Below are 134,175 nucleotides of genomic sequence, written 5' to 3'. Positions count from 1 at the left end.
AATCGTCTGATGATCAAATCTAAATACAAAATACTCTAATTACATTATCACTTGATGCAGCAACATGTTTTTATCAGAACAAGTTAATCCAGAAGCCACCATGACCTCAGACTTGGACAGGCTGACTCTTACCAAGGATACTACAGCTCACTGAAAACAGCCTGTGCTTTAGGTCACATGGAGTCAACAGAACACTGAGACACAAGAGGTCACCAAAATCAAAGGTCTCATCATCTTTCTTTCACTAGCTTTGCATCTAGTGAGGGTTTGTGTCACTGGTGTGTGCACTGGTAGCATGAGGTGATACCTGGCAGTCCAACTTCTCCAGAATGGCACATCAATACATGCCATTGCCAAAAGGTTTGATGTGTCTCCCAGCACAGTCTCAAGAGCATGAAGCATGATTCCAGGAGACAGGCGGTTATTCTACAAGAGCTGGAAGGTTCTTAACCCATCAGCAGGACAAGTATCTGCTCCTTTTTCCAAAAAGGAATAAGATGAGCACTGCCAGAACTCTACAAAATGACCTCTAGCAGGCCACTGATGTGACCAAACCATCAGTAACAGACTTGTTAGGGTGGCCTGAGGGCCTGACATCCTTTAGTGGGCCCTGTGCTCACTCAGGAGCTCGATTGACATTTGCCATAGAACACTGGAACTGTCAATCAGCCACTGGGTTCACCCTGAGCACATTTGGCAGAGGGTCTGGAGAGGACATGGATAACATCATGCTGCCTGTGACATCGCTCAGCATGACAGCTTTGGTGGTGGGATAGTGATGGTCAGTAATAATCTGGGGAGGTATATGGAGGGGCACCTAGACCTCTACAGGCCATGACACCCTGAGTGCCATCAGTTGAGAGGAAATATTTCGACCCATTGTCAGGCCCTAGGCTGGTGCAGCGGTTCCTGGGTTCCTCCTAGTGCACAACTATGTCTGACCTCATGTAGATGAGAGTATGCAGGGAAGAGGTCCAGGTCCATCCAACACCACCAGGTTGCATCTCAGACTGTCCAAAAGCTTAGTGATGCTCTGGTCCAGATCTGGGACGAGTCACCTCAGGACACTTTCTGTTGTCTCATTACAAGTATGCCCTTATGTTGTCAGGCATGCATACAAGCTCACGGGAGCCATAAAACTACAGAGTAGCATCCTGAGGTACTGCTATGAAATTTTCTCATAATGCACTTTCATCCTGCATAATTTTTTCACTTTGTTTATCAGGGTGTTCTGAATCCACCAAAATTATGTCCAAGGAAAGAGGAGGTTCAGTGTTAATGTTAACAGAAATCTGGACAGAATTCATGTCTATGAAGAAGATGAATGGCAGAAGAGCAACAGAAAATGCATCTCAATCAAATCTGTACTTTTTACCAGAACAGGACTAGATTTTATATTTTATGACATCAGAGCTTCACCTGTTCACAGACGTCTGGTCTTTCATGAGGATCAGATGTTCGCTTGGAGGTCTTTGTTTTTCTAAACAGAAGAATTATGAAACATGATGTGTCTTTTTAAGTGTTTGACGAAAAACTTTATTACAACAGATCTTCTCACCTTATCAGTAGGAAGACAAAAAGGACTATAGCCAGGAAGAAAACAAGACTCATTCCAATGACTGCTGATTTCAGTGATCCAGAGAAAACTGTGACTGAAAGAAAAAGAAAATCTGTTAAGATGTTTTAACCCAAAGATCAAACCAAAGATCACCTGCATTGAAGGCAGTTTATAGAGACATCTTCACTTAGTTTAAAGACAACCCAGGTCATAGTCATAATGTACGTGTTTCAGAGATGGGTTGATTTAACTGCATGATTATTTTTGGAAAAATAATTTGAATGATACAATACAGTTCACAGCACCAAATGTTTATTAGCCTGACTTCACTGATACATATGAAGCGAACAAAATATCACCAACACCTGTCAGGATGATGCAGTACAAGTGCCAACACATTTCATGCATGCAGAACCTACAGCTTTGTGATGTTCGTATTAATTAATCAGCATTTTAAGTCTAAGTAGCAGAGATGTGGAAATGCTGGATATTCACTAAAACATAGCTCATACAGGACTGTGTTCCTGGACGTCTCTCAGTGGAATCACCATAAAAAAACTCAAAAATAAAAGCCAGCTCTGCCTGAAGTGGTCTCTGGAGGTGTTGGAAGATGAGGAAGGGAGAAGGATGATGGTTACAAGAGTATTGTATTATACACTTTAATTAATTTTAATTTTAAGTAATTTATCGGCATTAGAACAAATGGTGGTATTTGATATTAGAATTGCACATCTGTAAGTCAATTAAAGATTTTACCTGTGAGATGTAAAGTGTTGTTATGACGTCCTCTTATGTTCTGAGCCTCACAGTAATCCCACTGTGTTCAGCTCTGATGTCAGTGATGGTGAAGATCTGTCCTGAAGCTTTTGGTGACTCTTCATTCTCCTTGTACCAGGTATAATTAGCTGCTGGGTTAGCATCACTGCTACAGGTCAGATCACTGAACTACCCTCCACTATCTCAGAGGGACTCACTGACACAGAGGGAAGATTTGGACGATCTGGAGGACAGTATGTACAGAGAAACAATTCAATAATAATAGCAATAAATAATATTAGCAAACAAATCAATGTGCCTGTATCTTCATGAGAAAATCATCCCGAATAAAACAAAATAATGATCAGTTCTGTCCTGCAGTTGCTAGAAAGAAAACAAACCCCAATGGAACAATCAAACCACCAATCTAGAACTGTAAATGTGTTGTTATTCGAAAAGACTCTTTTAGATTTTTCCCAAAAATGCTGCTCAGTAGCAACTGGATCTGCTTTAAAGATGCCATCACAGAGGAAGTTCTTCAAGAAGAAGGGTTTTAATGGACCCAATTAAAATGACAGACACTATGAGATTAAGAATTATTGTAAAAGAATAATGTAGAAGTCAAAAGAATGAATCAAGGATCAGGCAGAGAAAGTAAAGAACTAAACCTTTGTGGCTAAGGCACTAGGAAACAAAGTGACCACAAAACATGGTAAAACATGTGTCTAAGTACGAAACACAAAGTAACTGCATCACCGATTACATCAACTGTGTGCAGAACACTGTGCCGACCTGGAGGGTGCCGTCTTTCTCCCATAACCTAGGTGACCCCTGAATTTAAAGCTCTGCTGAACAAGACGAAAAGGAGTGCTTTTATTAGGAGACAGAGAGGAGCAGAGGAGAGTTCAGAGTGAACTCTAGTACAACCAAGGACAGCTTCAAGAAGAAGCTAAAGGAGCGGCTGGTAGAGAACAACGTCAGCTATTGTAGACTTTGTAAACTGGTGTGAGCGCAACCAGCTGTGCTTAAATACCAGTAAATTATAAGAGATGATGATAGATCTCTGGAGAAAGAGCTGGTGGACAGCTTTAAGTACCTGGGTGTTCACCTAAATAATAAACTGGACAGATCCCACAACACTGATGAACTGTACAAGAAGGAGACTGATGTCCTTTGGAGTATACAGGACTCTGCTAAGGACATTTTATGACTCTGTGGTAGCCTCAGTTGTCTGCTGGGTGCAGGCATCACAAACCGGGACAGTAATAGACTGAACAAGCTGGGGCCAGGAGGGCCAGCTCTGTCCTGGGCTGCCTGTTGGACTCTGTGGAAGATGTGGGTGGGTGGAGGTTGCTTGCCAAGCTTCATGAGACAGTAGACGCTCTGTGCAGCTCCTTCAGCAGCAGACTGAGACATCCTCAGTGTAGAAAGGAGGGTTACTGCAGATCTTTTATTCCCACCACTGTAAGACTGTACAAGTCAACAGTTTAACTCTATTCTTCTGGTCATTCTAATAATCGCCACAGTGGTCATGCTGTTTCAGATTGAAATAGAGTTATTAATATATCTGGTAGATTTCACTTCACAATTCTGTAAATATGTTAAAGTATTGTATTATTTTTATAACTACTCCTCTTTCTTGCACCTTAAATGTCTTTGTGAGCTATTAAACTGTGAATATTAAAGGGAATTTCACTGTTGTGGGATCAATAAAGTTTGATCTTGATCTCTAACAAAACTTGGCAAGGACTATGTCCAAAAGGAAAAACGAAAATGATGAACAAACAAAACATAAAATCAAAAAGCTAGAACAAAAGGGATAACAAAAAGCATTCAAAGAAGTGTCAACAGAAAACCACTGCCAAAAAAGAAGGCAAAAACTTAGAGAGCAAAGGTACAAAATCTGAAGTCCAGGTCCAGATCAGAGAGAGAGAGCAGAGGTCCAAAACACAGGGCAAAACACAAGGCTAGAAACAAGGTAAGATGAATGGCTGGAGAGTAGCATCGAAACTACCTGTGGAAGAAGATGATGAACAGAGTGGTGCTTAAAAAGAGAGCGACTATACACAGGTTAAAATAATAAGGGTGCTAAATGAAGAAGATAAAAAACACTGTGGAGAACAGGAAAGAGACCAAAATAAAAGTACAAGACAGGAAATGGGGCCAGGATCATGGCAGTCCAGTGACCTACTTGTCATAACCATGACCTAGATGACAAACATCACATATGTGTGTTTTAAAAGTTTTGTACTCACAATGGACGTCTACAGATATAGATGAGGACTTGTTCCCATATTGATTCTCAGACTTGCAGTTGTAGGTTCCTTTGTCTTTAGAGCTGATGGAGGTGAAACGATAAATTCCTTCTGGTCCATGATGTATTGTTTGGTTCCCCTTGTACCAGGTGTATTTAGCTGCTGGGTTAGCATCACTGCTACAGGTCAGAGTCACTGAACTACCCTCCACTATCTCAGAGGGACTCACTGAGATGTTGGAGTTTTTTTGGACCATCTAGAAAAGATGCAGATCACGACCTGATGATTAATATTCAGGATTAAAACAGCATAGTTAATATAAACGTCAGTAGTGAACTGTTTCCTCGACATCTACTGAAAACGTGAACCATGAAAAAAGAATAATCTGCTAAACTTTTTCTTTGTTCACCAGGTTCAACAAATCCGTCAGATTTAAATCGTTTTCCTTCAACCTTCACATTAGTTAAAGAACAATCAGATAACAATTATTTCATTTGATTCAATACAATGGAAGTCACCAACATTTCACATTTATGGAGATATATTCAGATGTGCTTCTCCCCAGATCATTCTCAGCTACACAGTAATACTCTCCGGAGTCAGAGGACTGGATGGAGCTGAAGACGAGCTGTGGTTCCTTGTTGATCAGTATTTCGTTCTTGTACCAGCTGTATTCACTGGCTGGGTTTGCATCACTGCTACAATTCAGAGACACTGGGCTGTCCTTCATAATGTCACCTTGGTAATTCTTCAACACATAGGGAACCATCGGAACATCTGCAGGATATAAACAGACATTAACTTTTCAATGTGTCACTAAAGGACAGACTTGACAGAATGTTTGCTGAGTCGATCAAAGTCCAAAAAGATTCAAAGCAAATGACATTTTGTTTGTGACACACTTGACAAGTAAACTCACTCACACACTGGAGGAGAGCGGGAGGCCTCGTGTCCTTCGACAGCACAGGAATAACTGTGTGAAGTGTCAACGTATCCACTGTACGAAGGTGAAGTTTCTCCATGGATTTTATTTTCATTCCTGAACCAGACAAAAGAACGACCAGGAGGAAGACAGCTGCTGTGACAAACCAGCTTTGGACCAACAGAAGTCCAGATCACCTGGACCTGGAAATCTGGATCTGTCAACAAGGAACAGGAACGTCTCATAAAATGAACCTTCCAGTTCAACTCCTCCCTCTGCTGGCCAGAGGACATGAAGGAAACTTAAACACTGGACCATTCCAGACTATGTGCAGGTTGTGTTTATCCTTTTGTGTGTCTGTTTCACTTTTGTTTTTACAAATATCAAAATGTAAATTGCAAAAATGAACTTAATCTCACAATAAACACATAATTTCTACAGTATTCAACATTATATTATATTAGGTGACATTAACTACATTTACATTTAGTCATTCTGCTTTTGTCCACAGTTACTTACAAGTGAGGCACAAGGCAAGATATCTAAGTCAAGGAGAAAAACATTAAAGCAAAGTGTTATAGGAAGAACAGTTTGTCAACTGCATGATGAGTTTCATGTTCATGCATACCTGTGACAGTCAGAGTTGTTCCAGGTAAACTACTGCCCCATTCAAAGGATCGTGTTGTGAATGTGAACTGATACTGGGCTGAATCAGTCTCTCTCAGGTCAGTGATTCTCAGAGTGGAGCGTCCTCTCTCTGTTTCAAGGACCTGAACACGACCTGTATACTGGGAGTCTGTAAGAAGGTCCTCAGACTGTGAAGGATTCTTCCACTGAGGACCACGTTCAGGACTGAACCAGAATTTAGATGTAACCTCATAATAACCGTTATAAGTACAGGAAATATTCACTGATGATCCTTTGAAGACACAGATGCTTCTCTCAGTATAAATCACTCTGTTGCAGTTTTCACCACGAACACCTGAGAAATTAAATATTTTCAATGATCAATGTCAAGATAATACTGCAGTAATTTAGTTTATTGTATTTCCTGTGATGAGGCTGCTACTGTAAAAGATACGTGAGGTCAGTATCTAGAACAGTGCAGTGGAAAACTGTAGAGTAAACTCACACACTGGAGGAGAAGGGAAATCCTCGAGTCCTTTTATAGCACAGGAAAAACTGTCTTGGGAATAACTGTAGTCAGTCAGTTTTCTTATTGTTTTTGTACCAGATGATGGAGGTTTGACCAGGTAAACGGCAGCTGCTGTTACAACTTAGTTTTGTCCATGTAGAGTAAGATGTTTGGATCACTTTCACTTTAAGATCTAGAAAAAACAGGAATATCATTATAAACAAAATATCAACATTCACACAGTTAAAGATACATCATTACTTTCTCGCTGGTCAATATATGGAAATACTGAAATGATTTTACCTGTAACAGTCAAGTTGACTCCAGGTGAACCAGTAAATCTTCCTCCTGGATGGTTTGTTATGAACCTGAACCTGTACACAGCTGAGTCTCTCTGTCTGAGGTCTGTGATTCTCAGAAAGCAGCTGTTCTTATCACAAAGATGCTTCACACGACCCGAGTACTTTGAGTCAGTTCTCAGATCCACAGGTTCATTATCCAGCATATTACTAAACCACAATGTTTTCTCAACTTTAATGTCAAGGTCATCTTGTCTGGATGGGTATGTGTAGGAGCAGTGTATGTCCACTGTTGATCCTTCTACAGCACAGATCTTAGTAGAAGTGTAAGTTACTCCCCAGTCATTCTGACCCTGAACCACTGTAACACAGAGCACAGCAGAAACCACAGATTTAATTTAGTGCTGAGATACAGATGTTTGGAAAGAAAATAAAATGAATTCCAAAATGTATAAACTTGGGAAAAATTATTATTTATATTAATTTATTTGTAATTCTTACATCACCTCACTGTGAGACACAAAATCACAGTACTGATAAATGCAAATACCAAATGTATGTGATGTGTTTCAAATGTAAATCAACTAGAAAGAGAAACTGAGAATAAACTAGCAAAACTCATCTTCACTTTAAAGGCAGTGGTAGGTAAGAAGCCGACAGGTGATCCACACAAACACATGGATCCACACAAACACACACACAGTGTGCAGGTACACACTGTGTGTATTTTAGCCGACACGGTGTGTACTAGTTAAGTTAAGTGACATTTAAAAGGTACTTTATCAAGTAACTCACAAGGTGAAACGAACTGGGAAAAAAAAAAAAAAACATATATATATTGATATAATGAATATGGGCTAACACACAAAATACACCCATGAATACAGAGATAACTTTATCTCTGTCTAAACTAAGGTCTTAAGTCATGTGGGAAGATGTTTTTATCTACAATGATAAAGTGGTAAAAATAAAAAAACAACCATATGTTGAGTTAAAAGAATGAACGTGCTAACTAACAAATTCCACAACTCCAGACAGACAAAAGAGGACGAAGTGTTTGCTGAGACAAACAGGTGAGGAGCAGGCAGTGGTAGGTAAGAGGCCGACAGGTGATCCACACAAACACATGGAAAAGGAGGCAAAGGCAGAGTCCAACAGAACAAGAAGAAGACCCAGAACAGACAGACTCAAACATCACACAGGTGGTTTGTAGGTAAGATCCAGGTTCACAGAGAACATGAGGGACTGATGACAACACTGGGAACAGGTGAGTGAGGAGGTGAGCAGGAAGTAGAAAGAAAGTCTGGAGACATCTGGTGAATGAAATGTGAAATGTCACTTCATCAACATTGAACAGCAGACTGAGGAAGTGAGTTACTTTTCTTTAATCTGGTTTCTTAGTGTAGTACTTGTGCTTTTGTTCATTTCAGAGCATGTACTTCTGTACTGTAGTAGTTTAACCAAGGTGATCAGGTCAGTTAGAAGTGGTACTTGTACTTGTATCTGACTCAGGTTGGTTAGTTAACTTCTACTTTAGTACTGAGTTCGTCCACATCCTACGGAAGTGAGGATACGAACAGTAAGTAGTAAATTAATAACCCAGATCTAATTGCTCTAACAAAGTTGATCCTTTATATTTAGCAGAATCAAATGAACCTTTTATTGATATTTTGTATTGTAGTATTGATACTTTCACTAAAGGACCTGCGTACATCTTTCAGTAGTAGCTCCAGTAGGAGAGCACTCAGCTACGATTAGTATCAGTGGTTCAGTTCCCTGTTTCTACTACCTACTTGTTTAGACGTCCTTGGACAAGACACCAAGACCCAACAGTAATAGTGTCTGACATCTATAAAAAGTTTTAGCGCTGGATATTTGTACGATAATATAAAATTACACGACAGCTCAACAGAATAAATCAAAGCTTCATGTTTATTCTGGACATTTCAATATTTCACCACAGCCTTGTCTCTGGACGTCAGGGTCCTCATCTCACCACACTTCACCAAAAATCAATAAATACATACAGATGTGACCACAACTAAAGTAGTTCCACTATAAGTGAGCAGCACATCGTACAGTAGAAATAAGAAAACACTTTACCTGGTGTAGAGAGAAGGAAAACAATAACTCCAATTACTGATGTTGTTAAACTCATATCTGCTGCTCTCAGCTCTTGTCTTGAACTGTCCTCTGTGGCCAGGGGGTGAAGGCAGTAGACAAAAACACACCTAAATTTCTTCACACTTCCTTCCTCTTCATTAATAGGAAACATGAACCAGATGCTAATAAAACCTCAAGAAAATAAAGTTTTGTGATGCACATGTTGAACATGTTATATATAGAGAGAAAAGGAAGAACTAGACATTAGTTTTATGCAACAACTGCACTTTATCAGTTCACTAACTGATTCCTGAGGATTGTTTTTTTTTAACCTGTCCTCTTTTTAAATTCAGGAAGAATTGAATCCTCTCAGCCATGCACCACAGAGCAGACGACAGGAAGTTGGGTTCTCTTGGGTCTGTATATAATAATACTGAAACTACCACATGACGACTTTAGATATGTTGCATTGATAGTGACCACAAAAGAAGCAATATTTAGACACTGTTGGAGCATATCATCACAAGTTTTGTCTTTAAATATTTTAGGCTGTTTTTAAAACTCACGTCTAACTCGGAGTCACAGTTTGCAGCACAAACACACCTTCACTGTTAAGTTTCTTCTCACACATCTGTTTGCGGTCTGTCTTACGACCGTGTCATATTTTAAATGCAACATCTTCATCACTGCAGCTTCTTTACTTTGTTTCCACTGTTAGTCTGTGTTGATCTCAGTTTAACTCATGAGGTTTTCTTACATTGATGTTATCTGTGCAGTGGAGTAATTCTCCACACACATTTTAGATTATACCGTACTACTCTTTAAACTTTGCTGAAATCCAGTCGATTATTTATTTCATCTCATTCTAACCTGTTTCACTAATCACACATTTAAATGACCTTTATGAGAGTGGTGAGCATTTTATTCAAAGAGGAATATTTCCCATCTCACACTTAGATTAGTTTTGAATTGTGTCTAAAACAAAGAGACACTAGGAAATAAAGATTATATTTATTTCTACTTCGCTGATATAAATAGGCCCAGAGAACTGAACATAATGATGTGAAAAATAAAGAACAGATACAGAACAAAATAAAGATATCAGCTAAATATGCAGTATTAACAAGCTGTGTTGGTGATGTAGAAGAATTATCTGACAGGATCTTGGAAATAGTTTCCTTCAGTAAAACCTGAGTCTTTACTGACATTTAGTGGCAGCAGCATGAAACTACAAATACATTACATTAAGCACATTCTTCTCCATTATTGCTGTTGTACACACTATGTTATAATTATAGGAAATGTATTATATAGTACCAATTTCAAGCTGTTTGGACCTCCTTAGTGACACTTTAACATATTTCTGGTGGCTGAAATGTGAAATGTCACTTCATCAACATTGAACAGCAGACTGAGGAAGTGAGCAGAGGTAATAAGTAACTAAGTACATTTACTTTTTCTTACTTTGTTTAGTGGAGTACTTGTATCTTTGCACCTAAGTGATTTTTAAGCATTTATATACTTTAAACTTCAAATTGAGTTAAGAACTTAGTGGAGGTCAGTGAATAGTAAATGATCCTTCTTGCAAGAAGTTTGAATTCTCAAGTTGACTTTGAATTTCAAACTTTTAGTGTTCTCAGGTGGAGCTTGTTGCACATAAAAGTCGATGTTATTCAATTTAATCTCAAAGCACCTTTTTTATACCAACAAAACATTTGACATATTTTAAATTAAAGGATACAGAGGAGTTTCTCAGATGTGAGGACTTCAGTTGAAGCTACTTCCTCTAAATATGATACAGAAAACAGACACAGATACAGATCTGGTCTTTTTTATTTACTCCACTTTTCTCATCCAAATTACTTCAGGCTGCTCTGAATAAGTGTTCAACATGTCCTACAGTGGAAATGTGAATATATTTACCTGGTGTAGAGAGAAGGAAAACAATAAATCCAAACGCTGATGTTGTTAAACTCATATCTGCTGCTCTCAAGTCTTCTGTAGAATGAAAGAGTGTGAGCATTAGATAAAATCATACTACATGTGTTATAAATTTCCTTCCTCTTTTTTTTAATGCATCATGAACCAGATGCAACAAAAATAACTTGTATAGTGTTTTGAAATCTATACATAAAATATAACGTGTTATATATGAAAAGTAGAATTGGAGACTGGATTTGTGGATCAACCACATCATACCTCACCAACACTGTTTAAAGCATCTTTTCTTTTGTACCTTCTTTTTTAGATTCAGGAACAACTCTCTCAATCCTCTCAGTGGAGCACAACAAGATCCAGGGAAGATACCAACTTTGATCTGTTGTAGAACACGTGATTGTACTGAAACCACTGTGAAACCATGATGTTAGAGATGTGCTGAGATGTGCTCCACACATTTCATACACCCAAAACCTACAGCTTTACACTGGGCGTATTTAAGAGTCTGAATTTATTTCTACTACTGACCACATGAGATGAGCTGTTTTCTATGAACTGAGGAACCACATGTGAGGAAGAGGACAGTGAAGTGAGAGAACAGGTTTTAATGAGGACAGACAGAATCAGCAACAAAACTAATCTAAAAAGGACAAAACTAAAGATCAGAATATCACCTAATGACAGTGGAGGATAAAAACAATAAATATAAATAGAAGAAAACAGGGAGGATTGGGGGGCGAGTGGCAGAGCAGGTCTCCATTAACCCCAGGGTCAAAGTGTCACTGGACAAAAAACTAATGAGACAGAAGCAGGGTCAGAGACAGGTGAACAGACTGTCGCAAAAGTCAAGGCATGAGGAAATAAATGCATGTAGGATCACATCTGTATCATAAGATGATAGAGTTGAACGTATTTTGGAGATATTTCTGAGGTGATGAAAGTTTAGTTTAGTATCAAACCAAACACCAACACTTCTAGCAGCGGTTATTATTAAGTTATCTTAAAGAGAATCTGTGCAGGGCAAAATGTGTTTGGCTTTATGTTGTGGACTGATTACAACTATTTTACGTTTTGTTAGAATTCAGCAGCAAGAAATTTTGAGCCATCCAATTTTTTATCCCATACTCATGTAAGGAACTCAGTCCTCTGTGGTCAGAGATCTTAAAGGGACAATACAGCTGAGCGTCATCAGCATAGCAATGGAAAGAAACACTGTGTTTACGAATAATATGTCCCAAAGGGAGGGGCAGCTTGGAGTTTGGTCTGTAGTTTTCAGGGAAAGAGGGATCTAGTCTAGGTTTTTCAAAAGAGGTTGAACACATGCAATTTTAACATAATCTGGCACATTTCCAGTGGACAGAGAAGGATTGAAAATATTCTGAAGAGAGGGAGCAAGCTGTTAAATAGACGGCGATTAACTGTGAATTTTCAAGATAGAGTGGTTGAATGTAGACAAATATTAAATAAAACACATTTATGATCAGAGATGGAATCCTCTAACTGAATGGAGTTTAGACTCAATCCTAAAGTGAATATCAAATCAAGGGTGGTTATGAGTGGGACCTTTGATGTGTTGAACCAGGTTGAAAGAATCAGTTAGACTGATAAAATCATTGGTATTATTTTCCCCAAGGGGATCAATAAAGTATGTATTATTATTATTTTTTATTATTATTATTACTATTACCTAACAACACTGTCAGCAACATACTCTGAGAATTCAGATAAAAAGTTACTGTTTGATTTTAGGGGACGGTAGATGACAGTGGATAAGAAATGACAGAGCTTCAGAGCTGTGAACCTGTTTAAGTTAAAGCAGTGAGCATTTGAATTGATTATTAAAGACAACAGCAACACCACCACCCCGACCACTTAATCTAGGGTAGTTAAAATAAATAAAATCAGGGGGGGCAGAGCTCATGCAACTGGATATATTCATCTATGCTCAGCCAGGTTTCATTTAAGAAAAAGAAATCTAAATTCTGAGAGACGATAAAGTCATTTAAGAGAGAAGCTTTGATAGAGAGGGATCTGACATTTAGAAGTCTTGTAGTAGGGGAACTAATATTAGTACTGGGGTTGGTCAGAGGTTTAACAAGTTAGAATAGTTTCTTTTACTGCTCTGTGGCCTGTTTGCTTGAATTTAGGTTAGTGGGGGTCACAGAACAGAGAGGGGAGCAGATCCCTGAGATGAAGGTAGGAGGGAAGGATCTCTAGGTGTTAAGAGGAGGGACCGTCAGTCATGAGGAGTACACTGAATGACTTTCTGCATATCAGCAGCAAGCATGTGGCTGCCACGACGGTTGGGGTGCAAACCCTCATTCCTTAAGAGTGAGGGTGGATCCCAGAAGAGATTAAAGTTGTCAATAAATCCTAAATGCTGAGACCTGCATGAAGACTGAGGACTCTGCTGAAACGTCCTATTCCTCTGCCCAAGATGGGAATAGGGCCAGAGATAAAGACAGACTTAACACAGGACTGTAGGAAGCTAAAAAGTCCTTCTTAGTCAGTTCACAGTGCTGGTGAGTGGTGTCACAGGATCCACCGTCAACAATCACCTGGACAATGAAGAAGGAAGTGAGTCTAAGAGACTGGGGAGTTTATCCAGAATGACCGGGACTGTAGCTCCAGGTGAAGCAGTGAGGAGCTGCTTTGAAGAACCGGATGTGTCTGGTTATGGAGTCTCCAACAATCAAAGTGGTCAGAGAGAAGAGGGGTGAGGAGAGGGTTCCGAGCTGAGACCACTGAAGTCTTGTTCATGTTCACCTGAGATGAGCGCCGAGCTGGAGCCGCACCTACAGACACAGGAGAGGGGGGGTGATGAGGAGCAGCCGGCTCCACCTCTCAGAGCTCCGGAGTCCTGCAGGGCGTCTGAACACGGCCTCCTTCAGGATCCTCCGGCGTCTAGAACTAGAAGTCCGGGAGCTTTGCACCAGCCGAGCGCTGGTGGTGTCCGGGGGCGGACAGTCGTCACAGTCGGCGGGAGTCGATGCTGGTTGGAGATCGAGGTCCGATCGAGCCGGAGCCGAAACTCCGTCAGCTGGGTGGTTCGGGGCGTCAGAGGTGGAAAGGTTTAACCGGAGATGTGAAGGCTCCTGGTCCTGGCTCCTCTTCTTCACAAGCGTCACAACTTCGGCCCAGGACGTCTGATGGTTTGGAGCTGGAGGGATCCACGGAGCCGAGTCCTGGAGGGCTGTGGTGGGTGAGGTAATCCGCTTGGACTGCTCCGAGGACCGAGGAGGGAACAGCCAGAGTAATGAAGACTGAATGTGTAACACTGAGTATTTTCCACTAGAGGACAGTGAAACTTCAGAGAAACTGAATCAGAACCAGGAAACAACATTTTGCTGTTCATCACTTAAAGCCACACGATGGACTGGAGAACAACGTGAGGATTGAAGAAACTATCCACAACCATAGAGTTCAAATCAAACAGATTTAATCCTAAATGTAAAATCTGTTTCCTAAATGAGTATTCAATTTTATTTCATCCCAAACATCTGACTCATCCCACATGAGGTCACAAGACCACAGTTTTACAACATCTATATGTTAAAGTCACAATAAAATGACAAAGAAAAGTTCAAACTAATGAATGAATGTAATTCAAATGAATAGATACAATGAATGAAGCACAAATGAGATGAATTCAGCCACAAATTTAATAACATGTAATGAGATGAGGCTATGGAGGGTAGAGATGTCTCAGACATCCTACACAGACATGCTGGTGTTTTCTGAATCTGTCCTACAAATGGAGATGTTCCCCCCAGTAGTTAGGGAGCGACTGGGTAGTTAGGGTTAGGCTCAGGTATAGAGGATGTTCAGATATCCTGATGTGGTTTCACACATTGTTAGAACAGCTCCACTCCTATCTTCCTCTTCATGTAGCTGCAGACCTCTTAAACCCAGTACGCTGCTAGTCTCTTTGAAACTGATGATAAACTGTAGAAATGATCTGATCATGAAGTCAAACTAAACCTAAACTAGTTTAAACAGCAACTGACAGAATAAAAGCAGATTAAAACATGTAATATAATAATTAAAACACTTCACACACTGCTCAGTTTAAGATCAACTGATATAATAATCTAAACACAAGTTAATTTAAAATACATGCAGAAAGACTTTACTTCTACATTTTCCATCTAGCAAACTGTGATGCTACTGTCCTGGTTTTGATGTGTTACAGAAAATCTTCCACTGTACATGTGATTTAAACTGATGCTTCCATACATCTGTATTTTAACTGTCTCTACAGATAAATACAAGTTAGTATTAGTTCAGGATAAAGAATATTTCCATGTTGTACTTTCTCCAATAAATCATTCCTGCCTCTGGTTTAACAGCAACTGAAGAGAATCACAACTCATTTAAATGACACTTTCTGACCTGAGATTTACAACAAATTGATTTGTAATTTCACTCTGTAATAATCATATTACAGGGTTCATGTTGTCAATAGTCTCTCTCATCTCTATCATCTCTACAGGTTCATTCAATTCAGTTTTTAAGCTCCTAGTTTTCTTCATCCTGGATTAAATAAAACAACAACAACAAAAACAAAGTGAATTAATGTAACAAATCAATAATGTAAGAAAATAAAAGAACAGAGATGGAACTGATGGATTTTTATTGTTTTACCTCAAACACAGACTGATGACAAACAGAGGAATCAGCATCAGGACCACAAGAGTCAACCTGATGATGTTCATTATAAGAAGTGATTTACCTGGAAATTGAAATAGAAACATTTAGGACATGTGACTTTACATAATTAGATATTAGACATTGTTTGTTTTTAGACATAGATTTGACATAAACAACCACAGGAAGTTTTATTGCAACACTTAAATTTTGGTCTTTTTAAATATTTTGATGAGCTGTAAAAGAAGCCAACATGTGTGTCTGTGAAGAGCAAAGTGAAAAACTTACCTCCCACAACAATCAAATGTAAGGTGCTGTTATAATGACCCGTAGTGTCCTGAACCACACAGTAATAATTCCCACTGTGTTCAGCTCTGATGTCAGTGATGGTGAAGATCTGTCCTGAAGCTTTTGGTGACCATTCATTCTCCTTGTACCAGGTATAATTAGCTGCTGGGTTAGCATCACTGCTACAGGTCAGAGTCACTGAACTACCCTCCACTATCTCAGAGGGACTCACTGACACAGAGGGAAGATTTGGACGATCTGAAGGACAGTATGTACAGAGAAACAATTTAGTAAAAATAGCAATAAACAATATTACATACAAATAAATGTCTCCATATCTCCATCAGAAAAACATCCTGAATAAAATGAAATAAAGATGATCAGTTCTGTCCTGCAGTTGCTAGAAAGAAAACGAACCCCAATGGCACAAATCAAACCACCAATCTAGAACTGTAAATGTGTTGTTATTCTAAAAGACTCTTTTAGATTTTCCCAAAAATGCTGCTCAGTAGCAACTGGATCTGCTTTAAAGATGCCATCACAGAGGAAGTTCTTCAAGAAGAAGGGTTTTAATGGACCTAATTAAAATGTCAGACACTATGAGATAAATAATGAAGTTTATTGTAAAATAATAATAATAATAATAATAATAATAATAATAATAATAATAATAATAATAATAATAATAATAATAATAATAATAATAACAATAATAACAACAATAATAACAACAATAATAACAACAATAATAACAATAACAATAACAATAACAATAACAATAATAATAGAATGAATCAAGGATCAGGCAGAAAAAGTAAAGAACTAAACATTTGTGGCTAAGCACTAGAAAACAAAGTAACTGCATCACGGATTATATCAACTTCTGGTCTGCAGAATACTGTGCAGACCTGGAGGGTGCCGTCTTTCTCCATTAACATGCCCTGTGTGTACCACCACCTTCTTCCATTACACCTTCCCCCCCCTCACTGAACCTTGGCCTTTACATGAGACCAGGTGAGAAACGAACTGAGACATGTGAAGACCAGGAAAGCTTTAGGACCAGATGGCATCAGCCCCAGACTGCTAAAGGACTGTGCCTATCAGCTCTGTGAGGTGGTCACCAACATTTTCAACCCATGAAAGACCTCCTGTGTGGTTCTGGTCCCTAAGACTGCACATGCCAAGGAGCCAAACCACTACAGAACTGTAGCCTTGACGTCAGGATCATGAAGACCATCCTCAACCACCTCCACTTCATGGTGATAGTTTGCCTACAGGCCAAAAATCAGGGTGGATGATACCACCATTTCGTGCTGCAACCGGGAGCTGACTTAACTGGAAAATGACAGAACTGCTGTGAGGGTCATGTTTTTTGACTTCTCAAGCGCTTTCAACACCATTCAGCTGGCAATACCGCCAGGGAAGCTGGATGGGGCAAGAGTTGGAGGACAACAAACTTTCTAACCAATAGGGCACAGCATGTGAGGCTACACAACTGTATGTCTGAGATGTTAGTTTGCAGCACTGGGGCCCTCACAGGGTACGGTGCTCTCACCATTTCTCTTCACCCGATACACTTTAGATTTTACTAACAACAACAACAGCAGCTGCCATCTCTAGAAGTTCTCTGATGACTTAGCCATTGTTGGGGAGTGTCTGATAAGAACAAGCTGCAGTACAGGTCAACCATCATGAACTTTGTGTCAGTAAAACAAAAGAGATGATGATAGACTTCCAGAGAAAGACACAACCTTTGAAGTATGCAGGACTCTGCTGAGGATATTTTATGACTCTGTGGTAGCCTCAGTTCTCTGCTGCGGTGCTGGCATCACAAACAGGGACAGTAATAGACTGAACAAGCTGGTATGGAAGGCCAGTTCTCTCCTGGGATGCTAGCCAAGCTGACATCCATTATGGACAATACCTCATGGAAACTCTGTGCAGCTCCTTCAGCAGCAGACTGAGACATCCTCAATGTAGAAAGGAGCGTTACCACAGATCCTTTATTTCCAACACTGTAAAACTGTACAAGTCAACAGTTTAACTGTATTCCTTTGGTCATACTAATTATAGCCTCACTGATCATAATGTTTCAAATTTAAATAGTTTTATTAATATATCTGGTAGATATGATTTTACAATTCTGATAATATTTTTGTAAACATGTTTAAAATACCTGTATTATTATTAAATTTACTTCTCTTTCTTGTACCTTAAATTTCTCTGCGAGCTTCTAAACAAGTGAATTTCCCTGTTTGTGGGATCAGTAAAGTTAAATCTTTAGGTCGGTGGGAACAGAAAAGAAAACCAAAATAAAAGCACAAGACAGGAAATGGGACCAGGATCATGACAGTCCAGTGACATACTTGTCATAACCATGACCTAGATGACAACATCACATATATGTGTTTTAAAAGTTTTGTACTCACAATGGACGTCTACAGATATAGATGAGGACTTGTCCCCATATTGATTCTCAGACTTGCATTAGTAGGTCCTTTGTCCTTAGAGCGGATGGAGGTGTTGAAACGATAAATTCCTTCTGGTCCATGATGTATTGTTTGGTTCCCCTTGTACCAGGTATAATTAGCTGCTGGGTTAGCATCACTGCTACAGGTCAGAGTCACTGAACTACCCTCCACTATCTCAGAGGGACTCACTGACACAGAGGGAAGATTTGGAGGATCTGGAGGAATTCAAAATGTCTCTTAAATATAAAATCAGCCACACAAAACAGAAAAATTCTACTTTCAACTACGTAACATTTGTTTTAAGTGTCGTACATTTCACTCACGTTTCACATTAATATTAATATACGGAGATGTTTTCTTCCCCAGCTCATTCTCAGCTGAACAGTAAAACTCTCCAGAGTCAGAGGACTGGATGGAGCTGAAGACAAGCTGTGGTTCTTTGTTCAGCAGTGTTTGGTTCTTCTTGTACCAGGTATAATTTACTGCTGACTGAGCATCACTGTTACAGGTCAGAGTCACTGAACTTCCCTCCATGATTTCACTTTGTGGACTCACTGACACAGACGGCACCTTCAGAGCATCTGGAGGAGAAAACAAGGTTTAGAAAGTGAAATGAGAAACGTGAGTAGTGGAAGTTGAGTCCTTCACACAATAATATGAAGATGGATAGACATTTGATTAGTTCCAAAGTGGAACAGACTCACACACTGAGGGAGAGCAGTGATTCTCGTGTCCTTTTAAAACACAACAGATGACGTCTCCAGGATAAAGCTTGTCTTTGTACAAATCTAACTGGTATATAAAATGCTTTTCTATGGTAAATATTATGTGGCTCATTTGAAATCAATAGAATTGAATGTTTTACAAAAATATCTCATTGAGCATAAAAATAATAAAAACTAGAAGTAAAGATAGAAACTGAAAAAAACATTTGCAGATTAAACATCTAAAATCTGCTAAATTATTTTAATCACCAATAGACATTAGTACACCATTATAAGACTTCCTTATTAGAAAGTGGAGAAACAAAGGTTTTAAAATGTGAAGCTGTGTTTGTCACTTTGTGTTGATCAGTACCTGTGACAGTCAGAGTTGTTCCAGGTAAACTACTGCCCCATTCAAAGGATCGTGTTGTGAATGTGAACTGATACTGGGCTGAATCAGTCTCTCTCAGGTCAGTGATTCTCAGAGTGGAGCGTCCTCTCTCTGTTTCAAGGACCTGAACACGACCTGTATACTGGGAGTCTGTAAGAAGGTCCTCAGACTGTGAAGGATTCTTCCACTGAGGACCACGTTCAGGACGGAACCAGAATTTAGATGTAACCTCATAATAACTGTTGTAAGTGCAGGAAATATTCACTGATGATCCTTTAGAGACACAGATGCTTCTCTCAGTATAAATCACTCTGTTGCAGTTTTCACCACGAACACCTGAGAATGAATCAATGTCAAGATAATACTGCAGTAATTTAGTTTATTGTATTTCCTGTGATGAGGCTGCTACTGTAAAAGATACGTGAGGTCAGTATCTAGAACAGTGCAGTGGAAAACTGTAAACTCACACACTGGAGGAGAAGGGAAATCCTCGAGTCCTTTTATAGCACAGGAAAAACTGTCTTGGGAATAAATGTAGTCTGAATAATGTAATTCTGTATTTTCCTTAATTTTCTTATTGTTTTTGTACCAGATGATGGAGGTTTGACCAGGTAAATGGCAGCTGCTTTTACATCTTAGTGTCATCCAGTAAGAAGAGTAAGATGTTTGGATCACTTTCACTTTTAGATCTAGAAAAACAGGAATTACATTATAAACAAAATATCAACATTCACACAGTTAAAGATACATCATTACTTTCTCACTGGTCAATATATGGAAATACTGAAAGGATTTTACCTGTAACAGTCAAGTTGACTCCAGGTGAACCAGTAAATCTTCCTCCTGGATGGTTTGTCATGAACCTGAACCTGTACACAGCTGAGTCTCTCTGTCTGAGGTCTGTGATTCTCAGAAAGCAGCTGTTCTTATCACAAAGATGCTTCACACGACCCGAGTACTTTGAGTCTGTTCTCAGATCCACAGGTTCATTATCCAGCATATTACTAAACCACAATGTTTTCTCAACTATAATGTCAAGGTCATCTTGTCTGGATGGGTATGTGTAGGAGCAGTGTATGTCCACTGTTGATCCTTCTACAGCACAGATCTTAGTAGAAGTGTAAGTTACTCCCCAGTCATTCTGACCCTGAACCACTGTAACACAGAGCACAGCAGAAACCACAGATTTAATTTAGTGCTGAGATACAGATGTTTGGAAAGAAAATGAAATGAATTCCAAAATGTATAAACTTGGGAAAAAGAATAACTAGTCATAATATTTTTTTTGTTCTAATTCTTTCATCACCTCACTGCGAGACACCAAACCACAGAACTGATAAATGCAAATGCCAGATGCATGTGATGTGTTTCAAATGTAAATCAACTAGAAAGAGAAACTGAGAATAAACTAGCAAAACTCATCTTCACTTTAAAGGCAGTGGTAGGTAAGAGGCCGACAGGTGATCCACACAAACACATGGAAAAGGTGGCAAAGGCAGAGTCCAACAGAACAAGAAGAAGACCCAGAACAGACAGACTCAAACATCACACAGGTGGTTTGTAGGTAAGATCCAGGTTCACAGAGAACATGAGCGACTGATGACAACACTGGGAACAGGTGAGTGAGGAGGTGAGCAGGAAGTAGAAAGAAAGTCTGGAGACATCTGGTGGATGAAATGTGAAATGTCACTTCATCAACATTGAACAGCAGACTGAGGAAGTGAGCAGAGCTGATAAATAACTAAGTACATTTACTTTGTTTAGTGGAGTACTTGTATCTTTGTACCTTTAAGTACATTTTAAAGGATCTATATACTACTTCAAATTGAGTTAAGAATTCAGTGGAGGTCAGTGAATAGTAAATGATCCTTCTTGTAAAAAGTTTGATTCTCAAGTTGACTTTGAATTTCAAACTTTTAGTGTTCTCAGGCGGAGCTTGTTGCACATAAAAGTCGATGTTATGCAATTTAATCTAAAAGCACCTTTTTTTTATACCAACAAAACATTTGACAGATTTTAAGTTAGAGGATACAGAGGAGTTTCTCAGATGTGAGGACTTCAGTTGAAGCTACTTCCTCTAAATATGATACAGAAAACAGACACAGATACAGACCTGGTCTTATTTATTTACTCCACTTTTCTCATCCAAATTACTTCAGGCTGCTCTGAATAAGTGTTCAACATGTCCTACAGTGGAAATGTGAATATATTTACCTGGTGTAGAGAGAAGGAAAACAATAAATCCAAACGCTGATGTTGTTAAACTCATATCTGCTGCTCTCAAGTCTTCTGTAGAATGAAAGAGTGTGAGCATTAGATAAAATCATACTACATGTGTTATAAACGCCCTTCCTCTTTATATAAATACATCATGAACCAGATGCAACAAAAACATTTGAAATCTATACATAAGATATATTGAAATATAGAATTGGAGACTGGATTTGTGGATCAACCACATCATACCTCACCAACACTGTTTAAAGCATCTTTTGTTTTGTACCTTCTTTTTTAGATTCAGGAACAACTCTCTCAGTCCTCTCAGTGAGAACAACAAGATTCAGGGCAGATAATTAAAATTAATTAAATTCCATTTTATTTGCATAGCGCCAAAGCACAACAGAAGTTATCTCAAGGCACTTTACAGTGTTTAAGGTTTAAGACCTTAAAGAGAATAATTGTATAGAGAATTACTTAGAAAACCCAACAATCCCATTTGAGCAGCACTAGGAAAAGGAAAAACTCCCTTTAGAGGAAGAAACCTCCAGCAGAACCAAGCTCATAGTGGGCTTATCTGCCTCGACTGGTTGGGGTGAGTGGAAAGAAAAGAGAGAAAAGAACAGCAGGCAATAAAAACAACAACAAGCAGCAAGAACATTGGGCAGGTGAACTGGTTATTAAATGTTTTATAAGTGAGGAGAAGAATTGATGATCTCTCTTGCTAATTCCAGTCAGAACTCTGGCTGCAGCATTTTTAATTAACTGGAGGCTTTTTAAAGAGTTATTGGGACAAACTATTAATAACGAATAACTATTGTGAACCTTAATGGACACAGTTCACAGTTCTATCTGTCTTGAAATTAAAGTTATGTGTCAGATCTTGATAACTTTCTCTCTTGATGCTACCAAGTATGTTTCTGTCTTTTTTACCAACTTACTATCTGTGTTATTAATAATGTGAGGGGAAACCAGCAGTAAGGCCTGGATCAAATAAGGCAGCCAGGCGTAGTCAGGTGAATACGTTTAATTCAAATAACAAACAGGCTTACTGACAGTACAAGAAGACAAATTCCCGAACACCAGAGAGCCAAAACAGAAGCAGTCAGTGGTAGCGAACTGATTCTCAAGTTCTGTGTTACTCCAACTGAAACTTGTTGCAAATAAGAAGGCTTTAACTTGTTGTTACCAGCAGCCAATGCATTAATAATTTAATCTAAAAGCCTTTTTATACCTACAATCTGCCGTCTTTATCCAGAGAACAAAATATTTCACTCAACTTAAAGGATACAGAGGAGTTTCTGAGATCTGAGGACTCCAGTAAGGCAACTTCTGCTAAATATGCAATGATACAGTACATTTTCCTAAAGCCATTTACTGCAGGCTGCTCTGAATAAGTGTGCAACACAGTAGAAACATTTCTGTCGAACCATAAATGACCTCTGTGGTCAGAGTGTGAGCAGCAGACAAAAACACATTTAATGCACTCACTCCGTACTTCCTTATTATTAAGCATCAAAAACCAGTTGCCTTTAAATGTCTAGCAAAATAACCTTCATGTTGTCTTGCAGCCTATATATAAAATACATCATGCTGTACATGAAAAATTAAGAATTATTATTTTTCATGCCTTCCCTCTTTTAAATTCAGGAATACTTTCTTTCTCTCTCTGTCTCACTCTCTGTCCTCTTATTCATTACAGTAATAATCTGCTTTAGGAGCATTATTTATTTTTGTTAGTTTCACCTTTAACAATTTTAGGCTGTTTAAAATCAATTTTAAAAAGTGACGTCACAGTTTGCAGCACAAAGAGCAGCTTCACAGTTAAATATTTTTCACAGGGTCAAACAGAACTGGAGCTGGGATTACACATCTGTCTGTGGTCTCTCTTTACACTGACAACACTGTAATATTTCAAAAACAACATTTTCATCTCTGGAGCTTCTTTAATTAGTTTCGAGTCTTTGATTATCAGAAGTTAAAACGACGAGTCATAATTGCTGAACACAAAGGGCTGAAAAGAAGAGATGTACTCGACAGTAAAGGAAAACTGGACTTTGACTGACATCTAGTGGCACCAATATAAAACTACAACTACCTTACATTATGCATCTTATCCAGTGTTGTCATTTACAGTATACAGAGTATTAGAATCCTAGTAGATGTGGTATATAGCACCAATTGCATTTACTTGTTACCTAACTCATATATACTACAGAGATGCCTCTGCAGCATGTAATTAAAAAATCCAATAAAATAAACATAGGTATTAAATTCCTGCTGTGTTCAGCAGAGTTTGTTGATCGTACTGTACAATGCAATTGAATCCTCCACAGCTTCTTGACCTGTGGTTCTGAGAGAAAAATAAGGAGGACACCATGAGATATACACCATAGTATTACAGTGATAGTAAACATGTAAGCATGGATGATATGTTGTGGTTTTAATGTAGCTCACCTTGAGGCGGTGCTATTAAACTGGACAGCAGCGTACTCAACACTCTCATCCTCGTCCTCGTCCTTGTGTCTTTGGGCTCTAGCTGCACTGATGTTGGAGTAGATAGGATCTGTCTGGTTCTTTATGAACCGAACACTGGCATACTGAACATCATCCTCCTCCTCTGATTGAGTGGGGATATGCTGCAAAAACAAATATTCTTTTTAAATCTATGTAGCAATGCTGAATTTAGCAGAACATTAATGATTTATTCAGCATCTATTTTGCTTCTTGTCCCAGTCGTAGCAGAAACAAGTTATAACGTTATCACTTAAAGCAGCAGGTCATTTTTACCCTTATTCAAACTACACTTTAATAACTACACAGCTCCAGTCTCTGCTTTAGGTCACAGCTTGACCAAAAGTAGAAACACAAGAGGTCGCCAAAATCAAAAGTCTTGTTTTTCAGGCTGTACCATGATTTGTAGACTTTTGTCATTTCCAGTTTGTGACATTAAACTAATGTGACAACAGTGATGCTACAGCAATATTCCTCAGCATCTGTGGGTGAATCTAATTTGACTTACAGCAGAATTACAACTATGCATATTCCTGTATCGAAACAGAGCATCTTACTCTGCAGCCTGTTCCCATGAAGATCAAGGCCATCAAACCCCGGATTTGACTAAAAATCACGTTTCAGTCACTTAGGTCACAAAGGAAGTAAGGTGCTTAGTTTAAATGCAAAAGAACCATAATAAAAAAAGGTCGAAGTAATGATCGACTGACATTTAATAAATATTATATATAAGTATATATAAGTCTGAAGGTTCTGGATGCACCAAATAAAGGACATGAGGTACAATGTTAATCTTTACAGAAATCTGGACAGAATTCATGTTTGTGAAGAAGACTAGCAGATGAGCAACACAAAGAGCATCTCAGTCAGATCTGTTTTCACTAAGCAGTTTGAGCTGAACTGAAGAACCACAACAGCATTTCACTGGATTTTCTCGGCTAAAGCTTTTGTGCTTCACCTGCTCGCTGGGTTCAGGTGGTTCAGCAGGTTTGGAAGTTTTCTTTTTCCTGGACAAAAGAATTCAATAAAAACATATTATTTAGCTCCCGAACTCACTGGTAACATAAACATTATTTTGAAATAATATTTTGTTGAGGCAGGTTTCCTCACCTTATCAGCAGAAAGATTAAGAAGGCTAAAATAGCAAAGAAGACAACAGAGCTGGTTCCAATGACTGCTGATTTGAGTGCTTGAGGAAAAACTGTGATTGAATAAAAAAAGAAAAGTTCAGGTATTTCAGGTGTGTTAAGATGTTTTGAGAGAGATAAAAACATTTTGTGTTTTCAATTTGTTATGTAAACAGGCTAATTCCTGATATAAACTCCCCCTCATGAAGGTAATCAGCTTTTGTTAAAACTGTTTTATAGAGGTGTTGATTTAACTGCATAATATTTCAACAATGACATTTGGACGTAACAGAAAACTGTTCAACAGCACCACAAAACGAGTTTGGTGTATTCTAGGTAACAGTCAGCTTTACACTGCTTTATACAGAAAAGCACTCGGGAATCAAATTAGACTCAGATCCATTAAAGGTTGCAAAACTGTTTTAAGACACTCTGTCAAAGTGTTCTCTGGACTTGTTGGACGATGGGGGAGAGAGAAGGATGGATGGTGGATGACATTTGACCCATGACCCATTGACACCCACAATAATGATGTCATAGCCGTCAGGCAAGGCACAGGATGGCCAGGATTTGGGAGATGTAGCACCTACAGTGAACGAGTGCTCCATCCACCACTCCACAACCTACATCACCGCTGCATCACCATCACCCCCGGTTGCTTCTAGTGAGCCGGCGCCTTCCCTGATAGTTACATGATCATTATTATGTGTGTGAATAGGAAAATGACAAGCAACACCTCGGGGGATAGATGAGCTGGAAAAGAGCTAAGACTACAAATAGAATTGACAAGACGCGTTTGAGTTTGATGTCGTTAACATATAATTCACTTGTTGAACATGTATATGTGTAATTTAACTGAAAAATGTACCTGCAACAACAGTCAGATGTAAAGTGTTGTTATGACGTCCTACACTGTTCTGAACTTCACAGTAATAATTCCCACTGTGTTCAGCTCTGATGTCAGTGATGGTGAAGATCTGTCCTGAAGCTTTTGGTGACTCTTCATTCTCCTTGTACCAGGTATAATTAGCTGCTGGGTTAGCATCACTGCTACAGGTCAGAGTCACTGAACTACCCTCCACTATCTCAGAGGGACTCACTGACACAGAGGGAAGATTTGGACGATCTGGAAGAAATAATTCAGATGAATTGAGTTACAGTTTATCATATCAGCATGTATAATTTGGAAGAACCTTTATGTCAAAGTAAATAAAACATATAAAAACTAACTTACACTGGACATCAATAACTATGGATGTAGAGTTGATCACTCCATAATAATTCCCAGCCTCACAGTAGTAGGTCCCTGTGTCATTAGAGCTGATGGAGGTGAAGGTAAAATTCCCTTCTTGTCCATCAACAAGTTGTCTGTTTCTCTTGTACCAGGTGTATTTAGCTGCTGGGTTAGCATCACTGCTACAGGTCAGAGTCACTGAACTACCCTCCACTATCTCAGAGGGACTCACTGACACAGAGGGAAGATTTGGACGATCTGGTAACAATAACATAATGTGTAGAGACAAACATACTGAATGACAGATGAACATATATGTTATTGGAAAAGCTTTTGTCCTAGTTTAAATAATAAAACATCAGGTTAACATGTGACTTACATTGAACATTTATAAATAGAGATGTAGAGTTTATCACTCCATATTGATTCTTGGCCTCACAGTAGTATTTTCCTTTGTCCTTAGAGCTGATTGAGGTGAAAATATAAATTCCTTCTGGTCCATGATGTTTTGTTTGGTTCCCCTTGTACCAGGTGTATTTAGCTGCTGGGTTAGCATCACTGCTACAGGTCAGAGTCACTGAACTACCCTCCACTATCTCAGAGGGACTCAATGACACAGACGGAGGATGTGGAGGATCTGTGTATGTAAATATAGATTATTTTTTCTAAGACTCTCAGTCAACCAGGTGAAGTTATCTGGAAGTTGAACCATGGCAATTGGACTTCTTTCTTGTTAGATTGAAATATTTCACTACTCATCAAAGTAGCTTCTTCAACCTAAGGAGAGTTGATTGGAGACCAAACATTATTCCTCCAGGTAGGTTTCACTTCAGACCTGCCCAAATCACCACATCCACATTTTGTACAGAGAAGACACCAAAGGAAGCTTTTAACTCTTCCTTTAAGAGAGGTGGAGGCCCTAAACACAACCTGTCTCCAATTTAACATGCTGCTGTTTCTTCTTTCTACTAAAAAATCACAACTGTTTCACGACTGGTGCTTTGATTTTGCATGTCGTCAGTAATCAGTGTTACAGGTAAGTTACAGTTCCACGTGTAACCGGTGAGGTAGTATGAGATGAACTGAGTAACAACTACCTGTATCTACATACCTGACAGTTCTGTCATCACTGCTGTGTTCAACATTAATGTTTGTTCTGTTTAAATTGTGGAAAAGTGGAAGTTCACAAAGAAGAAAATCTACTGGTCACTGAAATGGGGCTTTTAAATTCTCTAGACATAAACAACCTAAGCAGGGAAGTATGGGATCAATAATCTTAATAAAGCTGCTGTTACCTGATGGATACGTTTTGTCAAAGAGTGAGTATATCTCTAGTCTAACGAGAAAGAAGCCATGACTCAACTTCCACATAGTAAAGGTTATTATAAGATTAAATTACTACTGGGCTCAGTATTACACACAACAAATGACAAGTTATAAAATGGCTGTGAAACTGGTAGATACAGTCTTATTAAGTTAAAAGGACACATTCTCAATTTAATGTTGCACTTGACAATAAAATAATTTAAAGAACGATTGAACCTGATGCAGCAGAGGCCGACAGATCCTGACTCTCAAACTCTAATGTAGATGAAACTTCAACAACATTTTCTATAATACAACTAAATATACATCTTTATCTAGTCACCACTACCTCAAAAATACTCACCAGTCTCTAAATCTACAGACCACTTTCTAATGCAGGCGTCCGAACACAGTACAGTAGGTAGTAGTAGTAATCTTCTGAATTTGATTCTCCCATGAGGTAAAACATGTACAGACTCTGTGGTACTCATGAGTAAATTAAACTTCATGTGTAGAATTAGTACAACACAACAGATTGAATGTGCCACTGTAGTTTATAACCTGTATGTTACTCACATTTTAAATCAATAGAGATGATTTCAGATCGCGTTCTCCCCAGTTCATTCTCAGCTGTACAGTAATAGTCTCCAGAGTCAGAGGACTGGATGGAGCTGAAGGACAGACGCTCTTGATCGACAAGCCGTGGTTCATCAGTTCCATTTTTCTTGTACCAGGTGTATTTAGCTGCTGGGTTAGCATCACTGCTACAGGTCAGATTCACTGAACTACCCTCCACTATCTCAGAGGGACTCAGTGACACAGAGGGAAGATTTGGACGATCTGGAGGAGAAAGAAACATAAAATAAATAATGTATGATAAAATATAAACTGATTTTTAATTCCTAATTGTTTAACTGTTTATCTCTTTTACAAAAGTAAAGCAGAACATGTTTGTGTCCAGAATTCTGATCCTGCATCTGTCCCATTGTTTTTCATGGAGGCAGATTAAGAGGCCAACATCTAACCTTTCTATACTTAGTTATTCTAATGTATTTAGGTGTTACGTTTCTTTTTTTAATAATAATTGCTGTGACAACTCCATGTTGCTATTAACCAGTCTAATTTATTCTAAACTATTTGGTTCAAACTTGGTGCCAGATTATTTTATTCTAGTGAAACAAAGAGGAGCAAACTCACACACTGGAGGAGAACGGAAAGGCTCATGTCCTAAAACTTCAATGGTGCAGTAATATTTGTTTGAAGGATCAAATCCATCTAGGATATAATATTCTTTTCCTTTGTTTTCAACTTTCCGTCCATTCTTGTACCAGATGTAAGAATGAGGATCGGACAGTTGACAATTGCTGCGACATGTCAGTTCTGTCCAGGTAGAAAACTGATTCACTGTTGATTTCCTCACATCTACCTGGAGCTGTGGATCTGAGGACGATGATTGGAAATTTTATTTTAGAATCAACTGCTGACATTTGTACAAATAAATAAAAGAACAAACACAAATTTTGAGTCACAGTGTTACCTGAGACAGATAACATGACTCCAGGTGAACCAGTGTATTTCCCAGTAATATGGTTTGTTATGAACCTGAACTTGTACTCAGCTGAATCCGTCTCTCTCAGGTCTCTGATGGTCAGAGTGCAGCTGTTTCCATTACACTGATCCTCCACACGACCTGAATAATCTAAGTCATCTTTCAGATCCAAAGGTTCATTATTAACAAACCAGAATCTGTCTGTCACTCTTGTGTCAACGTTATTCACTCTGGATGGGTATCTGTAGGAGCAGTGTATGACCACTGTTGATCCTTTGGAGCCACAGATCTTAGTAGAAGTGTAAGTTACTCCCCAGTGAACAGCTGTAACACATCAGAAATCAAACATCAGGACTTACATTAACATATAAATACATATTTATATCAAGCCTGCTGTGGTTTCTGTGTCTCCTGCTGAAAATATTTTGTTATATGATATGATACTTTTTTAACACTACATGGTATTTTTTACCATGTGATGGATCTAAATACTTTTTTCAAGACACCTGCAGCACATTAGTTATGAGTAGTTGGTGTTAATGTTGTTAGTGGAGTAAACTCACACACTGAAGGAGAAGGGAACAACTCCTGTCCTCTTACAGCACAGGAAACTCTGTCTGTATCAACAAAGTATCCTGAATAAGTATTAGATGTTTGTCCCTGAATCTTTTGTCCATTCTTGTACCAGATGTAGGTAAAACGATCAGGTAGAGAACATCTGTTCAAACACATGAGCTCTGAACGACTGTAGGTTGATGTGATCACCTGCACCTGGAGGTCTGTGGATGTGAATAAAGAACAGACGTCTTCATTTTAGACTGAACTGTCAGTATCAGTACACACAAACACACTCTGAATACTTCTTCAAATTTAAATGTTACCTGTAACAGACAAAGTGACTCCAGGTTCTCCAGTGTATCTCCCAGTGATATGATTCGTTATGAACCTGAACTTGTACTCAGCTGAATCAGTCTCTCTCAGGTCTCTGATGGTCAGAGTGCAGGCTTTGTTTTCACGCTGATACTCCACACGATCTGAATAATCTGGGTCACTTCTCAGGTCCACATGAACGTTATTACTCTCTTTTGTAAACCACAGCGTTTTATCTACTCTTTCTACAGTGTATGGGTATTCATAGGTGCAGCTTATGGTCACTGTTGATCCTTTTAAAGCACAGATCTCAGTAGGTTGTCTGTAAGTCACCCCCCAACCATTCTGGCTCTGCACAACTGTAACAACAAACAATATCAGATCATCAGAACATCATGGTTCACTATCTAGCCAAAGGGGTTGCTAGCCAGTGACTTCTGTGCTGGTCCCAAGCCCGGATAAATAGAGAGGGTTGCGTCAGGAAGCGCATCCGGCATAAAACTTGCCAAAAACAATCATGCGAATCGTCCATAGGACTTTCATACCGTGTGACTGTTGGTCAAAGAAAGAGGGGAGGCAGAAGGGTTCGTGGTCAGAGAGAGAAGGGAAAAGGCAGGGACATAGATCTGAGAATAGGGACTCTAAACGTTGGCACGATGACAGGGGAAGGCAGAGACGTGGCAGACATGATGGAGAGAAGGAAGGTAGATGTTCTGTGTGTGCAGGAGACAAGGTGGAAGGGCAGCAAGGCACGTAGCATTGGAGGAGGATACAAACTGTTCTACCATGGTGTTGATAGGAAGAGAAACGGGGTAGGAGTGATCCTGAAGGGGGAGTTTGTGAACAATGTTCTAGAGGTGAAAAGAGTCTCAGACAGGGTGATGAGCCTAAAGCTAGAAATTGAAGGGGTGATGGTGAATGTAGTCAGTGGGTATGCGCCACAGGTTGGCTGTGAGTTAGAAGAGAAGGAGAGATTCTGGAGTGAGTTTGATGAGGTCATAGAGAGTATCCTCAGAGGAGAGAGAGTTGTTGTTGGAGCAGACTTCAATGGGCATGTTGGTGAGGGCAACAGAGGTGATGAGGAGGTGATGGGCAGGTTTGGTGTAAAGGAAAGGAATCTGGAAGGACAGATGGTGGTGGACTTTGCTAAGAGGATGGAAATGGCTGTAGTCAACACTTACTTCCAGAAGAGAGAGGAACATAGAGTGACATACAAGAGTGGAGGTAGGAGCACGCAGGTGGACTACATCCTATGTAGACGAGGTCATTTTATAGAGGTTAGTGACTGCAAAGTGGTGGTAGGAGAGAGTGTAGCCAGACAGCACCGCATGGTGGTGTGCAAGATGACTCTGGAGGTCAGGAAGAAGAAGAGAGGGAAGACAGAGAAGAAGACCAAGTGGTGGAAGTTAAAGAATGAAGAAACTTGTGAGGAATTCAGGCAGAAGTTGACACATGTTCTTGGTGGTCAGGATGAACTTCCAGATGACTGGGAAACTACAGCAGAGGTTATCAGGGAAACGGGTAGGAAGGTGCTAGGTGTGTCATCTGGAAAGAGGAAAGAAGGTAAAGACACTTGGTGGTGGAATGAAGAAGTACAGGAATGTGTCAAGAGGAAGAGGTTGGCTAGAAGGAAGTGGGATGTAGAAAGGACTGAGGAAAGTAGACAGGAGTACAAGGAAACACAGCGTAGAGTGAAGAGGGAGGTGGCAAAGGCCAAACAGAAAGCTTATGACTCCTCCAACAAATGTCAGACTACTTAGAAACGTCAGAGCCCAGAAGACCTCTGTGGAGCACAGACACTCTCTAATCTATGAGGATAAATCGCTCGCCTCCTATACTAAAACACTTAAAGACACACAGAGTGTTAAAACAGAGAGTTTTAAGGAAATGCAAGATATAAGCACAGATCTCAGTAGGTTGTCTGTAAGTCACCCACCAATCATCCCAGCTCTGCACAACTGTAACGACAAACAATATCAGATTCATAATTATTAGAAAACAGCCTTATTTTTTAATTCTTTGTTCTTGTGTTGCTGAACTAATGTCTCCAACTATTTCTAGGAGTGTCAGACCATTTGCACAAAGAACCAACTCTCCAGGTTTTAACTTCATCTAAAGACTCCACACATAGATGATCAGTTCTTACAGTTGTATAGATGGGAGGAACTACTTGCTACTGAGGTCACTGGATGGAATAAAAACCTGCAGACTGGCTCTTACTGTATATAAGCTATATACAGCAAATATAAGCTGGACGTGTCCTGGAAAACCTTCAGAAATCTCAAAATCTGATTCAGTGCTGACACAAAACGTTACTCATGTCTTAAATTAAGAGTTGATGAGATTAAATTTATTTATTTTTATAGTTCTTGTTATCACAGTGATCATTTATCACAGTTTCAGCTTTAGTGCATGTATTAAAACAACTTTCTAAATACCTCTGATATTGTGGTGGAGCAGTAGATCAGTGTTACATGAGGTTTGTATTCACACAACACAGAACAAAAAACAACCTCATTTGCATCAATACACACCAACCACATTTACATGAATTTTAAAGAAGCTCCAGACCATGAAAACCAATTTCTGCCAGGAAAGACAGAAAATGACTAGTCCGAAATAGCACTATTGAATTCATAATTGTTATTTTACTTATGTTTTTTCTATTTTATGTTTTTTCTATGTTTTTTTGTGCTGTTCTACAGAACAGATCTAATAATTACAACAGAATCAATACAGTTAAAGTAATACTTGAACATGAAGCAGCAGTGTGATCTACTGTGTTAACTCTACCACTGTAAGTGGTAACTACAGTGTTTAACAGATATTTATTTTTATTGATACTTGTTCTATAACTGTATCCATTAAGTTCATTCACAGTGCAGAATGATATTTCTGTTAGCAGAGAGGATGAGATCTGTTTTATCAGAGCACCGTGTGCACTAATAACTTTCTCCACTGGTGGAGTCAGTTCTCAGACCCAGACTCAGCAGTCTGGGGTCACACTGAACATCATGGTTCACATAAAACAGAAACAGAAACACTTCTATCAGACAACGTACAGTAATCTATTCCTAAATTTGAGGATCAAATCGAACCCGGACTCCTCCAACAAATGTCAGACTACGTAGAAACGCCAGAGCCCAGGAGACCTCCGTGGAGCACAGACATTCTCTAATCTATGAGGATTTATCGCTTTCTATTCACCTCCCGTAACTAAAACAACACTAAGAGACACACAGACTGTTAAAACAGACAAATGTGCAAGAGTTTTAAGGAAACGCAAGACATAAGATCTAATCTACAAACATGGTGTGAGAATTAATATTTTCTTTCTTCAAAGTTCAGATTTTCTAACTTAGAGTTTCAGTGTAGATAAACTGTTCAGTACCTGTCACAGTGAGAAGAACAACTAATCCACCTGCTGCTGCTGTTAAACTCATCTCTGCTCCTCTCTGTGACTTCAGAGTCGTGAGTAAAACATGTACACACAAAACCCAGAACTGTTATCTGTGATCTGGACTCTAAAGACACAAGTGAAGCTGTTAAAAATACACCCAGCTTCCTTCCTCTTTACATGATTTACATGCATAATGAGTAAGAACGCAGAAGAGAACAGTGAAAACCACTAAGTAACTTTCTGGCCCTGTAAAACATGAATTTCTTTATTTGAAAGACTGTGAGAAAGTAGTTTTGTGGCTTGTTATTAGGAAAACTGTTACACACAAGAGAAGCAGACAAAGGAGAAACAGTGGCAAAGACAAGGCAAATTTATTTTATAAACATTTCTTTATAAAATAAATATATGAAACACAAATTGTTCTTCAAATAGATTTAAAGAAGAGAACAATAGCTGTAAGTAGAAATGATTCACAAAAAGAAGCTACGATGAACTCTGAGATCAGAAAAGGAACATGAAGGTAAAACAGGTGATTAAAATATTCCTCTTTACTAACATCTAGTGGAGGCTACTGGAAACTAAAACTAGATCAGACAACAAGTCAAAACACAGAAACAATAAATAATAAGTAAAGCTACTAGTTACAGAGAAAATATGAAGGATTCAATGTGATTTGTTACCATTCTTAAATATTCCAGCTCTTCCAGGTCCCATTGGTTAAACTCTAACTTCTAAACTTCCTGTGATCCTGTTAAACAGCCACTGTCACCATCCTCACCTGGTCCTGCACCAGTTTTAGTTCTGTTTCATGTCACTCAGTCTCCTTCATGCTCACCTAGCATCACCCCTGCTGCTGCCCGGCTCGACTTCGAACTGACTCTCTTTGCCAGAAACCACTCTGAGCCACTGTTCCCAGTCAACCTGATCAGATCTGACTTGGTTTTCCCTGGCTGCGAGTGTGTTTCTGGGTATGACTGGTTTTGCGGACCTGCTTACTATGACTATGTTTTGGATTTTGCCTCCCCAGTGTCCTCTCCAGTGTTCTCTCAAGACTCAGGAACCTGAACCCCCCAGTCTCTCTGCTGCTCCTGGTTCTCTTCCCCCCTGCTCCTCTGTATGATACTCCTCTTCAGAACAACGACTCACAGTCTCCTAACCTCTCCGGCTTTGGAGTCCCCTGATCGTCTCTAACCCCCAGAATCCTCAGCTCCGCAGCTCTGCACTCACCTGTCCTACTACGATTCCCAGAATCCTCTGCTCTCCGTTTGTGATTTGTGATGATTGTGATCATCAGGTTTTGTTGATGGTGCTGTACGGTGCAGATGTTTGATCTTCAGATTCCTGACGTCTGCTTCTGACACAGAGATATAAATAAAGCAAAATGTCAACATGTGAGAAGTGAGTGTGAAACTATTGAACTATATAATTAGCATCATTTTCTGTGAGGATAATATTACTGTGGTACGACTCCTCACCTCGGAGCAGCACTGTTAAACGTGAGTACTCAGTAAGTTCTTGTTCCTCCATGTGTCTGAGCTGTTCTGTTGTTGGAGTAGACAGGATCTGTGTGTTTGTTGGAGAAGTGGACAGTGGAGTACTGAAGTTTAAAACTTCTGACCTGTTCTGTTGTCCGGTCTCTCTTCAGGCTCAGATGATTCTGTGGAAGTTTAATGAATTAAATTAAAATCAATGATCTGGATGGTTCATTGTTACTTTAAATTAATAAATCAAAAACACTGCAGACAAACAAAAGTAATTCAAAGTAATTTAAAACTTTTTTTGCAAAAGCTGCTGCAACCAACACACATATGATTCTAACGTGGTTTTTTAAGATAAGACAATTTAAAGAGACGCAGAAACTGAGATGTCTATCAACTGTTCTACATTTGGACACAGCACAGTTTCTGTATGTGTGAATGATGCTCACATTAGCAGATCAGATATGACGGATGTAACAAACAGTTTGACACTTCACTGTCTTTACACCACTACATGATGCACGTTTATTTTTATCATTAATATGAAAATAAACATAAAAAAGTGCTTTGGCAGCTTATTAACTACAGTACATGACACATAACCCCAGAGTTCCTGCATGTCCAACAGTCATCTGGCATTTTTGTGACTACTGGCGTTGGTGTTTCAGGGCACAGCCAAGCATGGCTACAGGCCCAACCAGGTGTAATGTGGAGGTCAGGTGGAAGACATTACTGGGAGGAGTGGTTTGAGCAGGTGGAGCTGGGGCGGGAGTCATGACCATAGAGATCCTGAATGTCGTTATCAATAGAATTAACAGGCAGCTGATTAACTGCAATAACCAGATGAGTGTTACTGCATAATATCAGTTTACATTTAGCTATACATCAAATATTTAGTGGAATATGGTTCTAATCAGCTGGGTTGGTTGTAAAGTGAGAGGAAATAAAAACCACTGAGCCTGATCTACTGACATCATGGATTTGTTTCTGCTTCTGGAAACTAAGCTGAAGCTAACAGCTACTGGTAGCTTTGCGTCAATGCAGAGGAATAGTTGCACAAACAGATGAAGGTACATAGACTGATTGGGGTTCAGTGTGTAAGAAATGAACTATTTGAATACAAAGATACAGGCAGTGATCAGTTATTGTGTGTATACACAGTACAAAGGAAGATTTAAAATAAATCTCTCATTAATCAAACAGTGTAAAGATGATGTTGCCAGTGCTTCGTGCATTCGTGTGAACTAATTAACTGAAATGTTAATTTAAATGCAGTTAAATTGGTCAAAACAAGAGGAGAAAACGTGTGTGCGGGCAGTTCTGTGTTATTCTTGATTGTTTTCCTCTCTGTTTACTCTGTTGTCAGGTTGTTGCTGAGTTAAGTGTGAAAAACAGAAAGACACGATGAAATGGTTCAAGCAGCTGTGATAAAGACAGATAAGAAAAGTGTTGACGATTTTTAAAATGACATGGAAACATCACACTGAGGTCAGACAGTATCACCAACAGCCAACAACACTGTTTACGATAAAATGGTGGAGGTAAGCAGGGAAATTCAAAATGGCTTCAAAACAAACTGATTCTTAACCAACAGGGAAACAGGGAACCCACAATCAAACAGAGTGAAGGTAAGAAAAAACTAGATAAAACTAAAAAAGATAAAACTAAAAATGTCTCATGACAAAGGAACTGAGAACAAATTCCAGTGAAACTGGCTGAGACAGACACAGTGGAACAGAGAACATAACCTAAAGTTCATTAGATTTACAGACACCATTAACAAAAGGCAGACAAATAAAAACTCTAACAACAAAATTAACAAAATACATCGTCTTATATTAGACAAACCAAAACCCAAAACCTGGGGTGGACGTCAAAAGGTCCAAGACCATAACAAAAAACAGATTCAAGTTCTCTTATACAGTACAAAGTAAAAAGGGATCAGGCCTTACAGGGGCAGAGCAGAAGCAGATGAAACCACAAGAAGAGGTCAAGCTCTGGATCATTCAGAGGTCAGATTCAGAGAACTGGTCCTGACGTTGACTGACTGAGCAGCTTCAGTCATCTGGCAACAAGTTCCTCTTCTTTCTTCCTCTCTGGGGTTTGAAAACAGCCGGCATCCAAAACATGTTGCATTGCTGCCATCTGTTGGAGCCATTTGTTATCTGACTCAAATTGTCTTCATTAGTCCGGCTCTTCTCAAAGAGTTACACATACGGTTCATAACATGTCTCAACTGACTCAGAGCAGCTTCTATACAGAGTAAATGAGAAGTGGGAGCAGCTGGGAGTGGAAGTGGCTCACATTAGCAGGGGGTAGACCAGTCACAGGAGAGTAAAGGAGAGGCAGGAACCATGTGTGGGTCTGTAGGTATCAGGTCAGAGCTGCAGGGATGTGACCAGGTGACCAGAAACAGGAGGAGAGAGACAGGCAGGTATGTGTGTCAGGATGAAATGAGGGGGAAGAAACAAACAGGGATCATGATGGTGAGTTTGAATTCAGATACAGGGAATGAACTAAGACAACTTCACTGTGGGACACCTGTACCTTCTCTCTCTCTTTAAAATCACCTCTTCTACCTGATTTTGACCAGAATTCAGATTCTTCATGTTCACTGTGAACATGTGTCTCACATCCTGGTTCCAACCTTTTACTACTACTATTAAGAATCAGCCGTCAGTGTGAAACACAGAGTAGAGAAAACTACAAACAGTTCAACTGGTTTCCAGTAATTTTCAACCATGAACCATGAGGTTGTTTCTCTAAGTAGGAAATTAAATCAAAGTGTTATTATTAATCATTTAATAATGACGGAGGACGTAATGTTGAAGCTTCACCACTAGAGGGTAGAGAAACATCAGAGACACTGAAACAGAACCAGGAAACTACAGTTTTATTATTACAGCAACAAAACATGAGAAATGAATCATTTTAATTAGAGTTTCTTTATAAATGAAATCTCATTATGCAAAACTGCAATTTAAAGCTGAAGTCCAAACCTTTCTACACACTGTCGCCCCCTGCAGCAGCGAGAAGGAACTGAAATAATCTTCTTACCAGAGATACTTGGAGCAGATACTGCAGTATTTAAACAATCTAGTAACACTGTGATAAAACAGGGCAGTGATTGAAACACTACTTGTTTTAAATGTTTTAAACAGACCTAATCAGTTGTTTCTGTCTAAACTTGTGTGATGTCACTCATTTAAAAATTATCTGGAAGTTCACGGCAACTGGACTTCCTCCTTGTTAGGTTGAAACGTTTCTTGAGGCTTCTTCAGTCCGAAGGTGGTTGGAGCCCACAAATTTGTACTCCAGACCTGAATGGGCTTGTTAGGTGAAACAATGGAAGTGGAGGATGTGAAGGATGTAATATTCACGCCTCTGCCATTCCTCTTATCACCTATAATGGGTCATTAGGTGTGTCCAACCAGGTGCAGGTGTGAATTGGACCTGATCTTTCTGGAGATAGATGAAAGGGCAGCATGATAAATAGAAGACAGGCTGTGCCCAAGGCCTCCACCTCTTTTGAGTGAGGGGGTGTTGATTTGCACATGCATGGCTTCCCTCACCCCTCTCTCAAACCACTTGTCCTCTTTGTCCAGTATGGGAACTTCACTGTCCTTGAATGAGTGTCCTTTGTCCTTAAGATGAAGGTCAACAGGTGATTCAGGTCCTGAGGTGTTTGGTTCCTGTTTGGTCCAATGTACAGTTCAGATCATTCTTCACTGACTGGAACACATACACTATATTGCTTAATTTGTGTTTTGGAGTCCGGTATTAGGGATGAACGAGTTCCTGTCTAAGTAGGTAGGTGGGTTTGAAATAGACAGGTATGCTGTGTTTCCTAAAAATCCTTTTCAGCTTCTGTGAAACCTCAGTCATGTTAGGGATGACCAGGTTTTTCATTGGACCTGTTTTATTTAAAATTGTAAATTAATTTTCAAAACCAGAATATTCCCATTTATCTGTAACTAGCTCTAACTACCTCCATTAGTTCAGACACTAAATATGTATAAAAACATCCCACTATAAATTCAGGTTGTGATCATCAGGTTTAGTTGATGGTGCTGTACGTTGCAGACGTTTGAGCTTTAGATTCCTGACGTCTGCTTCTGACAGAGAGATATAAACAAACAAAATGTCCAAATGTGAAAAGTGAGTGTGAAAATATACAAATTATACAATTAGCATGATATTCTTTGAGGATAAAATTACTGTGGTACAACTCCTCACTTCAGAGCAGCACTGCTAAACCTGACATCTGAGTACTCAGTAAGTTCTTGTTCCTCCATGTGTCCTGGCTGAGTTCCTCTGATGTTGCAGTAGACAGGATCTGTGGGTTTGTTGGAGAAGGTGACAGTAGAGTACTGAAGGTTTTCCTGCTCCTGTGGTTGTTCCTGGTCAGACACAAACTGAAAAGACGAAATCAGTTAGAGTCCCAGAACTCGACTGATGGAGACGTCTGTCCAGAAAAGGACAGAAGTGATGGAGGAAAGATCACTGAAGATGTTCATCACATGAGTTTGTTTCAGAACTTTAAAGAGAAACTTAACATCCTCTGTAAACCTTGTTCTTTCTGACCTACTGTGGTTGAACTTCTCACCTTGCTGCAGTGATGAACAGGTGAACTCCAGGACCCCATGACATCACTGTTGGACGTGTTCACAGGTTCAACAGAACATTTATAACTACACCCTCAGACACCTGTCAGTGGTTGTGGGTGTGGACAGAGGTGAAGCAGCAGAAGAACCCTGATTTTCATCCTGGAGTCTGTTCCTCTTTATTCAACTACTGTGGTTCTGATGCCTGAACTGAACTGAACTGGAACAACAATAGAGTTTTAGTAGCAGATAAGTTCTGACCTGTTCTCTGTTGTCTGGTGTCTCTTCAGGCTCAGAGGATCCTGTGGACGATCTCTTTTTTCTGGTTACAGTAAATCAAATGAAATTCATTAAATCAATTAAATGAAATTACTGATTAAATAAAGTGGGATCCAGTGAAACAGAGCTGCTCACCGGATCAACAAGAAGACAAAGATCAACATGATGATCAGGAGAACAGCAGCAGTTACTGCAGCAGTTGTTAATTTCCATGCTCCTGGAGAAAAGACAAAAGAAAACACTGAATCAAGGGTTTTTAAATTAAAGCAGCATATTTGGACCTGGACAATTTGTCATCATGGAGGAGAAAACTAATTCCAAAACTTATCAACTTGTCCCACAGGATGATGTCTGGGTGGCTGGAAGCTGAGTGATACAAAAGGACATTGACCTTAAACCTAATAGTAAATATACAGAATGGATTTGGACAAACAAAATCCACCTTTTAGAACCAATACCTCAACCTAATAGACGTGTGGTGACCCTGTCAGTGTCCTGTGATGCGCAAACATATGAGAATGACAGTTTACAAATTACCTCTAAATTATCTGTAGCATTTGTGTAAAGCATTAATTGATAATAGTGATATGTAAGAAACTGATTTTGTTTAAAATGTCAGCCCAGATGATTCATCTCTTTAACTCTGAGATGATGATTTGCCCAACAAGAAGGAAATGTAGGTAAACTGGGAACTTAAAACCTGGTCCTATAAGGTAGAAACAAAACAAATGTATCTCTCACAGGATGAAACATGTAACCTCTATTTGAAACAATGGAAAATGAATAAACATTATAAAAAACTAGCAAACAAAGGAAATCATTTTATAAGAATAAATTGCATGTTATTATTTTAAATCTGGAGCTGAATGAAAAATCTCACGTGCAACAGTCAGATGTAAAGTGTTGTTATGACGTCCTACACTGTTCTGAACTTCACAGTAATAATTCCCACTGTGTTCAGCTCTGATGTCAGTGATGTTGAAGATCTGTCCTGAAGCTTTTGGTGACTCTTCATTCTCCTTGTACCAGGTATAATTAGCTGCTGGGTTAGCATCACTGCTACAGGTCAGAGTCACTGAACTACCCTCCACTATCTCAGAGGGACTCACTGACACAGAGGGAAGATTTGGACGATCTGGAGGAGAAAATATTTAACACATTTATATAATATTAATATGAACATGCAAGTTTTAGATCATTTAAAAGTTAAAATAAACAGTGTTGATGGATTTCGTCTTCTGCTGTCGTGAAATAAAAAACAGAAAACATAAATAAATTTTGACTTTTCAGTGGAACTAGATTCTTGATGTAAAATAAAAAGGCTGAAAGACTGAAACCATGTAAAAACTGTTTGTTATAAAACAGAAGGAGGATGTTGACTTGCTCCTTGGTCACATAAAATACACATAGTCTACTTATTAACTATCTGGAGGTTTAGATCAGCTATGATGTTTTCTGTTTTCCAGCATTTACAAATTCATCCCCTGTTTTTAAAAATCTGTTTATGGTAACAATAGTTATAGTTTAAATGTGGTGAATATTCATATATATCCAAGTGCTGGTTGTGAATAAATGTGTGTTTATCATCTTCTGAAGCTGCTCAGTGAGCGACAGCAGCAGACTGTGAATAAGAAGCTGAAAGAAGTGCATGATCAGCAAAACAGTTGATGAATATTTAACAATGTGCAATTAGTTGAATGAAACATAAACTTGTTTTGATTTACTCACATTTCACATCAATAGAGACAGACTCAGATCTACTCTTCCCCAGCTTGTTTCCAGCTTCACAATAATACTGTCCAGAGTCAGAGGATTTGATGGATGTGAAGACAAACTGTGGTTCTTCATGGATGGATTTAAGATGTGTGTCACTCTTGTACCAGGTGTATTTAGCTGCTGGGTTAGAATCACTGCTACAGGTCAGAGTCACTGAACTACCCTCCACTATCTCAGAGGGACTCACTGACACAGAGGGAAGATTTGGGGGATCTGGAGAAAAAAAAACATGAACATATATAAGTTGAGTTTTCACAGTGAAAATCGTTTTACATTGACCATTTTCACACAAACTGAGTGATGCAGAAAAATGTAATTCATTGTGAAAAATAAAATGTCCTCATAGATAATAAATCACGGATATAAAGAGTCCTGACATTGATGTTTGATGTGAATCACCACAAAACACTGAACAATATAGAATCAAGAGACAGTAAAATAGTTTAAAGACTCAGGATGGTGAAATGTCAGATGACTGGAAGTAAACTCACACACTGAAGGAGAGGGGAACTTCTCATGTCCTTTTACAGCACAGGAAACTCTGTCTGCAGGAAAAATGGATAAATCAAAAGAAGAAGATGATGTTTCTCCCTGAATCTGTCCGTTCTTGTACCAGATGTAGGTAGTATGATGAGGTGGACAAGTGCTTTGACACTTCAACTCTGCTGTAGTAGAATCCTGTTGGACAGTAGATCTCCTGAAGCTGGAGATCTGACATATAATTAAATAGATGTTTTTACAAACATGCAAATACAGACAAATATAATCTATTATTTTCAAGAAATTAACCATTGGAAACATAAATGAAAAAGATTTTAAATGAAGATGTTACCTGTGACAGACAAAGTGACTCCAGGTTCAACAGTATATTTCCCATCTGGATGGTTTGTTATAAACCTGAACTTGTACACAGCTGAGTCTCTCTGTCTCAGGTCTGTTATCTTCAGAGTACAGGCTTTGTTAACAGGCCGATACGTCACACGACCTGTGTAGTCTGAGTCTGTTCTCAGATCCACAGGTTCTTTATTATTCCCTTTAGTAAACCATAATGTTTTCTGAACATTAATAACTTGTTTGTTCACTTTAGATGGGTATCTGTAGGAGCAGTGTATGTCCACTGTTGATCCTTCTACAGCACAGATCTGAGTAGAAGTGTAAGTTACTCCCCAGTCATTCTGACCCTGCACCACTGGAACACAGAGCACAGCAGAAACCACAGTTAAAGTTAACAATCAGTTAATAAGACAAATGATATTAAAGAAAGGAAACTTGTCATAGTCGTCATAAAAAGTTACTGTTCATGCATCAATCAAACCACACCGGTGAAAATAAACATCACCAGCTGCCATTTTGGTTCAATTCAACAAACTCCTGTCTCTGTACATGAGGCTGCTCTTAAAACTAACAGTGACTTTGGTTTGAGGTTTGGGACAAACAACCTATATGAGAGTTAAAGTTGGAGGACTTGTTCTTGTTCAGGTTTTGTTCATGTTCTACTTATTATACTTTTGTCTCCTCATGTTCTCCTTCTTAGTTTGGAGTATCTCTTGTTCTATAGAGCAGCTTTTCCTCTGTTTGCAGTGACTTTTTGTTTTTCTTACTATCTTGTGTCCTTCCTTGTTTCTTATTAACTTTCTTTTCACCACTACCTCATTTGCTCTGGTCTACATCTGGTTCTACCATCTTGCAAAACTCATGACACTAGTTGAAATAAATGTAGCTCAGTACTTCCCAACAAAGGTGATGTTAGAAAAGAAACAGGAACAGACGTGTTATTGTTGCGGAATCAGTCATTTTAAATGTCTTCACTGCTTATGAACAACTAAATGTTGTCGACAGCGACTGGAGATGTCAACAAACTACTTTGATCAGATATTTATAAATCCTACATTTGATCCCATTCGTCTCTTTTTAAATACAGTGAAGGTAAATGTAGAGATACAGTACCTGACACAGAGAGAAGGAAGAAGAAGAATCCACTTGCTGCTGTCGGACTCATAGCTTCTTATCTGTTTGTCACTTCAGTGATACTAAAGTAGTAGGTCAAAAAAATGAGGAAGTGTATCAGTTATTAGGCAATTCTACACTAGAGGATGTTGGTACTAAACTAATTTTACCTCATTTAGCAGTCGACAGGAAACCAGGATGCTCACATACAGACTTCCTCACATAAACTATCACAATGGATAAAACACCAGTAAACACTTAAATAAGTTGTTGAGGTGTCTGTTTTTTAACTCTGACACTTTAATGTAGATCATTAACAGTTCAAATTAATATGTCCAAAATCTATTTTTACTGCTTCATTTTCACTTCTGATAAATAGAAAAGAAAAACTTTAATGTCAGGTCAAAGACGGATGCTCCGTCTAACTCAGGTAAACAGAACACAGAACAATACCTTATAACACAAATAAACATTTAACATTCTTCAAACTGAGCAACTAACACAAATGTTTTAATCAAACTGGCTCTAATGGGTGTTATATTTAAAGTCATGTTTAAATATATTTAAAGTCAGACCATTGAAAGAGAGAAGTGAAAAGAGACAGATACTGTATCTATCACGTGTTTTGAGTGTTGCTCAGTTTAGATCAGAGGTGACAGACAACTTGTTGCATTATTTCACACCTAAACCGCCAACGCTGAAAACTGTCTTCATATCTCTATGATTAACAGCGTTGATACAGGCTGAGAGTCACATGCTGCACTCAGCTGCTTAATAAGAAAATATGAAAAGTAGATAAAACATAAAGATAAATTCAAACATGCAAACACATCGAAAACAAAATGTTTCCAAGAAATGAACCATTTGGAAACAAAAACTCATGAAACACAACGTGGCTGATTACTGTTGTTATTCTGTATGTACACAGAGCAAAGGAAGATGGAAACATACGTCCTGTCATTACACAGTGTGAGGATGAAGCATTGGGGTGAACTGGTGAATTGGTCTGTGAACGTAAATGTACTGGTCACGATAAAACAGGAAGAGTGTGAAGTTCTGTGATCTTCATTATTTTCCTCACTGAGATAAGTGTGAAAACCACAAAGACACAAGATCAAACTGGTCGAGCAGCTACGATAAAGTTAGTAGATAAGAAAAGTGTCCACTTCTCTTCACATCACACTATTCTTGATACTATCTGACCTCAACCAACACAATTCATTTTAATTCAGATACAGTTCATGAACACAGACAACTTGACTTCTCTGTAGGACGCCTGCGTCGTCTGCTACTATTGAAACCGACCACTTCTACCTGTGTCAGCAACACGTGAAGAAGAAATGAACGACCTCATGGAAACAAGTGTTCACAGCATAAAGTAAAAATAAAATGACCCTTTAAATGAGACAGAAGAAGGAGCAGCCAGAGTGATGAAGTCTGAATGTGTAATACTGAAGCTTCACCACTAGAGGACAGAGAAACATCAGAGACACTGAAACAGAACCAGGAAACTACAGTTTACCATCCATCACTGACTGTTCTGTCTAATTTAAAATGAATTTTGATACTTTTTACCTTTTAACATTTAAATTATTTACATATTTGGTCGTTTACCACAGATGATTAATTTAGTTTCAGGGAGGATCAAGGATCACATTGGTGATCAACATGAGTACAAACTGTCTGTGTAAAATCTCACCTTATAATAAACTGATCCACTGATATGAGCTCTGCTCTTACAGCAACAAAAGAAGACAAATCAAACACTTGTTAGTTTCTTCCAAGAAACCCAAACCTTTCTGCACACCGTCGCCCTCTGCAGCAGTGAGAAGGAACTGAAATAATGTTCCTACTAAAGATACTTGAAAAGTGACACATCTGTGCAGCCAGGTGGGAAAATGTGAGAGAATGAAACTCTGTGATTAAGATTTATTTACTGATGTAGTTTTACTGCAGATGACGATGACGCAGGGTGAGTGTGGAGGTCTGTGCGTGAACCGGAAGTAGTTGCTGACAGGAAGAGGTGGTCATATTAAAAGAAGAGACAATATGTCTGTAGTATTTTAATGGAGGATAGTTAGACTGATGCAACATATGTACAGAGGAACATGAAGTGACTGGAAAACACATTAATTTCTAACAGGACTGAAAACTGAACTAACTGATGAATCACTAGGATTAAACTTAGTCTGGTTGTTGTCCTGCTCTGGACCAGACTAGCTGCACAGAATAATAATTCATTTATCCTGTTTTATTACGACTAAATTCAAACTTGATAACTGGAAGATCCTGATTTTATCACCTCATCTTGGTTTTGTGTAACAACCCTCAGGTAACTTCTACGATAGCAACAATTTCTTTTAACAATCATGATAAATAAATAATCAATACTAAAAATAGACAAATTAATATGATAACTCTCACAGAAAATGTCCAAAGTTCTACAAGTTGTTGTGATCAGTTCAGATTACACAGAGCAGCTGTACAGTCACAGAATTAAACTCATAACTGTGATATTGTTGGTAATTTTTCATCTTTAAGTATTTTCATGCAGATACTGCAAACTAGCAAACAAGGGAACCCAATTGTGAAAACATGAGGAGTCAAATGTAAAATCAAAAGCAAGACAGGTTTATTGACTATATATAAAACACTAAATCACAGCACAAGATGGCAAAAATGCATCTGCAATAGACCTAAATTAAACTAAGAGAGAAATGCTCATTAGGATGATAAGAACTAAAAAACTATTAATTAAAAAAAGAACAAAAAACAGTACAAGTATATAAAAGGCAAAGTGAAGTCTAACAAGACCAGGAAGTTAACAAAGAAGACCTCTAACTAAGCTGGTGGTCAGGGAGTAGACACACTAGCAAAGAAACAGGAGACAAACAAGAGCATAAATTCAATGTAGTACCAATATTGTAGGAGGTGAACCAACTGGAGCAAAAACCCAGAAGAAACACCAACAGGTGAGTAAACACAGGAAGTGGGACACTGAGAGGACTGAAGAGAGTCGACAGGAGGACAGGGAGATGTAGCATAAGGTGAAGGTAGAGGTGGAGAAGGACCAACAAAGACAATATGAGGACTTGTATGTTCAGTAGGACAGTAAGGAGGGAGAGGTGGATTTGTACAGGTTGGTGAGACAAAGAGACAGAGATGGAAGGATGTGCAGCAGGTTAGTGTGAAAGATAGGGATGGAAATGTACTGACAGGTGACAAGAGGGTGATGGGAAGATGGAAGGAGAACTTTGAAGAGTTGATGAATGAGGAAAATGAAAGAATGAAGAGTAGAAGAGGAGACTGTGAGGAGGACATTGAAGAGGATGAAAGGCAGCTGGTCCTGATGACAAACCTGTGGAGGTATGGAAGAGTCTGGGAGAGGTGGCAGAAGAGTTAGTGACTAGTTTGTTTAACAAGATCTAGTTAAGTGAGTTGGTGAGAGAGGACGACGCAGAGGATAGGGTTCAATGGAGGCAGAAAGGAAAAGAAGTAGAAGAGTGAACACAGGAAGTGATGCTGCCCTCTGCTGGTCTGAGGGTGGAACTGTAACATCTTCTACTTGTTTTGGGTCAGAATGTGAAATTCTTCATGTTCACTGAACTTGTATCTCAGCTCCTGGTTTATCTTGTTTTATTGTTTTACTTTAATTATCATGATTAACAGAATTCAGCATTAAATCAGGATCAATAAAGAAGTTAATATAACTGTTGTTGTTTTTAATGAGATAAAACAGAACAAAGAGGTTTCACAAAATTTTCCTTAAGGGTTAAAGGGAACATGTAAATGTTTCTATTTAAAATAAACTGACCCTTTAAATGAGACAGAAGAAGGAGCAGCCAGAGTGATGAAGTCTGAATGTGTAATATTGAAGCTTCACCACTAGAGGACAGAGAAACATCAGAGACACTGAAACAGAACCAGGAAACTAGGAATTGGAGTTTGGTCTGTTTGGTCCATGCAGGAGTCTCTGACCTGACTGAACTTTAAACCAGGTCTTCCTGCTCCTCTGTGTGATGAACTTCTAAATTCAGGTGTTCTCACAATCAGGACGAGATTCAAACTGGTGGAGAGAAAAGAAATATACTGAACAAACTGAATAAACATCATTCATAAAACTTGGACAAATGATTGAAACGTAAAACTATTACATTGACCAGTTAGTTCAATATTTTACAGTAGGACTTATAATATAATAAAATATGCTGCAGTGCATATACAAAAATAACAGGACCTCTCACCTCTATCATCTCCACAGGTTCATTCAGTTCAGTTTTTAAAATCTGAGTTTTCTTCTTCCTGGATTGTTTCCAAAAATAAATACAAATTTGATGGTGTTAAAGATTCTTGCTGGGGGAAAATAAAAACGAAAATAAAATAATCAGTGATGGAACTGATGCATTTTTACTGATTTACCTCAAACACAGACTGAAGACAAACAGAGGAATCAGCATCAGGACCACAAGAGTCAACCTGATGATGTTCATTATCATTAATTTACCTGGAAATGGAAACAAGTGTTGTCAGGTAATACTGCTACTGTTAGTCAGACAGTATCAGTAACCAGAGGTGTGTGAGTGTGTGGAAATGTCAAGATGAATAACTCACGTGTAACAACAGTCAGATGTAAAGTGTTGTTATGACGTCCTACACTGTTCTGAACTTCACAGTAATAATTCCCACTGTGTTCAGCTCTGATGTCAGTGATGGTGAAGATCTGTCCTGAAGCTTTTGGTGACTCTTCATTCTCCTTGTACCAGGTATAATTAGCTGCTGGGTTAGCATCACTGCTACAGGTCAGAGTCACTGAACTACCCTCCACTATCTCAGAGGGACTCACTGACACAGAGGGAAGATTTGGACGATCTGGCAAAGGATTCAGATAATTGTGTTACCGTTCTTCTCATTCATATCAGCATTTATGATTTAGAAGAACCTTTCTGTTAATAGTAAACATATAAAAATTAACTTACATTGGACATCTATTAATAGGTATGTGGAGTTTATGACTCCATATTGATTCTCAGCCTCGCACCAGTAGGTTCCTCTGTAGTTAGAGCTGAATGAGATGATAATGTAGTTTCCGTCTTGTCCATGGATAAGCTGTCTGTTCCCTTTATACCAGGTATAATTAGCTGCTGGGTTAGCATCACTGCTACAGGTCAGAGTCACTGAACTACCCTCCACTATCTCAGAGGGACTCACTGACACAGAGGGAAGATTTGGAGGATCTGGAGGAATTTAACATAAAATTTAACATCAGTTTTCACAATGAAACTTTCCCTTTAACATGAAATTTGTAACTGTTAATTTTGGATGTTGATTTGTCAAGATATTGTAAGTAGAAAATTGTTATTTGGATTTGTTTTACTCACATTTCACATCAATAGAGACAGACTCAGATCTACTCGTCCCCAGCTTGTTTCCAGCTTCACAATAATACTGTCCAGAGTCAGAGGATTTGATGGATCTGAAGACAAACTGTGGTTCTTCATGGATGGATTTAAGATGTGTGTCACTCTTGTACCAGGTGTATTTAGCTGCTGGGTTAGCATCACTGCTACAGGTCAGAGTCACTGAACTACCCTCCACTATCTCAGAGGGACTCACTGACACAGAGGGAAGATTTATATGATCTAAAGGTAAAAACATGAAAATTTTAATGTTAAAATATAGTGCACGTGACACCAGGACACCCTAGGTTGGAGGTCTATGATCGACTTTGTGGTTGTGTCATCTGACCTCCGACCATATGTCTTGGACACTCGGGTGAAGAGAGGGGCTGAGCTGTCAACTGATCACCACCTGGTGGTGAGTTGGATCCGGTGGCAGAGGAGGAAGCTGGATAGACTTGGCAGACCCAAACGTATTGTGAGGGTCGGTTGGGAATGTCTGGTGGAACCCTCTGTCAGAGAGGTCTTCAACTCCCACCTCCAGGAGAGCTATAACCAGGTCCCGAGACATTGAGTCCGAGTGGACCATGTTTTCCTCCTCCATTGTCAATGCGGCTGTTCGGAGCTGTGGCCGTAGGGTCTCTGGTGCCTGTCGCGGCGGCAATCCCCGAACTCGGTGGTGGACACCGGAAGTAAGGGAAGCCGTCAAGCTGAAGAAGGAGTCTTATCAGGCCTGGTTGGCCTGTGGGACTCCTGATGCAGCTGATGGGTATCGGCAGGCCAAACGTGCCGCAGCCCGCGCGGTCAAAGAGGCAAAAACTCGGGTCTGGGAGAAGTTCGGCGAGGCCATGGAGGAGGACTATCGGTCTGCCTCAAGGAAATTCTGGCAAACCGTCCGGCGCCTCAGAAGGGGAAAGCAGTTTCCTGCCAACACTGTTTACAGTGGAGGTGGGGAGTTGCTGACTTCGACTGGGGACATTGTAGGACGGTGGAAGGAATACTTTGAGGATCTCCTCCGCCCCGTCGACACGCCTTCTGTTGAGGAAGCAGAGGCTGGGGACTCAGAGGTTGACTCGTCCATTTCCCTGGTTGAAGTCACTAAGGTAGTCAGTAAGCTCCTCAGTGGAAAGGCACCAGGGGTGGATGAAATTCGCCCTGAGTACCTTAAGTCTCTGGATGTTGTAGGGCTGTCTTGGTTGACATGCCTTTGCAGCATCGCGTGGAGATTAGGGACAGTACCTCTGGACTGGCAGACCGGGGTTGTGGTTCCTCTTTTTAAAAAGGGGGACCGGAGGGTCACACTCCTCAGCCTCCCTGGGAAAGTTTATGCCAGAGTGCTGGAGAGGAGAATTAGGCCGCTAGTCGAACCTCAGATCCAGGAGGAACAATGCGGTTTTCGTCCTGGCCGTGGAACACTGGACCAGCTCCATACTCTTGCCAGGGTGCTCGAGGGTTCATGGGAGTTCGCCCATCCAGTCTACATGTGTTTTGTGGACTTGGAGAAGGCGTTTGACCGTGTCCCTCGTGGCATTTTGTGGGAGGTACTTCGGGAATACGGGATTCGGGGCCCTTTGTTAGGGGCCATTCGGTCCTTGTATGACCGGAGTAGGAGCTTGGTTCGCATTGCCGGCAGTAAGTCAGACTTGTTCTCGGTGCATTTTGGACTCCGACAGGGCTGCCCTTTGTCACCGATCCTGTTCATTACTTTTATGGACAGGATTTCTAGGTGCAGCCAGGGGTCGGAGGGAATTCGGTTTGGGGATCACAGGATCTCATCTCTGCTTTTTGCAGATGATGTTGTCCTGTTGGCCTCATCAGATTGGGACCTCCAGCAGGCACTGGGGCGGTTTGCAGCCGAGTGTGAAAGGGCTGGGATGAGAATCAGCACCTCCAAGTCCGAGGCCATGGTTCTAACCCGGAAAAAGGTGGCTTGCACCCTCCAGGTTGGGGGGGACATTCTCCCTCAATCGGAGGAGTTTAAGTATCTTGGGGTCTTGTTCACGAGTGAGGGAAAAAGGGAGCGTGAGATTGACAGACGGATTGGTGCATCGGCAGCAGTAATGCGGTCGGTGTACCGGTCCGTCGTGGTGAAAAAGGAGCTGAGCCAAAAGGCAAAGCTCTTGATTTACCGGTCAGTCTACGTTCCTACCCTCACCTATGACCATGAGCTTTGGGTCATGACTGAAAGGACAAGATTGCGGATAGAAGCGGCCAAAATGAGTTTCCTCCGCAGAGTTCCTCCTCACCCTTAGTGACAGGGTGAGGAGCTCAGTCACCCGGGAGGAGCTCGGAGTACAGCCACTGCTCCTCTGCATCGAGAGGGGCCAGTTGAGGTGGCTTGGGCATCTGTTTCGGATGCCCCCGGGACGCCTCGCAGGGGAGGTTTTCCGGTCCTGTCCCACTGGGCAGAGGCCCTGGGGAAGACCCAGGACACGTTGGAGAGACTATGTCTCTCGGCTGGCCTGGGAACGCCTCGGTGTTCCCCCGAAAGAGCTGAAGGAGGTGTCTAGGGTGAGGGAAGTCTGGGCATCTCTGCTTAAGCTGCTCCGCCCGCAACCCGGCCCCGGATAAGCGGTGGAAAATGGATGGATGTTAAAATTTAACATCATTTTTCACAACAGTATTTTAAGTTTACTATAAAACTTGTAACTGTTAACTGTTAAAAAACAAAAAGCCAAAGTAAAAAAAAATATGACTCCATATTGCAGGAAAAATAAAATGTGAAAACTGGAGATGAAATAAATGGGTGTTGGTTAATTTGATGTGAAATGTACGTGACAGTAAAATAGTTAAGGACTAATTAACTAAAATATCAGAAGACCGAAAGAATGCATGTAATAGGTTTTTACATCTGTGAGAAACATTTTCATCTTAATTAGTTTTACTCACATTTCACATCAATAGAGACAGACTCAGATCTACTCTTCCCCAGCTTGTTTCCAGCTTCACAATAATACTGTCCAGAGTCAGAGGATTTGATGAATCTGAAGACAAACTGTGGTTCTTCATGGATGGATTTAAGATGTGTGTCACTCTTGTACCAGGTGTATTTAGCTGCTGGGTTAGCATCACTGCTACAGGTCAGAGTCACTGAACTACCCTCCACTATCTCAGAGGGACTCACGGACACAGAGGGAAGATTTGGACGATCTGAGGGAGAAAACATGAACATTTAACATTAAAATGTAACATCAGTTTTGACAGTAGAACCTATTCTACATGGATCCTTGTTCATCCATCACAGAGTGTGTTGTTGAACTAATGTGTTGTGTTAAAACACTTTACACTGTGTTACTGTGTGAACACACACTGAAGGAGAACAGTCATCTTCATGTCTGTTAAGACATTTATTACATAACAAAAAACCACAAGGATTTTCCTCATATTCTATAAATCTAAATATAATTTAACACAGAGACATCATAGTTATAAAGGCTTCAGATGTCTTGTACAAATCTAATGATCAATGATCAGTTTGATGTGAATCACCACAAAACACAGTAAAATAGTTTAAAGACTCAGGATGGTGAAAAGTGAAAAGACTGTAAGTAAACTCACACACTGAAGGAGAGGGGAACTTCTCATGTCCTTTTACAGCACAGGAAACTCTGTCTGCAGGAGAAATGTATGTATAATAAAAGAAAGATGATGTTTCTCTCTGAATCTGTCCGTTCTTGTACCAGATGTAGGTAGTATGATCAGGTGAACAAGTGCTTTGACACTTCAACTCTGCTCTAGTAGAATCCTGTTGGACAGTAGATCTGATCACCTGAACCTGGAGATCTGAACATGTGGAGAAACAACAGAAATGTTATTTAATAATTTTATATAAACTACATGGAAATACACACAAACACAACTTAGTATAAAAATTATTATCAATGAAGATGTTACCTGTGACAGACAAAGTGACTCCAGGTTCACCAGTATAATTACCACCTGGATGGTTTGTTATAAACCTGAACTTGTACACAGCTGAGTCTCTCTGTCTCAGGTCTGTTATCTTCAGAGTACAGGCTTTGTTAATAGACGTCACACGACCTCTGTAGTCTGAGTCTGTTTCTAGATCCACAGGTTCATTATTATTCTCTTTAGTAAACCATAATGTTTTCTGAACATTAATAACTTGTCTGTTCACTTTAGATGGGTATCTGTAGGAGCAGTGTATGTCCACTGTTGATCCCTTTATACCACAGATCTGAGTAGAAGTGTAAGTTACTCCCCAGTCATTCTGACCCTGCACCACTGGAACACAGAGCACAGCAGAAACCACAGTTAAAGTTAACAATCAGTTAATAAGACAAATGATATTAAAGAAAGGAAACTTGTCGTAGTCGTCATAAAAAGTTACTGTTCATGCATCAATCAAACCACACCGGTGAAAATAAACATCACCAGCTGCCATTTTGGTTCAATTCAACAAACTCCTGCCTCTGTACATGAGGCTGCTCTTAAAACTAACAGTGACTTTGGTTTGAGGTTTGGGACAAACAACCTATATGAGAGTTAAAGTTGGAGGACTTGTTGTTCTTGTCCAGGTTTTGTTCATGTTCTACTTATTATACTTTTGTCTCCTCATGTTCTCCTTCTTAGTTTGGAGTATCTCTTGTTCTATAGAGCAGCTTTTCCTCTGTTTGCAGTGACTTTTTGTTTTTCTTAGTATCTTGTGTCCTTCCTTGTTTCTTATAAACTTTCTTTTCACCACTACCTCATTTGCTCTGGTCTACATCTGGTTCAGCCATCTTGCAAAACTCATGACACTAGTTGAAAGAAATGTAGCTCAGTACTTCCCAACAAAGGTGATGTTAGAAAAGAAACAGGAACAGACGTGTTATTGTTGTGGAATCAGTCATTTTAAAATGTCTTCACTGCTTTTGAACGACAAATGTTGTCGACAGCAACTGGAAATGTCTTGTTGATTTATTTCAGAATACAGAACAACAAACTACTTTAATCAGATATTTATAAATTCTACATTTGATCACATTCGTCTCTTTTTAAATACAGTGAAGGTAAATGTAGAGATACAGTACCTGACACAGAGAGAAGGAACAAGAAGAATCCACTTGCTGCTGTCGGACTCATAGCTTCTTATCTGTCCGTCACTTAAGTGATACGAAAGCATTAGCTGATAAATATGAGGAAGTGTATCAGTTATTAAGCGATTCTATAATGGAGGATGTTGGTACGAAAATAATTTTACCTCATTTAGCAGTCGACAGGAAACCAGGATGCTCACATACAGATGATATAGTGACATGGTTAATACACCAGTAAACACTAAAACAAGTTGTTGTGGTGTCTGTTTGTTTTTTTAATGTAGATCATTAACAGTTCAAACTGATATGTCCAAAACCAATTTGACTGATTCATTTTCACTTCTGATAAAGATAAAAGAAAAATGCTGCAGCAATGCTGATTTAATATCAGCTCAAAGACTGATGCTCCGTCTAACTCAGTTAAAACAGAACACAAAACAATACCTTATAACTGCTCTGTTGTCACTTTGTCACTGAGATAAGTGTGAAAACCACAAAGACGCAAGATCAAACTGGTCGAGCAGCTACGATAAAGTCAGTAGATAAGAAAAGTGTCCACTTCTCTTCACATCACACTATTCTTGATACTATCTGACCTCAACCAACACAATTCATTTTAATTCAGATACAGTTCATGAACACAGACAACTTGACTTCTCTGTAGGACGCCTGTGTCGTCTGCTACTATTGAAACCGACCACTTCTACCTGTGTCAGGAACATGTGAAGAAGAAATGAATGACCTCATGGAAACAAGTGTTCACAGCATAAAGTAAAAATAAACTGACCCTTTAAATGAGACAGAAGAAGGAGCAGCCAGAGTGATGAAGTCTGAATGTGTAATACTGAAGCTTCACCACTAGAGGACAGAGAAACATCAGAGACACTGAAACAGAACCAGGAAACTACAGTTTACCATCCATCACTGACTGTTCTGTCTAATTTAAAATGACTTTTGATACTTTTTACTTTTTAACATTTAAATTATTTACATATTTGGTCGTTTACCACAGATGATTAACTTAGTTTTAAGGAGGATCAAGGATCACATTGGTGACCAACATGAGAACAAACTGTCTGTGTAAAATCTCACCTTATAATAAACTGATCCACTGATATGAGCTCTGCTCTTACAGCAACAAAAGAAGACAAAACAAACACTTGTTAGTTTCTTCCAAGAAACCCAAACCTTTCTGCACACCGTCGCCCTCTGCAGCAGTTAGAAGGAACTGAAATAATGTTCCTACCAAAGATACTTGAAAAGTGACACAACTGTGCAGCCAGGTGGGAAAATGTGAGAGAATGAAATTCTGATGTCACAGCCAAGATGGCCGACCAACAGAGAGCACATGGAGCAGACAGAGGCAGGTGAAGACAGTGAGTACTGGTACTGGAGGCTGGCAACAGTGGAAAGTGTCCAGGAAAGTACTGCAGTTTGTAGAACCACAAAATGAGAGAAAGTCCAAATCCAAAGAGACAGAGTGATAGTCCAGTTCAGGGTTATGCACCAAAACAGTTCAAACAACAAATCCAATAGACTAATATCCGAAGTCAGGGGCAATCCAGGTCATACACAGTTAAGACAGGTCCAAAGAGAAGTCCAGCAGGCAAAATCCACAACAGTCCGGGTCAAACACTTGGAGGTCCACACAGAGTCAGAGCAGAGAAGGAAACAACAAGGTAGAGAACAGATCAGGGGAAATGCTCATGGTAGCAGAGGGGGTAGGAAGGAAGCAGGGGAATCTGGCAGACATGGTTCAGGACTGGTAATGTCAGCAGGGAGATGACGAGGGAGCGAACAGATCAGGTGGGATGAAATAGGCAAATTCAGGGTCCAGGGCAGGCAGAGTCCATATAAAAATAGTCCATAGTTACTTACTGTAACTCTGAGGTTGAAGTCAGACTATCTGGCAGAGGAAGAAGGCAAACTCCAAATAAGCTGACCAAATAACAGCATGAGGGACACACAGGAAGGAAGAGCTGCTGCCTTCATACACACTACATACATAACACTGGACCTGACAGAGTTAATGATCACATCACTAGTGATAATAAAAATGATAGTTACAGTTCAAATAACCATAGTCATATTTAAAGAAGAGACAATATGTCTGTAGTATTTTAATGGAGGATAGTTGGACTGATGCAACATATGTACAGAGGAACATGAAGTGACTGGAAAACACATTAATTTCTAACAGGACTGAAAACTGAACTAACTGATGAATCACTAGGATTAAACTTAGTCTGGTTGTTGTCCTGCTCGGGACTAGACTAGCTGCACAGAATAATAATTCATTTATCCTGTTTTATTACGACCAAGTTGAGTCTAAAAACAGACAAATCGATATGATAACTCACACAGACAAGGTCCAAAGTTCTACAAGTTGTTGTGATCAGTTCAGATTACACAGAGCAGCTGTACAGTCACAGAATTAAACTAATAACTGTGATATTGTTGGTAATTTTTCATCTTTGAGTATTTTCATAAAGATACTGCAAACTAGCAAACAAGGGAACAGAATTGTAAAACACGAGTCAAATGTAAAATCAAAAGCAAGACAGGTTTATTGACAATATATAAAACACTTAATCACAGCACAAGATGGCAAAAATGCATCTGCAATTAAACTAAGAGAGATATATTCACTAGGATGATAAGAACTAAAAAACTATTACTTTAAAAAAAAAGGAACAAAAAAACAGTACAAGTATATAAAAGGCAAAGTGAACTCATACAAGACCAGGAAGTTAACAAAGAAGACCTCTAACTAAGCTGGTGGTCAGGGAGTAGACACACTAGCAAAGAAACAGGAGACAAACAAGAGCATAAATACAATGTAGTACCAATATTGTAGGAGGTGAACCAACTGGAGCAAAAACCCAGAAGTAAAACCAACAGGTGAGTAAACACAGGATGTGGGACACTGAGAGGACTGAAGAGAGTCGACAGGAGGACTGGGAGATGTAGCATAAGGTGAAGGTAGAGGTGGAGAAGGACAAACAAAGACAATATGAGGACTTGTATGTTCAGTTGGACAGTAAGGAGGGAGAGGTGGATTTGTACAGGTTGGTGAGACAAAGAGACAGAGATGGAAGGATGTGCAGCAGGTTAGTGTGAAAGATAGGGATGGAAATGTACTGACAGGTGACAAGAGGGTGATGGGAAGATGGAAGGAGGACTTTGAAGAGTTGATGAATGAGGAAAATGAAAGAATGAAGAGTAGAAGAGGAGACTGTGAGGACGACATTGAAGAGGATGAAAGGCAGCTGGTCCTGATGACAAACCTGTGGAGGTATGGAAGAGTCTGGGAGAGGTGGCAGAAGAGTTAGTGACTAGTTAGTTTAACAAGATCTAGTTAAGTGAGTTGGTGAGAGAGGAGGACGCAGAGGATAGGGTTCAATGGAGGCCGAAAGGAAAAGAAGTAGAAGAGTGAACACAGGAAGTGATGCTGCCCTCTGCTGGTCTGAGGGTGGAACTGTAACATCTTCTACTTTAATTATCATGATTAACTGAATTCAGCATTAATTCAGGATCAATAAAGAAGTTAATATAACTGTTGTTGTTTTTAATGAGATAAAACAGATGAGATAAAACAGATAAAACAGATAAAAAAGATGTTTCACTAAATTTTTCCTTAAGGGTGAAAAGGAACATGTAAATGTTTCTATTTAAAATAAACTGACCTTTTACATGAGACAGAAGAAGGAGCAGCCAGAGTGATGAAGTCTGAATGTGTAATATTGAAGCTTCACCACTAGAGGAGAGAGAAACATCAGAGACACTGAAACAGAACCAGGAAACTAGGAACTGGAGTTTGGTCTGTTTGGTCCATGCAGGAGTCTCTGACCTGACTGAACTTTAAACCAGGTCTTCCTGCTCCTCTGTGTGATGAACTTCTAAATTCATGTGTTCTCACAATCAGGACGAGATTCAAACTGGTGGAGAGAAAAGAAACAATGAATCTGAATCAACATGTTTAATATGTAAAACTATTGTTTATCCATCAAACAACAGAGTCTGAACCAGACTTTACTGGTTCTGACTCATTTATCCATCAAACCAGTTTTCCTCCTAATGATGCAGCAGTGCTGGAGCCAATCCCAGCCAACATCTGGTCAGACAACCACTGACACTCACATTCACACCTATGGACAATGTAGAGTCATTATTTATATTTATTTAGGCTCCAGCACTCCTGAGACCCTTAAGTGAAAAAGTGGTTAAGATAATAGATGAATGGATGTTGTTAACAGGACCTCTCACCTCTATCATCTCTACACGTTCATTCAGTTCAGTTTTTAACATCAGACTTTTCTTCTTCCTGGAAGAAAAAACAACACAAATACAAAGTTGAACTACCGGTAAACTTAATTCATGACTTTTAAAAATACAACAAATTAAAGAGCAGTGATGGAACTGATGGATTTTTATTGTTTTACCTCAAACACAGACTGAAAACAAACAGAGGAATCAGCATCAGGACCACAAGAGTCAACCTGAAGATGTTCATTATCATTAATTTACCTGGAAATGGAAACAAGTGTTGTCAGGTAATACTGCTACTGTTAGTCAGACAGTATCAGTAACCAGAGGTGTGTGAGTGTGTGGAAATGTCAAGATGAATAACTCACGTGTAACAACAGTCAGATATAAAGTGTTGTTATGACGTCCTAAACTGTTCTGGACTTCACAGTAATAATTCCCACTGTGTTCAGCTCTGAAGTCAGTGATGGTGAAGATCTGTCCTGAAGCTTTTGGTGACTCTTCATTCTCCTTGTACCAGGTATAATTAGCTGCTGGGTTAGCATCACTGCTACAGGTCAGAGTCACTGAACTACCCTCCACTATCTCAGAGGGACTCACTGACACAGAGGGAAGATTTGGACGATCTGGTAACAATAACATAATGTGTAGAGACAAACATACTGAATGACAGATGAACATATATGTTATTGGAAAAGCTTTTGTCCTAGTTTAAATAATAAAACATCAGGTTAACATGTGACTTACATTGAACATTTATAAATAGAGATGTAGAGTTTATCACTCCATATTGATTCTTGGCCTCACAGTAGTATTTTCCTCTGTTCTTAGAGCTGATTGAGGTGAAAATATAAGTCCCTCATCCATGAACATGTTGTCTGTTCCCCTTGTACCAGGTGTATGTGGCTGCTGGGTTAGCATCACTGCTACAGTTCAGAGTCACTGAACTACCCTCCACTATCTCAGAGGGACTCACTGACACAGAGGGAGGATGTGGAGGATCTGTGTATGTAAATATAGATTATTTTTTCTAAGACTCTCAGTCAACCAGGTGAAGTTATCTGGAAGTTGAACCATGGCAATTGGACTTCTTTCTTGTTAGATTGAAATATTTCACTACTCATCAAATAGCTTCTTCAACCTAAGGAGAGTTGATTGGAGACCAAACATTATTCCTCCAGGTAGGTTTCACTTCACACCTGCCCAAATCACCACATCCACATTTTGTACAGAGAAGACACTAAAGGAAGCTTTTAACTCTTCCTTTAAGAGAGGTGGAGGCCCTAAACACAACCTGTCTCCAATTTAACATGCTGCTGTTTCTTCTTTCTACTAAAATATCACAACTGTTTCACGACTGGTGCTTTGATTTTGCATGTCGTCAGTAATCAGTGTTACAGGTAAGTTACAGTTCCACGTGTAACCGGTGAGGTAGTATGAGATGAACTGAGTAACAACTATCTGTATCTACATACCTGACAGTTCTGTCATCACTGCTGTGTTCAACATTAATGTTGGTTCTGTTTAAACTGTGCAAAAGTGGAAGTTCACAAAGAAGAAAATCTACTGGTCACGGAAAATGAGGCTTTTAAATTCTCTAGACATAAACAACGTAAGAAGGGAAGTATGGGATCAATAATCTTAATAAAGCTGCTGTTACCTGATGGATACGTTTTGGCAAGGAGCGAGTATATCTCTAGTCTAACGAGAAAGAAGCCATGACTCAACTTCCACATGATAACGATTATTATAAGATGACAGTACAACAATAGAGGGGCTCAGTATTACACAGTGCAAATGAAAAGTTATAAAATGACTGTGAAACTGGTAGATACAGTCTTATTAGGTTAAAAGGACACATTCTCAATTTAATGTTGCACTTGACAATAAAAGAATTCAAAGACGATTGAATCTGATGCAGCAGAGGTCGACAGATCCTGACTCTCAAACCCTAATGTAGATGAAACTTCACCAACATTTTCTATAATACAACTAAATATACATCTTTATCTAGTCACCACTACATCAAAAATACTCACCAGTCTCTAAATCTACAGACCACTTTTTAATGCAGGCTTCCTAACACAGTAGGTAGTAGTAGTAATCTTTCTGAATTTGATTCTCCCATGAGGTAAAACATGTACAGACTCTGTGGTACTCATGAGTAAATTAAACTTCATGTGTAGAATTAGTACAACACAACAGATTGAATGTGCCACTGTAGTTTATAACCTGTATGTTACTCACATTTTACATCAATAGAGATGATTTCAGATCGCGTTCTCCCCAGTTCATTCTCAGCTGTACAGTAATAGTCTCCAGAGTCAGAGGACTGGATGGAGCTGAAGGACAGACGCTCTTGATCGACAAGCCGTGGTTCATCAGTTCCATTTTTCTTGTACCAGGTGTATTTAGCTGCTGGGTTAGCATCACTGCTACAGGACATTGTCACTGAACTACCCTTCTTAATTTGACCTGAGGGAAGCACCGACACTAAAGGAAGATTTGGAGCATCTGGACAGGAAGGAAACATACAATATAACTAATGTATGATAAAATTAAACAGATTTTTAATTCCTAATGTTTAACTGTTTATCTCTTTTACAAAAGTAAAGCACAACATTTCATCTGTCCCAGCTCTACATTGTTTTTGATGGAGGCAGTTTTGGACAGAGGCCAACATCTAACCTTTCTATACTTAGTTATTCTAATGTATTTAGGTGTTAGGTTTCTTTTTTAATAATGATTGTTGTGGTGAAACACTGTGATGACTCCATGTTGCTATTAACCAGTCTGATTTATTCTAAACTATTTGGTTCAAACTTGGTGCCAGATTATTTTATTCTAGTGAAACAAAGAGGAGCAAACTCACACACTGGAGGAGAACGGAAACGCTCATATCCTAAAACTTCAATGTTGCAGTAATATCTGTTTGAAGGATCAAATCCATCTAGGAGGAAATATTTTTTTCCTTTGTTTTCAACTTTCTCTCCATTCTTGTACCAGATGTAAGAATGATGATCGAACAGTTGATAATTGCTGCGACATGTCAGTTCTGTCCAGGTAGAAAACTGGTCCACTGTTGATTTCCTCACATCTACCTGGAACTGTGGATCTGAGGACGATGATTGGAAATTTTATTTTAGAATCAACTGCTGACATTTGTACAAATAAATAAAAGAACAAACACAAACATTAAGTCACAGTGTTACCTGAGAAAGATAACACGACTCCTGGTGAACCAGTGTATTTCCCAGAGTCATGGTTTGTTATGAACTTGAACTTGTACTCAGCTGAATCCGTCTCTCTCAGGTCTCTGATGGTCAGAGTGCAGCTGTTTCCATTACACTGATCCTCCACACGACCTGAATAATCTGAATCTTCTTTTAGATCCAAAGGTTCATTATTAACAAACCAGAATGTTTTTGTCACTCTCGTGTCAACGTTATTAACTCTGGATGGGTATCTGTAGGAGCAGTGTATGTCCACTGTTGATCCTTTGGAGCCACAGATCTGAGTAGAAGTGTAAGTTACTCCCCAGTGAACAGCTGTAACACATCAGAAATCACATTAACATCAAAACACATACTTTCATTAAGCCTGCTGTGATTCTGTGTCTCCTAGTTTTTAAAGATTTATAGATTTGAAACCTTCCTCTTTCTTCTCCCTATAATCACATTTTTCCTGTGACCTTTGGAAAGACCCGAACCCCAAAATGTGAAACTGTAATATCATACTGTATATAACGCGACATGGTATTTTTTACCATGTGATGGATCTAAATACTTTTTTCAAGACACCTGCAGCACATTAGTTATGAGTAGTTGGTGTTAATGTTGTTAGTGGAGTAAACTCACACACTGAAGGAGAAGGGAACAACTCCTGTCCTCTTACAGCACAGGAAACTCTGTCTGTATCCACAAAGTATCCTGAATAAGTATTAGATGTTTGTCCCTGAATGTTTTGTCCATTCTTGTACCAGATGTAGGTAAAACGATCAGGTAGAGAACATCTGTTCAAACACCTGAGCTCTGAACGCCTGTAGGTTGATGTGATCACCTGCACCTGGAGGTCTGTGGATGTGAATAAAGAACAGACGTCTTCATTTTAGACTGAACTGTCAGTATCAGTTCACACAAACACACTCTGAATACTTCTTCAGATTTAAATGTTACCTGTAACAGACAAAGTGACTCCAGGTTCTCCAGTGTATCTCCCAGTTTCCAGGTTTGTTATGAACCTGAACTTGTACGTAGCTGAATCCGTCTCTCTCAGGTCTCTGATGGTCAGAGTGCAGGCTTTGTTTTCACACTGATACTCCACACGATCTGAATAATCTGGGTCACTTCTCAAGTCCACATGAACGTTATTACTCTCTTTTGTAAACCACAACGTTTTATCTACTCTTTCTACAGTGTATGGGTATCCATAGGTGCAGCTTATGGTCACTGTTGATCCTTTTAAAGCACAGATCTCAGTAGGTTTTCTGTAAGTCACCCCCCAACCATTCTGGCTCTTCACAACTGTAACAACAAACAATATCAGATTTATAATTATTAGAGAACAGCCTTATTTTTTACTTTATAATTTGTTTCTGTATTGCTAAACTAATGTCTTCAAAGAACCACAAAGCCACAAAGATCCAACACTCAGTAATTCAGTTCTTACAGTGGATGGGAGGAACTACTCGCTGCTGAGGTCACTGGATGAAATAAAAACCTGCAGACTGGCTCTGACTGTACTGATATAAGCTGGACGTGTCCTGGAAAACCTTCAGAAATCTCAAAATATGATTCAGTGCTGTCACAAAATGTTACTCATGTCTTAAATTAACAGTGGATGAGATTTAAGTTTTGTATTTTTTATTTTTTTAGTTTTTCTTGTTATCACGTTGATCATTTATCACAGTTTCAGCTTTAGTGCATCTATTAAAACAACTTTCTAAATACCTCTGATATTGTGGTGGAGCAGTAGATCAGTGTTACATGAGGTTTGTATTCACACAACACAGAACAAAAAACATTCTAATTTGCATTGATCCACACTAACGACATTTACATGAACTTTAAAGAAGCTCCAGACCATGAAAACCAATTTCTGCCAGGAAAGACAGAAAATAACTAGTCAGAAATAGCACTATTGAATTCATCCTTTTACTCATGTTTTTGTTCTATTTTATGATTTTTTTCTATGTTTTTTATGTGCTGTTCTAGAGAACAGTTCTAATAATTACAACAGAATCAATGCAGTTAAATTAAAACTTGAACATGAAGCAGCAGTGTGACTTGATCTACTGTGTTAACTCAGGCGTAAGTGGTAACTACAGTGTTTAACAGATATTTATTTTTATTGATACTTGTTCTATAACTATATCCATTAAGTTCCTTCACAGTGCATAATGATATTTTTGTCAGCAGAGAGGATGAGATCTGTTTTATCAGAGCACCGTGTGCACTAATAACTTTCTCCACTGGTGGAGTCAGTTCTCAGACTCAGACTCAGCAGTCTGGGGTCACACTGAACATCATGGTTCACATAAAGCAGAAACAGAAACACTTCTATCAGACAACGTACAGCAATCTATTCCTAAATTTGAGGATCAAATTGAACCCGGACTCCTCCAACAAATGTCAGACTACTTAGAAACACTAGAGGCCAGAAGACCTCCGTCGAGCACAGACATTCTCTGATCTATGAGGATTTATCGCTTTCTATTTACCTCCCGTAACTAAAACAACACTTAGAGACACACAGACTGTTAAAACAGACAAATGTGCAAGAGTTTTAAGGAAACGCAACACATAAGATCTAATCTACAAACATGGTGTGAGAATTAATATTTTCTTTCTTCAAAGTTCAGATTTTCTAACTTAGAGTTTGAGTGTAGATAAACTGTTCAGTACCTGTCACAGTGAGAAGAACAACTAATCCACCTGCTGCTGCTGTTAAACTCATCTCTGCTCCTCTCTGTGACTTCAGAGTCGTGAGTAAAACATGTACACACAAAACCCAGAACTGTTATCTGTGATCTGGACTCTAAAGACACAAGTGAAGCTGTTAAAAATACACCCAGCTTCCTTCCTCTTTACATGATTTACATGCATAATGAGTAAGAACGCAGAAGAGAACAGTGAAAACCATTAAGTAACTTTCTGGCCCTGTAAAACATGAATTTCTTTATTTGAAAGACTGTGAGAAAGTAGTTTTGTGGCCTGTTAGTAGGAAAACTGTTACACACAAGAGAAGCAGACCAAGGAGAAACAGTGGCAAAGAACATTTCTTTATCAAATAAATATATGAAACACAAATTGTTCTTCAAATAGATTTAAAGAAGAGAACAATAGCTGTAAGTAGAAATGATTCACAAAAAGAAGCTACGATGAACTTTGAGATCAGAAAATGAACATGAAGGTAAAACAGGTGATTAAAATATTCCTCTTTACTAACATCTAGTGGAGGCTACTGGAAACTAAAACTAGATCAGACAACAAGTCAAAACACAGAAACAATAAATAATAAGTAAAGCTACAAGTTACAGAGAAAATATGAAGGATTCAATGTGATTTGTTGCCATTCTTAAATATTCCAGCTCTTCCAGGTCCCATTGGTTAAACTCCAACTTCTAAACTTCTTGTGATCCTGTTAAACAACCACTGTCACCATCCTCACCTGGTCCTGCACCAGTTTTAGTTCTGTTTCATGTCACTCAGTCTCCTTCATGCTCACCTAGCATCACCCCTGCTGCTGCCCGGCTCGACTTCGAACTGACTCTCTTTGCCAGAAACCACTCTGAGCCACTGTTCCCAGTCAACCTGATCAGATCTGACTTGGTTTTCCCTGGCTGCGAGTGTGTTTCTGGGTATGACTGGTTTTGCGGACCTGCTTACTATGACTATGTTTTGGATTTTGCCTCCCCAGTCTCCTCTCCAGTGTTCTCTCAAGACTCAGGAACCTGAACCCCCAGTCTCTCTGCTGCTCCTGGTTCTCTTCCCCCCTGCTCTTCTGTATGATACTCCTCTTCAGAACAACTACTCACAGAATCCTAACCTCTCCGGCTTTGGAGTCCCCTGATCGACTTTAACCCTCAGAATCCTCAGCTCCGCAGCTCTGCACTCACCTGTCCTACTACGATTCCCAGAATCCTCTGCTCTCCGTTTGTGATTTGTGATGATTGTGACCTTCAGATTCCTGACGTCTGCTTCTGACACAGAGATATAAATAAAGCAAAATGTCAACATGTGAGAAGTGAGTGTGAAACTATTAAACTATATAATTAGCATCATTTTCTGTGAGGATAATATTACTGTGGTACGACTCCTCACCTCGGAGCAGCACTGTTAAACGTGAGTACTCAGTAAGTTCTTGTTCCTCCATGTGTCTGAGCTGTTCTGTTGTTGGAGTAGACAGGATCTGTGTGTTTGTTGGAGAAGTGGACAGTGGAGTACTGAAGTTTAAAACTTCTGACCTGTTCTGTTGTCCGGTCTCTCTTCAGGCTTAGATGATTCTGTGGAAGTTTAATGAATTAAATTAAAATCAATGATCTGGATGGTTCATTGTTACTTTAAATTAATAAATCAAAAACACTACAGACAAACAAAAGTAATTCAAAGTAATTTAAAACTTTTTTTGCAAAAGCTGCTGCAACCAACACACATATGATTCTAACGTGGTTTTTTAAGATAAGACAATTTAAAGAGACGCAGAAACTGAGATGTCTATCAACTGTTCTACATTTGGACACAGCACAGTTTCTGTATGTGTGAATGATGCTCACATTAGCAGATCAGATATGACGGATGTAACAAACAGTTTGACACTTCACTGTCTTTACACCACTACATGATGCACGTTTATTTTTATCATTAATATGAAAATAAACATAAAAAAGTGCTTTGGCAGCTTATTAACTACAGTACATGACACACAACCCCAGAGTTCCTGCATGTCCAACAGTCATCTGGCATTTTTGTGACTACTGGCGTTGGTGTTTCAGGGCACAGCCAAGCATGGCTACAGGCCCAACCAGGTGTAATGTGGAGGTCAGGTGGAAGACATTACTGGGAGGAGTGGTTTGAGCAGGTGGAGCTGGGGCGGGAGTCATGACCATAGAGATCCTGAATGTCGTTATCAACAGAATTAACAGGCAGCTGATTAACTGCAATAACCAGATGAGTGTTACTGCATAATATCAGTTTACATTTAGCTATACATCAAATATTTAGTGGAATATGGTTCTAATCAGCTGGGTTGGTTGTAAAGTGAGAGGAAATAAAAACCACTGAGCCTGATCTACTGACATCATGGATTTGTTTCTGCTTCTGGAAACTAAGCTGAAGCTAATAGCTACTGGTAGCTTTGCGTCAATGCAGAGGAATAGTTGCACAAACAGATGAAGGTACATAGACTGAGTGGGGTTCAGCGTGTAAGAAATGAACTATTTGAATACAAAGATACAGGCAGTGATCAGTTATTGTGTGTATACACAGTACAAAGGAAGATTTAAAATAAATCTCTCATTAATCAAACAGTGTAAAGATGATGTTGCCAGTGCTTCGTGCATTGGTGTGAACTAATTAACTGAAATGTTAATTTAAATGCAGTTAAATTGGTCAAAACAAGAGGAGAAAACGTGTGTGCGGGCAGTTCTGTGTTATTCTTGATTGTTTTCCTCTCTGTTTACTCTGTTGTCAGGTTGTTGCTGAGTTAAGTGTGAAAAACAGAAAGACACGATGAAATGGTTCAAGCAGCTGTGATAAAGACAGATAAGAAAAGTGTTGACGTCTTTTAAAATGACATGGAAACATCACACAGAGGTCAGACAGTATCACCAACAGCCAACAACACTGTTAACGATAAAATGGTGGAGGTAAGCAGGGAAATTCAAAATGGCTTCAAAACAAACTGATTCTTAACCAACAGGGAAACAGGGAACCCACAATCAAACAGAGTGAAGGGAAGAAAAAACTAGATAAAACTAAAAAAGATAAAACTAAAAATGTCTCATGACAAAGGAACTGAGAACAAATTCCAGTGAAACTGGCTGTGACAGACACAGTGGAACAGAGAACATAACCTAAAGTTCATTAGATTTACAGACACCATTAACAAAAGGCAGACAAATAAAAACTCTAACAACAAATTAACAAAATACATCGTCTTATATTAGACAAACCAAAACTTGGGGTGGACGTCAAAAGGTCCAAGACCATAACAAAAAACAGATTCAAGTTCTCTTATACAGTACAAAGTAAAAAGGGATCAGGCCTTACAGGGGCAGAGCAGAAGCAGATGAAACCACAAGAAGAGGTCAAGCTCTGGATCATTCAGAGGTCAGATTCAGAGAACTGGTCCTGACGTTGACTGACTGAGCAGCTTCAGTCATCTGGCAACAAGTTCCTCTTCTTTCTTCCTCTCTGGGGTTTGAAAACAGCCGGCATCCAAAGCATGTTGCATTGCTGCCATCTGTTGGAGCCATTTGTTATCTGACTCAAATTGTCTTCATTAGTCCGGCTCTTCTCAAAAAGTTACACACACGGTTCATAACATGTCTCAACTGACTCAGAGCAGCTTCTATACAGAGTAAATGAGAAGTGGGAGCAGCTGGGAGTGGAAGTGGCTCACATTAGCAGGGGGTAGACCAGTCACAGGAGAGTGAAGGAGAGGCAGGAACCATGTGTGGGTCTGTAGGTATCAGGTCAGAGCTGCAGGGATGTGACCAGGTGACCAGAAACAGGAGGAGAGAGACAGGCAGGTATGTGTGTCAGGATGAAATGAGGGGGAAGAAACAAACAGGGATCATGATGGTGAGTTTGAATTCAGATACAGGGAATGAACTAAGACAACTTCACTGTGGGACACCTGTACCTTCTCTCTCTCTTTAAAATCACCTCTTCTACCTGATTTTGACCAGAATTCAGATTCTTCATGTTCACTGTGAACATGTGTCTCACATCCTGGTTCCAACCTTTTACTACAACTATTAAGAATCAGCCGTCAGTGTGAAACACAGAGTAGAGAAAACTACAAACAGTTCAACTGGTTTCCAGTAATTTTCAACCATGAACCATGAGGTTGTTTCTCTAAGTAGGAAATTAAATCAAAGTGTTATTATTAATCATTTAATAATGACGGAGGACGTAATGTTGAAGCTTCACCACTAGAGGGCAGAGAAACATCAGAGACACTGAAACAGAACCAGGAAACTACAGTTTTATTATTACAGCAACAAAACATGAGAAATGAATCATTTTAATTAGAGTTTCTTTATAAATGAAATCTCATTATGAAAAACTGCAATTTAAAGCTGAAGTCCAAACCTTTCTACACACTGTCGCCCCCTGCAGCAGCGAGAAGGAACTGAAATATTCTACTGCAGTATTTAAACAATCTAGTAACACTGTGATAAAACAGGTCAGTGATTGAAACACTACTTGTTTTAAATGTTTTAAACAGACCTAATCAGTTGTTTCTGTCTAAACTTGTGTGATGTCACTCATTTAAAAATTATCTGGAAGTTCACGGCAACTGGACTTCCTCCTTGTTAGGTTGAAACGTTTCTCTGCTCATCCAAGAGGCTTCTTCAGTCCGAAGGTGGTTGGAGCCCACAAATTTGTACTCCAGACCTGAATGGGCTCGTTAGGTGAAACAATGGAAGTGGAGGATGTGAAGGATGTAATATTCATGCCTCTGCCATTCCTCTTATCACCTATAATGGGTCATTAGCTGTGTCCAACCAGGTGCAGGTGTGAATTGGACCTGATCTTTCTGGGGATGGATGAAAGGGCAGCATGATAAATAGAAGACAGGTTGTGCCCAAGGCCTCCACCTCTTTTGAGTGAGGGGGTGTTGATTTGCACATGCATGGCTTCCCTCACCCCTCTCTCAAACCACTTGTCCTCTTTGTCCAATATGGGAACTTCACTGTCCTTGAATGAGTGTCCTTTGTCCTTAAGATGAAGGTCAACAGGTGATTCAGGTCCTGAGGTGTTTGGTTCCTGTTTGGTCCAATGTACAGTTCAGATCATTCTTCACTGACTGGAACACATACACTATATTGCTTAATTTGTGTTTTGGAGTCCGGTATTAGGGATGGACGAGTTCCTGTCTAAGTAGGTAGGTGGGTTTGAAATAGACAGGTATGCTGTGTTTCCTAAAAATCCTTTTCAGCTTCTGTGAAACCTCAGTCATGTTAGGGATGACCAGGTTTTTCATTGGACCTGTTTTATTTAAAATTGTGAATTCATTTGCAAAACCAGAATATTCCCATTTATCTGTAACTAGCTCTAACTACCTCCATTAGTTCAGACACTAAATATGTATAAAAACATCCCACTATAAATTCAGGTTGTGATCATCAGGTTTAGTTGATGGTGCTGTACGTTGCAGACGTTTGAGCTTTAGATTCCTGACGTCTGCTTCTGACAGAGATATATAAACAAACAAAATGTCCAAATGTGAAAAGTGAGTGTGAAAATATACAAATTATACAATTAGCATGATATTCTTTGAGGATAAAATTACTGTGGTACAACTCCTCACTTCAGAGCAGCACTGCTAAACCTGACATCTGAGTACTCAGTAAGTTCTTGTTCCTCCATGTGTCCTGGCTGAGTTCCTCTGATGTTGCAGTAGACAGGATCTGTGGGTTTGTTGGAGAAGGTGACAGTAGAGTACTGAAGGTTTTCCTGCTCCTGTGGTTGTTCCTGGTCAGACACAAACTGAAAAGACGAAATCAGTTAGAGTCCCAGAACTCGACTGACTGAAACGTCTGTCCAGAAAAGGACAGAAGTGATGGAGGAAAGATCACTGAAGATGTTCATCACATGAGTTTGTTTCAGAACTTTAAAGAGAAACTTAACATCCTCTGTAAACCTTGTTCTTTCTGACCTACTGTGGTTTAACTTCTCACCTTGCTGCAGTGATGAACAGGTGAACTCCAGGACCCCATGACATCACTGTTCACAGGTTCTACAGAACATTTATAACTACACCCTCAGACACCTGTCAGTGGTTGTGGGTGTGGACAGAGGTGAAGCAGCAGAAGAACCCTGATTTTCATCCTGGAGTCTGTTCCTCTTTATTCAACTACTGTGGTTCTGCTGCCTGAACTGAACTGAACTGGAACAACAATAGAGTTTTAGTAGCAGAGAAGTTCTGACCTGTTCTGTGTTGTCTGGTGTCTCTTCAGGCTCAGAGGATCCTGTGGACGACCTCTTTTTTCTGGTTACAGTAAATGAAATGAAATTCATTAAATCAATTAAATAAAATCAGTGATTAAATAAAGTGGGATCCAGTGAAACAGAGCTGCTCACCGGATCAACAAGAAGACAAAGATCAACATGATGATCAGGAGAACAGCAGCAGTTACTGCAGCAGTTGTTAATTTCCATGCTCCTGGAGAAAAGACAAAAGAAAACACTGAATTCAGGGTTTTTAAATTAAAGGAGCACATTTGGACCTGGACATTTTGTCATCATGGAGGAGAAAACTAATTCCAAAACTTATCAACTTGTCCCACAGGATGATGTCTGGGTGGCTGGAAGCTGAGTGATACAAAAGGATATTGACCTTAAACCTAATAGTAAACATACAGAATGGATTTGGACAAACAAAATCCTCCTTTTAGAACCAATACCTCAACCTAATAGACGTGTGGTGACCCTGTCAGTGTCCTGTGATGGGTAAACGTAAAAATCTCACCTGCAACAGTCAGATGTAAAGTGTTGTTATGACGTCCTACACTGTTCTGAACTTCACAGTAATAATTCCCACTGTGTTCAGCTCTGATGTCAGTGATGGTGAAGATCTGTCCTGAAGCTTTTGGTGACTCTTCATTCTCCTTGTACCAGGTATAATTGGCTGCTGGGTTAGCATCACTGCTACAGGTCAGAGTCACTGAACTACCCTCCACTATCTCAGAGGGACTCACTGACACAGAGGGAAGATTTGGACGATCTGGAGGAGAAAACATTTAACACATTTAATTAATAATAATATGAACATGCAAGTTTTAGATAATTTGGAAGTTAAAATAAACAGTGTTGATAGATTCCTTTAGTGACTATCTGGAGGTTTAGATCAGCTATGATGTTTTCTGTTTTCCAGCATTTACAAATTCATCCCCCGTTATTAAAAATCTGTTTATGGTAACAATAGCTATAGTTTAAATGTGCTGAATATTAATTTATATCAAGGAGCTGGTTGTGAATAAATGTGTGTTTAACATCTTCTGAAGCTGCTCCGTGAGCGACAGCAGCAGACTGTGAATAAGGAAGTGCATGATCAGCAAAACAGTTGATGAATATTTAACAATGTGCAATTAGTTGAATGAAACATAAACTTGTTTTGTTTCACTCACATTTCACATCAATAGAGACAGACTCAGATCTACTCTTCCCCAGCTTGTTTCCAGCTTCACAATAATACTGTCCAGAGTCAGAGGATGTGATGGATCTGAAGACAAACTGTGGTTCTTCATGGATGGATTTAAGATGTGTGTCACTCTTGTACCAGGTATAATTAGCTGCTGGGTTAGCATCACTGCTACAGGTCAGAGTCACTGAACTACCCTCCACTATCTCAGAGGGACTCACTGACACAGAGGGAAGATTTGGACGATCTGGAGAAAAAAAAACATGAACATATATAAGTTGAGTTTTCACAATGAAAATCATTTTACATTGACCATTTTCACACAAACAGAAACTGAGTGATGCAGCTAAATGTAATTCATTGTGAAAAATAAAATGTCCTCATAGATAATAAATCACGGATATAAAGAGTCCTGACATTGATGTTTGATGTGAATCACCACAAAACACTGAACAATATAGAATCAAGAGACAGTAAAATAGTTTAAAGACTCAGGATGGTGAAAAGTCAGAAGACTGGAAGTAAACTCACACACTGAAGGAGAGGGGAACTTCTCATGTCCTTTTACAGCACAGAAAACTCTGTCTGCAGGAGAAATGGATAAATCAAAAGAAGAAGATGATGTTTCTCTCTGAATCTGTCCGTTCTTGTACCAGATGTAGGTAGTATGATGAGGTGAACAAGTGCTTTGACACTTCAACTCTGCTCTAGTAGAATCCTGTTGGACAGTAGATCTGATCACCTGAAGCTGGAGATCTGAAATATAATTAAATAGATGTTTTTACAAACATGCAAATACAGACAAATATAACCTATTATTTTCAAGAAATTAACCATTGGAAACATAAATGAAAAAGATTTTAAATGAAGATGTTACCTGTGACAGACAAAGTGACTCCAGGTGAACCAGTATATTTCCCATCTGGATGGTTTGTTATAAACCTGAACTTGTACACAGCTGAGTCTCTCTGTCTCAGGTCTGTTATCTTCAGAGTACAGGCTTTGTCAACACGCTGATACATCACACGACCTGTGTAGTCTGAGTCTGTTCTCAGATCCACAGGTTCATTATTATTCCCTTTAGTAAACCATAATGTTCTCTTAATTTTAGTGTAATCGCCTCTTACTAGATATGGGTATGTGTAGTAGCAGTGTATGTCCACTGTTGATCCCTTTATACCACAGATCTGAGTAGAAGTGTAAGTTACTCCCCAGACATTCTGACCCTGCACCACTGGAACACAGAGCACAGCAGAAACCACAGTTAAAGTTAACAATCAGTTATTAAGACAAATGATATTAAAGAAAGGAAGTTGTCGTAGTCGTCATAAAAAGTTACTGTTCATGCATCAATCAAACCACACCGGTGAAAATAAACATCACCAGCTGCCATTTTGGTTCAATTCAACAAACTCCTGTCTCTGTACATGAGGCTGCTCTTAAAACTAACAGTGACTTTGGTTTGAGGTTTGGGACAAACAACCTATATGAGAGCTAAAGTTGGAGGACTTGTTGTTCTTGTCTAGGTTTTGTTCATGTTCTACTTATTAAACTTTTGTCTCCTCATGTTCTCCTTCTTAGTTTGGAGTATCTCTTGTTCTATAGAGCAGCTTTTCCTCTGTTTGCAGTGACTTTTTGTTTTTCTTAGTATCTTGTGTCCTTCCTTGTTTCTTAAAAACTTTCTTTTCACCACTACCTCATTTGCTCTGGTCTACATCTGGTTCTACCATCTTGCAAAACTCATGACACTAGTTGAAATAAATGTAGCTCAGTACTTCCCAACAAAGGTGATGTTAGAAAAGAAACAGGAACAGACGTGTTATTGTTGCGGAATCAGTCTTTTTTAAATGTCTTCACTGCTTTTGAACAACTAAATGTTGTCGACAGCGACTGGAGATGTCTTGTTGGTTTATTTCAGAATACAGAACAACAAACTACTTTAATCAAATATTTATAAATCCTACATTTGATCCCATTCGTCTCTTTTTAAATACAGTGAAGGTAAATGTAGAGATACAGTACCTGACACAGAGAGAAGGAAGAAGAAGAATCCACTTGCTGCTGTCGGACTCATAGCTACTTATCTGTCCGTCACTTCAGTGATACTAAAGTAGTAGGTCAAAAAAATGAGGAAGTGTATCAGTCATTAGGCAATTCTACACTGGAGGATGTTGCTACTAAAATAATTTTACCTCATTTAGCAGTCGACAGGAAACCAGGATGCTCACATACAGACTTCCTCACATAAACTATCACAATGGATAAAACACCAGTAAACACTTAAATAAGTTGTTGAGGTGTCTGTTTTTTAACTCTGACACTTTAAAGTAGATCATTAACAGTTCAAATTAATATGTCCAAAATCTATTTTTACTGCTTCATTTTCACTTCTGATAAATAGAAAAGAAAAACTTTAATGTCAGGTCAAAGACGGATGCTCCGTCTAACTCAGGTAAACAGAACACAGAACAATACCTTATAACACAAATAAACATTTAACATTCTTCAAACTGTGCAACTAACACATGTTTTAATCAAATTGGCTCTAATGGGTGTTATATTTAAAGTCATGTTTAAATATATTTAAAGTCAGACCATTGAAAGAGAGAAGTAAAAAGAGAGATACTGTATCTATCACGTGTTTTGAGTGTTGCTCAGTTTAGATCAGAGGTGACAGACAACTTGTTGCATTATTTCACACCTAAACCGCCAACGCTGAAAACTGTCTTCATATCTCTATGATTAACAGCGTTGATACAGGCTGAGAGTCACATGCTGCACTCAGCTGCTTAATAAGAAAATGTGAAACGTAGATAAAACATAAAGATAAATTCAAACATGCAAACACATCGAAAACAAAATGTTTCCAAGAAATGAACCATTTGGAAACAAAACTCATGAAGCACAACGTGGCTGATTACTGTTGTTATTCTGTATGTACACAGAGCAAAGGAAGATGGAAACATACGTCCTGTCATTACACAGTGTGAGGATGAAGCATTGGAGTGAACTGGTGAATTGGTCTGTGAACGTAAATGTACTGGTCACGATAAAATAGGAAGAGTGTGAAGTTCTGTGCTCTTCATTATTTTTATCACTGAGATAAGTGTGAAAACCACAAAGACACAAGATCAAACTGGTCGAGCAGCTACGATAAAGTCAGTAGATAAGAAAAGTGTCCACTTCTCTTCACATCACACTATTCTTGATACTATCTGACCTCAACCAACACAATTCATTTTAATTCAGATACAGTTCATGAACACAGACAACTTGACTTCTCTGTAGGACGCCTGCGTCGTCTGCTACTATTGAAACCGACCACTTCTACCTGTGTCAGGAACACGTGAAGAAGAAATGAACGACCTCATGGAAACAAGTGTTCACAGCATAAAGTAAAAATAAACTGACCCTTTAAATGAGACAGAAGAAGGAGCAGCCAAAGTGATGAAGTCTGAATGTGTAATACTGAAGCTTCACCACTAGAGGACAGAGAAACATCAGAGACACTGAAACAGAACCAGGAAACTACAGTTTACCATCCATCACTGACTGTTCTGTCTAATTTAAAATGACTTTTGATACTTTTTACTTTTTAACATTTAAATTATTTACATATTTGGTCGTTTACCACAGATGATTAATTTAGTTTCAGGGAGGATCAAGGATCACATTGGTGACCAACATGAGAACAAACTGTCTGTGTAAAATCTCACCTTATAATAAACTGATCCACTGATATGAGCTCTGCTCTTACAGCAACAAAAGGGGACAAATCAAACACTTGTTAGTTTCTTCCAAGAAACCCAAACCTTTCTGCACACCGTCGCCCTCTGCAGCAGTTAGAAGGAACTGAAATAATGTTCCTACCAAAAATACTTGAAAAGTGACACATCTGTGCAGCCAGGTGGGAAAATGTGAGAGAATGAAATTCTGTGATTAAGATTTATTTACTGATGTAGTTTTACTGCAGATGTCAACGTTGAACAGCAGAGGGAGGAGTCTCTCTCTCTCAGTCTATCATAATCTTTGTGTATCATTGTATTCTGTTTTATGTAGACTTTACACACATTGGTTTTGTATATCTGACCAAATAGTCCTGTGTTAGAGAGCAGGCAAGAGGCCCTGAATGTCCTTTATAGACAACAGTGTGTACACAACTTGGACGTAGACGTTAAAGTCCTGCAGAGACAAAGACTTGTTGGCAACAGACACTGAGGTTTCAGTTTGAACAGCAAAGCACTGAAGGTTTCCACTCCAGGACTCCAATACGTCACCACTTCTGACCCAAAAGCACAGGTACAATCCACTTTATGGTCAATATGGCTGCCAGAAGCAGGAGTTTGGTCACATATCACATTTGCAGCAGGTCAGAACAGTAAAAGGCTTTCCAACAATAACTGTTTTGGCAGATTGGAAGTCAGTGAGGGATCTCTCACGTATATTATATTTCTATAAAAGTCATATATCAGCAGACTAGATCCTTGTGGAGAACATACCGTAGGTGTGTTAACACTGGTGTATGTTCGATTTGTAACTTTAAATTCTCTAAAATGTGTAGTTGTGGTGATTGTTTGGTAATGTGCTGAGAAATATTGTTAAAAATCAGTAGTTGGTGCAAAATTAAAAAACAAAGAAACAAAAATGAACAGTACAAAATATCAGAGAAGCCATTCCTGTCATGTTCATTTGGTTTTGTTGACGGTGCTGTACAATGCATCCGCTTCAGTTTTCTGACTTTTAAATCTGGAAGAGGAGATTAAAAAAATCAAACATCATTACAAATATTTAGTATGAAGTTATATCAATATGAAACAACAACATTACATCTGTACAGAGCTTTGTCTCTGTCTAATTATGTGTGAGAAGCTGCTCACCTCAGAGCAGCACGGCCACTGTTAAACCTGACATATGAGTACTCAGTAAGTTCTGGTTCCTCCATGTGTCCTGGCTGAGTTCCTCTGATGTTGGAGTAGACAGGATCTGTGGGTTTGTTGATGAAGTGGACAGTAGAGTACTGAAGGTTTTCCTGATCCTCTGGTTGTTCCTGGTCAGACACAAACTGAAAAGACGAAATCAGTTAAAGTCCAAGAACTCGTGTGGTAAAAGTTTTTTGCATTGATGGAGACGTCTGTCCAGAAAAGGACAGAAGTGAAGGAGGAAAGATCACTGAAGATGTTCATCACATGAGTTTGTTTCAGAACTTTAAAGAGAAACTTAACATCCTCTGTAAACCTTGTTCTTTCTGACCTACTGTGGTTGAACTTCTCACCTTGCTGCAGTGATGAACAGGTGAACTCCAGGACCCCATGACATCACTGTTGGACGTGTTCACAGGCTCAACAGAACATTTATAACTACACCCTCAGACACCTGTCAGTGGTTGTGGGTGTGGACAGAGGTGAAGCAGCAGAAGAACCCTGATTTTCATCCTGGAGTCTGTTCCTCTTTATTCAACTACTGTGGTTCTGCTGCCTGAACTGAACTGAACTGGAACAACAATAGAGTTTTAGTAGCAGAGAAGTTCTGACCTGTTCTCTGTTGTCTGGTTTCTCTTCAGGCTCAGAGGATCCTGTGGACGACCTCTTTTTTCTGGTTACAGTAAATGAAATGAAATTAATTCAATCAATTAAATGAAATTACTGATTAAATAAAGTGGGATTCAGTGAAACAGAGCTGCTCACCGGATCAACAAGAAGACAAAGATCAACATGATGATCAGGAGAACAGCAGCAGTTACTGCAGCAGTTGTTAATTTCCATGCTCCTGGAGAAAAGACAAAAGAAAACACTGAATTCAGTGTTATTAAATTACAGTTTTGTTTGTATTACTGTTTCCTGCACCCCAACCGGTCGAGGCAGATGGTCATTTAACTTGAGCCTGGTTTTGCTGGAGGTTTCTTCCTCTAGGGGGAGTTTTTCCTCTCCACTGTTTGCCTAGTGCGTGCTCATGTTGATCTTGTTGGGCTACATGTGTTTTTGTCTCTCTGGTGAAGCACTTAACATATATTTAGAAAAGTGCTCTATAGATAAATTTATTATTATTATGATGATGATTTGCCCAACAAGAAGGAAATGTAGGTAAACTGGGAACTTAAAACTTGATCCCATGTGGTAGAAACAAAACAAATGTATCTGTCACAGGATGAAACATGTAAATTCTATTTGAAACAATGAAAAATTAATAAACATTATTGTAAAAAAAAAAAAAGCAAACAAAGGAAGTATTTTCCTGAGAATAAATTGCATGTTGTTATATTAAATCTGGAGCTGAATGAAAAATCTCACGTGCAACAGTCAGATGTAAAGTGTTGTTATGACGTCCTACACTGTTCTGAACTTCACAGTAATAATTCCCACTGTGTTCAGCTCTGATGTCAGTGATGGTGAAGATCTGTCCTGAAGCTTTTGGTGACTCTTCATTCTCCTTGTACCAGGTATAATTAGCTGCTGGGTTAGCATCACTGCTACAGGTCAGAGTCACTGAACTACCCTCCACTATCTCAGAGGGACTCACTGACACAGAGGGAAGATTTGGACGATCTGGAGGAAAAAAACATGAACATTTAATGTTAAAATTTAACTTAAAATGTAATCAGTTTTCACAAGGGAACTTTCCCTTTAACATGAAACTTGTAACTGTTAATTTTTGATTTTGATTTGTCAAGAAGATTGTAAGTAGAAAATTTTGATTAGCTTTACTCACATTTCACATCAATAGAGACAGACTCAGATCTACTCTTCCCCAGCTTGTTTCCAGCTTCACAATAATACTGTCCAGAGTCCGAGGATTTGATGGATCTGAAGACAAACTGTGGTTCTTCATGGATGGATTTAAGATGCGTGTCACTCTTGTACCAGGTGTATTTAGCTGCTGGGTTAGAATCACTGCTACAGGTCAGAGTCACTGAACTACCCTCCACTATCTCAGAGGGACTCACTGACACAGAGGGAGGATTTGGACGATCTGGAGGAGAAAACATGAACATTTAACATTCATTTAAAATCAGTTTTCATACAAATACAAGACAATACAAAATATGGCTGCAAGGCATATACTGACTTGTAAATATTTGATAATGGATCATTGGTTTCATGAAACATCTTTAAATTTATTTGTTTTACTCACATTTCACATCAATAGACACAGACTTAGAGCTACTCGTCCCCAGCTTGTTTCCAGCTTCACAATAATACTGTCCAGAGTCAGAGGATTTGATGGATCTGAAGACAAACTGTGGTTCTTCATGGATGGATTTAAGATGTGTGTCACTCTTGTACCAGGTATAATTAGCTGCTGGGTTAGCATCACTGCTACAGGTCAGAGTCACTGAACTACCCTCCACTATCTCAGAGGGACTCACTGACACAGAGGGAAGATTTGGACGATCTGGAGGAGAAAACATGAACATATATCCTGATCCTGATCGTACTAACATACTGAAGATATTCATCTTCATGTTTATTAAAATTTCCCTTCAAAACACAAATCAAGTCAGTTTGTCCTCATAGATAATAAATCAAAAGAATTTCAACACATGAACATCACAACATATAGATATAAAGGGTCCTGATATTAAATAGAAGTAAACTCACACACTGAAGGAGAGGGGAACTTCTCATGTCTTTTTACAGCACAGGAAACTCTGTCTGCAGGAAAAATGGATAAATCAAAAGAAGATGATGTTTCTCTCTGAATCTGTTTGTTCTTGTACCAGATGTAGGTAGAATGATGAAGTGGACAAGTGCTTTGACACTTCAACTCTGCCCAAGTAGAATCCTGTTGGACAGTAGATCTGATCACCTGAACCTGAAGATCTGAAATATAATTAAATAAGTATTTCTACAAACATGCAATTACAGACAAATATAATCTATTATTTTCAAGAAATTAACCATTGGACACATAAATTAATATGATTTTTAATGAAGATGTTACCTGTGACAGACAAAGTGACTCCAGGTTCAACAGTATATTTCCCATCTGGATGGTTTGTTATAAACCTGAACTTGTACACAGCTGAGTCTCTCTGTCTCAGGTCTGTTATCTTCAGAGTACAGGCTTTGTCAACACACTGATACGTCACACGACCTATGTAGTCTGAGTCTGTTCTCAGATCCACAGGTTCATTATTATTCCCTTTAGTAAACCATAATGTTTTCTGAACATTAATAACTTGTTTGTTCACTTTAGATGGGTATGTGTAGTAGCAGTGTATGTCCACTGTTGATCCCTTTATACCACAGATCTGAGTAGAAGTGTAAGTTACTCCCCAGTCATTCTGACCCTGAACCACTGGAACACAGAGCACAGCAGAAACCACAGTTAAAGTTAACAATCAGTTAATAAGACAAATGATATTAAAGAAAGGAAACTTGTTGTAGTCGTCATAAAAAGTTACTGTTCATGCATCAATCAAACCACACCGGTGAAAATAAACATCACCAGCTGCCATTTTGGTTCAATTCAACAAACTCCTGCCTCTGTACATGAGGCTGCTCTTAAAACTAACAGTGACTTTGGTTTGAGGTTTGGGACAAACAACCTATATGAGAGCTAAAGTTGGAGGACTTGTTGTTCTTGTCCAGGTTTTGTTCATGTTCTACTTATACTTTTGTCTCCTCATGTTCCCCTTCTTAGTTTGGAGGATCTCTTGTTCTATACAGCAGCTTTTCCTCTTTTTGCAGTGACTTTTTGTTTCTTGTTTCCTTCCTTGTTTCTTATAAACTTTCTTTTCACCACTACCTCATTTGCTCTGGTCTACATCTGGTTCTACCATCTTGCAAAACTCATGACACTAGTTGAAATAAATGTAGCTCAGTACTTCCCAACAAAGGTGATGTTAGAAAAGAAACAGGAACATACGTGTTATTGTTGTGGAATCATCTTAAAACGTCTTCACTGCTTTTGAACAACATGTTGTCTGACAGCGAATGGAGATGTCAACAAACTACTTTGATCAGATATTTATAAATCCTACATTTGATCACATTTGTCTCTTTTTAAATACAGTGAAGGTAAATGTAGAGATAAAGTACCTGAGACAGAGAGAAGGAAGAAGAAGAATCCACTTGCTGCTGTCGGACTCATAGCTTCTTATCTGTTTGTCACTTCAGTGATACTGAAGCATTAGCTGATAAATATGAGGAAGTGTATCAGTTATGAAGCGCTTCTACGCTAGAGGATGTTGGTACTAAAAATAATTTTACCTCATTTAGCAGTCGACAGGAAACCAGGATGCTCACATACAGATGATATAGAGACACAGTTAAAACACCAGTAAACACTTAAATAAGTTGTTGTGGTGTCTGTTTTTTAACTCTGACACTTTAATGTAGATCATTAACAGTTCAAACTGATACGTCCAAAACCAATTTCACTGATTCACTTTTATTTCTGATAAAGATAAAAGAAAAATGCTGCAGCGTTGCTGATTTAATGTCAGGTCAAAGACTGATGCTCCGTCTAACTCAGGTACATTATATTTGAAGTCATGTTTAAATATATCTTTGCTAAGATAAGTGTGAAAACCACAAAGAGACAAGATCAAACTGGTCGAGCAGCTACGATAAAGTCAGTAGATAAGAAAAGTGTGCACTTCCCTTCACATCACACTATTCTTGATACTTTCTGACCTCAACCAACACAATTCATTTTAATTCAGATACAGTTCATGAACACAGACAACTTGACTTCTCTGTAGGACGCCTGCGTCGTCTGCTACTATTGAAACCGACCACTTCTACCTGTGTCAGGAACACGTGAAGAAGAAATGAACGACCTCATGGAAACAAGTGTTCACAGCATAAAGTAAAAATAAACTGACCCTTTAAATGAGACAGAAGAAGGAGCAGCCAGAGTGATGAAGTCTGAATGTGTAATACTGAAGCTTCACCACTAGAGGACAGAGAAACATCAGAGACACTGAAACAGAACCAGGAAACTGTTACAAACAGGGACGAACGAGTGAGAACAAAAGGATATTTTTATTAAGTGCAGGGGACACAGGGAACTAACAAACACGAACAAAGTACCAAACGAAAGAGACCCGAACACACGGTGGTAAGTACAAAGTGACAAACACTGCAGCGACGCAGGCAAAAGACAAACTAATAAAACAACAAAACATACAAAGTACCAACTAAGTCAGGACTAGACAAAAATACAAACTACAACTCACTAAACGAAATACAAAGTGACAAACGAAAATCACTGCAGAGGGCAGGAAAACGAGAACAAAACATACAAAACTAACAGGACAAAGTATCAACTGAAAAACACTGCATGAACGCAGACCGAACAACTCAAACCGACAAACCAAAAACAGAACAGTGCCTCACAGACAAACCGACAAACAAACAGACTAACTGACTGACCAGATTGTGGAGGAGTAGTGTGCTGCATGAATGAAATCAGGGTGACAAACCAGCACCGGACTGAGGACTGAGGGGTGCTTATAAAGCAGAGGGAGTGCACAGGTGAACTGAGTCAGTAATTAGTCCGGGGAGTTCAGTGGAAAGTGGAGGAAGTCCATATATGGGTGTGTGGCAGGAGGGTGAGACAGAACAAAAACAAAACAGAACAACCTGACAGGGGCAGAAGGGGGAATTGTAACAGGAAACTACAGTTTACCATCCATCACTGACTGTTCTGTCTAATTTAAAATGACTTTTGATACTTTTTACTTTTTAACATTTAAAGTTTTTACATATTTGGTCGTTTACCACAGATGATTAATTTAGTTTCAGGGAGGATCAAGGATCACATTGGTGATCAACATGAGTACAAACTGTCTGTGTAAAATCTCCCCTTCTAATAAACTGATCCACTGATATGAGCTCTGCTCTTACAGCAACAAAAGGGGACAAATCAAACACTTGTTAGTTTCTTCCAAGAAACCCAAACCTTTCTGCACACCGTCGCCCTCTGCAGCAGTGAGAAGGAACTGAAATAATGTTCCTACCAAAGATACTTGAAAAGTGACACATCTGTGCAGCCAGGTGGGAAAATGTGAGAGAATGAAACTCTGTGATTAAGATTTATTTACTGATGTAGTTTTACTGCAGATGTCAACGTTGAACAGCAGAGGGAGGAGTCTCTCTCTCTCTCTCTCTCTCTCTCTCTCTGTCTCTCTCTCTCTCTCTCTCTCTCTCTCTCTCTCTCTCTCTCTCTCTCTCTCTCTCTCTCAGTCTGTGGATCACACATGAGGGAAAATTGCTGGTACTACATTCAAGGTCAAAGGTTAATGTTCTCAGTTCAACATATAATATTTGATATGTTTGATATGTTCTATTGTACATAAAATATGGATCAGTGAGATTTGTAAATCATTGTATTCTGTTTTATGTAGATTTTACACACATTGGTTTTGTATATCTGACCAAACACTCCTCTGTTAGAGAGCAGGCCGGCCCACGGCATAGGTAGTAGATTACAGACACTGACACAGGATGGTGATACTGGAGTTATGTTCTCAACTCTGAATAAATTAGTGGTTGATTAATTAAATGTCTAAAGAAAACACTAAAAAAACATGTTGAGAGATTAATAATAAAAGTCAAATTTCTGGTAAAAAAAAAAAATGATCGGAGTCCCCGTCTAAACTTAGATCTGGAGTGAAACATCTGACAACTAACAGACAGATTGTCATAATATTCAGAGCAGACTGGATGAACTGTGTTAACGTTGATTTGACTTTTCATTATCAGATGTGTTTAATACAGAACACATCAAACACCTGAACTGACTACAGGTTTGTTGAGTGTCATGTTAGAAATATGTTAACAAGTTCAAAGAATTGTCAAAAAATTTGAGGGAAGAGATTATTGTCTTTCACAAACAATGAAAAGGATCGAACAAGAGGCCCTGAATGTCCCTTATACACAACAGTATGTACACAACGCTAAAGTCCTGCATAGACCAAGACTTGGTGGCAACAGACACTGAGGTTTCAGTTTGAACAGTAAAGCACTGAAGGTTTCTGTCACAAGTCTGTGGAAGGACTTCATTGTCAAAGATACACTTAGGCAGGACAGGTTTATTTTAACAACAGTGCAAGAAAAAAGCCAATGAGTTCTGAAGGCCACCCGTCAGGAGGAGACAGCGCAGGATGAGTGTGGAGGTCTAAGAGTGAACTGTAAGTAGTTGCTGACAGGAAGAGGTGGTGTGATGTCTCAGGAAAATACTGCTGTTTGTAGAACCACACAATGAGAGACAGTCCAAATCCAAATAGACAGAGTGATAGTCCAGTTCAGGGTTATGCACCAAAACAGTTCAAACAACAAATCCAATAGACTAATATCCAAAGTCAGGGACAATCCAGGTCATACACAGTTAAGACAGGTCCAAAGAGAAGTCCAGACTAACTGGTAGAAGAGGAAGGCAAACGGATGTGTTTATATAGGACTGGAGTAGCACAGGAGCAGCCAATGAGGCAGCGAGGGTAATTAAGCCGGGACAGGAAACAGGAAGCTGACCAAATAAGGGCATGAGGGACAGACAGGAAGGAAGAGCTGCAGTCTTCATAAACACTACATATATAACACTGGACCTGACAGTGTTAATGATCACATCACTAATGATAATAAAAATGATTGTTAGAGTTTAAATAACCATAGTCATATTTAAAGAAGAGACAATATGTCTGTAGTATTTTAATGGAGGATAGTTAGACTGATGCAACATATGTACAGAGGAACATGAAGTGACTGGAAAACACATTAATTTCTAACAGGACTGAAAACTGAACTAACTGATGAATCACTAGGATTAAACTTAGTCTGGTTGTTGTCCTGCTCTGGACTAGACTAGCTGCACAGAATAATAATTCATTTATCCTGTTTTATTACGACTAAATTCAAACTGGATAACTGGAAGATCCTGGTTTTATCACCTCATCTTGGTTTTGTGAAACAGCCCTCAGGTAACTTCTACGATAGCAACAATTTCTTTTAACAATCATGATGAATAAATAATCAATACTAAAAATAGACAAAATGATATGATAACTCATACAGAAAAGGTCCAAAGTTCTACATGTTGTTGTGATCAGTTCAGTCATCACACAGAGCAGCTGTACAGTCACAGAATTAAACTCATAACTGTGATATTGTTGGTAATTTTTCATATTTAAGTATTTTCATACAGATACTACAAAGGAGTCAAATGTAAAATCAAAAGCAAGACAGGTTTATTGACAATATATAAAATTATATATATATATTATATTTAGTTATAAAACACTAAATCACAGCACAAGATGGCAAAATACAACTGCAATAAACCTAAATTAAACTAAGAGAGAAATGCTCACTAGGATGATAAGAACTAAAAAACTATTAATTAAAAAAAGAACAGAAAACAGTACAAGTATATAAAAGGCAAAGTGAACTCTAACAAGACCAGGAAGTTAACAAAGAAGACCTCTAACTAAGCTGGTGGTCAGGGAGTAGACACACTAGCAAAGAAACAGGAGACAAACAAGAGCACAAATGCAATGTAGTACCAATATTGTAGGAGGTGAACCAACTGGAGCAAAAACCCAGAAGTAAAACCAACAGGTGAGTAAACACAGGAAGTGGGACACTGAGAGGACTGAAGAGAGTCCACAGGAGGACAGGGAGATGTAGCATAAGGTGAAGGTAGAGGTGGAGAAGGACAAACAAAGACCATATGAGGACTTGTCTGTTCAGTTGGACAGTAAGGAGGGAGAGGTGGATTTGTACAGGTTGGTGAGACAAAGAGACAGAGATGGAAGGATGTGCAGCAGGTTAGTGTGAAAGATAGGGATGGAAATGTACTGACAGGTGACAAGAGGGTGATGGGAAGATGGAAGGAGAACTTTGAAGAGTTGATGAATGAGGAAAATGAAAGAATGAAGAGTAGAAGAGGAGACTGTGAGGACGACATTGAAGAGGATGAAAGGCAGCTGGTCCTGATGACAAACCTGTGGAGGTATGGAAGAGTCTGGGAGAGGTGGCAGAAGAGTTAGTGACTAGTTTGTTTAACAAGATCTAGTTAAGTGAGTTGGTGAGAGAGGAGGACGCAGAGGATAGGGTTCAATGGAGGCAGAAAGGAAAAGAAGTAGAAGAGTGAACACAGGAAGTGATGCTGCCCTCTGCTGGTCTGAGGGTGGAACTGTAACATCTTCTACTTGTTTTGGGTCAGAATGTGAAATTCTTCATGTTCACTGAACTTGTATCTCAGCACCTGGTTTATCTTGTTTTATTGTTTTACTTTAATTATCATGATTAACAGAATTCAGCATTAATTCAGGATCAATAAAGAAGTTAATATAACTGTTGTTGTTTTTAATGAGACAAAACAGAACAAAGAAGTTTCACTAAATTTTCCTTAAGGGTTAAAGGGAACATGTAAATGTTTCTATTTAAAATAAACTGACCTTTTAAATGAGACAGAAGAAGGAGAAGCCAGAGTGATGAAGTCTGAATGTGTAATATTGAAGCTTCACCACTAGAGGACAGAGAAACATCAGAGACACTGAAAAAGAACCAGGAAACTAGGAATTGGAGTTTGGTCTGTTTGGTCCATGCAGGAGTCTCTGACCTGACTGAACTTTAAACCAGGTCTTCCTGCTCCTCTGTGTGATGAACTTCTAAATTCAGGTGTTCTCACAATCAGGACGAGATTCAAACTGATGGAGAGAAATAACAATGAATCTGAATCAACATGTTTAATATGTAAAACTATTGTTTATCCATCAAACAACAGAATCTGAACCAGACTTTACTGGTTCTGACTCATTTATCCATCCAACCAGTTTTCCTCCTAATGATGCAGCAGTGCTGGAGCCAATCCCAGCCAACATCCGGTCAGACAACCACTGACACTCACATTCACACCTATGGACAATGTAGAGCCATTATTTAATGTTCTCCCTGTGTCTGTGTGGGTTCTCCCCAGGTTCTCCAGCTTCCTCCCACCATCCAAAGACATGCCGTTAGCTTAACTGGTGACTCTAAATTGTCCATGTGAATGTTTTTCTATCTCTGTGTGTCAGCCCGCTGACAGAAAGATGTCCAGGTTATATCTTCCTCTCACCCAATGACAGCTGGGATAGGCTCCAGCACTCCTTGGTGGTTAAGATAATAGATGAATGGATGTTGTTAACAGGACCTCTCACCTCTATCATCTCTACACGTTCATTCAGTTCAGTTTTTAACATCAGAGTTTTCTTCTTCCTGGAAGAAAAAAACAACAGAAATACAAAGTTGAACTAAACTTAATTCATGACTTCGTGACTGAAAATACAACAAATTAAAGAGCAGAGATGGAACTGATGGATTTTTATTGTTTTACCTCAAACACAGACTGAAGACAAACAGAGGAATCAGCATCAGGACCACAAGAGTCAACCTGATGATGTTCATTATCATTAATTTACCTGGAAATGGAAACAAGTGTTGTCAGGTAATACTGCTACTGTTAGTCAGACAGTATCAGTAACCAGAGGTGTGTGAGTGTGTGGAAATGTCAAGATGAATAACTCACGTGTAACAACAGTCAGATGTAAAGTGTTGTTATGACGTCCTACACTGTTCTGAACTTCACAGTAATAATTCCCACTGTGTTCAGCTCTGAAGTCAGTGATGGTGAAGATCTGTCCTGAAGCTTTTGGTGACTCTTCATTCCCCTTGTACCAGGTATAATTAGCTGCTGGGTTAGCATCACTGCTACAGGTCAGAGTCACTGAACTACCCTCCACTATCTCAGAGGGACTCACTGACACAGAGGGAAGATTTGGACGATCTGGATAAAAAACATTTTAACATCAAACACTGTATTGTTATAGTTTTGAAATTTGTTAAAATTGGACTATCTGAGGTTTAGAATGGCAGCAGAAAGAGGTGATGTTTAAAATTCACAAGCGGTCTCTTTTTTATTTATAAAAAAATTGTTTTTTACTCAGATTTCACATTAATATAGATACTGTACATTCAGATGCCACTCAGCTCCTGATCAGCTGTGCAATAATACTCTTGAGTCAGAAGACTGGACGGAAGTGAAGAGTGTTTTTTTATTCAGAGGTTGTATTGTTTTTACTGAACCTTTAACTATAGTTTTGGTCTTAATCATCCTCTGAGGTTTGTTTTAGTCAAGTTTTAGTCAGAAGAAGTTTAATTTTAGTTTGGTCATTTGGTCACACAACTGGAATAAATGTGTTTCATAAGGTTAAATAAAGCTGAAATGTAAACAGACATAAATATAATGTGACATAAATTAGTGTTTTACACATCTAAATGAAACTGTGTCATCAGTGGAGTCATTCTTCAAACCCTACTCATAGTACCAACAGCTACAGTTTCAGCTAAAACAATAAAAGAGGTCGGCATGGGAACATTTTAATGTTGGCTGTGATCAAGGTGTTAAACCAACAACTCACAGTCCATCACACAAAGAAAAAAGAAATCATTACTGCTTTTAGAAGGAGAGTGATGTGAACTATATTGTCTAAAAAGAACCAATGATTTCACCTCATCTATACTCGTCATGATGTGTTGAACAGAGATTTTGTTTCACTGTTGTTGCATTTGATTCTTATCTACATTATTCCAATTTAGTCATTAAATAAAACTTGTCAATGAATGATTGTAGTCTAAATATCTGATAACAGAATGAACACTGAGAGGTGGACAGTTTTTGGACAGTGATCATTCTACTTGTCCCAGGTAAACAATATTTAACTCTTGGTTAGCATCAGGTCGCTGATTTGACCTTTAATGATTCCAACAGAGAACAGAAACTATTTTAATTTGTATTTGTTTTACTCACATTTCACATCAATAGAGACAGACTCAGATCTACTCTTCCCCAGCGTGTTTCCAGCTTCACAATAATACTGTCCAGAGTCAGAGGATTTGATGGATGTGAAGACAAACTGTGGTTCTTCATGGATGGATTTAAGATGTGTGTCATTCTTGTACCAGGTATAATTAGCTGCTGGGTTAGCATCACTGCTACAGGTCAGATTCACTGAACTACCCTCCACTATCTCAGAGGGACTCACTGACACAGAGGGAAGATTTGGACGATCTGGAGGAGAAAACCAGATAGATAGATAGATAGATAGATAGATAGATAGATAGATAGATAGATAGATAGATAGATAGATAGATAGATAGATAGATAGATAGATAGATAGATACTTTATTGATCCCTAAGGGGAAATTTTGGTGTTGCAGCAGCCATTAGACACAAAACATTTGAACATTAAGTAACATGATCTACACAACAATACACGAGACACAGTACAAGAATAACACACAGAATAGACAGTGATACCAACAAAACACACAGTAGGACTTGAATGTAAAGTGACTTAGTTACATATTGTTAAACCATCAGCGTGGACACTGACTCTCTGTCAGGGAGTCATTGTACAGGCTGATGGCTTTTGGCACAAATGACTTCCTGAGCTTTTCCTTGTCACAGCGGAGCTGGAGAAGTCTCTGACTAAAACTGCTCCGCTGTTTGACAAGTGGGCTGTGGAGAGGATGTGAGCTGTTCTCGATGATGCTCAGCAGTTTGTGCAGCATCCTCCTCTCCACCACCTGCTCTAAAGGTTCCAGAGAAGCCCCCAGCACAGAGCCAGCTTTCCTGATCAGCTTATTCAGTTTCTTAGTGTCACTGGCTCTGATGCTGCTGCCCCAGCAGACGACAGCAAAGAATATTGCACTGGCTACAACAGACTGGTAGAAGATCTGCAGCATCTTGTTGCACACATTAAAGGACCTGAGCTTCCTCAGGAAGTAGAGTCTACTCTGTCCCTTCCTGTATACAGCCTCTGTGTTGAACTTCCAGTCCAGTCTGTTGTCCAGGTGAACTCCCAGGTATTTGTACCTCTCCACCACCTCCACCTTTTCACCCAGAATGGACACAGTGTCAAAGCCAGTTTTCTTCCTCCTGAAGTCCACAACCATCTCCTTGGTCTTGCTTACATTCAAGGTCAGATGGTTGTTCCCACACCACTTCACAAAACTGTCCACCAGACCTCTTTACTCGGTCTCCTCCCCACCGCTGATACACCCAACCACTGCAGAGTCATCTGAGAACTTCTGTAGATGGCAGGACTCAGTGTTGTACTGAAAGTCTGAGGTGTAGGGTGAAGAGGAAAGGTGTTAGGACAGTCCCCTGAGGTGCTCCTGTGCTACTGACCACCCGCTCAGACTCATATCCCTGCAGTCGTACAAACTGTGGTCTGTCTGTCAGGTAGTCAGTGATCCAGGAGGCTGTGGAGGAGTCTACCTGCATCTTCAAGAGCTTCTCTCTCAGCAGGACAGGCTGGATGGTGTTAAAGGCACTGGAGAAATCAAAGAACGTGATCCTCACAGTGCTGTTAGCCTGGTCCAGGTGTGAGAGAGCTCGCTGAAGCAGGTAGACAATAGCATCATCTACTCCAACCCGGGCACGATAGGCGAACTGCAGTGGGTCTAGTGATGTCTCGACCTGAGGTCTCAAATGTGTCAGAACCAGTCTCTCCAGGACCTTCATGATGTGTGAGGTGAGGGCGACTGGTCTGTAATCATTTAGAGCAGAAGGAGATAACGTTTTTGGAACTGGCGTCAGACATGATGTCTTCCAGACCTTTGGCACCTGCTCCATTCTCAGGCTCAGGTTGAAGAGGTGCTGTAGAATCCCAGAGAGCTGCTCAGAACAGGACTTCAGGACTCTGGGGCTGACACCATCAGGTCCTGCTGCCTCTTCATCTGGCTGCTGGTCACTGACAGATGGGTAGGGGAGGTGGGTCTGGTAGAGGAAGGGGAGGGGGGTGACGGTGGGACAATTTTGTCCTTAAGAGTTCCTGTGACGGGTGTGGTTTTATGACCGTCTCTGATGTTCCTAGTAGGATGGGTATCGGGGGGCAGCAGTGGAGACACTGTTCTGTCTGTGAGTCTGGCAGAGTAGGGGGTGGAGGAGGAGAGTTCAGCAGAGTGTCTGGAGGTGAAGGAGGGGGAAAGGGAGGGCGGTAGTGCTGTAAACCTATTGAAAAAATGGTTCAGCTCGTTGGCCTTGTCCAGGTTCCCTTCCACCTGGTTCCCCTTCTCCTTGAAGCCAGTGATCTTCTTCATTCCAGACCACACATGCTTCATGTTGTTCTGATAGAGTTGGTTCTCCAGCTTCCTTCTGTAAGCATCCTTACTCTGCCTCAGACTCACCCTCAGCTCTTTCTGCACAGACTTCACCTTTTCCTTGTCTCCCTCCAAAAAGGCCTTCTTCTTCTTGTTCATGAACATTTAACATTAAAATTCAACATGAGTTTTCAACATCAGTAGAATTTATTTTACATGTTGTGGAATTTAAGTGGAGCTGAAGAAGTCACACAATTTTGTTATTGTCGTACTTCCTGTCATTCATTTATGTTGTCCTCTCTCATGTCAGCCCTCCCCCCATTCACTGAGTTTCTCATCTGCAATGTCAGCTTGGTGCTTAAGTTAAGGAAGGTTCTATGGGCTGATGAGACCAGAACAGAACTTTTGACCTCAGATCAGACTATGGTGAGTGTAGAACCAGACCATATCTGTGATATGAACGGTCTCTTCAGTTTCTTCAGATTTATGCAGGAGCTGTAATGTGTAATGAGTACAGTGATGGGTTTAACTGCACTCCAACAGATATTCAGTCACTAGGATGTTTGTATCCATCCTATTTTTTCAAAACCTTTTTTTCAGAGTTGCTCGGAAGATTCCTTTGTCTTCATTGTGTATCTGACCACAAACTTGACCGTCCACATAATTGTTTTTATTTTACAATCTTCCAAACTTAAACAAACGTTTCAAAGGTTTTTGTAACTTTTGTAACTGAAAAGAAAAAAACACTGTGTTAAATAGAAATCAAATTCTAAAGAGTTAGAACGTACAGTCAGCAGTTCTGAAGAGTAGAGACCAGACAAGAACCAAATTGTCTTTGTTCGGTTTGTTGTAAACAAGAGACAAAAAAGGTAGTTTAGAGGGTGAAATGTCAAAAGACTGGAAGTAAACTCACACACTGAAGGAGAGGGGAACTTCTCATGTCCTTTTACAGCACAGGAAACTCTGTCTGCAGGAGAAATGGATAAATCAAAAGATGAAGATGATGTTTCTCCCTGAATCTGTCCGTTCTTGTACCAGATGTAGGTAGTATGATCAGGTGGACAAGTGCTTTGACACTTCAACTCTGCCCAAGTAGAATCCTGTTGGACAGTAGATCTGATCACCTGAACCTGGAGATCTGAACATGTGGAGAAACAACAGAAATGTTATTTAATGATTTTATAAATTTTTAAACAGAGACAGAAACAACCCAATATTTTCAATTAATTACTAATTTGGGGGAAAAAATATGAATAAGGTTTTATTTGAAGATGTTACCTGTGACAGACAAAGTGACTCCAGGTTCACCAGTAAATCCTCCTTCCACTTGGTATGTTTCAAACCCGAACTTGTACACAGCTGAGTCTCTCTGTCTCAGGTCTTTTATCTTCAGAATAGCGACTCCAAGACCACCCTGATACGTCACACGACCTCTGTAGTCTGAGTCTTTTTCTAGAGCCACAGGTTTATTATTCTTCTCTTTAGTAAACCATATGAATATCCCATTTAGTCTATTGTCTCCGGATGGATATGTGTAGGAGCAGTGTATGTCCACTGTTGATCCTTCTACAGCACAGATCTGAGTAGAAGTGTAAGTTACTCCCCAGTCATTCTGACCCTGCACCACTGTAACACAGAGCACAGCAGAAACCACAGTTAAAGTTAACAATCAGTTAATAAGACAAATTGTATTTTAGTGGCAATATGAGCTAAAGAAAGAGTCTAGAGTCTGTGTTATTCTTGATTGATGACTTCCTCTCTGGTTTCTCTGTGGTCAGTTTGTGAACAAGTGTGAAAACCACAAAGACATGAGGAACGAGAAAGTGAAGGAATGTCAGCTTTGGTTTTGTAAACTAGGGCCCAGGTGGGAAAACTGAACTAAGCAGGAGTACTCAGTTAGTCAGGTTACATCTTATACAACTTCTCTGAACATTTGTTTCTAAATAATAATAGTTGAAGCTCAACTAATGACCAATTGACACTTGATATATTCAAGTAACAACTTCAGATTGAAAAATTAAATTCTATTGAATTTTATTTGTTTAGCTGTTACAAACGGGCTAACTAGTGGACCCAGTTGCAGAATGACAGCAAAGACAGAGTGAGATTTCCCAAAAAAGTTGATTAACAGAATACGTAATGATATATACAGAACAGACAAAATGTAATGCAACAAAACGTGCAGACAAAATACCTCAAAAGGTGGAACGAACTAAAGATCACTGCAAAAAGCAGGGAAGCTAGAAACTAACTAGTCTAAATAACAAATAAAGAGTAAACACAGCCAAAGCTGGAAATAAAACAAAACCACAGCCAAAGCTTGAAATAACGAGAAACTAAACGCTGGAACAAACTACAAAGCTAAACTACCACTAACACACAAGCTGACTACACTAACAGGACTTACAAACCGTGGTGATGAAGGCCAGAGGTTGGGGAAAAAATAAATGGAGGAAACAAGGAACAAACGAGGTTGACAGTTGACACACTAGCAAATGACAAAGGAGCAGACACCAACTTAAATATAAGACACAGTGATGACAAACACAAAAACACATACCTGCTGCCACTCAAACCAGCTGAGAGATGTCCCCAGAAGTAAGGGAAAACAAACAGGAAAAAACAAAAATACAGAGACATCCAGGGACACTGCCTCAGCTGGCCGGAGGAGAGAGATGTAACCATAGCGCCAATTCACAACAAAGGTCAACTCAAGGCACTTTACAGTATTTAAGGTTTAAGACCTTACAGATTATAATTATACAAAAAATTAAATAGAAAACCCAACAATCCCATTTAAAGAGGAAAAACTACAGCAGAACCAGGCTCATAGTGGGGCGGCCATTTGCCTTGACCGGTTGGTGACCAATTCAATTCTGAATTTTACAGGGAGCCAATAGAGAGAAGCTAACATAGGAGAAATATCACCTATCTTGCTATTTCCAGTCAGAACTGTGGCCGCAGCATTTTGGATTAACTGGACTTCTGAGGAGACTCAGGTCCCATAACGTCTGTAGTACCATACTGCAGATGTTCTATGAGTCTGCGGTTCTAGTTTCATCTTTCTGGGGTGGCTGTGGCTCAATAGGTAGAGCAGTTGTCTGCCAAACCCAGCTGCCCCGTCACATGCCAAAGTGTCCTTGGGAAAGATACTGAACCCCAAGTTGCCCCTGGTGAGTCAGGTCAGCTGCAGGAATTCAGGCAGAAGTTGAGACAGGTATTCACACAGGAGTTAATGACGCCCGATTACGCCAATCGGAAGTCACTAAAATTAATGTTGAATCGGTGTGTAACTTTGCAAAAACGATGTCGGACTCCGTAGTTTTCTCTGGGCCCCTTCCCAATCTGACCAGTGACGACATGTTTAGCCGCATGACGTCATTCAACCGCTGGCTGTCTAAGTGGTGTCCCGCTAACAACGTGGGCTACATAGACAATTGGAAAACGTTTTGGAGAAAACCTGGGCTGATTAGAAGAGACGGCATCCATCCCACTTTAGATGGTGCGTCTCAACTCTCTAGGAATATGGCAGAGTTTATTAGACGACCTAAACCCTGACATGTCAGAGTGGAGCCCAGGACGCAGAGACGCAGTCTTACACACCTCTCTGCAGCTTCCTTACAGCCGTCAGCCCCCAAAAACTACTATAACCCTATAGAGACAGTGTCTGCTCCCCGAGTACCTAAATTATTTATATCTAAAACTAACACAAGAGGAGTAATTCATAAAAACCTAATAAAAATAAAGACGACTCCTCTCTTAGAACAAAATAACAAGAAAACAATCAAATGTGGACTGTTAAATATCAGATCTCTCTCGTCTAAATCCCTGTTAGTAAATGATTTGATAATTGACCATCAAATAGACTTATTCTGTCTTACTGAAACCTGGCTGCAGCAGGATGAATATGTCTCTCTGAATGAGTCGACCCCCTCAAGTCATGTTAATTATCATGTTCCTAGAAGCACAGGTCGGGGTGGAGGAGTAGCAGCAATCTTCCACTCAAGTTTGTTAATCAACCCCAGACCTAAACATAGTTTTAATTCATTTGAGAGCCTCACTCTTAGCCTCTCTGATCCTAACTGGAAAAATCAAAAACCAGTCCTGTTTGTTATTGTGTACCGTCCTCCTGTCCCTTACTCTGAGTTTTTAACTGAATTCTCAGAGTTTCTATCTGATTTAGTTCTTAGTGCAGATAAAGTCATTATAGTGGGTGACTTTAATATCCATGTAGATGTTGATGATAACTGCCTCAACACTGCATTTAATTCACTATTAGACTCCATTGGTTTTACCCAAAATGTAAATAAACCCACTCACTGTTTTAATCACACCCTTGATCTTATTCTGACATACGGTGTGGAAGTTGATCAGTTAATAGTTTTTCCCCAAAACCCTCTTTTATCTGACCATTTCTTAATTACATTTGAATTTACAGTACCAGACTTTACTAAACCTACAGATAAGATTCACTACAGTAGATGTTTATGTGAAAATGCTGTTGACAAATTTAAGGAACTGATTCCATCTTTTATTTCAGAGCCATGTACCAACACAGAGGAAAGCAGTTATTTCAATGTTACTCCAGCACAATTGGACTATCTTGTTAATAGTACTGGTGCTTCACTTGGAACAATACTTGATACTGTTGCTCCTCTGAAAAAGAAACTAGTGAGTCAGAGGAAGTTAACTCCATGGTACAATTCACAAATCCGTAGCTTAAAGCAGAAATCACGTAAGCTGGAAAGGAGGTGGCGTTCCACCAATTTAGATGAATATTGCCTAGCCTGGAAAGATAGTTTAATAATATATAAAAAAGCCCTGCGTAAAGCTAGAACTTCATATTACTCCTCATTAATAGAGGCAAATAAGAACAACCCTAGGTTTCTTTTCAGCACTGTAGCCAGGCTGACAAAGAGTCATAGCTCGGTTGACCCTAGTATTCCCTCAACTCTCAGCAGCAATGACTTCATGAATTTCTTTACAAATAAAATCATAACTATTAGAGAAAAAATTGATCAGATCATCCCTGCATATAGCATGGATTGTACAACAACTCTAGATCCACACTCGTACTTAGACTGCTTCCTCCCTGTAGATCATTCTGAATTAATTTCAGTAATTAATTCCTCTAAACCATCAACATGTGTCTTAGATCCCATCCCAACTAGACTCCTCAAGGATGTCTTACCTTTGATCAGCACGTCCATATTAGATCAGATCAATCTGTCTTTACAAATAGGCTACGTACCACAGGCTTTTAAGGTTGCTGTAGTCAAGCCCCTACTCAAAAAGCCTACTCTGGACTCAGGGGTCTTAGCGAATTATAGACCAATATCCAATCTGCCCTTTATCTCTAAAATCCTTGAAAAGATAGTTTCTAAGCAATTGTACGACCACCTACGTAGCAATAACTTGTATGAAGATTTCCAGTCAGGATTTAGAGTACATCATAGTACAGAAACAGCACTGGTAAAGGTTACTAATGATCTTCTATTAGCATCAGACAATGGACTTCTCTCTGTACTCGTCTTGTTAGATCTTAGTGCTGCATTCGACACTATAGATCACAACATTTTATTACACAGACTGGAACATGTCATTGGAATCAAAGGAACAGCACTAGAGTGGTTTAAATCGTATCTATCGGATAGATTTCAGTTTGTACACGTTAATGATGAGTCTTCCATGCACAGCAAAGTCAGCTATGGAGTTCCACAGGGATCTGTGCTTGGACCGATTCTTTTCACTTTATATATGTCCCCTTTAGGCAATATTATTAGGAAACACTCTATAAATTTCCATTGTTATGCAGATTATACCCAGCTATATTTATCTATGAAACCAGGAGAAACTAATCAATTAATCAAACTTCAAGCTGCTTAAAAGACATAAAGACCTGGATGACCTCTAATTTCCTTCTCCTAAATCCAGACAAGACAGAGGTTATACTGTTTGGGCCTAAAAATCTCAGAGACACTATGTCTAAACACATTCTCACCATTGATGACTTAGTTCTGGCCTCAAGTAATACTGTAAGAAACCTCGGAGTTATCTTTGATCAGGATATCTCCTTCACTTCATACATAAAAGAAATCTCTAGAACTGCCTTTTTTCACCTAAGAAACATTGCTAAAATTAGGAGCATCCTGTCCCAAAGTGATGCTGAAAAACTAGTCCATGCATTTGTTACTTCCAGACTGGACTATTGTAATTCATTATTAATAGGATGTCCCAATAACTCATTAAAGAGCCTCCAGTTAATCCAAAATGCTGCAGCCAGAGTTCTGACTGGAATTAGCAAGAGAGATCATATTTCTCCAACGTTAGCTTCTCTCCATTGGCTCCCTGTTAAATCCAGAATTGAATTTAAAATTCTTCTCCTAACTTATAAATCCCTTAATAATCAGGCTCCATCTTATCTTAAAGACCTCATAGTTCCTTATCTTCCAAGCAGAACTCTCCGTTCTCAGACTGCAGGTTTACTTGTGGTTCCTAGAGTTTCCAAATGTAGAATGGGAGGCAGAGCCTTTAGCTACCAAGCCCCTCTCCTGTGGAACCAGCTCCCAGTTCAGGTTCGGGAGGCAGACACCGTCTCTACATTTAAGACTAGACTTAAAACTTTCCTTTTTTATAAAGCTTATAGTTAGAGATGGATCAGGTGACTCTGAACCATCTCTTAGTTATGCTGATATAGGTTATTCTGCTGGGGGACCTCTACTGATAAACTGAGCTCCTCTCCTCTCTCCTTTCTCCTGTATCAATGCAAATGCCACCATTGCATGTCATTAACTTTGTGTCTTCTCTCTCTTTTAGTTGTGTTTCCTCCTCTCTGTCTCCCTCTCTCTGTACTTTTCTGCAGGTATCCTCGGCCTGGAGCTGTCCATCTCCAGAATCCAGTTCATCTGCCCAATGTTCTTGATGCTTGTTGTTGTCTTTATTGCTTGTTGTTGTCTTTATTGCCTGCTGTTCTTTTCTCTCTTCTCTTTCCACTCACCCCAACCGGTCGAGGCAGATGGCCGCCCACTATGAGCCTGGTTCTGCTGGAGGTTTCTTCCTCTAAAGGGAGTTTTTCCTCTCCACTGTTGCCTAAAGCTTGCTCAAATGGGATTGTTGGGTTTTCTCTAATATTTTGTATAAATATTTTCTGTAAGGTCTTAAACCTTACACTGTAAAGTGCCTTGAGATAACTTCTGTTGTAAATTGGCGCTATACAAATAAAATTGAATTGAATTGAATTGAAAGGTACTGGGTGGTCAGGATGAGCTTCCAGATGACTGGGAAACCACAGCAGAAGTTATCAGGGAAACAGGTAGGAAGGTGCTAGGTGTGTCATCTGGAAAGAGGAAAGAAGGTAAAGACACTTGGTGGTGGAATGAGGAAGTACAGGAATGCATCCAGAGGAAGAGGTTAGCTAGAAGGAAGTGGGATGTAGAAAGGACTGAGGAAAGTAGACAGGAGTACAAGGAAGTGCAGCGTAGAGTGAAGAGGGAGGTGGCAAAGGCCAAACAGAAAGCTTACGATGAGCTGTATGACAGGTTAGACACAAAGGAAGGAGAGAAGGACTTGTACAGGCTAGCCAGACAGAGAGATAGAGATGGGAAGGATGTGCAACAGGTAAGGGTGATTAAGGACAGAGATGGAAAGGTGCTAACAACCCAGGAGAGTGTGCAGAAAAGATGGAAGGAGTATTTTGAGGAGCTGTTGAACGAGGAAAATAACAGGAAAAGAAGGGAGGAAGATGTGGATGTTGTGGAGCAGGAAATAGCAGAGATTGGAAAGGATGAGGTGAGGAAGGCTCTGAAAAGGATGAAGAGTGGAAAGGCTGTTGGTCCTGATGACGTACCTGTGGAGGTGTGGAAGTGCTTAGGAGAGACAGCAGTGGAGTTTCTAACCAGTTTGTTCAATAGGATTCTAGAGAGTGAGAAGATGCCTGAGGAATGGAGGAGAAGCGTTCTAGTTCCGATCTTTAAGAACAAGGGTGACACGCAGAACTGCAGCAACTATAGAGGAATAAAGTTGATGAGCCACACAATGAAGCTGTGGGAAAGAGTAGTGGAAGCCAGGCTTAGGAAGAAGGTGGAGATTTGTGAGCAGCAGTATGGTTTCATGCCCCGTAAGAGCACCACTGATGCTGTTTTTGCTTTGAGAATGTTGATGGAAAGTACAGAGATGGTCAGAAGGAGCTGCATTGTGTCTTTGTGGATTTAGAGAAGGCGTATGACAGGGTGCCGAGGGAGGAGCTGTGGTACTGTATGAGGTCGTCGGGAGTGGCAGAGAAGTACGTCAGAGTAGTTCAGGACATGTATGAGAGAAGTATGACGGTGGTGAGATGTGCTGTAGGTCAGACAGAGGAGTTCAAGGTGGAGGTGGGACTACACCAAGGATCAGCTTTGAATCCCTTCTTGTTTGCTATGTTGATGGACAGGCTGACAGATGAGGTCAGACAGGAATCTCCCTGGACAATGATGTTTGCGGATGACATTGTGATTTGCAGTGAGAGTAGAGAGGAGGTAGAGGAACAGCTGGAGAGGTGGAGGTTTGCTCTGGAAAGAAGAGGCATGAAGGTCAGTCGTAGTAAGACAGAATACATGTGTCTGAACGAGAGGGATCAAGGTAGAAGCGTTAGGTTACAGGGGGCTGAGGTAAAGAAAGTGCAGGAGTTTAAGTACTTGGGTTCAACAGTTCAGTGTGATGGGGAGTGTGGAAAAGAGGTGAAGAGACGTGTGCAGGCAGGTTGGAGCGGGTGGAGGAAAGTGTCAGGAGTGTTGTGTGACAGAAGAGTGTCAGCAAGACTCAAAGGAAAGGTGTACAAGACAGTGGTGAGACCAGCTCTGCTCTATGGGTTAGAGACGGTAGCAGTGAGAAAGAGACAAGAGGCTGAGATGGAGGTAGCAGAGATGAAGATGTTGAGGTTCTCCTTAGGAGGGACCAGGTTAGACAGAATAAGGAACGAGTACATCAGAGGGACGGCTCACGTTGCATGTGTTAGCAACAAAGTCAGAGAGGCCAGACTGAGATGGTTTGGACATGTGCAGAGGAGGGATAGTGAGTATATTGGTAGAAGGATGTTGGAGATGGAGCTGCCAGGCAGGAGGGCAAGAGGACGACCAAAGAGGAGATATATGGATGTTATAACAGAGGACATGAGGTTGGCTAGTGTTAGGGTAGAAGATGTTCATGATAGAGTGAGGTGGAAAAGGATGATTCGCTGTGGCGACCCCTGATGGGAAAAGCCGAAAGAGAAGAAGAAGAAGATTACTAATTTTGTATTTTCTGACTTCTACTGAATATGTTAAATATTAGTCCCATATTTTCAGACACGTCGATAAAGATCTAGGTGAAGTTTTGTCATAGTGTGTGTTGTGGCGTAGTGTTGTCACCCCATCACTGACTGCTAAAACACAAACTAAGAGTCATCAGGACTGAACTGTAAAGAGGAAAACACCCCCACATCCAGTAAAGTCAAAAAGAAAGAAGCCAGAAGAACCTGGTGTGTCTGAGAAAGTTGAAAATGATTTTTGGAAATCACCACATACCCCTCCACCTTAAACCCTTTAAACACACTCAGACAGAAACTCATTCACCTTAAAAACCAGACTCCAAAACGAACAGTGTGCGTGATCCATTGAAGTGAAGAATGCTTTGAGCTGAACATTGGAGAAACTAAACAGCCGCTACACAGGGGGAGCAAAAATGCAGGACCTGAACCTGCTGTGATTCTTCATCTAAAGGTCACTCAGATATTAGACAGAAAAGTGCTTTGAGAGAGGGAAGGTTTGAGCATTTGCAAATCAACACTTCTTCACTCGACAGAGGTGGAGACCTTGATCTCAACCTGTTTTCTATCTATTGTGCTGCTTTTTCGTCCATCCCCAGAAAACTGTGGCCCAATTCACACCTGCACCAGGTTGGACACACCTAACGATCCACTTTAGGTGATAAGAGGGGTTGACAGAGGTGTGACTATTACATCCTTTACATCCTCCCCTCCATTGTTTCAACAAATTAGTCTATTCAGGCCACAGGTGGAGTGAAACCAACCTGGAGGATATATTAGTGCCTATTAGTTAAACTATCCTCAGACTGAAGGAGCTACTAGGACCAGTAGTAACCCAAAAGTGTTTCTAGTTTTAATTAACTACACAAAAACAGCCAAAAATGAATTATCATACCCAGAAAATCACACAGCGATAAAAAACCTCTTTTGGTAAAAAGGATGCTCTTCACACATTTATATTTCTACAGAGGTAACAAATATACAAATGTAATCAAACAGCAGTAGCTTGTAATGCTAGTAATGTTTCTCAGAGCAGTAAAGAAACAGAGGTGTGTGTTTGGTGTTGTGGGATTCAACAAATCCAGCACCTTAAACCTTCTTATTGTTGATTTAAATGACTGTAACAAACATCTTAGTTAGAAAACTGACCAGTTAGAAACCAGTAAAAAGCTGCAGCTCTCAGTCTGCCAGCAAACAAATGTCAGGTAGAGTCTGAATTGGAGATTTGGATATTTTACATGAAACCAGTGTTTATAGTGTTACAGAAACACTCATTCACTTATTTCAGAATACAGCACAACAAACTACTTTAATCAGATATTTATAAATCCTACATTTGATCCCATTAAGTCTCTTTTTAAATACAGTGAAGGTAAATGTAGAGATACAGTACCTGACACAGAGAGAAGGAAGAAGAAGAATACACTTGCTGCCGTTGTTGAACTCATAGCTGCTCCTCTAATCTGTCTGTGTGACTTCAGTGATACTAAAACATATGAGCTGATAAAAAGAGGAAGTTTATCACCGACATCAATGAGCATTTTTTCCTAACTTAGAGGTTGTTGCAAAAGATACTTTTCATTTTTTACCAGAAGCAGAAGACAGAAAATCGAGATGTTGAAACCAAAAACCAGACTGCCTTTATCTGCATGGAAATTTGCAATGTGGTTAAAATACCAGTAAACACTGAGGGTAAAACTAAATTTGTTGTGCAGGTTTGTTCTATTTAAGCTTTATTGGTGGTTCATAAAAACAGGTCAAACTGAAACAACACAGTTAGTTTCAGACAACTTAAATAACTTATTGTCAATTTTAATAAAGATAAAATGAAATGGCAGCATTGCTGATTAATGTCGAGTCAAAGACTGAGGCTGCTTCTACTGCAGGACACCATAAAACAAAAATCACCTCTAACTAAAAAGATAACTGTCATTTTTTTATTCAAATACTGCACAGCATTAAGAAATAACTGTGCAACTACCACAAACATGCGTCTAACATTTGTCCTACATACATTTAAAGACGAGATCATTTTAAGAGAGAAGAGAAAAAGTAAGATATCATCGTGTTTTAGGTTCATGAACGCTCAGATTAGGAGAGGAGATAAGACAGACAGGGGACTGACAATTTAACACTGAAAACTATCTTTATATGCTGTTAATCATAGAGGAAAGTAGAATCTTTGTGGAAACCTGATCACATCACCTGCATCTGGAGATCTGTATATGTTTAGAAAAATTAAAAATGCAATTAAACCATTTCACGTACATGAACATTGAAGGATTTCAAGGAATTCAGCATATGGAAACAAAAGCTCAGACAAGACAAAAGATGTTTAAGGTCAATGTGTTTAATTAGTTATTCTAGATGAAAGGAAGAGGAAAACCTTCTGTTACTGATCTCTCACTGAGGGGACATCACACAGTGTCTAGATGAAGTTAATCATTGGTGTAAACTTATATTTACTGGCTAGAACATGATAAGATAAAATATCCGAGGCTCTCTGTTTACTCTGTGGTCAAGTTGTTGCTGAGTTACTTCAAGTATGAAAACCACAAAGACAAGATGAAACTGTTCACAGCAGCTACAATAGAGTCAGTAGATTAAAAACAGCATCTCTCAACTGTGATGTGTATGTGTACAGTGCTTCCTGTCTGCTCATTCCCTTTACACCGAGTCGGTCTGGTTGTTATTACCTGTGCCTCCCCCTATACGAGCAGCCCCACTCTCACTGTCTCTTCTCACTTCATAACAACTCTCCAGCCTGTTAACCTATTTTAATTTGTTTTTTGGTTTCTGAACCTGCTGATCTGAGGTTAATGACACATAACTACACCTACACTGTGGTTCTTTGGTTCCTTAAAGTGTCCAATGTGTCCAATATTTAAAATTCCACATTGTTGTACAGCGTTTTCTTTGGGTTCAGAATCCGCTCCAAGCCTTACACATCTGATTTCAAACACTGGGGTTGTTTTTAAAGGAAAGGATGGAAATCAGAGTTAATTTGATGTTTTAATCTTTGGTTGGTGAGAAATGCACAAACACTGAAGCCTGATAAAGTTTAAGAAACCTGTTAGTGCTAACAACATGTAATAAACATAATGAAGCAGATTAATTCAAATTGGTTTGTCATTGAGTAATGACATGTTTATTGAAAAGGAGGTGTTGATCAATTTAGTTCAGTGGAATTAACTGTGTCAGAGATGAACAGCATTTAGGTCATGATAGAAACAGAAGAAATGAAAACTCACAGTAAAAAGTAAAATTAAACAAAAAGTGTCTGTGTGACTAAAGTTTTCTTCAGTGGTAGAAAAACATTTAAATGTTACAGTTTAAAACGCTGGAAGGAGCAGCCAGAGTGATGAAGTCTGAATGTGTAATATTGAAGCTTCACCACTAGAGGACAGAGAAACATCAGAGACACTGAAACAGAACCAGGAAACTAGGAATTGGAGTTTGGTCTGTTTGGTCCATACAGGAGTCTCTGACCTGACTGAACTTTAAACCAGGTCTTCCTGCTCCTCTGTGTGATGAACTTCTAAATTCAGGTGTTCTCACAATCAGGACGAGATTCAAACTGGTGGAGAGAAAAGAACAATGAATCTGAATCAACATGTTTAATATGTAAAACTATTGTTTATCCATCAAACAACAGAATCTGAACCAGACTTTACTGGTTCTGACTCATTTATCCATCCAACCAGTTTTCCTCCTAATGATGCAGCAGTGCTGGAGCCAATCCCAGCCAACATCTGGTCAGACAACCACTGACACTCACATTCACACCTATGGACAATGTAGAGCCATTATTTAATGTTCTCCCTGTGTCTGTGTGGGTTCTCTCCGGGTTCTCAGCTTCCTCCCACAGTCCAATGACATGCAGTGAGGTTAACTGGTGACTCTAAATTGTCCATGTGAATGTTTGTCTGTCTCTGTGTGTCAGCCCGCTGAGAGAAAGATGTCCAGGTTATATCCTCCTCTCACCCAATGACAGCTGGGATAGGCTCCAGCACTCCTTGGTGGTTAAGATAATAGATGAATGGATGTTGTTGACAGGACCTCTCACCTCTATCATCTCTACACGTTCATTCAGTTCAGTTTTTAACATCAGAGTTTTCTTCTTCCTGGAAGAAAAAACAACACAAATACAAAGTTGAATAAAATTAAATTCATGACTTTTAAAAATACAACAAATTAAAGAGCAGTGATGGAACTGATGGATTTTTATTGATATACCTCAAACACAGACTGAAGACAAACAGAGGAATCAGCATCAGGACCACAAGAGTCAACCTGAAGATGTTCATTATCATTAATTTACCTGGAAATGGAAACAAGTGTTGTCAGGTAATACTGCTACTGTTAGTCAGACAGTATCAGTAACCAGAGGTGTGTGAGTGTGTGGAAATGTCAAGATGAATAACTCACGTGTAACAACAGTCAGATGTAAAGTGTTGTTATGACGTCCTACACTGTTCTGGACTTCACAGTAATAATTCCCACTGTGTTCAGCTCTGAAGTCAGTGATGTTGAAGATCTGTCCTGAAGCTTTTGGTGACTCTTCATTCTCCTTGTACCAGGTATAATTAGCTGCTGGGTTAGCATCACTGCTACAGGTCAGAGTCACTGAACTACCCTCCACTATCTCAGAGGGACTCACTGACACAGAGGGAAGATTTGGAGGATCTGGAGGAGAAAACATGAACATTTAACATATTTTCACAGTAGAACTTATTTTACATAGATCCTTGTTTATCAATCTCAGAGTGTGTTGTAGAACCCAGTATATGTTAGAAATAATGTGTTTCTATGGAGTAAAGAAACCTTACTCATAATTAAAAAGCTTTTACCCATAAACATTACAGTTAAAAAGTTTTACATGTTCTACAGTCCGCAGTTCTCATAACTGGAGACAAATCTAATGATCAATGATCAATTTGATGTGAATCACCACAAAACACTGAATAATATAGAATCAAGAGACAGTAAAATAGTTTAAAGACTCAGGATGATGAAAAGTCAGAAGACTGGAAGTAAACTCACACACTGAAGGAGAGGGGAACTTCTCATGTCCTTTTACAGCACAGGAAACTCTGTCTGCAGGAAAAATGGATGTATAAAAAACAGAAGATGTTGTTTCTCCCTGAATCTGTCCGTTCTTGTACCAGATGTAGGTAGTATGATCAGGTGAACAAGTGCTTTGACACTTCAATTCTGCTGAAATATAATAATAGTAAATCCGTGATCTGATCACCTGAATCTGGAGATCTGAACATGTGGAGAAACAACAGAAATGTTATTTAATGATTTTATATAAAATCATTAATATATAATGTATAGAAATACAAACAAACACAACTTAATATTTTCAAGATATTGACCGTCTGGAAAAAAAAATCTGCTTTTCAATTAAGATATTACCTGTGACAGACAAAGTGACTCCAGGTTCACCAGTATATTTTACATCTGGATGGTTGGTTATAAACCTGAACTTGTACACAGCTGAGTCTCTCTGTCTCAGGTCTGTTATCTTCAGAGTACAGGTTTTGTCAACACGCTGATACATCACACGACCTGTGTAGTCTGAGTCTGTTTCTAGATCCACAGATTCATTATTATTCTCTTTAGTAAACCATAATGTTTTCTGAACATTAATAACATGTCTGTTCATTGAATATGGGTATCTGTAGGAGCAGTGTATGTCCACTGTTGATCCCTTTATACCACAGATCTTAGTAGAAGTGTAAGTTACTCCCCAGTCATTCTGACCCTGCACCACTGGAACACAGAGCACAGCAGAAACCACAGTTAAAGTTAACAATCAGTTAATAAGACAAATTGTGTTTTAGTGACAATATGATCTAGAGAAAAGAAAACGTGTATAAACCTCAAAATCCTCAGTTATCAGGTCAAATATCTGCAGTAAAAAGTTAAAGTTCCTATGAGTCGAACCACAGCTCAACTTTCAGCATGATTTTTTTTTTATTTCAGAATCCGAATCTTTATTGTCATTGTACAGAACACAACAAAATTGTAGCAGCCTTCGAGTGGTGGTACCATAAATCTAAATATGTACAAGTATACAAATAAAAAATAGAGTAATACTTATAAAAATAGAATAAAATAGAATAGAATAAGGTGCAATGGGTGGAGAAAAACATAAATAACATTAATATAAATATTGTGTATGGAATGGAGGTAGAGCTGTATTGCACATTGCAATTATTGCCCACAGAAGTTGTCCATTGGGTGTAGAATGAGAAGTCCTGCTGTACAGTGCAGTATGTAGAGGTGTATGTCAGTCAAGTCAGAGTGGGGTGTAGTCAGTATATGTGTGTGTGCAGTATGTTAATTGCATGTGGAAAGAAGCTGTTCCTGAGTTTGTCCTGGTTCTGATGGACCTGTACCTCCTGCCAGAGGGTAGCAGGTCAAACAGGGGGGAGGCAGGATGGGTGAAGTCATTGGTGATACTGGTCACTCTGCTGAGGCAGCATGACAGGTAAATGGCCTTCAGGGAGAGGGAGAGGGCAGCCGATGATCCTCTGCGCTGTCTTTACCACTCTCTGGAGCCTCTGCCGCTCTGCTTCAGTGCAGTGGGAAAACCACACTGTGATGCAGTAGGACAGGATGCTCTCGATGTTTGAGCGGTAGAAGGTTACCAGCAGCTCCTGACCTACATTGTTCTTCCTGAGCCCTCTCAGGAAGTACAGGCGCCTTCTTGATGACAGTCTTGGTGTTGATGGACCAAGTGAGGTCAGCCGAGATGGTGGTGCCCAGGAGGGTGAAGCTGTGAACCCTCCACGCAGTCACTGTTGATGTCGAGTGGAGGTGGGTCCGCTCTGTGTTTCCGGAAGTCCAGGATTATCTCCTTGGTCTTAGTGGTGTTCAGGATGAGGTTGTTAGCCTGACACCACAACGGCAGTTTCAGGACTTCATCTCTGCAGGCAGACTCTTCATCCCCAGAGATCAGCCCCACCACCGTAGTGTCGTCTGCAAACTTCACTATGGTGTTGCTGGTGTGGGCTGGTCTGCAGTCCACTGTGTAAAGGGTGTAGAGCAGTGGACTCAGCACACATCCCTGTGGGGAGCCTGTGCTCAGAGTCTGTGTGGAGGAGAGGTGGGGTCCTAGTTTAACTGTCTGCGGTCTGTTTGTGAGACAGTCCTTGATCCAGGAACAGATGAGTGGATGGAGTCCTAGGTCGGCCAGTTTGCTGACCAGGATATCAGGAATGATTGTATTAAAGGTTGAGCTGTAGTCTACAAATAGCACCCTAGCATTGTTGTTGGTGTCTCTGTGTTCCAGGTGGCTCAGCACAGTGTGGAGGATGATGGATATGGTGTCCTTAGTCGATCTGTTCGCTTTGTAAGTGAACTGATGGGGGTCAAGGGTTGGAGGGAGGCAGTCCTTGATGTGACCTAGGACCAACCATTCCAGGCACTTGGTGATGACAGGGGTGAGTGCAACTTGACGGTAGTCAGTGAGGCAATACTGTGGAGGATTTTTGGGTATGGGAATAATTGTGGATGACTTCAGACAGGCAGGGATGAAAGCCTGTGCTAGAGACAGGTTGAACATTTTTGTGAAGACCTGGGAGAGCTGGTTGGCACAGGCCCTAAGTACCTTCCCAGGAACCCCGCCGGGCCCAGCCGCTTTCCTAGGGTTCACTCTGCTGAACATCCGTGCCACATCCTGTGCCTGCACAGTCACTGGTTTGGAGCTGGGAGCAGATTGAGGTAGAGGTGGTGTGATTGCAGACTGCAGCGGTGTAGTCTCGAAGCGCGAGAAGAACGCGTTCAGCTCCAGCTCAGCTGTAGTGTGCTGGTCTGTCCCCTGAAGTTGGTCAGCTGCTGTAGTCCCTGCCACACCTGCCGAGGGTCGTTGTTGGAGAGGTGGTCCTCTATTTTCATCCTGTAATCCAACTTGGCCCTAGCAGCACTGTACAGTTCTTTGTCACCTGACCTGAAGGCAGTGTTACGGCCTTTTAGGAGTAGCCTGACCTCACTGGTCATCCAGCGTTTTTGGTTGGGAAAGACCCAGATGCGTTTCACTACAGTGACAGTCCCCATGCAGAATTTGATGTATTCCATCACAGCCGCTGTGAATGCTGTCAGATCCTGGTGTTCAAAAATACTCCAGTCAGTGTGTGCAAAGCAGTCATGTAGATGGAAAAGTGCATCCCCGGGCCAAGTGGTGATGGTTTTAACAAGTGAGGTTGTGCTCCCTCTCAGATGTTTGTAAGCAGGGGTTAGGAGCAGAGAGAGGTGGTCTGACTGGATTAGATGTGGAAGCTGAGTGGCTCTGTATGCATGTTTAATGTTTGTGTAAACATGGTCTAATATGTTGTTCCCTCTGGTTGGACACTTAACATGTGGTAAAAGTTAGGCAGGACAGACTTCAGGTTTGCCTGATTAAAGTCTCCAGCTATTATGTGTACACCGTCAGGGTGAATCTTATGTAGTTTGTGCATTGTGTCTGATAACAGTATGAGAGCTATGCCAATATTAGCATCGGGTGGTATGTAAACTGCTGTGATTAGTACGGCTGTTAACTCTCTGGGTAGGTAGAATGGACGACATTTAACAGAAAGGGACTCTAAGTCCGATGAACAATGTTCGTGAAGGATTAGGCTATCTCACTACATTATCTTTGTTGTTGAGTTAAAAACCACAAAGACACAAGATAAAACTTGATGTTCACAGCAGCTATGATGAAGTCAGTAGATAAGAAAACCAACAACTTCTCTAAACTAACGTTTGTATGAAACATCACACTGAGCTCAGACAGTATCAGAAATAAACAACATAATTAATTTAAATACAGATTCAGTTCATGATGAACAAAGAAAACTTGAAACCTGTGTCGTCTGCTATGTAAAACGTCCTGTTCGACCTACTTTCAGCCACAGTGTCCAGTTCTTCATGTTCTCACCTCCTGTTTGTTCTTTAAGTCCTGAACCTCTTCCTGGGTCAGTTTACCTCCCTGTCTGATCAGCTGTATGTTCTGCTCATTAGAGATAATTTCTTCCTGAAGCCTCATTCACCACATAAAGCACAATTTCAAGCTGTTATATCCTGTTGTTATAATACATGTAGATGCTGCATCATACTGAAATGTGTCTGTCGAGCCTCCATAGTGGATCAGGACTCTGTCCTGTACTGACCAGTTCAATTGATAGATAACAACAAGCCTTTGTGCTGGTGTTGGATGCTCTAATGAAAGAAATGACAAATCTAAGTAATGGGGAATATTATTCCACAGTCGAGAAGTTATCTTAGAATATTTTACTGTGCTAGTGAAGTAAACACCAACTGAATCTTTCTCAACCTGTCCAGTGTTTTTCCTGCTTGTTGTTATTTTTTGTTGCCTGCTGTTTTTTCTCTCTCTTCTTTCCACTCACCCCAACCTGTCGAGGCAAATGGCCACCCACCCTGAGCCTAGTTCTGCTGGAGGTTTCTTCTGTTAAAGGGGGTTTTTCCTCTCCACTGTTGCCTAATGAATTTTCTCCACATGTAAAATGCTACAGCATGAGGAGCTCCACACCTTAGTAAGGAGGTGAGGGGCATTTTGGGTAATGTAGTCTTTACAACTGTGATGATAAGTCTGCTAAGACAGCTCATTTAGACTGAAAATCCTATGACCACAGGGAGTTTTAACATGTTTAATTAGATACACAGCATCAAAACAGGTACTAGTTAAGTAACAATAAGAGGCATTAAACAATTAATAATCAGGTGAAGAAAGTGACTGTTAATTGAAAAAATGCATATAATATGTAAAACCTAACATTCATGTCAAATTAAATGGTAATGCTAAATTGCCCAGAGGTCTGACTGTGTGTGAATGTTTGTCAGAATCTATATGTCAGCCCTCGGACTGGTGATCTGTCCAGGATGCATCCTGACAGCTGGATAATAATAATAAATGTATTCAACTTGAATCACAAAGAGGAATTCACAATTAATTTGACATCATACTGTCAAGACTTGTAAAAGATACATATTCTGATAAATGAATCTGCATTTCAAATTTAACCCCAAATTCCAGTATATAAATATATTTCTGCAATTTGTAGCAAAATCATCTGTTGAAAAATCGAATGAAAAATCAGAGTTAGGATGATTTTAATTGTAGATAAACCTCTGCCTCCGCACACATACATGGATTCAGAGGTCAGTACTCGACATGAGTGGACGAAAGCGGGTCAGGTGGTTTCTAGGTGTGTATGTTTATGTGGTTGGTGGTTAAATATTGGAGAGAATCACCTAAAATAGGTTCCGCTCAGTCAGATGTTTCTACAAATGCATAAGATTTATTACATATGTATAATGTGTAAAGGCCAACCAGTCCAGCCTGTCCCAGAAGATTGTTTCATGTTGGTCTGAACACTTCCTCATCTAATTTGTTGTCTAAAAATGTGATTGTGACTTTAATCAGATATTTATAAATCCTACATTTGATCCCATTCGTCTCTTTTTAAATCCAGTGAAGGTAAATGTAGAGATACAGTACCTGACACAGAGAGAAGGAAGAAGAAGAATCCACTTGCTGCTGTTGTTGAACTCATAGCTGCTCCTCTAATCTGTCTGTGTGACTTCAGTGATACTAAAACATATGAGCTGATAAAAAGAGGAAGTTTATCACTCACATCACTGAGTGATTCAACTTTCAGTACATAAGAAGGTGATGACTGTATCTAAATATAAATTTTCTTATTAGAAGCACAAGACAGAAACCAGGAAGTTAAAATAAACCCGACTTCCTTCTTTCTCACATTAACTTAAATGATGATTAAAACATTAATGTTTCAATATGGGTGTTTTTAAACTCTGAAAATGTATTTTTGTCCATGAAAACAGCTCAAACTACAACAACACAGTCACTGATAAATTTGTAATAAATATGAATGATTCATGTCCACGTTTAATAAAATGAAATAAAAACACCGCAGCTTTGCTGGTTTTCATGTCAAAGACTGATGCTGCTTCTACTGCAGCTCATCATCAAGAAACTCAAATAATTCAAAATACGTTTTAACTCAAATGATAAATTCACAACATTGTGTACAAAAGCTGCTGCAAACTGTGAAACTAACACAGAAATGACTCCAACATGTTTCATGTGTGACTTTAAGATTAGAACATTTAAAGACATTTGGACACAGCACAGTTTCTGATTGTGTGAGTGATTCTCACATTAATTGATTAATCGACAAATAGCGTCAAACATCATTCGACACTTTGAGACACTGAAAACTCTATTCCTACCAATATGATACAGGCTGAGAGTTTATTTTTACCATTAATGTGAAAACAGGAAAAGAAGTGGGAGCTGAATGACTTCAGTACATGACACATGACCCTAGTTGTTCTATTTCCAGTCTGACTGAGGATCTGTGCTACTCGTCTTAACCTCTGTCTCTTCTGTCGTGTTTCCTGTCTGCCTCCTTAATAACACTGTCAGATAAAGACAAATTGACTTTAAATTAAAACTACTAATAATGTCGTGTAGGGACTAATAATGTCTCTATTATTCTTTATGAACTGAAACATAATCTATTTCAGTAGATTCAGTTGATTCACTTTACAGTAAAGGACGTCAGAGCCATGTCATATGGTATATAGAGTTGATAGATGTTATAAAGTCTGACAGGACTTTTGCTTCTAAAACCATCAGAAAGAAGTTATGGGGCCTTTAAATTCACATTGATCTTGTTAATGTTTGCAGAGATATAAATAATAAAGTCATGCTTCTGTGCCAAAACAGATACTGCAGATGAGATGAGACATCCATCCATCCATTATTTTAACCTCTTGTCCTCTTAAGGGTCTCAGGGGTATTAAAGTCAATTCCAGTCACCACTGGGCGAGAGGCAGGGTTCACTCTGTACAGGTCAGCAGTCTATGACAGGTACAAGTTGTTGTGATCAGTTCAGTCATCACACAGAGCAGCTGTACAGTCACAGAATTAACTGTGATATTCTTGGTAACTTTTATTCTTTAATTATTTTAATGCAGATACTGCAAACTAGCAAACAAAGAAAACCCAATTATGGGAACATGAGGAGTCAAATGTACACTCAAAAGCGAGACAGGTTTATTGATAATATATAAAACACTAAATCACAGCACAAGATGGCAAAATACAACTGCAATAGATCTAAAGTAAACTAAGAGAGAAATGCTCACTAGGATGATAAGAACTAAAAAACAAAAAACAGTACAAGTATATAAAAGGCAAAGTGAACTCTAACCAGACCAGGAAGTTAACAAAGAAGACCTCTAACTAAGCTGGTGGTCAGGGAGTAGACACACTAGCAAAGAAACAGGAGACAAAAAAGAGCATAAATACAATGTAGTACCAATATTGTAGGAGGTGAACCAACTGGAGCAAAAACCCAGAAGAAACACCAACAGGTGAGTAAACACATGAAGTGGAACACTGAGAGGACTGAAGAGAGTCGACAGGAGGACAGGGAGATGTAGCATAAGGTGAAGGTAGAGGTGGAGAAGGACAAACAAAGACCATATGAGGACTTGTCTGTTCAGTAGGACAGTAAGGAGGGAGAGGTGGATTTGTACAGGTTGGTGAGACAAAGAGACAGAGATGGAAGGATGTGCAGCAGGTTAGTGTGAAAGATAGGGATGGAAATGTACTGACAGGTGACAAGAGGGTGATGGGAAGATGGAAGGAGAACTTTGAAGAGTTGATGAATGAGGAAAATAAAAGAATGAAGAGTAGAAGAGGAGACTGTGAGGACGACATTGAAGAGGATGAAAGGCAGCTGGTCCTGATGACAAACCTGTGGAGGTATGGAAGAGTCTGGGAGAGGTGGCAGAAGAGTTAGTGACTAGTTTGTTTAACAAGATCTAGTTAAGTGAGTTGGTGAGAGAGGAGGACGCAGAGGATAGGGTTCAATGGAGGCAGAAAGGAAAAGAAGTAGAAGAGTGAACACAGGAAGTGATGCTGCCCTCTGCTGGTCTGAGGGTGGAACTGTAACATCTTCTACTTGTTTTGGGTCAGAATGTCAAATTCTTCATGTTCACTGAACTTGTATCTCAGCTCCTGGTTTATCTTGTTTTATTGTTTTACTGTAATTATCATGATTAACTGAATTCAGCATTAATTCAGGATCAATAAAGAAGTTAATATAACTGTTGTTGTTTTTAATGAGATAAAACAGAACCAAGATTTTTTTACAAAAAAATACTTAAGGGTTAAAGGGAACATGTCAATGTTTCTATTTAAAATAAACTGACCCTTTAAATGAGACAGAAGAAGGAGCAGCCAGAGTGAAGTCTGAATGTGTAATATTGAAGCTTCACCACTAGAGGACAGAGAAACATCAGAGACACCGAAACAGAACCAGGAAAGTAGGAATTGGAGTTTGGTCTGTTTGGTCCATGCAGGAGTCTCTGACCTGACTGAACGTTAAACCAGGTCTTCCTGCTCCTCTGTATCGTCTGTCTGTGCTGCAGTGATGGACGTCAAAGCTGAGATGTCCTCATAATCATGATGAGTTTCAAACTGATGGAGAGAAAAGAAATATACTCAACAAATTGAATAAACATCATTCATAAAACTTGGACACGATTCAAATGTAAAACTATTACATTGACCAGTTAGTTCAATATTTTACAGTAGGACTTATATATATAGGCTTATATAGGACTATATAATATAATAAAATATGCTGCAGTGCATTTACAAAAATAACAGGACCTCCCACCTCTATCATCTCCACAGGTTCATTCAGTTCAGTTTTTAAAATGAGAGTTTTCTTCTTCCTGGAAGAAAAAACAACAACAAATACAAATTTGATGGTGTTAAAGATTCTTGCAGGGGGAAAATAAAAACGAAAATAAAATAATCAGTGATGGATTTTTATTGATTTACCTCAAACACAGACTGACGACAAACACTGGAATCAGCATCAGGACCACAAGAGTCAACCTGATGATGTTCATTATCATTAATTTACCTGGAAATGGAAACAAGTGTTGTCAGGTAATACTGCTACTGTTAGTCAGACAGTATCAGTAACCAGAGGTGTGTGAGTGTGTGGAAATGTCAAGATGAATAACTCACGTGTAACAACAGTCAGATGTAAAGTGTTGTTATGACGTCCTAAACTGTTCTGAACTTCACAGTAATAATTCCCACTGTGTTCAGCTCTGAAGTCAGTGATGGTGAAGATCTGTCCTGAAGCTTTTGGTGACTCTTCATTCTCCTTGTACCAGGTATAATTAGCTGCTGGGTTAGCATCACTGCTACAGGTCAGAGTCACTGAACTACCCTCCACTATCTCAGAGGGACTCACTGACACAGAGGGAAGATTTGGACAATCTGGAGGAGAAAACATGAACATTTAACATTAAAATGTAACATGAGTTTTGACAGTAGAACCTATTCTACATGGATCCTTGTTCATCCATCACAGAGTGTGTTGTGATCAATGATCAGTTTGATGTGAATCACCACAAAACCCTGAATAATATAGAATCAAGAGACAGTAAAATAGTTTAAAGACTCAGGATGGTGAAATGTCAGAAGACTGGAAGTAAACTCACACACTGAAGGAGAAGGGAACTTCTCATGTCCTTTTACAGCACAGGAAACTCTGTCTGCAGGAAAAATGGATAAATCAAAAGAAGAAGATGATGTTTCTCCCTGAATCTGTTTGTTCTTGTACCAGATGTAGGTAGTATGATGAGGTGAACAAGTGCTTTGACACTTCAACTCTGCCCAAGTAGAGTCCTGTTGGACAGTAGATCTGATCACCTGAACCTGGAGATCTGAACATGTGGAGAAACAACAGAAATGTTTTTTAATGATTTTATATAAACTACATGGAAATACACACAAAAACAACTTAGTATTTTCAAGATATTAACCATTTGGAAAAAAATATGATTATCAATGAAGATGTTACCTGTGACAGACAAAGTGACTCCAGGTTCACCAGTATATTTCACATCTGGATGGTTTGTTATAAATCTGAACTTGTACACAGCTGAGTCTCTCTGTCTCAGGTCTGTTATCTTCAGAGTACAGGCTTTGTCAACACACTGATACGTCGCACGACCTGTGTAGTCTAAGTCTGTGTCTAGATCCACAGGTGTATAGTCATCCCCTTTGGTAAACCATAATGTTTTCTGAACATTAATAATTTGTTTGTTCACTCTGTATGGGTATGTGTAGGAGCAGTGTATGTCCACTGTTGATCCTTCTACAGCACAGATCTGAGTAGAAGTGTAAGTTACTCCCCAGTCATTCTGACCCTGAACCACTGTAACACAGAGCACAGCAGAAACCACAGTTAAAGTTAACAATCAGTTAATAAGACAAATGATATTAAAGAAAGGAAACTTGTCGTAGTCGTCATAAAAAGTTACTGTTCATGCATCAATCAAACCACACCGGTGAAAATAAACATCACCAGCTGCCATTTTGGTTCAATTCAACAAACTCCTGTCTCTGTACATGAGGCTGCTCTTAAAACTAACAGTGACTTTGGTTTGAGGTTTGGGACAAACAACCTATATGAGAGTTAAAGTTGGAGGACTTGTTGTTCTTGTCCAGGTTTGTTTATGTTCTACTTGTTATACTTTTGTCTCCTCATGTTCTCCTTCTTAGTTTGGAGTATCTCTTGTTCTATACAGCAGATTTTCCTCTGATTGCAGTGACTTTTTGTTTCTTCCACAAAAATCCCTAGTTTAAATAAAAGTAGGTCAATACTTCTCAACCAATAACAGAAAACCAAGAAACAGGAACAGACGTGTTATTGTTGTGGAATCATCTTAAAACATCTTCACTGCGTTCGAACAACTAAATGTTGTCGACAGCAACTGGAAATGTCTTGTTGATTTATTTCAGAATACAGAATAACAAACTACTTTGATCAGATATTTATAAATTCTACATTTGATCACATACGTCTCTTTTTAAATACAGTGAAGGTAAATGTAGAGATACAGTACCTGACACAGAGAGAAGGAAGAAGAAGAATCCACTTGCTGCTGTTGGACTCATAGCTTCTTATCTCTTTGTCAGTTCAGTGATACTGAAGCATTACCTGATAAATATGAGGAAGTGTATCAGTTGTTAAGCGATTCTATAATGGAGGATGTTGGTACGAAAATAATTTTACCTCATTTAGCAGTCGACAGGAAACCAGGATGCTCACATACAGATGATATAGAGACACAGTTAAAACACCAGTAAACACTTAAACAAGTTGTTGTGGTGTCTGTTTTTTAACTCTTGACACTTTCATGTAGATCATTAACAGTTCAAACTGATATGTCCAAAACCAATTTGACTGCTTCATTTTCACTTCTGATAAAGATAAAAGAAAAATGCTGCAGTGTTGCTGATTTAATGTCAGCTCAAAGACTGATGCTCCGTCTAACTCGGGTAAACAGAACACAAAACAATACCTTATAACTGCTCTGTTGTCACTTTGTCACTGAGATAAGTGTGAAAACCACAAAGACACAAGATCAAACTGTTCGAGCAGCTACGATAAAGTCAGTAGATAAGAAAAGTGTCCACTTCTCTTCACATCACACTATTCTTGATACTATCTGACCTCAACCAACACAATTCATTTTAATTCAGATACAGTTCATGAACACAGACAACTTGACTTCTCTGTAGGACGCCTGTGTCGTCTGCTACTATTGAAACCGACCACTTCTACCTGTGTCAGGAACATGTGAAGAAGAAATGAACGACCTCATGGAAACAAGTGTTCACAGCATAAAGTAAAAATAAACTGACCCTTTAAATGAGACAGAAGAAGGAGCAGCCAGAGTGATGAAGTCTGAATGTGTAATACTGAAGCTTCACCACTAGAGGACAGAGAAACATCAGAGACACTGAAACAGAACCAGAAAACTACAGTTTACCATCCATCACTGACTGTTCTGTCTATTTTAAAATGACTTTTGATACTTTTTACTTTTTAACATTTAAATTATTTACATATTTGGTCGTTTACCACAGATGATTAATTTAGTTTTAAGGAGGATCAAGGATCACATTGGTGAATAACATGAGTACAAACTGTCTGTGTAAAATCTCACCTTATAATAAACTGATCCACTGATATGAGCTCTGCTCTTACAGCAACAAAAGGGGACAAAACAAACACTTGTTAGTTTCTTCCAAGAAACCCAAACCTTTCTGCACACCGTCGCCCTCTGCAGCAGTGAGAAGGAACTGAAATAATGTTCCTACCAAAGATACTTGAAAAGTGACACATCTGTGCAGCCAGGTGGGAAAATGTGAGAGAATGAAATTCTGATGGAATTCTGATGTCAGACAGAGGCAGGTGGAGACAATGAGTACTGGAAATGGAGGCTGGCAACAGTGGAAAGTGTCCAGGAAAGTACTGCAGTTTGTAGAACCACACAATGAGACCCAGTCCAAATCCAAAAAGACAGAGTGATAGTCCAGTTCAGGGTTATGCACCAAAACAGTTCAAACAACAAATCCAATAGACTAATATCCGAAGTCAGGGGCAATCCAGGTCATACACAGTTAAGACAGGTCCAAAGAGAAGTCCAGCAGGCAAAATCCACAACAGTCCGGGTCAAACACTTGGAGGTCCACACAGAGTCAGAGCAGAGAAGGAAACAACAAGGTAGAGAACAGATCAGGGGAAATGCTCATGGTAGCCGAGGGGGTAGAAGGGAATCAGGGGAATCTGGCAGACATGGTTTAGAACTCGTAATGTGAGCAGGGAGATGAAGAGGGAGCGAACAGATCAGGTGGGATGAAATGGGCAAATTAAGGGTCCAGGACAGGCAGAGTCCGTATAAAAATCATATAAAATATAATAATATAACATAATATAAAAAGGATAGTTAGACTGATGCAACATATGTACAGAGGAACATGAAGTGACTGAAAACTGAACTAACTGATGAATCACTAGGATTAAACTTAGTCTGGTTGTTGTCCTGCTCTGGACCAGACTAGCTGCACAGAATAATAATTCATTTATCCTGTTTTATTACGACTAAATTCAAACTTGATAACTGGAAGATCCTGATTTTATCGCCTCATCTTGGTTTTGTGTAACAACCCTCAGGTAACTTCTACGATAGCAACAATTTCTTTTAACAATCATGATGAATGAATAATCAATACTAAAAATAGACAAATTAATATGATAACTCTCACAGAAAATGTCCAAAGTTCTACAAGTTGTTGTGATCAGTTCAGATTACACAGAGCAGCTGTACAGTCACAGAATTAAACTTATAACTGTGATATTGTTGGTAGCAAACAAGGGAACCAAATTGTGGAAACACAAGGAGTCAAATGTAAAATCAAAAGCAAGACAGGTTTATTGACAATATATAAAACACTTAATCACAGCATGAGCATAGCAGCATAGAAAGTATATAAAAGGCAAAGTGAACTCTAACAAGACCAGGAAGTTAACAAAGAAGACCTCTAACTAAGCTGGTGGTCAGGGAGTAGACACACTAGCAAAGAAACAGGAGACAAACAAGACCACAAATACAATGTAGTACCAATATTTTGGGAGGTGAACCAACTGGAGCAAAAACCCAGGAGAAACAGGTGAGTAAACACAGGAAGTGGGACACTGAGAGGACTGAAGAGAGTCGACAGGAGGACAGAGAGATGTAGCATAAGGTGAAGGTAGAGGTGGAGAAGGACAAACAAAGACCATATGAGGACTTGTATGTTCAGTAGGACAGTAAGGAGGGAGGGGCGGATTTGTACAGGTTGGTGAGACAAAGAGACAGAGATGGAAGGATGTGCAGCAGGTTAGTGTGAAAGATAGGGATGGAAATGTACTGACAGGTGACAAGAGGGTGATGGGAAGATGGAAGGAGAACTTTGAAGAGTTGATGAATGAGGAAAATGAAAGAATGAAGAGTAGAAGAGGAGACTGTGAGGACGACATTGAAGAGGATGAAAGGCAGCTGGTCCTGATGACAAACCTGTGGAGGTATGGAAGAGTCTGGGAGAGGTGGCAGAAGAGTTAGTGACTAGTTTGTTTAACAAGATCTAGTTAAGTGAGTTGGTGAGAGAGGAGGACGCAGAGGATAGGGTTCAATGGAGGCAGAAAGGAAAGAAGAGAAGAAGAGTGAACACAGGAAGTGATGCTGCCCTCTGCTGGTCTGAGGGTGGAACTCTAACATCTTCTACTTGTTTTGGGTCAGAATGTCAAATTCTTCATGTTCACTGAACTTGTATCTCAGCTCCTGGTTTATCTTGTTTTATTGTTTTACTTTAATTATCATGATTAACTGAATTCAGCATTAATTCAGGATCAATAAAGAAGTTAATATAACTGTTGTTGTTTTTAATGAGACAAAACAGAACAAAGATGTTTTACAAAACTTGTCCTTAAGGGTTAAAGGGAACATATAAATGTTTTTTATTTAAAATAAACTGACCCTTTAAATGAGACAGAAGAAGGAGCAGCCAGAGTGATGAAGTCTGAATGTGTAATATTGAAGCTTCACCACTAGAGGAGAGAGAAACATCAGAGACACTGAAACAGAACCAGGAAACTAGGAACTGGAGTTTAGTCTGTTTGGTCCATGCAGGAGTCTCTGACCTGACTGAACTTTAAACCAGGTCTTCCTGCTCCTCTGTGTGATGAACTTCTAAATTCAGGTGTTCTCACAATCAGGACGAGATTCAAACTGGTGGAGAGAAAAGAAACAATGAATCTGAATCATTATGTTTAATATGTAAAACTATTGTTTATCCATCAAACAACAGAATCTGAACCAGACTTTACTGGTTCTGACTCATTTATCCATCCAACCAGTTTTCCTCCTAATGATGCAGCAGTGCTGGAGCCAATCCCAGCCAACATCTGGTCAGACAACCACTGACTCACATTCACACCTATGGACAATGTAGAGTCATTATTTATATTTATTTAGGCTCCAGCACTCCTGAGACCCTTAAGTGAACAAGTGGTTAAGATAATAGATGAATGGATGTTGTTAACAGGACCTCTCACCTCTATCATCTCTACACGTTCATTCAGTTCAGTTTTTAACATCAGAGTTTTCTTCTTCCTGGAAGAAAAAACAACACAAATACAAAGTTGAACTACCGGTAAACTTAATTCATGACTTTAAAAAATACAACAAATTAAAGAGCAGTGATGGAACTGATGGATTTTTATTGTTTTACCTCAAACACAGACTGAAGACAAACAGAGGAATCAGCATCAGGACCACAAGAGTCAACCTGATGATGTTCATTATCATTAATTTACCTGGAAATGGAAACAAGTGTTGTCAGGTAATACTGCTACTGTTAGTCAGACAGTATCAGTAACCAGAGGTGTGTGAGTGTGTGGAAATGTCAAGATGAATAACTCACGTGTAACAACAGTCAGATGTAAAGTGTTGTTATGACGTCCTACACTGTTCTGAACTTCACAGTAATAATTCCCACTGTGTTCAGCTCTGATGTCAGTGATGGTGAAGATCTGTCCTGAAGCTTTTGGTGACTCTTCATTCTCCTTGTACCAGGTATAATTAGCTGCTGGGTTAGCATCACTGCTACAGGTCAGAGTCACTGAACTCCCCTCCACTATCTCAGAGGGACTCACTGACACAGAGGGAAGATTTGGACGATCTGGAGGAGAAAACATGAACATTTAATGTTAATTTCAACATGAATTATTCACAGTAGAGTGTATTTTACATGGATCCTCGTTCATACATTAACTTATAATGTAATATCAGTTTTCACAGTGGAACTTTCACAACTTGAAATGAAACTTCTAACTGTAAAGCTAAAGTAAATTAACCACAATTCCATATTGCAAGAAAAATAAACAGTGAAAACTGGATATAAAACAACTATCTCTTGGTTAATTTAGTGTGAGGCAAACAAGACAGTGAAATAGTTTAAAGACTCTGAATGGTCAAATGTCAGAAGACAGTAAGTATGTATGTAACTGGTTTTAAAATATGTAAGAAACATTTTAATCTTGATTTGTTTCACTCACATTTCACATCAATAGAGACAGACTCAGATCTACTCGTCCCCAGCTTGTTTCCAGCTTCACAATAATACTGTCCAGAGTCAGAGGATTGGATGGATCTGAAGACAAACTGTGGTTCTTCATGGATGGATTTAAGATGTGTGTCACTCTTGTACCAGGTGTATTTAGCTGCTGGGTTAGCATCACTGCTACAGGTCAGAGTCACTGAACTACCCTCCACTATCTCAGAGGGACTCAGTGACACAGAGGGAAGATTTGGAGGATCTGGAGGAGAAAACATGAACATTTAACATTAATTTTTCACAGTAGAACTTATTTTACATAGATCCTTGTTCATACATCACAGTATGTTGTGGAACTAAGTATTTATAATAAAATAATGTATTACTACACTTTTCACAGTGATATTTATGTCTGTTAAGACATTTATTTCATAACAAACCGAAAAGCTTTTTTTCAGTGTCTGCAAACATTTTTTTTAACTTTCATTTACTTAAATTATTTACTTTATTCAATTTTAAAACATTCATAACTTAATTTGTTTTTTGGGAAAAAAAAAAGAAAAAAAAACTATTTTCAGACAAACTGAAAATAGATACCTACTACGTAATAAGCATTCTGGAAATATTCACATTTTAAAATTAGTGATTATAAAAGTATGTAACCCTGTTTCACGAATTCAAATAAATCTTAATCAGCCTGTTTGGTTTAACAAGTCACACAGTTAGTTAGTCGGGATCATCTCAGTGAATGTGTTTCAATCATTGCAGTATAAATAACCTTGTTTTTGGAAAGTCCAACTACTGGTGGATCAGTAGTTTGGCCAATAATTACACAAAAAACGACTTTGTGCTTTTGTAATGTAAAAGGAGAGAGGTAAAAGAACATTTCACTTATAATCAGTTTTAGATATTTAATTATCTGATTTACTTTGTAGAGATCTGTTTTGAACTTGACATGAAACCTTAGTTACCTTTTTAAATTTGTTTTGTTAATCTTAATAAAATCATAAAAAAAAAATCAACAATGAACAAATATAGTATTTAAAAAATTGTGAAAAGTTCAAATTAAGGTGAAAGAACTTTAGAGACACTACAGAAAAAACATGTTTTGAAAATAAACATCACAGGTATAATAGGTAGTAAAATAAAGATAAAGGAGGATGATGAGGAGTGTGGAGGCCACTTACTGTACAATAAAACTACACTCAGTCTCAATGTCTGGAAAAGATTGAACAGTGTAAAAATTTTCAAATGAATCAGATCAAATCTTCCTGAACTTTAAGAAAATGTTTCTTCTTTCATGATTTCATGTTCATTCTTCAAACAGACTGCAGGTGATGCAACATGTGTGCTGAAGTTATCAAGACTAAAACCAGAGAAATGATCTCAGAGGTTTCTATAATCCAGTCCTGTGGTAATTGTTGACCTGTCTGCTCTGGTTGTTCACCGTCTCTGGATCAGCTCCAGTCTCCAGTGAATGGGAATGTTTGCTACAGACTGATGATGTTGGTGCTGAACTTTAACTGTGTAGACAACAAAACGTTTTCCTTCGATTCAAACATTGTTTGTTTTCTTCAAAAAGTATTTAGTGAAACTAATTAGTGACGTGAACTATGGATGAGAAACAGGAAGAAGGTTCATGATCAGTTAAAAATATTAAACTGTTTTTTAGATCTGTAAGACACATTATTATTTGGAAAATTTTACATTTTTTTTCATAAAAGTACTTTTAGTTTACTATGAAACTTGTAACTGTTAATTGTTGAAAACAAAAAGCCAAAGTAAATAAAACCATGACTACATATTGCAGGAAAAATAAACAGTGAAAACTGGTTAATTTGATGTAAAAATATAGAGGATAGTAGAAACGTTTAAAGACTCAGGATGGTGAAACATCAGAAGACAGTAATTATTCATGTAATTGGTTTTTAAATCTGTTTTAAAAACATTTTCATCTTAATTTGTTTTACTCACATTTCACATCAATAGACACAGACTCAGATCTACTCTTCCCCAGCTTGTTTCCAGCTTCACAATAATACTGTCCAGAGTCAGAGGATTTGATGGATCTGAAGACAAACTGTGGTTCTTCATGGATGGATTTAAGATGTGTGTCACTCTTGTACCAGGTGTAATTAGCTGCTGGGTTAGCATCACTGCTACAGGTCAGAGTCACTGAACTACCCTCCACTATCTCAGAGGGACTCACTGACACAGAGGGAAGATTTGGACGATCTGGAGGAGAAAACATTAATTTTATTATTTCACTATATCCAGTTTTCGATTTTTAATAATTTGATTTAATTTGTAGAGATCTGTTTAACATGAAACATTTTGTTTTTGTATTTTTATATAAAAACATATATGATCAACAATGATTTGATAAAGTATAAATTATAAAATGGGGAAAAGTTCAAATGAAAGTGGAAACACTTTACGGACACTCCCATTCAAATATTATTTGTTTCCTTCAAAAAGTATTTAGTAAAAGTAATTACTGACATGAAATTTGAATGAGAAACAGGAAGAAAGTTTATGATAAGTAAAACATTGAAGTGGTTTTTAAATCTGTTTTAAAAACATTTTAATTTGGATTTGATTTACTCACATTTCACATCAATAGACACAGACTCAGATCTACTCTTCCCCAGCTTGTTTTCACCTTCACAATAATACTGTCCAGAGTCAGAGGATTTGATGGATCTGAAGACAAACTGTGGTTCTTCATGGATGGATTTAAGATGTGTGTCACTCTTGTACCAGGTGTATTTAGCTGCTGGGTTAGCATCACTGCTACAGGTCAGAGTCACTGAACTACCCTCCACTATCTCAGAGGGACTCACTGACACAGAGGGAAGCTTTGGACGATCTGGAGGAGAAAACATGAACATTTAACATTAAAATTTAACATCAGTGGAACTTTCACTTTAATATAAAACTTGTAAATCTTCATTTTTGATGATGATTTGTCACGAGATTGTAAGCAGAAATTTTTTTTATTTAGTTTTGCTTTACTCACATTTCACATCAATAGAGACAGACTCAGATCTACTCTTCCCCAGCGTGTTTCCAGCTTCACAATAATACTGCCCAGAGTCAGAGGATTTGATGGATGTGAAGATAAACTGTGGTTCTTCATGGATGGATTTAAGATGTGTGTCACTCTTGTACCAGGTGTATTTAGCTGCTGGGTTAGCATCACTGCTACAGGTCAGAGTCACTGAACTACCCTCCACTATCTCAGAGGGACTCACTGACACAGAGGGAAGATTTGGAGGATCTGGAGGAGAAAACATGAACATTTATAAGTTGAGTTTTCACAGTGAAAATCATTTTACATTGACATTTTCACACAAACAGAAACTGAGTGATGCAGCTTAATGTAATTCATTGTGAAAAATAAAATGTTTTATTCATACAAATAGTTACTAGAGGAACGTACATACATACTGACAATGTTCATGTTCATGTCTGTAAAAATCTTCATAACGCAAATCCAAACAGTTTGTCCTCATAGAGGTTGAATAAATAAAATTGAACACAGATATAAAGGGTTCTGACATTGATGTTTGGTGTGAATCACCACAAAACACTGAACAATATAGAATCAAGAGACAGTAAATTAGTTTAAAGACTCAGAATGGTCAAATGTCAGAAGACTGGAAGTAAACTCACACACTGAAGGAGAGGGGAACTTCTCATGTCCTTTTAAAGCACAGAAAACTCTGTCTGTAGGAATCATGGATGTGTGATAAGAAGATGTTCCTCTTTGAATTTCCTGTCCGTTCTTGTACCAGATGTAGGTAGTATGATGAAGTGGACAAGTGCTTTGACACTTCAACTCTGCTCTAGTAGAATCCTGTTGGACAGTAGATCTGATCACCTGAACCTGGAGATCTGAAATATAAGATGATTTAGATTACAAACATGCAATTACAGACAAATATAATCCATTATTTTCAAGAAATTAACCATTGGAAACATAAATTAATATGATTTTTAATGAAGATGTTACCTGTGACAGACAAAGTGACTCCAGGTTCACCAGTATAATGAACACCTGGATGGTTTGTTATAAACCTGAACTTGTACACAGCTGAGTCTCTCTGTCTCAGGTCTGTTATCTTCAGAGTACAGGCTTTGTTAACAGACGTCACACGACCTGTGTAGTCTGAGTCTGTTCTCAGATCCACAGGTTCTTTATTATTCTCTTTAGTAAACCATAATGTCTTCTGAACATTAATAACTTGTGCATTTATTGAATGTGGGTATCTGTAGGAGCAGTGTATGTCCACTGTTGATCCCTTTATACCACAGATCTTAGTAGAAGTGTAAGTTACTCCCCAGTCATTCTGACCCTGCACCACTGGAACACAGAGCACAGCAGAAACCACAGTTAAAGTTAACAATCAGTTAATAAGACAAATGATATTAAAGAAAGGAAACTTGTCGTAGTCGTCAGAAAAAGTTACTGTTCATGCATCAATCAAACCACACCGGTGAAAATAAACATCACCAGCTGCCATTTTGGTTCAATTCAACAAACTCCTGTCTCTGTACATGAGGCTGCTCTTAAAACTAACAGTGACTTTGGTTTGAGGTTTGGGACAAACAACCTATATGAGAGTTAAAGTTGGAGGACTTGTTGTTCTTGTCCAGGTTTTGTTCATGTTCTACTTATTATACTTTTGTCTCCTCATGTTCCCCTTCTTAGTTTGGAGTATCTCTTGTTCTATAGAGCAGCTTTTTCTCTGTTTGCAGTGACTTTTTGTTTTTCTTAGTATCTTGTGTCCTTCCTTGTTTCTCATAAACTTTGATTTCACCACTACCTCATCTGCTTTCAACTGTCTGTGTAAAATCTCACCTTATAATAAACTGATCCACTGATATGAGCTCTGCTCTTACAGCAACAAAAGGGGACAAATCAAACACTTGTTAGTTTCTTCCAAGAAACCCAAACCTTTCTGCACACCGTCGCCCTCTGCAGCAGTGAGAAGGAACTGAAATAATGTTCCTACCAAAGATACTTGAAAAGTGACACATCTGTGCAGCCAGGTGGGAAAATGTGAGAGAATGAAACTCTGTGATAAAGATTTATTTACTGATGTAGTTTTGCTGCAGATGACGATGACATAGGATGAGTGTGGAGGTCTGGGCGTGAACCGGAAGTAGTTGCTGACAGGAAGAGGTGGTCTGACGTCACGGCCAAGATGGCCGACTAACAGAGAGCACATGGAGCAGACAGAGGCAGGTGAAGACTGTGAGTACCGGGAATGGAGGCTGGCAACAGTGGAAAGTGTCCAGGAAAGTACTGCAGTTTGTAGAACCACACAATGAGAGACAGTCCAAATCCAAAGAGACAGAGTGATAGTCCAGTTCAGGGTTATGCACCAAAACAGTTCAAACAACAAATTCAATAGACTAATATCCGAAGTCAGGGGCAATCCAGGTCATACACAGTTAAGACAGGTCCAAAGAGAAGTCCAGCAGGCAAAATCCACAACAGTCCGGGTCAAACACTAGGAGGTCCACACAGAGTCAGAGCAGAGAAGGAAACAACAAGGGAGAGAATAGATCAGGGGAAATGCTCATGGTAGCCGAGGGGGTAGAAGGGAAGCAGGGGAATCTGGCAGACATGTTTCAGGACCGGTAATGTGAGCAGGGAGATGACGAGGGAGCGAACAGATCAGGTGGGATGAAATGGGCGAATTCAGGGTCCAGGACAGGCAGAGTCCATATAAAAATCAAAACAGTCCATAGTTACTCGCTGTAACTCTGAAGTTATAGTCAGACTATCTGGTAGAGGTGGAAGGCAAACGGATGTGTTTATATAGGACTGGAGTAGCACAAGAGCAGCCAATGAGGCAGCGAGGGTAATTAGGCTGGGACGAGGTAACAGGAAGCTGACCAAATAAGGGCATGAGGAACAGACAGGAAGGAAGAGCTGCAGTCTTCATAAACACTGAAACTTTGATTTCACCACTACCTCATTTGCTCTGGTCTACATCTGGTTCTACCATCTTGCAAAACTCATGACACTAGTTGAAATAAATGTAGCTCAGTACTTCCCAACAAAGGAGATGTTAGAAAAGAAACAGGAACAGACGTGTTATTGTTGTGGAATCAGTCATTTTAAAATGTCTTCACTGCTTATGAACAACAAATGTTATCTGACATCAACTGGAAATGTCTTGTTGGTTTATTTCAGAATACAGAATAACAAACTACTTTGATCAGATATTTATAAATCCTACATTTGATCCCATTCGTCTCTTTTAAATACAGTGAAGGTAAATGTAGAGATACAGTACCTGACACAGAGAGAAGGAAGAAGAAGAATCCACTTGATGCTGTTGGACTCATAGCTTCTTATCCGTCCGTCACTTCAGTGATACTGAAGCATTACCTGATAAATATGAGGAAGTGTATCAGTTGTTTAAAGATTCTACAATGGAGGATGTTGGTACTAAAAATAATTTTACCTCATTTAGCAGTAGACAGGAAACCAGGATGCTCACATACAGATGATATAGAGACACAGTTAAAACACCAGTAAACACTTAAATAAGTTGTTGTGGTGTCTGTTTTTTTAACTCTGACACTTTCATGTAGATCATTAACAGTTCAAACTGATATGTCCAAAACCAATTGGACTGATTCATTTTCACTTCTGATAAAGATAAAAGAATAACGCTGCAGCATTGCTGATTTAATGTCAGGTCAAAGACTGATGCTCCGTCTAACACAGGTATGTTATATTTAAAGTCATGTTTAAATATATTTAAAGTCAGTAAGATCATTGAAAGAGAGAAGTGAAAAGAGAGATACTGTATCTATCATGTGTTTTGAGTTTTTGAGTGTTGCTCAGTTTAGAGCAGATCAGAGGTGACACACAACTTGTTGCATTATTTCACACCTAAACCGCCAACGCTGAAAACTGTCGTTATACCTCTATCATTAACAGCGTTGATACAGGCTGAGAGTCACATGCTGCACTCAGCTGCTTAATAAGAAAATGTGAAAAGTAAAGAAACAGTAATAAAACTTAAAGATAATTTGCAAATACATTACAAACACAATGTTTCCAAGAAATGAACCATTTGGAAACAAAAAGTCATGATGTACAACGTGGCTGATTACTGTTGTTATTCTGTATGTACACAGAGCAAAGGAAGATGGAAACATACGTCCTGTCATTACACAGTGTGAGGATGAAGCATTGGGGTGAACTGGTGAATTGGTCTGTGAACGTAAATGTACTGGTCACGATAAAACAGGAAGAGTGTGAAGTTCTGTGATCTTCATTATTTTCCTCGCTGAGATAAGTGTGAAAACCACAAAGACACAAGATCAAACTGGTCGAGCAGCTACGATAAAGTCAGTAGATAAGAAAAGTCCACTTCTCTTCACATCACACTATTCTTGATACTTTCTGACCTCAACCAACACAATTCATTTTAATTCAGATACAGTTCATGAACACAGACAACTTGACTTCTCTGTAGGACGCCTGCGTCGTCTGCTACTATTGAAACCGACCACTTCTACCTGTGTCAGGAACACGTGAAGAAGAAATGAACGACCTCATGGAAACAAGTGTTCACAGCATAAAGTAAAAATAAACTGACCCTTTAAATGAGACAGAAGAAGGAGCAGCCAGAGTGATGAAGTCTGAATGTGTAATACTGAAGCTTCACCACTAGAGGACAGAGAAACATCAGAGACACTGAAACAGAACCAGAAAACTACAGTTTACCATCCATCACTGACTGTTCTGTCTAATTTAAAATGACTTTTGATACTTTTTACTTTTTAACATTTAAATTATTTACATATTTGGTCGTTTACCACAGATGATTAATTTAGTTTCAGGGAGGATCAAGGATCACATTGGTGATCAACATGAGTACAAACTGTCTGTGTAAAATCTCCCCTTATAATAAACTGATCCACTGATATGAGCTCTGCTCTTACAGCAACAAAAGGGGACAAATCAAACACTTGTTAGTTTCTTCCAAGAAACCCAAACCTTTCTGCACACCGTCGCCCTCTGCAGCAGTTAGAAGGAACTGAAATAATGTTCCTACCAAAGATACTTGAAAAGTGACACATCTGTGCAGCCAGGTGGGAAAATGTGAGAGAATGAAACTCTGTGATTAAGATTTATTTACTGATGTAGTTTTACTGCAGATGACGATGACGCAGGGTGAGTGTGGAGGTCTGGGCGTGAACCGGAAGTAGTTGCTGACAGGAAGAGGTGGTCTGACGTCACAGCCAAGATGGCCGACCAACGGAGAGCACATGGAGCAGACAGAGGCAGGTGAAGACAGTGAGTACCGGGAATGGAGGCTGGCAACAGTGGAAAGTGTCCAGGAAAGTACTGCAGATTGGCAGGACAGGTTTATTTTAACAAGAGTGCAAGAAAAAAGCCAATGAGTTCTGAAGGCCACCCGTCAGGAGGAGACAGCACAGGATGAGTGTGGAGGTCTGGGCGTGAACTGGAAGTAGTTACTGACAGGAAGAGGTGGTCTGATGTCTCAGGAAAATACTGCAGTTTGTAGAACCACAAAATGAGAGAAAGTCCGAATGCAAAGAGACAGAGTGATAGTCCAGTTCAGGGTTATGCACCAAAAAAGAGAAGTCCAGACTATCTGGTAGAAGAGGAAGGCAAACGGATGTGTTTATATAGGACTGGAGTAGCACAGGAGCAGCCAATGAGGCAGCGAGGGTAATTAAGCCGGGACGAGGAAACAGGAAGCTGACCAAATAAGGGCATGAGGGACAGACAGGAAGGAAGAGCTGCAGTCTTCATACACACTGAATATATAACACTGGATAATAAAAATGATTGTTAGAGTTTAAATAACCATAGTCATAATTAAAGAAGAGACAATATGTCTGTAGTATTTTAATGGAGGATAGTTAGACTGATGCAACATATGTACAGAGGAACATGAAGTGACTGGAAAACACATTAATTTCTAACAGGACTGAAAACTGAACTAACTGATGAATCACTAGGATTAAACTTAGTCTGGTTGTTGTCCTGCTCTGGACCAGACTAGCTGCATAGAATAATAATTCATTTATCCTGTTTTATTACGACTAAATTCAAACTTGATAACTGGAAGATCCTGGTTTTATCGCCTCATCTTGGTTTTGTGTAACAACCCTCAGGTAACTTCTACGATAGCAACAATTTCTTTTAACAATCATGATGAATGAATAATCAATACTACAAATAGACAAATTAATATGATAACTCTCACAGAAAATGTCCAAAGTTCTACAAGTTGTTGTGATCAGTTCAGATTACACAAAGCAGCTGTACAGTCACAGAATTAAACTCATAACTGTGATATTGTTGGTAGCAAACAAGGGAACCAAATTGTGGAAACACAAGGAGTCAAATGTAAAATCAAAAGCAAGACAGGTTTATTGACAATATATAAAACACTTAATCACAGCATGAGCATAGCAGCATAGAAAGTATATAAAAGGCAAAGTGAACTCTAACAAGACCAGGAAGTTAACAAAGAAGACCTCTAACTAAGCTGGTGGTCAGGGAGTAGACACACTAGCAAAGAAACAGGAGACAAACAAGAACATAAATACAATGTAGTACCAATATTGTAGGAGGTGAACCAACTGGAGCAAAAACCCAGGAGAAACAGGTGAGTAAACACAGGAAGTGGGACACTGAGAGGACTGAAGAGAGTCGACAGGAGGACAGAGAGATGTAGCATAAGGTGAAGGTAGAGGTGGAGAAGGACAAACAAAGACCATATGAGGACTTGTATGTTCAGTAGGACAGTAAGGAGGGAGAGGTGGATTTGTACAGGTTGGTGAGACAAAGAGACAGAGATGGAAGGATGTGCAGCAGGTTAGTGTGAAAGATAGGGATGGAAATGTACTGACAGGTGACAAGAGGGTGATGGGAAGATGGAAGGAGGACTTTGAAGAGTTGATGAATGAGGAAAATGAAAGAATGAAGAGTAGAAGAGGAGACTGTGAGGAGGACATTGAAGAGGATGAAAGGCAGCTGGTCCTGATGACAAACCTGTGGAGGTATGGAAGAGTCTGGGAGAGGTGGCAGAAGAGTTAGTGACTAGTTTGTTTAACAAGATCTAGTTAAGTGAGTTGGTGAGAGAGGAGGACGCAGAGGATAGGGTTCAATGGAGGCAGAAAGGAAAAGAAGTAGAAGAGTGAACACAGGAAGTGATGCTGCCCTCTGCTGGTCTGAGGGTGGAACTGTAACATCTTCTACTTGTTTTGGGTCAGAATGTCAAATTCTTCATGTCCACTGAACTTGTATCTCAGCTCCTGGTTTATCTTGTTTTATTGTTTTACTTTAATTAACATGATTAACAGAATTCAGCATTAATTCAGGATCAATAAAGAAGTTAATATAACTGTTGTTGTTTTTAATGAGACAAAACAGAACAAAGATGTTTTACAAAACTTGTCCTTAAGGGTTAAAGGGAACATATAAATGTTTCTATTTAAAATAAACTGACCTTTTAAATGAGACAGAAGAAGGAGCAGCCAGAGTGATGAAGTCTGAATGTGTAATATTGAAGCTTCACCACTAGAGGACAGAGAAACATCAGAGACACTGAAAAAGAACCAGGAAACTAGGAATTGGAGTTTGGTCTGTTTGGTCCATGCAGGAGTCTCTGACCTGACTGAACTTTAAACCAGGTCTTCCTGCTCCTCTGTGTGATGAACTTCTAAATTCAGGTGTTCTCACAATCAGGACGAGATTCAAACTGATGGAGAGAAAAGAAACAATGAATCTGAATCAACATGTTTAATATGTAAAACTATTGTTTATCCATCAAACAACAGAATCTGAACCAGACTTTACTGGTTCTGACTCATTTATCCATCCAACCAGTTTTCCTCCTAATGATGCAGCAGTGCTGGAGCCAATCCCAGCCAACATCTGGTCAGACAACCACTGACACTCACATTCATACCTATGGACAATGTAGTGTCATTATTTATATTTATTTAGGCTCCAGCACTCCTGAGACCCTTAAGTGAACAAGTGGTTAAGATCATAGATGAATGGATGTTGTTAACAGGACCTCTCACCTCTATCATCTCTACACATTCATTCAGTTCAGTTTTTAACATCAGAGTTTTCTTCTTCCTGGAAGAAAAAACAACACAAATACAAAGTTGAACTAAATTAAATTTGTGACTTTTAAAAATACAACAAATTAAAGAGCAGTGATGATACTGATGGATTTTTACTGATTTACCTCAAACACAGACTGAAGACAAACAGAGGAATCAGCATCAGGACCACAAGAGTCAACCTGATGATGTTCATTATCATTACTTTACCTGGAAATGGAAACAAGTGTTGTCAGGTAATACTGCTACTGTTAGTCAGACAGTATCAGTAACCAGAGGTGTGTGAGTGTGTGGAAATGTCAAGATGAATAACTCACGAGTAACAACAGTCAGATGTAAAGTGTTGTTATGACGTCCTAAACTGTTCTGAACTTCACAGTAATAATTCCCACTGTGTTCAGCTCTGATGTCAGTGATGGTGAAGATCTGTCCTGAAGCTTTTGGTGACTCTTCATTCTCCTTGTACCAGGTATAATTAGCTGCTGGGTTAGCATCACTGCTACAGGTCAGAGTCACTGAACTACCCTCCACTATCTCAGAGGGACTCACTGACACAGAGGGAAGATTTGGATGATCTGGAGGAGAAAACATTTAACATATAAATTAACTTTTTTTACATGGATCCTTGTTCATACATCACAGAGTGTTTTGTGGAACTGAGGGGGAGCTCAAGAAGTCACACATTTTTGTTATTATCATACTTCCTGTCATTCATTTATGTTGTCTTCTCTCCTTTTCATGTCAGCCCACCTCCCATTCACTGAGTTTCTCATCTGCAGTGTCAGCTTGGTGCTCAACTTAAGGAAGGTTCTATGGGCTGATGAGACCAGAACTGAACTTTTGACCATCAGATCAGACTATGGTAAGAATCCAGACCATAGCTGTGATGTGAACAGTCAACACACCCCAACACAAGTTTAACGTCACTAGTCCTCTTCTTGCGCTTGGCAGATTTATGCAGGAGCTATAATTTGTAATGAGTACAGTGATGGGTTTAACTGTACTCCAACACATATTCAATCACTAGAATGTTTTTGTATCCATCCTCTTTCATGTTTTTTCACAGAGTGGCAAGGAAGACTTTTTGTTTCAAGTTTTGTAACTGAGAAGATAAACGAAGACTGGAAGTAAACTCACACACTGAAGGAGAGGGGAACTTCTCATGTCCTTTTACAGCACAGGAAACTCTGTCTGCAGGAGAAATGAATGTATAATAAAAAGAAGATGATGTTTCTCTCTGAATCTGGCCGTTCTTGTACCAGATGTAGGTAGTATGATCAGGTGAACAAGTGCTTTGACACTTCAACTTTGCCCAAGTAGAATCCTGTTGGACAGTAGATCTGAACACCTGAAGCTGGAGATCTGAACATGTGGAGAAACAACAGAAATGTTATTTAATGATTTAATAGAAACTACATGGAAATACACAAAATACACAGAAACACAACTTAGTTTTTCAAGATATTAACCGTCTGGAATTAAATATTATTTCCAATGAAGATGTTACCTGTGACAGACAAAGTGACTCCAGGTGAACCAGTAAATCTTCCTCCTGCTTGGTTTGTTATAAACCTGAACTTGTACACAGCTGAGTCTCTCTGTCTCAGGTCTGTGATCTTCAGAGTACAGGCTTTTTCATCACACTGATACGTCACACGACCTGTGTAGTCTGGGTCTGTTCTCAAATCTACAGGTTCATTATTATTCTCTTTAGTAAACCATAATGTTTTCTGAACATTAATAACTTTTCCTTTCATTGAATATGGGTATCTGTAGGAGCAGCGTATGTCCACTGTGGATCCTTCTACAG

At 39.3% G+C, this 134,175-nt stretch overlaps 8 protein-coding genes and 3 long non-coding RNA genes across 11 annotated transcripts in view; all 11 read right to left on the bottom strand.

Annotated features, from left to right (window-relative positions):
- LOC113161780 overlaps positions 1 to 9,210 on the bottom strand; it is a 100,722-nt gene extending 91,512 nt beyond the window's left edge. Inside the window, exon 1 of the mRNA XM_033326569.1 lies at positions 9,029 to 9,210. Coding sequence (XP_033182460.1) covers positions 9,029 to 9,200 — 172 coding nt within the window. The 5' untranslated portion in view covers positions 9,201 to 9,210. The remainder of the gene's footprint in view (positions 1 to 9,028) is intronic.
- On the bottom strand, positions 1,134 to 2,369 carry LOC113162194. The gene is made up of 3 exons (XR_003298802.1): positions 2,315 to 2,369; positions 1,559 to 1,652; positions 1,134 to 1,480 (listed from the first exon to the last, which is right to left on the bottom strand). It is a non-coding gene; the product is annotated as an uncharacterized LOC113162194 (long non-coding RNA).
- A 3,620-nt stretch (positions 9,211 to 12,830) lies between the features above and the next one.
- On the bottom strand, positions 12,831 to 19,136 carry LOC113162184 (B-cell receptor CD22-like). The gene is made up of 5 exons (XM_026360218.1): positions 19,077 to 19,136; positions 18,696 to 18,953; positions 15,902 to 16,159; positions 15,611 to 15,698; positions 12,831 to 15,499 (listed from the first exon to the last, which is right to left on the bottom strand). Exons 2-5 carry the CDS (start codon positions 18,904 to 18,906, stop codon positions 15,403 to 15,405), a joined length of 654 nt encoding a protein of 217 aa, XP_026216003.1. The 5' UTR covers positions 18,907 to 18,953; positions 19,077 to 19,136; the 3' UTR covers positions 12,831 to 15,402.
- A 230-nt stretch (positions 19,137 to 19,366) lies between these two features.
- Positions 19,367 to 23,350, bottom strand: LOC113161779. The gene is made up of 5 exons (XM_026359580.1): positions 23,111 to 23,350; positions 21,682 to 21,761; positions 20,266 to 20,622; positions 19,935 to 20,156; positions 19,367 to 19,803 (listed from the first exon to the last, which is right to left on the bottom strand). The coding sequence occupies exons 2-5, from the start codon at positions 21,734 to 21,736 to the stop codon at positions 19,367 to 19,369; spliced, it is 1,071 nt and encodes a 356-aa protein (XP_026215365.1). The 5' UTR covers positions 21,737 to 21,761; positions 23,111 to 23,350.
- A 305-nt stretch (positions 23,351 to 23,655) lies between these two features.
- LOC113162176 (B-cell receptor CD22-like) lies at positions 23,656 to 67,858 on the bottom strand. Its single transcript, XM_026360207.1, has 15 exons — positions 67,738 to 67,858; positions 65,791 to 65,972; positions 65,586 to 65,669; positions 62,644 to 62,991; positions 62,326 to 62,541; positions 61,681 to 62,016; positions 61,341 to 61,583; positions 60,716 to 60,982; positions 26,939 to 27,196; positions 26,560 to 26,817; positions 26,194 to 26,451; positions 25,309 to 25,399; positions 25,157 to 25,205; positions 24,142 to 24,323; positions 23,656 to 24,037 (listed from the first exon to the last, which is right to left on the bottom strand). Exons 2-15 carry the CDS (start codon positions 65,840 to 65,842, stop codon positions 23,971 to 23,973), a joined length of 2,709 nt encoding a protein of 902 aa, XP_026215992.1. The 5' UTR covers positions 65,843 to 65,972; positions 67,738 to 67,858; the 3' UTR covers positions 23,656 to 23,970.
- Positions 34,208 to 37,235, bottom strand: LOC113162190. Its single transcript, XR_003298799.1, has 3 exons — positions 37,114 to 37,235; positions 35,159 to 35,340; positions 34,208 to 35,037 (listed from the first exon to the last, which is right to left on the bottom strand). It is a non-coding gene; the product is annotated as an uncharacterized LOC113162190 (long non-coding RNA).
- On the bottom strand, positions 48,972 to 54,269 carry LOC113162179 (sialoadhesin-like). The gene is made up of 5 exons (XM_033326033.1): positions 54,197 to 54,269; positions 53,058 to 53,408; positions 52,933 to 52,946; positions 52,722 to 52,775; positions 48,972 to 49,001 (listed from the first exon to the last, which is right to left on the bottom strand). The coding sequence occupies exons 1-4, from the start codon at positions 54,246 to 54,248 to the stop codon at positions 52,755 to 52,757; spliced, it is 438 nt and encodes a 145-aa protein (XP_033181924.1). The 5' UTR covers positions 54,249 to 54,269; the 3' UTR covers positions 48,972 to 49,001; positions 52,722 to 52,754.
- An 811-nt stretch (positions 67,859 to 68,669) lies between the features above and the next one.
- Positions 68,670 to 74,152, bottom strand: LOC113162180 (carcinoembryonic antigen-related cell adhesion molecule 1-like). Its single transcript, XM_033326030.1, has 10 exons — positions 74,032 to 74,152; positions 73,862 to 73,944; positions 72,717 to 73,073; positions 72,371 to 72,595; positions 71,826 to 72,086; positions 71,168 to 71,422; positions 70,780 to 70,861; positions 70,627 to 70,687; positions 70,007 to 70,185; positions 68,670 to 69,885 (listed from the first exon to the last, which is right to left on the bottom strand). Exons 2-10 carry the CDS (start codon positions 73,911 to 73,913, stop codon positions 69,828 to 69,830), a joined length of 1,530 nt encoding a protein of 509 aa, XP_033181921.1. The 5' UTR covers positions 73,914 to 73,944; positions 74,032 to 74,152; the 3' UTR covers positions 68,670 to 69,827.
- Positions 74,153 to 75,790: 1,638 nt separating this feature from the next.
- Positions 75,791 to 116,372, bottom strand: LOC113162195 (sialoadhesin-like). The gene is made up of 17 exons (XM_033326504.1): positions 116,356 to 116,372; positions 116,186 to 116,280; positions 105,629 to 105,985; positions 91,841 to 92,065; positions 88,631 to 88,891; positions 87,498 to 87,607; positions 86,474 to 86,492; positions 80,878 to 80,931; positions 79,778 to 80,134; positions 79,435 to 79,656; positions 78,968 to 79,228; positions 78,545 to 78,805; positions 78,127 to 78,381; positions 77,524 to 77,605; positions 77,371 to 77,431; positions 76,717 to 76,901; positions 75,791 to 76,585 (listed from the first exon to the last, which is right to left on the bottom strand). The coding sequence occupies exons 2-17, from the start codon at positions 116,235 to 116,237 to the stop codon at positions 76,525 to 76,527; spliced, it is 2,823 nt and encodes a 940-aa protein (XP_033182395.1). The 5' UTR covers positions 116,238 to 116,280; positions 116,356 to 116,372; the 3' UTR covers positions 75,791 to 76,524.
- On the bottom strand, positions 86,268 to 87,486 carry LOC117152866. Its single transcript, XR_004463381.1, has 4 exons — positions 87,350 to 87,486; positions 87,158 to 87,242; positions 86,982 to 87,039; positions 86,268 to 86,492 (listed from the first exon to the last, which is right to left on the bottom strand). It is a non-coding gene; the product is annotated as an uncharacterized LOC117152866 (long non-coding RNA).
- Positions 116,373 to 119,742: 3,370 nt separating the features above from the next.
- On the bottom strand, positions 119,743 to 127,586 carry LOC117152988 (B-cell receptor CD22-like). Its single transcript, XM_033326499.1, has 11 exons — positions 127,535 to 127,586; positions 125,239 to 125,589; positions 124,899 to 125,120; positions 124,243 to 124,503; positions 123,832 to 124,092; positions 123,198 to 123,458; positions 121,225 to 121,485; positions 120,591 to 120,848; positions 120,399 to 120,483; positions 120,223 to 120,280; positions 119,743 to 119,896 (listed from the first exon to the last, which is right to left on the bottom strand). The coding sequence occupies exons 1-11, from the start codon at positions 127,584 to 127,586 to the stop codon at positions 119,864 to 119,866; spliced, it is 2,103 nt and encodes a 700-aa protein (XP_033182390.1). The 3' UTR covers positions 119,743 to 119,863.
- Between the last annotated feature and the right edge of the window lie 6,589 nt (positions 127,587 to 134,175).

Source organism: Anabas testudineus, chromosome 1 (assembly GCF_900324465.2).
Source record: "Anabas testudineus chromosome 1, fAnaTes1.2, whole genome shotgun sequence".
Lineage (NCBI taxonomy): Eukaryota > Metazoa > Chordata > Actinopteri > Anabantiformes > Anabantidae > Anabas > Anabas testudineus.
This window is presented reverse-complemented; position numbering and strand designations above follow the sequence as displayed.

Bases quoted from the DNA above. Each gene is read 5' to 3' on its own strand.
- LOC113162184 (XM_026360218.1), bottom strand. From the start codon at position 18,906: ATGGAGGGAAGTTCAGTGACTCTGACCTGTAACAGTGATGCTCAGTCA. The intron at 16,160-18,695 runs GTGAGTGAAATG...ACTGTCCTTCAG, and splicing joins TATTAATATTAATGTGAAAC to ATCGTCCAAATCTTCCCTCT. The intron at 15,500-15,610 runs GTAAAACAATAA...TATTTAATCCAG, and splicing joins GTCATCAGTCTGTGTTTGAG to GATGAAGAAAACTAGGAGCT.
- LOC113161779 (XM_026359580.1), bottom strand. From the start codon at position 21,736: ATGAGTTTAACAACATCAGCGTTTGGATTTATTGTTTTCCTTCTCTCT. The intron at 20,623-21,681 runs GTAAATATATTC...TCTGTGTTACAG, and splicing joins TTTCCTTCTCTCTACACCAG to TGGTTCAGGGTCAGAATGAC. The intron at 19,804-19,934 runs GTGAGTTTACAG...ATTCATTCTCAG, and splicing joins TTTCCCTTCTCCTCCAGTGT to GTGTTCGTGGTGAAAACTGC.
- LOC113162179 (XM_033326033.1), bottom strand. From the start codon at position 54,248: ATGAGTCCGACAGCAGCAAGTGGATTCTTCTTGTTCCTTCTCTCTGTG. The intron at 53,409-54,196 runs GTACTGTATCTC...TCTGTGTTCCAG, and splicing joins GTTCCTTCTCTCTGTGTCAG to TGGTGCAGGGTCAGAATGAC.
- LOC113162176 (XM_026360207.1), bottom strand. From the start codon at position 65,842: ATGGAGGAACAAGAACTTACTGAGTACTCACGTTTAACAGTGCTGCTC. The intron at 65,670-65,790 runs GTGAGGAGTCGT...TCTCTGTGTCAG, and splicing joins TTTAACAGTGCTGCTCCGAG to AAGCAGACGTCAGGAATCTG. The intron at 60,983-61,340 runs GTGAGTTTGCTC...CTTCCTGTCCAG, and splicing joins TTTCCGTTCTCCTCCAGTGT to ATGCTCCAAATCTTCCTTTA.
- LOC113162180 (XM_033326030.1), bottom strand. From the start codon at position 73,913: ATGAGTCCGACAGCAGCAAGTGGATTCTTCTTCTTCCTTCTCTCTGTG. The intron at 72,596-72,716 runs GTAACATCTTCA...ATTATATTTCAG, and splicing joins AGTCACTTTGTCTGTCACAG to ATCTCCAGCTTCAGGTGATC. The intron at 70,862-71,167 runs GTGAGATTTTTA...TCTTTTCTCCAG, and splicing joins TTTACATCTGACTGTTGCAG to GAGCATGGAAATTAACAACT.
- LOC113162195 (XM_033326504.1), bottom strand. From the start codon at position 116,237: ATGAGTCCAACAGCAGCAAGTGGATTCTTCTTCTTCCTTCTCTCTGTG. The intron at 87,608-88,630 runs GTGAGTAAAACA...TTTTTTATCCAG, and splicing joins TGTCTCTATTGATGTGAAAT to ATCGTCCAAATCTTCCCTCT. The intron at 80,135-80,877 runs GTACTTTATCTC...TCTGTGTTCCAG, and splicing joins CTTCCTTCTCTCTGTCTCAG to TGGTTCAGGGTCAGAATGAC.
- LOC117152988 (XM_033326499.1), bottom strand. From the start codon at position 127,586: ATGAGTCCAACAGCATCAAGTGGATTCTTCTTCTTCCTTCTCTCTGTG. The intron at 120,849-121,224 runs GTGAGTGAAACA...TTTCTCCTCCAG, and splicing joins TGTCTCTATTGATGTGAAAT to ATCGTCCAAATCTTCCCTCT. The intron at 120,281-120,398 runs GTAAAACAATAA...TTTTTCTTCCAG, and splicing joins GTCTTCAGTCTGTGTTTGAG to GAAGAAGAAAACTCTGATGT.